The sequence below is a fragment of the Phoxinus phoxinus genome (genome assembly GCF_949152265.1).
Source record: "Phoxinus phoxinus genome assembly, chromosome: 9".
NCBI classification, from domain to species: domain Eukaryota; kingdom Metazoa; phylum Chordata; class Actinopteri; order Cypriniformes; family Leuciscidae; genus Phoxinus; species Phoxinus phoxinus.
The window spans coordinates 22,419,176-22,563,354 of record NC_136884.1 but is presented as its reverse complement, the minus strand read 5'-3'; the positions used below and the strand labels follow the sequence as shown (position 1 = coordinate 22,563,354).

General features: G+C 39.7%; 3 protein-coding genes and 3 long non-coding RNA genes across 7 annotated transcripts in view; 4 read left to right on the top strand and 2 right to left on the bottom strand.

Annotated features, from left to right (window-relative positions):
- Positions 1-1,051, top strand: part of LOC307004376 — a 1,417-nt gene extending 366 nt beyond the window's left edge. Inside the window, exons 2-3 of the long non-coding RNA XR_013799019.1 lie at positions 315-377; positions 599-1,051. This is a non-coding gene — a long non-coding RNA (uncharacterized lncRNA). The remainder of the gene's footprint in view (positions 1-314; positions 378-598) is intronic.
- A 1,821-nt stretch (positions 1,052-2,872) lies between these two features.
- Positions 2,873-6,502, bottom strand: LOC307004576 (uncharacterized protein). The gene is made up of 11 exons (XM_079623892.1): positions 6,431-6,502; positions 6,252-6,347; positions 5,760-6,075; positions 5,327-5,622; positions 4,542-4,768; positions 4,270-4,361; positions 4,064-4,168; positions 3,842-3,956; positions 3,681-3,762; positions 3,297-3,461; positions 2,873-3,214 (listed from the first exon to the last, which is right to left on the bottom strand). The coding sequence occupies exons 1-11, from the start codon at positions 6,496-6,498 to the stop codon at positions 2,941-2,943; spliced, it is 1,836 nt and encodes a 611-aa protein (XP_079480018.1). The 5' UTR covers positions 6,499-6,502; the 3' UTR covers positions 2,873-2,940.
- Positions 6,503-37,005: 30,503 nt separating this feature from the next.
- Positions 37,006-40,039, top strand: LOC307003999 (uncharacterized protein; the record flags this gene model as incomplete). The annotated part of the gene is given in 4 exon segments (XM_079622940.1): positions 37,006-37,095; positions 38,658-38,768; positions 39,572-39,735; positions 39,910-40,039. Coding segments are annotated over 4 exon segments (495 nt in total).
- A 6,085-nt stretch (positions 40,040-46,124) lies between these two features.
- On the bottom strand, positions 46,125-50,700 carry LOC307003998 (uncharacterized protein; the record flags this gene model as incomplete). Its single annotated transcript, XM_079622939.1, has 12 exons — positions 50,393-50,700; positions 48,723-50,295; positions 48,442-48,610; positions 47,746-48,355; positions 47,523-47,638; positions 47,311-47,433; positions 47,094-47,159; positions 46,899-46,987; positions 46,702-46,807; positions 46,509-46,614; positions 46,325-46,425; positions 46,125-46,220 (listed from the first exon to the last, which is right to left on the bottom strand). The coding sequence occupies exons 4-12, from the start codon at positions 47,831-47,833 to the stop codon at positions 46,125-46,127; spliced, it is 891 nt and encodes a 296-aa protein (XP_079479065.1). The 5' UTR covers positions 47,834-48,355; positions 48,442-48,610; positions 48,723-50,295; positions 50,393-50,700.
- A 30,366-nt stretch (positions 50,701-81,066) lies between these two features.
- Positions 81,067-84,799, top strand: LOC307004773. Of its 2 annotated transcripts, XR_013799135.1 has the most exons (5): positions 81,067-81,655; positions 81,766-81,939; positions 82,043-82,193; positions 84,133-84,296; positions 84,430-84,799. It is a non-coding gene; the product is annotated as an uncharacterized lncRNA (long non-coding RNA). The 2 variants fall into 2 exon arrangements; XR_013799136.1 differs by having other exon boundaries at positions 81,067-81,939.
- Positions 84,800-96,770: 11,971 nt separating this feature from the next.
- Positions 96,771-97,305, top strand: LOC307003919. The gene is made up of 2 exons (XR_013798883.1): positions 96,771-97,084; positions 97,242-97,305. It is a non-coding gene; the product is annotated as an uncharacterized lncRNA (long non-coding RNA).
- Positions 97,306-144,179: the final 46,874 nt, after the last annotated feature.

The following is a 144,179-nucleotide window of genomic DNA, read 5'->3' as shown; positions in this document are numbered from 1 at the left end:
TTGAAAACGCTGCAGCACTTTTAATACATGTGGTAACGTTTATTTGCAACACTAGATTACTTGCAGAAAACATTAACAGTTGTCATGATTCATGAATTATAACGTTAACAACTTCACTTAAAAACGTACATCTCAAAGAAACTTATTTGAAACAAATAAATTAACCTTAAATGAGTGTCTATTTGATGTCAACTGAATATAACGTTATAAGATACGTTAGGTTTAGATTCGTATTAGTCAACATAAAAATGTTATTACCATATTACCCTTTTACATTAGTTAGCTATTTTTTTACAAGCTGTGTATTTTTTTAGTGATCGATTTTGAGGTGATGGCCACCCGTGATGCTGCATCCACGTCTGCACATAGCTTAAACTGTAAGTAACGTTACTAGCTATTTGACAGCTGATATATTATGTCTGTCTTAAAAGGACAACAACAAATTAGATTGTCATCTATATTTTGAGGTGTTGCTCCCTTGATCTATGTTCTCCCACATGTATTGTCAACATACAAAAACTGAGCTACCTTTCATAGTTAAAAACTTAATTTTCATTACCTCAAGCATTTATTAAACTCATTTATTTTCCTTCCATAGACACAGTGTGGATCATTGGTGACAGCTATGTGAGACGTGGTGCCCAGAGAGCTGCAGAGACCATGGGAAGCAACCTCAGTCTGCCAGGAGTCCGGATATGTTGGTTTGGTTGTGGTGGACTGCGGTGGAAAGGACTTCTCCCCTTCTTCTCCCACTCCCTGCGAGGAAGAGCAGCACCGGATGTCCTCCTCATCCACTGTGGCGGCAACGACATGGGGCAGGTCAGCAGCGTCCAGCTGGTGAACGCCATGAAGGAGGACCTGCACCAGCTTAAACTCCGGCACCCGGGCATGAAGATCATGTTTTCAGCTGTGACCCAGAGGTGCCGGTGGAAGGCTGGTGCCAATCCGGTGAAAATTAACAAGGCAAAGAATTTTGTTAACAGTGTTATGTCTACATTTGTTCGTAGCTTAAATGGTGCCATTATTGAGCACTCTCACATTAGACATGACAGTCCTGGGCTATTTTTGAAAGAGTTCATTTCTCACCTAGGGGAAATTATATGTTTTTAAATGCATTAGCTAACTGCCTTAAAGGGACACAAGGCAACTTTGAGTTTTTTTTTCTCTACGGTGCTCCCCCTAGTGTCTGGTAGTAAATGCTTTCAAACACACTGTCGTAAAAATGAACTGTTGTCCCTCCCCCCTCGCCACGAGCAACCCAGCTGATCAGCTGTCAACCCGGCTGAGCAGAGGAACCGGCTATTTCAAAACCAGTTATGTCTACCGAGGCAAGTAAAGCAATATTTTCTTTCTAACTGATTGGCGAGTTTTTTTTATTTATTGTGTTGTTGTCATGCATACTAGTATTTTTACCGGGAATGAACGATATGAACGAGGCGAACTAATGGTTTCGTGTTTTTTTTTTTTTGGAAGTGTGCATGAGCATTATATATAGGCTATATATATATATATATGCTGGTCATATATATATATATATATATATATATATATATATATATATATATATATATATAATGCTCATGCACACTTCCAAAAAAAATAAATAACACGAAACCATTAGTTCGCATCGTTCATATCGTATGTACGATATATATATATCGGAGGCTAATATTTGTCTAAAGTTATATTAGCAAGGTCTATAAGTTCATCTAGTAGAATAATGGTGTACCTTTGCTTGTCTAAGAAAACATCAGAACGTTTTTCTTTTCTAGCTCGATCATGATATGTGGCAAATTTGTATTGCTTATTATCAGACGTGTTGACTTAGACATAAAATAAAAGTGTAGGCCATCGTAATTCAACTCATATCTGTAAAGTAAGTGTAATATTGTCAACTGTTTTGTGATATTGCAGGAATCAACATCAACCTCAGCCTCGTCTGAGTACACTGCTCAGGCCATTGGTGGTAGGCCAGCTAGGCCTACAACTTCAAGGCTGGTCAGACAGAGAACCCCCAGGGGTTCTAGGGGGAGGGGTGCTAGACTGGATGCTGAAGAAGAGAGGAGACTGCAGGATCTTCAGGAAAGACGCATCAATGAAATGAAGGTTTGTCAAAATAGTGTATCAAGACCAGAGATGCCTTTTTATTTTGTTCAAAGACCTGTGTAATTATACAGATTTTTTTGTGTTTTAGGATACACTTCATTCACTAGACACCTCACAGAAGGACATAGTCTTAGAGAGAGTGATAACCAGGTCCCCGGGGGTGATGTTCGACATTCTATCATTTCTGGAGGTGCCCCTGCGTCCTGACCCTGACCCTGACAGACTCCACTGGTGTGTCTGTGGAAACTGCCGGGAGATGAACACAGACCGGGAGAGGAAATGCTGCCGGCAACATCCACAGCAATGCATAAGCAAGATGGCCTACATGGACTTTTATATTTTAGACGAGGGTGTGTTGCGACTGGCCAGGGCAGCCTGGAATGACATATTTGCACTGGTTGATAATGCTGAACCTGGGATGGAACAGCGACAGTTCAGACATACAGCTTACAGGCAGTTCGTGTTGTGGCAGCATGGCCGCCTGGGTGTGGGCAACCGAGTAGTAATACCCAGCTGCTGTGTTTGTCGCATAAGGGACACTTTCCCTGACCCCAGAGGGCAGTACACCGGCTTCAAGGTGAGCCGCCTAGTATAATTATTACTAATATTTGCTGCATAGTACGATTTGTTATTATATTGTAAATAGTTTGTTGTTACCATACACATTGTAAAAGTTCTTCTTACCACTTTTCATCCCAGCTGTATGTATGTGCCTATATGTCTTTCACAGTATATTTATAAATAAAAAATATTTGGGACAAAGTTTCAGAATCTGTTATTTTTATTTACATGTGTATGTACACATCTTTGTGTGGATTGCCATATGAAAACTGTTCAATGGTCCTCTAATTCTCTGGGACCACTGTCCCCTCGCGTGACATGAATCGCCACTAGTTCTGATGTGGGAGGTGGCTGTTCTGGAGCAAGCACACCCAGACGCCTTGGGTCATCAGGTCTTAGCGTCTGTTTGCGGGGAAGGCCAGACCCACTTCGCAGTCTCCTGGCAAGAATGGCCCTCTGGATCTCTGGAATGTACGTGTACTGCTTCTTCTCCTTCATCGTATAAACGCTCCAGCTCTTTGATTTCTTGTTGTACTTCCGTCTGTAACTAGAGAGCAAGAACAATTTGTGTTTGTCGTTAGTCATTCTACCAGATAAAAAAAAGAAAAAAATTTCTCAAAAATACCTACATTTTATGTCCATCTCGGTTGCGTGCAGGGCGGCGTTGATTGTGTTTATTATAATCAATAGCTGCCAGTAATGTCCGAGTCTTGTATACAAACGGAGAGTAGGCCATGCGCTTTGCTGCATACATCAAAATGTGATTTTGGAATGACTCCAAATCAGATGTGGTCCTGTGTGGGTGGGAGAGACAGATAATTACAACAACACTCGTGGTAATACATGTGTTGTTTTGTCTTATATTTTTAAATAAGAAATGAAATCCTCATTACAGATTACATTGAAATAAGGTAAACTATGCTGCATTTGAAACATGACAAACACTTGTGTGAGGAATACTGGAAATTCAAAAATAACTTGGGTGAACACAACCATGTCTTACAGATATTTACCTGAAGTTTAGGAATTTATTCACCAGGGTCAGCCATCTTTTCTCAAGGACAACAGCAGTAAGTGCCTTGTGAGCAGCTGAACCTATAGTCATAACACACTCAGTAAAACATATGCATTCACATACAGTGTTGAATTATGCACCAGTATTGATTGAAATTACCTTGTATGATCCAAGGCTTGTTCTGGCTGTCTTCGTCCAGTGGCTCATGTTCACAGCAACTGGTTGCCCAGGAGTGCTCATTGCAGACATGGTGAAGTACACCAACCCAGATCATCTACATAAATGAAAAAAGTTATACAGTGGATGGAGCCACAAACCTGCTCTGCTAGCATATCAACTAAACTGTCCTAATCAACACAAATTTTTTTCCTTCAACCATACCTTGAACTGCTCCTCGGTGTCTGCATGCTTACTGCAGTACCAAAAGTGGTTGACTATGTCCTTGATCCATGGCTGAATACCACTCTGACTTTTCACGGTCCCAGCCTGATCAAGGTACACAAGGTACACAATAGCTAGCTTCTTTCCACAACACCAAGACAACATATAGAAACTGGTCACATGTCTGTAAATGTACTGATGCATACCCGTCGAAGCCTCTTGCTTAGGCTCTTGGCTGCATGCCAGATATCCAATGAGTGCTGAATACCCCACGCTTTGTATTTGCCACGCTCCGGATCTATAACAAATAAAGACCATGAAAACAATGTAAACAAAAATGATAGTTACGTTTTTTATTTCTTTTTACTTTTTACATATTGTATGGTAAAAATGAAACCCTGTGGGAACAGTGATCAAACTTGAACTTGGGACGGTCTATAGGCTTTATGACTTCACCATAACCAAAAGTTCTCCTTACTCAGTAATGCGGTGATTTGTGGGTGGGCATCTGTGACCACTTCCTTTATAGAAAGCTCTTGAAGGAGCTCATCCATTGTGCGAACAAAGCACTCCTTCTCCATGATGACTGAGTTTTTATTTGTTTCGCGTTTATCAACGGAAACAATGTGGACCACATCTCGGGAGTCTTGTTCAATTGTTGTGTATGTGCAGAACTGTGCACAATGACCTGAGGCAAAAGCACAACTGCATATAACTTGTGTACATTAGTACAGAGGCCGCCAGAATAACAGTCAATGAGGAAAGATGCTATGATCTATCCATCATACTCAGGAGAGAGCAGCAGACATAATTTACACATCCCAATCTCTAACTACAGGAAAAATCTAATTCAGATTATGCAATTCACAAAGGGAGGTTGTTTGAGACAGTGGACATTTTGCCTTGACGTACTTTTGGATTGTTAACCTTGAGGGTTGCACCCTCTACAAGGCCAAATGTTATGCTAAAAGAACAGTTTGACAGTCTCGGAGCAGCCATGATGCTATTTCAGTTTAAAAGCATCATCAACATAAACCCAAAGATATTAGAAGATAATGATAAAGCAGTACAACAGTACATACATACAAATCTGATTCACAATTTTCACAGTATGCATACAGAACTTACCAGGAGAATCCATTCTGCCATCACCTATTGGGAACAGACATTATAAGCATTAGAATCACAGATTTCAGCTTCCAATCATAGTCATAGCATATCATACAAACTTGTCAGTGTAAAAGTTGATCAAAGGTGCAAGACTGTTCCTCACCCAGGAGAACAACATGGTCCTTCTGCCGTAAACGGTCTAGGACTTCTGCTCTAGTTTTATCCCAAAACTCCTGCACCGGCTCTATGCAGTAAGCATCCTGAATTCTGAAGAATGTAGATTCGGTAACCATCCCCATTGACATAAACTTGAAGAGTAGGGCTACTTTTCTATAGTTGTTCCCGGACAGAAGAATATTGGCAGACAGCATAAAGTCACCGCCCTGCATGCCGAACTTCAAGGTTGGCTGCGAATTCCATTTCCATACGGAGTGTCCGAAGGGGCATAACTAATGTAAAGAAATGGCAATGTTATGTGAGAAACAATGCAAACAAACATACAAAGGTAACAAACAATAACAGCACTGTATAGAAAAGCCAGTTCAAGACAACATAATTGACTTTTTCGTCAATCTTCACACCTTACCCATTCTAAAACTACTCCTGTCCCCCGTGTTCTCATGGCAACTTGAAAAGGCTGTGCACCAGAACATCCTACGCCAAGCACACTGTCTACAAAGGTGCATTGTTGCACTGGTAGTCTCAAGTGCATGGCGAGATCAAGCAGATTGTCGTTGTATGTTATGTTGGCAGTTTTACAGACCAGATCATCCTCAGAGAGTACTCTGCGAGGATGTGTGGTGGCCTCTGATTCGGGAGCGGGAGGGTCGGGCATGTCAATGTCTAATACAGCCTCATCCACACTGATTTCAGTCAGGTCATTTGCCTTGTCTCCAACCATTCTGAAGAGTTGAATATGCATATTGATAATATTTAAACAAAATACTTTACATGAAGAATTACATGAGTTCATATTCTAAATGTTGTTTTACAGTTTAGAAAGAAAGACGCTGCGCTTTACGACTGATAAATGTAGCTCAACTTCCACCCAAAATTCATAAATAAAATGCAAACATACCGTAAATGAAGAGAAGGGACAAAATCCTCATCCGAACTGTCTCCTTCCTCCAAACCCAAGAGACTTGGGTTAGCCCCAAATTCATCAAACTCAATGCTGTTCAGACAATACATACAGATATTTCAGATAAAGGAAAGAGGTCAATGGAAGTAAATGAAAGACTAATGGACAGCACTTACATGGTCTTCCTAAAATCATTAGCCCCCTCTTCATCTGATGACTCGTGGTGCTGTTCTTCGATGCTCATAGAGTGCATGCTGCGAGCAGAAAAATAGATAATCCAAAACATAAGCCAACAGCCACAAAAAAAGCAGATCAAGAAACCCTCTGTGAAAACAATACACCATACTATCATATGGCAGTGAATTTCACCTCATTTCCAAATCGCCAACTTCTCCCTCTCTAGACAACTGCTGCACACCAAGCTCAGGAAGATTTGGAGGAACATCCCTGAAACGTAAAAAAGTGCATAAGTAACTGGAACTACAAAATGACAGGCAGGATAAATAAAGGCATGAGGAAGAAAACATACTTGTCTCGATCTGAGTCTTCTGTGAAACTGGAAACAGGTGGTTTCGGTGGTCTGGAGTGGGTCTTGCTTGGTGTGGATGTAAACTGCCAGCGCTTGTAACTAGAAAAAATAAGAAAGCAGGTTTGGTAAATTTCTAACAGTACATTGTGAAATTGCATGCGTATAGGAAATTGTTGTGGAATGCTTTGAAATTAGGGTACATTTGTCTGTTGACTACACTGTTGGCGGCTGGGCAGAGCAGAGTGAAATCCCTAGAATGTAGTTGTGGGTGCGGGGTGGCCAAGGGAAGGAGTGAGGGGAAAACATGTGTGTGTGTGTGTGTGTGTGTGTTGTTTGGAGGGCAGGAGGGGGTTGGGGTGTCACTAACAGTAACTTGGTCAGCCCATGTAACTTCTATATTTACAAACAAGACGGTCATGGAAAATATTTTGAGTCTGGACTTCATTGTGGTTGACGAGGATTTGTAGCATATTATGGATCAATACAGAATGTGATCGGTGAGCCATCGACTTCTACACTATGTAGCGCACTACAAAAAAAGCTACACCTGCGCCAAATAAAAGCAAAGTAGCAGCTAACACCTGGATGCAACATGCAAGCTAATTTAGCCACATAGAAGGGCAGCATCCATCTAGCTAACGTTAGATCAAGCCAAAATCTCCGCTAGCCACTTAGCGCGCTGAGAACTGCAATGATCGCAGAAAATATTGGAATACAAGTCTTTTTACCAACAAAACACTATGACGCGTGGCCACACAAAAAAGAAAAGAGTGTAAGAACTGTGACTACCTAAAAAAACATACCCATGCTTGCTATCAAACCCACGAACTCCGCTATCCACCTAGCTAACTTCTACCCCATAACAGACATTCATAGAATTACCAAAGATACTTCATCAACCTTATCTGGAAATACAGTAAACAACACATTTACAGATAATAACGAACGCAATGAAAGTACAAACATGCACAACAATAAAATATCAAAGTGTTACTTACAAGCGCAAAAGCAAGAATGCGAGGTCTGCATCTGACTTGGAGCCTTCTCTGTCTTTCAGCTCTCGCCATTCTGAAAAAGCGTGACCAATATTAATCCGTGTGCGAGCCTTCACACGGTCTGAAGCTCTTTTCCTTTTCTTTGCTTCTTCACTCAATGGTTTTCGCTGCTTCTTCACCGGCTCTGCCATTACACACGTTTGAAAAAACCGCTAGCCTGCCTCTGTGCTGGGGATGTTTGCCGTAAACTGATCCTGCTTCTCGCGATGTCTGAGACTGTGCGAGACTTTGCGAGACTGAAGGACGCGGGTAGGATACACCGAACTTGCAAGCGGGATATTCTTCCTAAGAGGCAGTCGGGGGGGGCGAGAGAGTCTTCATTCACCCTGTAATGAGTCATTTAACCATATACCGACTTACGAAGATGATTAATAAACACGAAAATGTTGCATAGTGTCCCTTTAAATGCCACATCCAAATGCAGTGAACTGCTTACAGTGGGCAGTGTTACTGCTTTTGAATTTTGCCTTTAGGGCCAATTTTATTTTTGCTAGGCCCAAATATAGCCCTGACCATCATGGCAAATGTTGAGTTTTTTATGTTAATTTAGAAACACCTGTAGCCATAACACTGTTACCACCTCTGCTCTTCCTCATCCCTACATTCTCCCACCCTTTATCCCCCCGCCCCCCACCGCATACCACCATCACCACCACCATCCCATGTTCTCTGCAGCGACTCTGCATAATGAAGTTTAAACTGCCGGAAGATTAAATAAATTCAATTCAATTCAATCTTTGTATGAGCAGTTTTTATGGAATGCATTTAGAATAATGTTTTGATTATTGTTTTACTGTTTATCAAAAGTGAGTTGCCACAAACACTAACAGCTGAACTGCAACTTCAGATATGGGGTATTTTAATCAGTAGTGTTCATGTGGATGTGTGTGGATAACATAGGATAAGGGGACTACAAGTTAAACAAAAAGCTAAGCAAAGCAAAATGGTGCAGGCAAATGACAGAGAAGGTGTAGAGCCATGATGGAAGCTGGAATCAGAACGCTCCACATCTGGAAGACGGATACTGCAATCAGCTCCTCTGGCACATCAACAGACAACATGAGTATGGTTACTGACACACAAAAATCAGGGGACGTCACACACCCTACATGAGAGAAATGACAAGGTTAAAAAATACTGGTACAGTATGGCTTGTCTTGGTTAAAAGCCCACTCACCACGACAAGGTGCAGGGCATGAGTGAGAACATATAACACGGGACAAACATACGAGACGCTACAAAACCACAGGTACAAGACATGGGAAAAATAGAAAACATACCACTGGTACAACACTGGAAAAGCAATGGTGAAAAAAAGGAATAGGAACAACTGTAATGAAAACAGCAATCAGGCCAAACAAATCACATGAGAATCAATATAAATAAAAACTAGATTTAAAGCTATTTAGATTTAACATTTTTTTATAACATAACTTAAAATAATGTATTACTGTAACACTTCAGTAATACAAAATATATAATATAAAACCAAACTAATCATGGATGTTAACTTTTTGAAGCTAGCAACTTAACATGAGAGAATACTTTTTAAAAAATATATAAATTTTTTGTAATAATGTCATGAACTGATCCTTGAATTCCAGAAACTATCTACATAAATATTGACCAGGGAGGTTGCATACGTATTTCACATAATAAATGGCAAACAGATCAATATCACCTTAGGCCCCGTTCATGCGAACTCTAAGATATATTGAACAGTCCTTAATGTGACATGGGATTTGCCCATACAAACTATAAGTTTAATCAGCGGTATATGTGTGGGTTAAGGAAGGCACTGTGTATAAAGGCTCTATGTATAACTTACAACTGTGTCAATATTGCATGTTACTGTAGCATCGCAGCATGTGATTTGTAAGAGTTGGGCCCCGTTCATGCAGACTCCAACTGAAAATCATCCTGGTATTGGTGGGGTCCGCAGTAAGGTACATCTGACATTGAGGCTAATTTGAGACAACACATGTATGTACGTACTTCATTTAAAGCAGACATTGAACGTTACTTAGGCCCCGTTCATGCAGGCTCCAAGTAACATTTACAATGTTGTCCAAAGAGAGATAGGCTCAGTACCATTTTCCATGTTCTACGTCTGATAACTACAAAGTTTTAATTGGCCATATTCTGACATACACATATAAAAACATGCTATACAGCAACCACACACACACACACACATATAAAAACATGCTATACAGCAACCACACACACACACACATATAAAAACATGCTATACAGCAACCACACACACACACACATATAAAAACATGCTATACAGCAACCACACACACACACACACACACACACACACAAACACAGACATATAAAAACATGCTATACAGCAACCACACACACACACACACACACACACACACACACACACACACACACACACACACACACACACACACACACAGACATATAAAAACATGCTATACAGCAACCACACACACACACACACACACACACGACCAACCACCTTTCCCTTAATCTCCATAAAAATGGATTAATTTTGTAAGTTTTTTGCGGACCACCTTGCCTTCTTTAATTTTATCTGTCGTCCGTCTTGCGATATGATTTAATCTAACTTTGCAGTACCACGCAGAAGCCATCTTCACCAGAACATGGACATGGTTAGCTTCAACACACGTCAAACATGTGATTGTGCAGCTGTGGGAAGAGATTCTTCTCAGAACAATCAGAAAGAACCTGGGTGACAATGGCTGCTGTTGTTCCTCTTCCCTGTGGAGCCCTTCCCTCATTGGTTTTTAGCAGCCGCTGAAAGCATCTTTCTGTAGCTTGGCAAACTGCAGTGATGCCTGGAGATGGTTTCTGTAGGCCACCTCTGTCCTTCAAACTAATAAATCGATGCACCAAGTCATCTGAGGTGAGTGCTTGTGAGCAAGGCATGCAATTAACCTTCTCTTTCATCTTTTTCACAATGAAGCCTGTGATGTAAGAGATTGCTGCTTCCTTGTACTCAGACAGATTGTCAACATCTGGAAGGTCAGGGAGGGAGTCATCCTCAGGTACAAGCACTTCCACAGGCTCCACACCCACCCGGCGAGCGATGTTCACAGTCGCAATTGTTGAGTCAAGGATGGTTGTGTTGTCTCGAAGGAGACAGTTGCCTGTGCCCCTTTTCACCTGGTGCCTTACAAGGAGGCGCTTGTATGCCCCTCGGAACTGCCTTACATTGGGGTTGTTGTTGTAACCTCCACGCGCTCTGACTGCAGAGAAGAACAACTCCAAGTGGTCCTGACTGAGTTTGTAGGTCAGAAGGTATCGGCATGGGGCAGCTGGCTGCTCTACCAGGTCTTCGTAGATGCCCATCACACTTCTGCCACAAGCAATGAAACCATAGATGGGTGTCTTTTTCTGTGTGGAATGCACATGTACAAGTGTGTTGTCTCTTCCTTTCATTTTAAGCCCACGGAGAAGTGACTCGGTTTCTTCGAAAATACCCTTAGCACGGTGTTTAGTAGTTGGCTTGATGGGCGCTTTGTGTCCTTTGCCAAGTGGGTTGCGGCTATTAAGGACATCAAATGCTGCATCTATTGTGCGCAGGAATTGAACTGTGGCTGCACATCCACTGAACTGGGGATACTTCAGCTCCTGCTCACAATACTCTAGGGCATCAGCCACACTGCTGCTGAAGAGCTGGGCTGCAAGATTGACCTTCATTTTCTGATTTGGCCACTGAATGTGCGCCATTTTTAGTTTGTTACCAAGACGCAAGCCTTCCTTCTCCTGAAGCTTGTGGAGCTCCTCAATGTACCGCCACCTTATCTGCTGGCCATCTTCTCTTACCAGAACCTCAACTGTTGAAAACACATTCCGGAGAAGCTTGAGCATATGACATGGATCCAAGAGCACATGGACTTTATGTGTGTGATCCTCAGGATGGAGAAAGTAAGGTCTCATGTCCATGATGCACAAGTTAGCACCAAGCTCCCTGATCATTGCTATGTTTTGGGAGGGTCCATCACACGTCAAGGAGACAACCCTAACTCCGATTGCATGAAGCCTAACAAGGCTCTCTCGGATGATGCTTGCTCTCTCTGTTCCTGTCATGCTGTTGATAAGAAAGTAAGCAATGGGAATCTTCCAAGACTCATTGATTGCAACAACCATGAGGACCAGTGCTTGTGTTGCCACAACATTTTCGATCTCACCACCTCCAATGTCAACATAGCCATGAATTTGGTCGCCGCCAAACTCAGTTTGCTTATGAATGTACATTTCATCCATCATTAATGAGCAAACTGTGTCTTTACCAACTTTCTTCTGCTCAGCAACATGACTTTTTAAAGCTGTGAATGAAGCAACAGTATATCCAGGATCTGCAGAGATGCTACTGTACCATTTTCGTATGGTCTGAGGATGAGGCAAAGCCAAGAGAAACTTCTCTCTCACATAGTCATAGGCCTTCGGAGAGTAGAAGTGCAGTGTAGTTGCGAATTGCTTCATGTTTTCGGAAAACACAGACTTTTTCTTCTTTTGGATTCTCTGAAATATCTCTCGGGGAACATCATCCAGACTTTCAAGAAGAGAGGCACATTCACTTGAAATTATAAGTTTCTTCTGAAGCACTTTGATGACACCTTTCAAGGAAGAAACTCTTGCCTTTAGTCTCCTTGTCTGTTGCCTTTTTAACCTCAGCTTTTTGCGAGCTACACATAGCTTATCTTTTACCTCATAACCTTTCCTTTTAATTGTCTTCGGAGACTCTGAAATATAGTAGCAGTGATCACTCAAAGAACCAAAGTGTTTTCCACTCCGATTTGTGTGTTTAACGCTGCTACCCAAATCATAATCCTCACACACATTCACTGTCAGAGCAATGTCATCATGCACAACATCTTGTGCGACAAAGGCCTGTCCAGATGTGTCTTCCATCATCATGACATTGCTCTGATTGACAGCATAGCTGTTGGCACTACTCCTATTGTCAACATATGCAACCTCCTCATTATTATTTACAGCTGAAACAGGGATGCCACTTACCACCTCATCAATACTTACCAAGCGTGCTATTTTTGGCTGTTGTTCTTTGCCCTTGGAGAAAGAGAAAATGGTTGGCACAGCGGTGTCCTTCAGGCATGTCCTTCCCTAATAAAAATGACAAGAAGCATACAAAATATGACATTATTGGTCATCAGGGGTTTTCCAACATAGAGAATTATGCCGCCTCGACAAAACCCGGACAGACAGTCACATGCTCATATACACTTTTTCCACCGTGACGGTTCTGTTGTGGTTCCCGCTTGAGTCCATTCTCAAACCGTATAGTTTGCCGATAGATAGTGCTGTGCAGGTCATAATCCACGGGTCAAGTGGGCCAAGTAATAAAAACGTTCTATTCAATCGAGGGTGGATGACAGATAAATCATTATAATGTTTTGAGTTTAATAAAGACACGGAACTCTCATCACGGTAAAACGCAATGAACGTGCGTCACTCTTTTACTTTCGTTTTCAACAATGTAATTCTCCTCAGGGAAAACCAATCAAGGAAAACGTATCAGGGCTCGACATTAACTCTTGTCCGGGACACGTGTGTGTGTGTTTTTGTTTGTTTTTAAGGGAAAAGTGATATAAAATATAGGCTAATATAAAAAATAACCAGGGAATCACCGAAAACGCGAGGAAGATTCTGTTTTATTTAATTTAATGTAAGTCTCGATTGATACCCTATAGTTGATAATAATATAGGCCTACCTAATGTACAGACGGTAACAAAGTTGCGCTTTTGAGGCTCACGCAGTTATTTATAACATATTAATTATAGTTAAACAATATAGGCTACACACAACCAGAGTGCTGTGTAAATCATTTAATTTGATTGGTAACAGCCTAGTGTCTTATTATTTTAATTGAATGCATTGGTAAAATGTAAGAATTTGAAATTAAATTTAGAGCATACATTTAATAAAATTACGGGGGGAAATGCCCTTTATAAAGGTACAAAAAATTATTCCGATAAGAGTGTTTACAAAAAGTGATGTAATGAAACATTAACAATTTAAGTTTGAAGGGAGTAAAGGCCTTTTTATGCTTCTGCGTCATATCGACGGCGTACCCCCGCAGACCCTTCTGCGTCGACGCGAACCCCTCCGCCGTAGCTCGACGTGCACCTCCCAAAAATTGTAACTACGCGTCGAGGCGACGCAGACCACAAGGGCTGTGATTGGTCACACTCCCACCCCCCTAGCGTTCTGGCGGTGAAATGCACCGCGATGCAACACAACCCGACGCAGGACCATAAAACGGCCACGACACCGTAGGAGTGACGGCGTAGCTACGGCGTGGAGAGCCATAAAAAGGCCTTAAAGCCTCTGTTTAGGCTATAAAGGAAATGTTTTAATTTAAATAAATGTTAATTTTAAATCAGCCTACTTCAGTGTGATATGTTACTATATTATTATGCTTAACACTGAGAACTGGAAAAATTGTAATGTGATGATCAGATGCAGACATCTAAATCAAAGAATGGGTGGTTGGTGGTTTCATTATTCGGTCTAACACTAGTATGAATGTACAGATTACATTTTACAATTATTATTGCTATTAAACTAATAACTGTTCGCAATAACTGTCACAACGGAATCATTCGGTGTTCCGCTGTCTCACTTGGAGAATAATTTTTCAAACATGAATTTCACAGAGATAATTTTTTTATTTTAACTCTAAACCCAGTGGTTTAAAAAAAAAAAAAAATGCTACAGTAAAAAACTGATGTTCACTTTCAGAAGTAGTAAGGATGTTTTCTTGTCAAAAAAATTATGTGAAACACGCATGTAGGTTATAATTTTAAATATATTTTAAAGATAATTTAAGTTTATTTGACACACTTTAAGCATTATCGTATTGCATATAGAACATCACATTATTTAATGATTTATTACATTTTTCTTCAATATTGTGCAGCCCTAAAAGCACTGAAATACAAAGGTTGGCAAAAAGTGGTCATGTTGCTTGATTGGTAAAATCTTCACTCGGATTTTTAGCATTGGTTAAAACACTAAACTTAACTGGTGTGTCACTAATTTCACTTAACAGTGACCTAATCAAATATTTAGTAATTTAATGTAATGTAAATGAATGTATAATGGTCAATACTTCACCAATTTCAACAAATATGTTGCTTGACTCTTTGTAAGTGTGGCATAAGCAGGTTTCTTTTCGGTGGTGACGCCACACACTCTCCTTCAAGAGCAGGCGTATACTCCAATAATGACAACAACGGTCGACTACGCCACCCCAGAGGACTGGGGACTAACCGCCCTAAGGGCACACAGGTTCGTTATCTATTACGTGGGTAAAGAGACGTGGGGCAACATATAGAAAAATATACTTTTATTTCTCTCATCAGCACTTCATAATAAATAGTTAAAAGGTCACAAGATTTTTAGAATCAATTTTACAGTAACGTTCACACAGTTTGTATCAGAAACACATTACAACAAACCTATATCTATATTTAACTAATAGACCAGCAGCGGAGGTTCCTGGAGGTACAGACTAGCTACCAAATTAACAGGAGCCCCAGTAACCCCATACACGCGCCCACACACACACGTGAAGATTGGATGCAAGAAAACACACGGCCTAGGTGTAAATCACCACACGTTAAAGAGAGTAACATTATTAAAATCAACAAAGCTATAATTATACATACCGCGGGATGGTCAATGTAACCAAACCATTCATGGTCGCACACCATGTCGGAATACAGCCACTCCATCAGAAACATAATCGCTGTAAATGACATGCTATAAATATTTCACTGTGCATAAAACGGATAGCAGCTAAACAGGGTCAACACTCATTTCTGACACGGCTGAACATACCTGTGACACGTAGGCAGCGAGCGCACAGCAGACGCGAACAGTTTGAACCGTCGGCGGCAACAGATGACGTGACATCACGGCAATACCAAGACGCATATCAGGTCGCCAAAGCCCACTTCTTTTATACTCCATACAAGGGCAGCCAATAAGCCGCACGCATGCGCACGATCTCCCAGTAGGTGGAGTTATTCCACCCTGCTACATCAGGTATGAAACGAGGTGTCTGTACCCTGGAGTCAGTGGTGAAGTGATGACTCTCGAAATGTTCACTGCACAGACGAGAATACTTGTTAGGAGTCCAATTCTGTCGTTGCACATTGAGCATCCACTGGTCCAGCCTGAGATGTTCTTGATCACCTAGTCCTAGAGGAAACCTTTACACAAACAAATAGATAGTTACCTCCTTCACAGACTACTGCTACTTGCAAACAATATAACTTAAATGACTACAGTGTCCAAAAGGTTGTAATAAATGTATTTTAGATTAAGAATTTGTGGTGGACATCACAGCTAGCAGCTAGTCCTCATTTTGTTTACTGAGTAATTACAGGCTAATTTCCTACACATATCTCATATGACATGTCAAAAAATACTTCCAAATATAGTCCGTGTTAATAAATGTTAACTTATGCTATTTATGAAATGCAGGCGTAACATTAACGTAACGTTAACGTTATACACAGGTTTCTTGTATACAAACAATACCGGATGCGCGCGCATCCAAGAGGCATATGTTATGCCGAGTTCTGTAAAAGAACATTGTAATTAACGTAGATTTCGCATTGTTTGTAAATTCTTGTTGACTCAATAATAAACTGCAATTTCAGAGTTGAATCTGTTTGCTTGTGTTTCATTTGCATATTAATATAACATTATGTAAAAAGTTAGTTAGTTGACTAGTATGAAATTGTCCAACTAAGTTTGCGAATCATAAAAACATGACATACCCTATGCATTTAGGTTAGTTTACAGCACAACAGCTCCGCGTCATCTCTGCTTCTGCTAGATATAGCCGTAAAGACTGTTGCTTTCTGCCTCTTAGATGCGCGCGCATCTACGTGATGACGTTGCACAGAAACCCATGTATATGACAACGTTTCAGACGTTGATGACTAACGACAGCAGCGGGAATCCACCTGTCACTCAAAAGTGGACACACCCTTAATTATGCAGAACTTTAAATATTAATCAACTAAACGGGTGAGTTATAAAAAAAATCACCCCCCTCACAGTTGTTATGAAGGGCAAAATTAGCTGTATAGACCAAAGCCACAGAGAGAACCAGGCTGTAAACATGTTTTGTTCTGCTGTAAAGTTGGGCATTTTAACAAGCGGGAGATACAGATTTGACTCCCTTCTGGAGCCAGCCTCAAGCGGCCAGTCGATGAATTGCCGTTTAATTCACTTCCGTATTGGTTTCAAGAGAGAGACGGGGGGAGGTTGCCGCTTGGCGGCAAACTGTGTTGCCGCTCGTAAAAGCTCACCGAAGCTGCTGGCCTCTGGCAGTGCTGTAGGCCGGTCTGGGTGCTGTTGGGAGTTGTATGTGGACATTTGAGACAGGTAAGAGGCATTTGCGTGCGACAGCGCTTTGTAAACTTTGTTGCTCTACCCAGCGATTAGTATGATTAACCCGTATGCCCACTGTAGTGTAGATCTGTCTGCGTTGGTGAGTGTTGTCGGAGGCATTCGGCCCTATTCCTCGCATATTGATCCCGGGACAGCGTGCTCCGTTGTGAGTATTGGGATGTTCGCCGTGACGTCACGACGCGCTCTGGTTGGCAGAAGAAAAGTAATGACCGCTTAAAGCGCAGCGCAAACACAGAAGAAAATGGTTGTATCGTGCTTTGTGATCGACTGTGTTAACAGGTTCGATAAGAGTAATAACCCCAAGAGCTTCTATCGTGTACCTAAACAGCCTGAATCAAGAAAGAAAGCTTTGAATTTCTGCAATTAGGCGTCTATACCCAGCGGAAAACAATGGGAGCCAGCGGACCACGATCGCGTCTGCTACCTACATTTTGCGTTAAAAATTAAAACTAATTTTGTAAATAAATGTTACTAGTAGGTTCTATCGCATTGATGGGTTAATTAATGAATGAATAACTGTACAAAATACCGCGGAAGACGTGTCAAAGTGTTTGTTTACATAACTTTTTGTGCATGCTGTGACTGAGCAATGGAAGTATAATAACACTGACATACCCTTATAAATTAATGGCAAATTATTGTATTTTCATTCATACATTTTACGTATATGTTAACCAATGTTATATATCAGAGGTAAGATAATTTTGAATATAGCCCATGGATAAATTACACCTGTATTTTTACTCTAGTTGTAACATATTTACCAGTTATCCTTAGTTACAACAAGTAATATTCGTAATTATTACTTAATTTATAGGCATCTAAAGATTTGTACGCCTTCATCGACTCTCTGGTAAACTTAGATGGCGTGTCGATGAGATACAGGTAGATGTCGCCGAATGTCAAATCTGGCCATGTGTCCGGGCTTTTGCTCCAATTCTCACTCAGGTGATATTGATCAGGCAGAGAACATGAACCCTGGTTATATAAAAGCTTAACCTTATATCTCTTTTTTGGTTCTTCGGACAAATAATTAGCATATGCTGACAAAACACAGGTAGACTGCTGCGAGTCTGCGACATGTTTTGGTTCTTTCTGCCAACCAGTTCGCGACCACGCCCATATCGTGACGTCACATTTGACTCCGGCGAACATCCCTATAGAGTCACTGTTAGAGCATGAAGTTAAGGGGGAAGATAGCTCAGTGTAACACCCTCTGCTTTGTTTTTAGGCATGCGACAAGGACAATATCGCCATTATGAACGAGAGTTATCTGCCTGGTTCTTCATTGTGGAGCCTGTTTGCGCTGTGCCTTACCAGCTGCTGCTCTGCTTTTGTGCGGTTCTGTTTTTGTTCTGTTTTGTTTCTCTTCTGTTTGGCGCGGTTTCACGCCAGGTGAATGGTTCTAAGTGAATCGTTTCCAGTGAATCATTGTAGGTGAACTGTTTCGGTGAGCCGCATCAGGTGAATCGTTTCAACGAACCAGTTCCACTGACGGTGACTTGTAACCGTGGTATGTTTTGAGTTTATTATGTCTTTTTGTTTATTACTTTGATTTATGTTAAGGAGCGAGTGTTTTTCTGAATTTGTATTTGTTTCCGACTCAATTGCTGTGTTGGTGAATTTATATATTATTTTTGGTTGACTTATGCTGCTGAAATTGTGATTTTTGTTTATAGAGTTTTCTTATTTTTTTGGGTTTTGGATTTGTGACGACCAGATCGGGACCAAGGAGTTGGTCCCCTCCTGAAATTGTAAACAATATCATTTTGTTTATATATATCATTTTTGCTTACATGTTATTTTGGTTATATATCACTGGTTAATGTATTTTTCCTTTTGTTTGTTGGCAGGTCCTGGGCGCCCAGGGGGCAGACGAGTGACCGAATTTGGTGGTGGTGTCCTTACTGTGTGCCGTGGTCTTCTCTTACATGAGTCGTTGAGTGTGCTGTGCTGGTGTGCGTGCACTGAGTAGAGTAATTTCCAAAAAAGGTGATATCCTGAGACTGCCCCCTGGATGTGCCCAGGTCCCCCCACAGCCAACATTAGGATTTAGTAAATTGAAGTGATTGCTGGTCAACACCTTTTTAATGATAAATGTCTTTTAACGCTTAATGAAATAAACGTACATCTATTTTTTGCAATTCATCTGTGTCTCTGACTCAACGTGATTAGGACCTGTGCGTGCCTTCTACATTAGAGGTACCGTTAGATTCCTGGGGTGAAATTCCCCAGGTGGCGTAGTCGAAAGTAGGTAAATTAGAACTGCCTGAGCGAACACCGCTTTGCCACATATATATACATAAAACACTACATAGACTTTACTGTATTATATTATAGATTGATTAATATTAAAGCTACTATTCAAGTTCTCAGTAAGGAGCAGTGATTTATTTTCTTCTAGTCCCCATTGACTTCCATTGTATATTTTTTCCTACTATGCAAGTCAAAAGAGATCAGCAATTGTTTGGATAGACAATAACTTATTTTGTGTTCAGCACAATAAAGAAATTAATACAGGTTTGGAACAACTTTACAGTGAGTAAACAATGACAGAATTTTCATTTTTGGGTTAACTTTTCCTTTAAGGACAAGACGCAGCATGTTTACTATTAGGCTGCTCTGTCACTTTAAGACCTGCACGCGACGCGTCTTTATACACGCATGACACGCACCCAATTTTCTCTCAAATGTTTGCTAGCTTTCACTTTAGTCATAACTCAAGTGTGTTTACGTAAATCTTTTATTTACAGCATTAGCTCAATAAGACTCAAACATAAATTAGTCCAGTAACCAAGGCGCTGTTTGACAGGCTTTTAATGCCTGCGCTTCGGGTTTAATGCGCTCAGAAACGCGCATCAGCAGCACGCGAACGAAAATGTTTAACCGTGCAAATAATAAAGTTTAGTGAATTGCAATGCAGTCCCGTGAGTGTAACTCAGGCATGTGATTGGCTAAGGACAAAAAAGCAGGAAAATATACTGAGACCATTTAAAATGTAGGCAATGGCTTACAAAGAACCTTTCTTACATATCCACTTAGGTTTCTCAGCTTGCACTCTAGCATTTGTGTGGGCCAGGTAACGTTAGCTTTGCATAAAAAAAATGGTTATCATTCGCATGGCTACTTTTACTTTTATACTTAAAGTAAATTTCCAAGCCTGTACTTTGGTACTTTAACTTGAGTAAAGAAGTTAAATCAGTACTTCTACTTTTACCAGAGCATTTTTTAACACAAGTATCTGTACTTCTACTTAAGTACGAAAAGTGAGACGGACTATTTTCTTTAGCGGAAGCAATATAATTTTTTTTATATATATATATATATATATATATATATATATATATATATTTTTTTTTTTTTAATAAAAACGTTTTTAAATAAATAAACTCCTTTTAAAATCAATATTTTGTGTCAAATTATTCATTTATTTGGTAGGTAGCCATGTAATAAGCGGGATAATGTAGAGTTTGTCTTACATGTGCTTCATGAGGCACACGCGCGCAGTCTTTTGCTCTCTCTCTCTCCCTCTGTCAAGCACGCGCTAAGCGGTTTGGAGCAAAAGCTCTGCGCGCTCACTCGCACTAGATTCCGGGAGAAACTATTTGCGGCCATCAGTGAGCTATATATTTAAAATAATTATTAAAATATAATTATTGATTTTTCATTAGGCTATTTTTTGGTGCCCCCTCAGCACTCGGAACCCTACGCACAGTGCGTGATGCGCGTGGTGGGAGCGGCAGTGCTGGCTGAACCTTATTGAAAAGTGTTACCATCTTATCAGTTAACGGTTAATAATCGGATAATGTGAGGTAGCCATGTAATAAGCGGTATAATGTAGAGTTTGTCTTACATGTGCTTTATGAGTCACACGCGCTCGGTCTCTCTCTCTCTCTCTCTCTCTCTCTCTCTCTCTCTCTCTCTCTCTCACTCGCTCGCTCGCTCGCTCGCTCTCTCTCTCTCCCTCTGTCATGCAAGCGCTACGCGGTTTGGACTTTGGAGCACAGTCTCTGTCTCGCGGGCGCCCCCGTAATATGTGATGTGAATGTACGTCGCGTTGTACAGTATGTTGAGACGGAGGCGCCAGAACTGAGCAGAATATGTGCTGTAGCAGATACTACGACATTTCTTCGAAAGTATATCGTGGAGACCAGGGCCGGAGTGGGGCCAATTTTCAGCCCGGGAGTTTCAGACCCAAGACCGGCCCACTTTTTCCATGGTGGAATTCCAAATTAGCATTTTTCCAAATTGGATAAATGAAGCAATAGTTCAGCTCTTACTATTTTGTAGTTTTTATTAATACCATGGTTCAACAAATAATGTAAAGGTTAAATAATAATTCACAGAAGAAATTAACAAAAAATAGTCCACTATTCCACTAGCCTGGGAAAACCCAGACCACTTCCGGCAAATTTAGATTTGCTCTGCAAGTGGGTCTGGCAAAGAGCCCATTGAAACCCATTTCCAATCCGCCGAAATCGCGGCACCAATCAGAAACGTTTTACACGATGACGACAGAGCAGAGACGGTGACGCAGATTTTGTACATTACAGACATGGATGCCGCCGTGGAACATCACAACATCACTCGTTCGAATCAGCTATCGCGTCTGTTTCAAGCGATTTAAAATGGTCATTTTCGTTAACACAAACAGAGAATTGCTGAGAGTCTCGAGATGTTTCTCCGTCGCTCTGCATACGTCATGTCATTCATCGCTCTGATTGGTTTTAAATCTATCCGACGTCCGTTGGTGACGCCCCTGTGGAAATGAATTGTCTATGGAGCTTTGCCAGACCCTTACTCAGTTACAACTGAGAGTGGTCTGGGTTTTCCCAGGCTACTATTCCACAAGAATAGGTTGATAAATTAACAAAAGCAGAAAGAAAGAAAACATTTGTAATGTATCCCAGTCTTCCACAAAGAGGCATATTGAACTAATGTGTACAGTTCAAGTCACTGTACAGTTTAAAGTTACATTGCGAATAGCACCAACAGCATACAGCATCAGTAGCCGCCTAAGCAGTGCACTGGTTTCAGGTACTTTATCGATAACCGTGTCGTTGCTTATAGACATGTGGATTTCCTTCTCTGTGCACATTAACATGAAAGCCTCCAAGTTGTCCTGACTCAATGAGCTTCGTAGCCTATTCTTCACAAATTTTAAAGTTGAGACGCTTCTCTCACATGCAACCTGTGTGATGGACAAAGTCAACAGAAACTTATATGCTAACCCAATTACATGATAAGCATCTGTGAGGAGGTTATACTGTGAGAGTATTAAATGGACACAAATGGCACAGTTTTTGCCGGAGGAACAGGTCCTGCTTTCAAGTTCCATCTCTGGTTCTTCCATATATGGCAGTCCGCCACTATCCTCCTGACCTTCCTGTGTCACCTCACTACATGTCCTGACAGTATAACCTTCAAGAGAAGACTGTTTCAGTCTGTCCCACTGGTATGCCAGGCTAGAAAGCTCAGTTTGTAATGTGCTAACAGTAGCTCTCTCTGTCATCAAACCTAAGCAGACATTTGCTGATTTCCTGGAGTGCTGAGTTAGGGAGCCCATTTATCTTTATTTCAGGAAAGTTTTTAGGGTCAAGACAAGCAAAATCTGAGGCAAGTTTTGCATTTGCTGAAAACCTCCTATCTATGCTACCTGCCACAGTGTCCAGGATAACATTATGGACATTCACCTCAAAGGCAGCATCAGATGAGGCTACTGGTTCATCAACTAAAAGCTCTCCTGGCATTCTTTTCTTTTTTCGGAATCGCTTCTCTGGAGGTGCAGACTGCACAACTAGTTCATAGTTGTCGATCTCTTCCAACTTTTCATTGGCCCAACTCACAAACTTATCAGCTGCCACTTTCACTCCCTCAAAGTCCCTGACATATTTTTTGAGGTTATCCTTTGTCCCCTCAACCAGATGCTGAGCTGACAAAATATCCATTCCGTGTGTCTGTAGGTACTTGGAGAGGGGGGATGTATGTTGGAAAAAGCGAAGGAAAGTTTGAGCAATGAGGATAATCTCATATTTCAGAAGATTTTCAATTAATCCCTTTGCTTTGACCCTCACTGTTGACTTCATACTTCCATCTTCCTCAACAGAGGCTAGGGTCAGCAGCAGGTCAACAAACAATGCATCCTGGGGATTACCAAAACACCCAAAGACCTTAGTGAGAGCTTGATCCTTAGCCAACCACCTGGTTTCCCCTATTGGGCTCAGTCTCCTGTGACGCTTGTCCTCACTTGTCTCTTCCCAAGTCTGCATGCGTTTATAAGACTCCCTGAGGAAAACTGCCACATCATTAAGTAGTGAGAAGAGAGATGCACTCTCTATGACACCGCCTGTTGTGTCTGCCAGTACCAGATTTAAAACATGTAAATAACACCAGACATGAATTTGTGTTGGAGACTGTTCAGACAGGAATGCAGAGAACCCTTTATACTGTCCCTGCATATTTGCTGCACCATCAGTGGAGTTGCCCACACACATGCCAATGTCAATGCCAAGTTTGTCTAATGTGTTCTTCAGTAGCTGTGTCAGATATTTACCTGTGGATTTTTCACAGTTCACCACAGCAACCAACCGCTCATGAACTACATCTGTGACATATCTGACAATGATAGCACACTGGTCCTTTGATGTGACATCTTGAGTTGTATCAATCTGAACCGAAAACAGTCCCGCCTCTCTAACCTCATCTGAAATTGTCCCCTTTATGACCTGGCTGAGAGCATCAACAACTTTCCCAACAATGTCCTTTGATAGCAGAGTCACAAGAGATCCTCTAACTTTTGCACCAGTGGCATGATGCTTCTTGCTTTGCTCAATACAACTGCTAATGTGCTGTTGAAGGCACAGATCATAACGACTCAAAAGTATTACCAACTCTAGAAAGTTGCCATGATTGACTGCGGTATCTTCTAGTGTATAAGCAGCCTCTGCTTTATCCCCTCTGTAACTTAGTCCACATTTGCCAATGACTTTTATCACATCTATTATGCGTTCTATCACCTGACGCTTCTTCTTCACCTGCTCATGATGTAAAGACATTTGTTTGTCTGCCAGAAGGCTTTTTATATCTGCCCTTTTAGCCAACAGAAAGTAAGCATCAGCACTATCTCTGTGGATCTTACTTTTCTTATGCTCTTCTATCCGCTGATGAACACGTTTCCATGTTTTCATACCTCCCTTTATGAAAGGACTATCACTTGCAGCAGGTGCAAATGCCAAACACACAGAACAATACAGTGACTGTGTTTTTTCACTGTATGTCAACCACTTGCGGTTGGTGCCATGCTTGCTGTGTTAAACTTTAGCTAGTAGGTGGTGTTCTGTGGGCTGCTGAGGATGGTAATTGAAAAATGTTTCTAGATCCTGTGCTTGAGGGTGAGCAAAATAATCAAAATGATAGGCTTCCTCATCTACACTCTGGGATCTCTTGCAGGGCTGTTGTCTCACTGGATGCTGTCTCTATATCTGCTCTTTCAGCATATGACTCACCTGTATTGCATAACAAAAAGGGCATAAGGGCATATACCAGCGGTGTCAGACTCAGATTAGGCCGTATTTGTTGGAATGAGACCTCATGGGGGCCGTCATTACCATTTTTTTTTCATATTTTATTTAATATTTCCAAATTTATTCAAACATATTAAAAAATAATGCTTTTAAAAAAAAAAAAAAACGTGATTCCTACTCTCAGATAAATGAGGCATATGATTAATCAGAAGCAAATAGAAATATAAAAACCTAATTGTTTTCTTTACAAGTTGACAAAAAGATTGAATCCAATATTGGGTGATTATATAGCATAACACGTGATTTATAAGCTATTTTTTGTAGGCCAGTAATTTTTGACTGGGAACACAAAAGGTGTTATAGGGTTTTGAACACAACCTGAGGGTGAAATAACTTTAAAGGAACACTCCGACTTTTTGGGACTTTAGCCTATTCAACTTATCCCCCAGAGTTAGATAAATCCATACATACCTTTTTCATCTCCGTGCGTGCTATAAGTCTGTTTGACGCACCCACCGCTAGCCTAGCTTAGCACAAAGACTGGATGTGAATGGTTGCAGCTAGCATACTAATCCAAATAAGTGACAAAATAACGCAAACATTTTCCTATTTACATGTTGTGATTTGTATAGTTACAGAGTGTACAAAAAACAAAGTCATATGAGACACAGACATATTTTAACCGTATAAATACTGGGAACTATATTCTCTGAAGGCGAAGCACTGCTACTTGGGCGGAGTGATAACCGCAGCACCTGAGACGCGCCGTGGTGAGGAGCAGAGAGTTCGTTCAGAGCGCGTCTCAGGTGCGCTGCGGTTATCACTCCGCCCTATATTCAGGGGATATAGTTCCCAGTATTTATACGGTTAAAATATGTCTGTGTCTCATGTGACTTTGTTTTTTGTACACTCTGTGACTATAAAAATCACAACATGTAAATAGGAAAATGTTTGCGTTATTTTGTCACTTATTTGGATTAGTATGCTAGCTGCAACCATTTACATCCAGTCTTTGTGCTAAGCTAGGCTAGCGGTGGGTGCGTCAAACAGACTTATAGCATGCACGGAGATGAAAAAGGTATGTATGGACTTATCTAACTCTGGGGGATAAGTTGAATAGCCTAAAGTCCCAAAAAGTCGGAGTGTTCCTTTAATTCATATTTTTTACTCTGGAATCCTCTCTACCTGTCCCTGTAGTCATCATGGCCTCCTCATTTTCAGCGGGGGACTGGCTTATCTGCTGCTCAGAAGCTACAAAAAAATTATTAAGAGGTAATTTTACTGCATACACAGATCAAGCTTGAGTTTTGTTATCAATATTAAATTGCATAATATTTGCAAAGTCTATGAATCGCCATGACATGTATTGAGTGATACAAAAAGGCTACCTATATTTTAATTACATTTTATATTTTGCTTGTGAATAGGTTGACAACGATACAACGGTATTAGCCGAATAATTACGTTGCAGCGTTGCTATTGCTAATCATTACTAGGCCTATCTCTCTTTACCTGCTGTTGCCACTTGTGTTTGTCCTCTTGAAAATAAATTAGTAAGTTTGGCACATTTGGCAGCATCCTCCTCCAATGCTTTTCTTTTTTTCAACCTGGCTTTTTCAGCCCCTCCTGGCCTCTTCCTCCCATCCATCCTCCCTGAGAAAACGTTTTGGAAAAGACGCGCTATGGACCTAACCAACTCTACGGGAGGGGAGAACTGCCTCACATGGTACAACCCATGCAGAAGCTGCGCACTGCGGTGTCCGAATGCAGAACGTGTAACCTAATGTGACAAATGTAAAAAGAAAATGTACATAAAAAAAAAAAAAATTATAATAATAATAATTCCTCGACCGGCCCAAAAGTGAAGCGGCCCACCGGGAATTCGCCCGATTTTCCCGATTACCCACCCTGGGCCTGGTGGAGACATTTTAATCATCCACGATCAAAACTCGAGTAATCTGAATTCATTCCGATTGATTAATCTGAATACATGAACGCTAAACTTGATCGAAGAGCATTCGCACGACAAATGACAACCGGAATAGTTACCTCACAGAAGAATATGCAATTCACTCTGTCGCATTTTCTATTGTGATTTTTATTAATCATGATATCTCAAAATGGTACAAATATGCACATTTTCTACACGTAGCCTACTGAACTGACACTCTCTTCAACGAGCACAGTATTCCAACATTCGAGAATAACATTACCGGCAAATAATAAATATGTTTCTCCCCAAAACGTATCATATACCTTCAAAACATCTGATATATACAGCACACGTCATGTAGGATTATTTTAGAATACTTTTGCATGCTATTTTATTTTATGGCTTTGACACCACGGTGAGCCGGCCTCATTAAAATTAACCACCACCTAGCGCTTATTTGTCACAAATAAACATATAAACATATCAACTAATATACAAATACTTGAACCTATATTCTATATATTATGAATGAGCAGTAATTACATACAGATTAATAAGATAATATAGACGAAACAAGACAACACGTTCTTACCGTTTCAGAGATGGGGACAAAATGGCTTCCGACTAACCGGAAATGTCATCTCAGACAACAGTCGCAGCTCCTCTAGTGGTTGGGAGTAAATAATAATTTACCCTCCTTGCACATACGTAGCATAACTTTTATTTTATTACATTAACATAACTCACAATTTATTCACCAGAAACACTTTCCATACTTATACTATTATTGCAACAGTAAATCAATGTTTATTGTATATTTTACTGCTATAAATTTACATGCAAAACCAAAAGCAGAAATCGTCCTTTTTGAGTGAAAATAAGTTAAAGGAGTGGTAAAATGCCATTTTAACAAGATGTAAAATAAATCTCTGATGTCCCCAGAGTATGTGTGTTAAGTTTTAGCACAAAATACCCCACAGATATTTTTATAAAGCATGTTAAAGTTGTCACTTTTTGAGGATTTGCAAAAACGCACCGTTTTGTGCCTGGCCCTTTAAATGCAAATGAGCTGCTGCAGAGGGTGGGGTTTCAAGAGCTAGTGTGTGTTAGCAGCTGCGATTACCTCACGCAGACACACTAAAATGACAGAAACTGTTCTGCCTTTAATGTTAAAACGGAGTCAGACAAAGATAGAGACACTCAAGATGAAGTGACAACATGTAGAAGCAACAGGACGTCTCTGAAAGGTTAGTTGATGAATGTATTTTGCTGATGTGGAGTTAACTATCTTCAATTATGATATTCTGTCATGATAAACTATAAATCGCTCGTATAGGAACTGTTGTGAGATGCTCACAGAGTGACTTTCTATTGCATGTGAAAAGATGGATGCTAAAGTTTGAGCTGACTCACAAATGTATTCTTATACAACAACTTTTCCTCATCTCAACATGGACTGCATGTTCCCGGGGGTGGGTTTATGTACATTTTAGACTTGCTGATGTCACTAAACCCAGAGGAATGTTGTGTAGTCATTACCAGCTGTTTGTTGTAGTCCTTTTCTTTAAAAGCAAATATCTTCCTTTGCTTTGAACTTTGAGTGTTGTAACTTTGCAAATGTTGTTTATGCTCAAACAGCAACATTACACACTAACTAAAGTTAGAAAAGTGAAATCATACTTTACCACCCCTTTAATACCCACATAAGACAGACAGGATGGTTTTTCTTTTTTCTTCAAACATTTCTAAAAAATAATAATAATTAAAAGGCCATTAAAATGTAACTCATTGTTAATGACACAGTAAAATATGTGCAATACTGCCATTTTAATCTCACTGCATTAAACTCACATTTCTTCCACTCTGACCAGGACATAGTGATGCACATACAATACCACATCAATGAATTTGGTAGCATGATGCCAAACTGGCTTTATCTCTGCGAAACTTTGACATATTAACCCCAAACTCAAACGTAATATTCTACAATGTATTCCACCATTATATTAAGCAATACAACATAACTCTCTGACACAAAAGGTTGTGCTTTATCTTTGTTGTACAATGATCAATTGCATATTAAGTAATTAACTCCATTATCACCAGATTCTGCATAGCCTCTAGGGCAGCGAGACGTTAGACAACTTAACATAATCATTTCATATTAATAAACAAAAATAATTAATGAACTCCATTTCAGCGTACCCTGCATATCTCAAGCCTCGTAGCATAAAGGCTGTAGGTGATGCTTTGAAACATCAATAATTCAGCTTGAAAGGTCCGAGACACTATTTTAACAAAGTGTAAAAACATTGGCAGTGCCATTCTGACTGTTAAACATAACGGCTTACGAAACAGAATGTCTGGATTGTAAAACATTTGTAAAACTCTTGTAAGGCTGGAGAAACTGGTTGGAGAGATAGACTGGTCTAAAACAAAGGACCTTGCTGGAAATTAACATCTGATCTCCCCCATACAGTCTCACTCCCTCTCACGCCTAAAGACTCACACAAGAATATATATGTGGTTTAATGTGAATGATTATTATGTTTAGTATAATTTTTAATGTCTCAGAGTGAGTGGTACAAATGTCTCATTTCCAACTTAGTTAAACAAAAAGAAATCAGGTTTTGAGAAGTTTAGAGAAACTGGCACACAAAGGAAGGTTGTCTCTGCATGGGCAAATGGTCTCCTACCCCCAAAAGGTGTCAACTCCGAATGTAAATTCCCATTGTTAACATATGAAAGAGGTTTTGGCTATTTAATGGAATGCGGCAGGAGAATCGGGGCTTTTCTGTATCTAGACTGGCCCGTGATGGCTGGAAGTGACCGAGACTTCCAGCCTCATGTAATTTGCATCAGGTTGGGTTCGCATCTCTTCTTTTATTCATGTTTTATATTGATTATCTTTGAATTGATTATACAATTGACCTGATACCTGATTTAATAAATTGTTATATTTGATTATTCAAACTGATTTTGACCTTGTTCATTTAATAGTCTAAAAGTAATAATCAAACATTCGCTCACTTTTAGTGATGCATAGATATTATCAAAACCTTTCATTTATGGAGTCAGATGAAATAACGAGTAAATACATATGAGAAATGTATTGCATTTAACCCAAATTACTTTGAGATGCTGGAAAGACGGAACGCGCAAGAAACCTTCCCGTGTTATTGGAAACCCTCATTGGACCAATTTAGCGCGGTTTTTACACTCTCTCTTAAATCGTAAAATTTTACTCAGCACATTACATGACTTGATTTTTTTAAAATAAAAATATTTTCAATGAAAACACCGACCACTGTGGCCTAATTTTTTTTGCAACAACAGGCATTAAAATTAAACATGTAAATCTGCGATCAGCACTTGTCTGAGAATATTATTTGTAGGCCTATCTTTATTTGTATCCCAGTGTGCAGCGGATAGCTGAAAACTGCGCAGTGCCGGCCCAGCTCAGAACATGTCTGACCATTTATAATTCATTTAAATAAAAAGATTACCACCCATTTCAACACCGAATTTATGCTGCCTTAAAATTATTTAAGCATGAATATAGTAATTTAGCAATAGGCCTAAAAAATTGTCCTTTTAAACCTCCTAGAGAAAATACAATTGCTATGAAAACGTTGATGACTCACACTTAAAACCCCATTTTCCCATGGATAAGCCTACTGATCATTCATATTTTTACATTATAAATATTACATTTTACATCCTTTACTCCCGTAAAATAAGCAGACAAAACCAATATAATAACATGAAAAATTAAACATTTATTATAGACATACAGAAACGTGCAAGTGAAACCAGAACACATATTACTGTAAAAAAAAACGTGTCTTCTTATTGAATCTGAACTCGAAAACATCTCTTCTTCAAACATCCAACAGTGTCCCGCAGCTCTTCCGCGCCGAGAGCAGGAACCTCTGCCTCTGAGGAGCCGACTTCACGAGCACGAGCTGCCTCGATAGAAAGAAGGAAACCGTCCAGGTTCACTTTCAGGTCGAAGGCGGGGGACTGTAGGAAGTGATCCTCGATCGCCTCCGTGTCGTTAGATAAACTGGTGAGGCCGGCGCCGCGCAGATGGCTGGACAGCGCCGCTGTCACTGGAGACAACAGCTTTCCCTCCAAAACAGGTGGAGAAACAGAGGGAGGCCTGGTTCAGCTTGCAGCCCTCGCACATGTGCATCGTCGACTTCTCCACGAACTCCCTCTGCTTGAACTGGCAGCTGGAACACTTGCGTTGAATAACCACCTCTATGCCCTTTATTGTGGCGCTGAAAAGTGCCTTTGATTGCTCTTCCTCGCCGCCTTCTCCCTCCTCCACCTCCAGATCAGCGATCTGTTCTATGGTGCTGGACGAGCCGGTACACAAGCGAATGCACCCATCTCTCTCTCGCGTAGACAGGTTTTTGAAAGAGTACGAGTTGCCGCCCTCCGCCGAGTTGACGAAAATGTCCCACAGCATCAGCTTTGGGGTAGAGTGGGGGAAAACGCCCCCCACCTGTTTTCCCCAAGATAACCACTAGAGGGAGTCAAGATACATGTTTACTGTTGCTATGCACTACGTTGACAACGGGGATAAACAAATATCCATGGAGACGCTGAAACCGGCGTCGTTTTTGAAGAGAAGAGGATTACATGGTGGGTAAAACGCCCCCTACGCTGAGGGGTAAAACTCACTAGGTGGCATAGTTTCTCTCTATCATAATTACAATAATAACATATTTCTGTCTATAAAATCCTTTGTTTTACACTTAACGCAGTGGTAAAATCAAAATATTTGAACAAAACAGGAAAAAATTACCTCAAGTTAGACCCCGAAGCCGCCACCAGGCGCCGCCATTTAGAATTTCAGCCGCTGCCAGCCAATAATTTCGTAAGCCAAATTGAGCCGCCATCTGATAAAGTTTGGCTGAGCCGGCTAGAATTATTTGCATAAAAATTATAATTCTATCACATAGAGACATACACACACGAAATATATAAACAATACACGAGATCTATTTTCCCACTGGATTCATAACAGCACAGTCGTGTGCTCGTTGCTACGATACACAGACTCACAGTGAATTGACGACCAATTAAAATTGCTCGTTTTCCGTACAGAAGAAGCAATGCATTTTTTTCTAGCACTGAGGTTAAATGGCAGAAAGAAGCAAGCAAGGTAATTTTGATCTCCCTTCTCACATACTTTCCTAATTCCTACTTACTTTTTTTTAAAACTTAGGCCTACCCAGACTTTTGTTAAATCTTCAGGGCACTGTTGCACAAACACCTGAATCAAAGATTGATGTTATGAACCAAATATTCTGGAACGGAGAGATTTATAGCACTGAACGTGGTATTACTGCAGTAACAGTAATTACTGCTCTTTGATACCAATCTTTCATTTGAAAGTCATGTGTCTAGTATCTGTAAAACCGGTTTCTTCCATCTTAAAAATATATCTAAATTACGTCATATGCTCTCAATGAATAATGCAGAACAATTAGTTCATGTGTTTATGACCTCAAGGCTAGATTATTGTAATGCTCTACTGGGTGGTTGCCCTGCACGCTTAATAAACAAACTACAGCTGGTCCAAAACGCAGCAGCTCGAGCTCTTACCAGAACCAGGAAGTATGACCATATTAGCCCCGTTCTGTCAACACTGCATTGGCTGCCTATTAAACATCGGATAAATTTTAAATTATTGCTGATCACTTAGAAAGCACTAAATGGTTTAGCTCCGCAGTACTTGAGCGAGCTCTTAACGCATTATAGTCCTTCACGTCAACTGCGATCTCAAATTTCCGGCCAGTTAATAATACCTAGAATATCAAAATCGACTGCTGGTGGTAGATCATTTTCCTATTTAGCACCAAAACTTTGGAATAGTCTTCCTAACATAAGCAGACACACTCTGTCAGTTCAAATCTAGACTAAAAACACATCTCTTCAGCCTAGCATACACATAACACATTATAGACTTATATAATTCAATGTTAGGCTGCATAGTTTAGAACAGCCGGGACCGGGAACACTTCCCGTAAATCCTGATGTACTTGGTACATCATAAGAAGGATGGCGTCTACGCTAATATTAGTCTCTCTGTCTATCCCGAGGTTTACCGCTGTCCACCGGAACCAGGCCGTATCCAGATCTGATGAAGGACCAGCGCCAGGACACGACGACGCCGCTGACCTGAAGTGTCAACCAGTCTCTCCTCCTCTCCACTCCGACTTCAACCAACCGGAACTGGACAAATACTCTGATTCATTCTGACTTCTGACCTGTAATGCTCCTGAATCATAATCATACACTGTTCACTCATTGGCCAGAGGAGAACTGGCCCCCGACTGAGCCTGGGTTCTCCCAAGGTTTTTTTCTCCATTCTGTCACCTGATGGAGTTTTGGTTCCTTGCCGCTGTTGCCTTACATTTAATATTCAACAATATTATAGATCTGCCTTAAAGGTGGACGATGATGAAATTGTTTTTTGTATTATTTTCATGTTATCACTGTGAAGCTGCTTTGATACAATCTGTATTGTAAAAAGCGCTATATAAATAAAGGTGACTTGACTTGACACACACACACACACACTTATTTGTGAGGCTATAAACAACTGCTCTCTTATAATTTGTAAAAAAAGATCATGCAAAATGCAGAACCACCACAAATATAAATTGGTTACACTGACATGTGCACACACACACACACACACACACACATACAGAGGGAGGGAGAGAGAGATGACGGGAGGGAGAGAGATGACAGGATGAGACAAAACAATTTAGCTCGCACACACACACACACACACACACACAGTTCAGTTTGACTGACGCATAAACACCTGCAGTGCACTGTAAACGAGACTGTATGAGATGAAACCACCAATTATTGTTTTCTCGTTGTTTGATTTTTGTTGTTTGGTTGTATTTGATTTTGATTAAAATTGTAGAATTATATTAAAAATAGATGATTGAAATAAATAAAAATATAAATATAAAATCTTAAGACTCCAACATTTATTTTTGTAACATTTTGTTCAGGTCTGATTCTAATCATAATGTAACATATTGAAAAACTGTTTTTTTTTTCAGTACAAAAAATGCTTAACTGACAAAAAAACATTTTATTTTTGTTATAATTGTGATTTTATAATATTTAGATATGAATCCAACTTGTGAAAAGATATCTTTCAGTTACCGCAGTCAAATAGCAAATAGCATATAGTGGAGCTCTATAGCCATCTAGTGGCTAAAGTGAGTTTTTTTTTTTTTTTTAAACTGCATTTTCCAAAACAAATGGGCATAAATGTTACATTAAACCATTTAAAATGATCCATGTTATCCCCATGAATGAAAGTTAGAAATCTGGGTCTTTTATAAAGTGAATTTTACATCAAATGCTGTTTTTTTGTTGTTGTAAAAAGCCTATTTAAATAAATGTTTATTTATTTAATTATAGAAATTTAAAATATGTCATAAATCCTCCAAAAACTGCACAAATGTTGACTAAAAACATTAACAAACAGAGTAAAATTACATTTGTAAAAAAAAAAAAACTATTATCCTTTTGCAAAATTAAATGTTATTGTCTGGGTTCTCTGGAGACCCCAAAGAATATGAGTGTGGACATAAACGAAGACCATCAGAGGGAAAGCCTTGTCTGATTATTTAATCCTGTTTTGTCGTTTATTTCCCTAGTTCCTGTTCCCTATCTCAACTCAGCTTGTTCTCCTGGTTTTTGACCCCCTGCTTTCATCCTGGACTATTGCCTTGGCTTCTACCTTGAAACTGTTGGTCCGCTACTGGTTTTAACCCCAGCCTGTCCTTTGGACACAACGTTATTTCTCTGAGTCAGCTACTGAACATTGTAGGGGCGGATTTTAAGGACGAAGCAGCTCTAGCTCAACACTTGGGAATCAGGTCTATTCGTCTGGTCACCCAGTTGCTTATGAAATGGAAAGCTGCCCTTAAAACAACTGAAATAGAATTATTAACAGAATATTGTGAAGGTTCCTGTGTTTCGAATCCCGAAGACTCTTTTCCTTTTTTGTTTTTGTTTTTGTCTATAAATGTTGAAGAGATTACTTCCCCTTTCTTCAAAAATGCTGTATCTCTGTGTAAAGACTTTTTTTAAGTTCTGTACTTTGTACAGGTCTTGTGTTTTGGTGTTTAGCAAAAAAGTTTTAAATGCAAGAGTTGATACTCCCTGGCGTGATGTTTTTAAACTGGATGAAAGCAAACAACCTGAGTGGCGATCTTTTTATAAACCACAGTTGACCAAGAGAACAGGTGATTTGCAATGGAAGATCATTCATGGTGCTGTCGCGGTTAACGCTTTTATTTCAGTTTTAAACCCTGAGGTTGCTTCTACATGCCGTTTTGCTCTAATAGAGAAACCATTTTTCATGCTTTCATGAATTGTTGTAGATTACAACCTTTATTTTTAGTTGTAGGTGATGTTTTTTGGAGTTGTAATGAGACCTTTTCTCTGGAGACGTTTATTTTGGGGTGCTGCAAATATGTGAGAAAAAAAAAAATTTGTTTGTCAACTTCTGAATTTTGTTCTAGGCCAAGCAAAACTTGCCATTTATTTAAGTAGGAAAAAGAAAATAGAACAAAATATAAATCAGAATATAGTAGCCTTGTTTTCTAACCTGGAGAAATCAAGAGTTATGGTTGATTTTCTTTATTATAAGTCTATTGATGATTTTCTCTTATTTGAATGTAAATGGGGCTCTGCTTTTGAGGGTGTAGATAGATAGAATAGATTTTTATGCATACTTTTTTTAACAACTGTGGTGTAAAACTTGAAAAACTATTTTATACTGTGGTATAAGAGTGTACAGTGAATAGATTTTTTTTGTAATAAAAGTCTTGTTAAAAATCAATCTCTCTCTCTCTCTCTCTACAACGCAATCATACAACGCGAGTTCCCACGGGACTTCAGCACGAGACTACAGCTAGCCATCTAAAACACTATGTAGGTGAATTTAAACAATGGCTAAGTTGCTAAACGCATCTTGTTGTCATGTAAGGACCCTGTATATGTTGGACAGACATTTTAATTGCATTTTGTGTCTGTTAAGAGGCACAAAAACACTCTTTATGAATATGCCCCCATAACTGCCGTTTTAGCTGAGTGGGAGCTCTGGGCATTAGCGGTAGCAGCTCCGTGTTGCAAGCACCAATCCGGTTCGTTTTTCTCAATAGACAGTACTCACAAAGATATAACGATCAAGATTAACTTAAAAAAATAGTTCTCCTTTAAGCCTAATTGCTCCACTAAGGTGTTGGCCATCTTGAAAAATGGCCGCCATCTTGAAATTTCAAGTGGCTCGGACAATTTTCTTGTCAAGTGACCCGTGGAGACTGCTCATGCCAATTTTCACGCTTGTATCATAAACTGAACGATTATATCACTTAGCCGCTCCACTATTCTGAGGGTCACTCAAAAAAAATTAGTCAAGAGCTAGTCAAGCATATTCAAGATTTAATATCTCTTGGTGTTAAGCCAGGTACAATTCTCTTAAAATCACATGAATGATAAAAGGAACAAGGGCATACTGATCTCAACAACCGAGCATATTTTGTTACCCCAAAAGACATTGAAAATATTCGGACATGTATGATCCGAAAAAATCAGCAACAAAAAAAGATGATGCCAATAGTACCACACAACTTCTTGAGGGGGCTTTCAGAGACTGTTATTTTTTATCCAGCCTTACAGTCCACAAACAGATCTTGTCATAGTTCTACAAACACCATCCATGAGAGACAACCTTCAAGAATATGGAAGAGATATTGTTTTTATGGATGCAACACATGGCGTCAATCAGTATAGCTTTCCTTTATTTACATTAGTTGTCAGGGACAGTCATGGTCATGGCATACCCATTGCCTATATCATCTTGGGAAATGAAAAGCAGGCCATGCTTCAGCTGGCACTGGAAAAACTGAAATCAACATTTCCTGTAGCTCCAAGGTAATACAAAACAGATATAAACAAATTAAATGAATATTATTAAATAACATTTTGGTACACAGTTCCTTAAAATTAAACTTTTTATGCATGCCTTTATTTCAGGTTCATTATTCAATTTATGAATTCAACTTAATGCATTTTTTTCTTCTTCTATGAACCAGAACCAACTTGTATTGATTTCTTAACCACATTCTATGATTAGCCTACAGTAGGTGATATCTACATGTTAACTAATGAACCTTACTGTAAAGTGTTACCTTGTTTTCATTTATGGTTGATAAAGACCAGGCTGAAATCAATGCTATCCGTAAGGTATTGAACGAGTCAAATGTTCTCCTTTGTTGGTACCATGTAACCCAAGTAAGTACTAAGTTAAGATTGAATGGAGACTGCTTTGATTTTTGCTCATTTTGCAATATAAATTATTATTGTTGTGCTAAAATTTCAATCAAAAACAACAGTTACATTTTTTGGTTACTGGATGACACCTAAGGTTTAGTGAGAATAATATGAATGTACTAAAAATGGTCATTTTGTTGTAAATCTTAAAGGGCACCTATTATGACATTTAAAATGTTCCTAATGTTGTTTAGGGAGTCCCCAACAACAGTTTTACGTGCATGCAATGACAAAAAACACTTTTGTTGTCGTATAATATGCATTTATGTTTACCTGATTTGCTCACCGACTCCCAAATGATTCGTTCAACGACTCGTTTTTCAAACCCCTCCTTTGCGCGACGCTAATCTGCGATTGGTCAGATGACCCAGCAGTGTTTACAGAGATAATACTTATTGTTTAACACGGAGTACAAAGATGCTTTTATCAATTAAATTGTGTTATAATAATGATTATAGTCCACTGCTTTGTAGTTTGTAGTAAAAAACTAAAAATAAGATAAAGAATTTAATGTTATGTTAGCGAGAAAAAAAAATGCAGTTACGTTACTACGATATTACTCTATTCTTTAAGACAACTCCGAAAACAACGACAAACACTTCACATATCTCAATACAATTGTCATTGAAGACCTAGAAGCTAAACGGTGCTTACACAACAAACAAAATAATTATTAAGCATACTACATAAAACATAAAAGCAACAATTATTAATAGCACTTACAGGTTGTGATAGGGAGGAGGAAGCTGATGCAAATACACTTAGAAATGAACCTTCCTTCAATATCAGCCGGCTCCCGAATCCAAGTTTGATTGCATTTAAGTTGATAAAGCAATCGTCTTCAAAATGGCGCGAGCAAAGCACAAGGCTCGGACTACACTTCTGTGGTATAGTGAATTTTAGCCACTTAGTCTTCAAATGCTCCTCTTTGGGCAGATGAAAAAAGTTTGCTTTTGAACAATAAGTGGGCGTATCGTATTTAAATAACTTGACAAGTTGACGTCATCTAGTCAGAGAAAAAGCTTCGGTCTTCTAACGATTCATAAAAATGACTCAGAGTCGACTCTTACTTTTGAAAGACAACAACTTTATATACGGTGCACTTTCATATTTCAAACTTTGCAGGATGTTTTTGTTCACTTAGATCTATGTTACACACTACATGAAAGGTAAATTTCAAAATTCCATAATAGGTGCCCTTTAAACAGTCGTTTGTAAATTAAAGGTGCAAGACTTCTTGTGTCATCCGCTTCCTGTTATTTTTAGCTGTACAAAACAGCCTGTTAATGCTACTTGATATTGTAAACTGGTATTTTTTGCCATATTATTTTAATGTATTGTTGGAATTATAAACATATGGGATTGCTAAAGCAATAACATATTTTAATTTTGAATGTGGTTTGAGTTCACTGTGACTGTAGACAATTGTTCACAATACTACTAGCCAAATGCATTAGACTATTTGAAGGTCTCACCAGTTTGAATAAATATTTTTATATTTCCTCACCATTTATTACACACAGGCAGTAACTCGTTGGCTGTCAAGATCTGAATCTGGTGTGAGTGGACCTGAAAAGGCAGATTCGAGAGCACACATCATGCAGTTAATGTCGGAGCTAAAATCCTGTTCCACGGTGTGTTATTTTTCATTTGTTTTATAGAGCAATTATAGCTTGTAGTGGGTTTTTTTTCAATGGTAGCAAGCTATGTATATGTGGTCATGCACCTTGGAGTATCTACAAAATGTTATTATTTTAACAGAATAAGAGGAAAAAAATGATGGAAAAGCGTAGCGCCAAACAGTAGTCCACAAACAGATGAATAAACAACTTCTTGGAAGAGCGTAGATCCAAGAAAAAAAAAAAAAAAAAAAATTGAATAAAAGATTTGCCACACTTTATTTCTGACCTCTAGACCATAAAATGCTGTGAGCTTTTTGGCAGTTTTCGTCCAAGGTGCGCAAAACGTTTTCGGATTCAACCCTTCATCAGTGCCTTGTTTATCCAAGCCTACATCTGCAGTCATTTATAAGCTTATTATGTAATATACTGGAATCTGACTCTAACAATATAAATACGCACGTCACATGATTGGACATTGAAATATAAAGGTTACATGATCTTCATTATGTATCTCACTGTGTAAATTAACAGATAAACATTCTAAAACATCACAATCAATCAACATTTATAGAAAACAATTAAAGAGTTAATTCCTCATTCATGCCCAGACGATATAGACACATTTGCACTCCCTCTGTAAAAGTTTTGTTTAAATGGCTTTAGTATAATCAATCAAGAACATGACATTCTCAGTACACTAACTGCACACACTAGGGTTGAGGTCTATGTCGAGGATTACCTTTATGACCTATAAATTCAGTTCTTACACTAATAACACTAAACAACATGATTTTCCTTGTCCATTTTTACAGTAACATGAATTCAAGAAAAAATCTGAGATGTTTCACTGCCAGTTTAAGAACTTAAAAGATGTCTGCAAGTACTTTAGGAACCACTGGGAGCCAATTGGTCATCTGTGGTCTAACTTTGGAAGATGTTATAAGCATGGAGACTCTGAAACAAACAATCTAATAGAACGGTTTACATTTTTATGCATGTTCACCTCATTATTTATTAGTGGGCTAGCTGAAAGCTACCACAATGTTTTGAATATTAATTTGTTTTAATTTGTTAAAGAGTACATTTTAATTTTTCAAACCTGTTGCTGCTCCTCATTCAACATACTGCTCTCTCTGCTTTTATTTCCTTATAGCTTCTTCCACCGTTTAAAATACCAATTCCTCTGTGGCATCCGGAATCGTAGATTGGATCATTTGATTGATGTGCTACTGAACAAGACTGACAAGTACTTCAACATAATACAGGATTTGCAGTCTGCCTGAAGGGTCTATAACCCTCTGGTATGTAAAATGGAAGAAATAAAGAAGTCTGCCCAGAGGATGCTAGACAATGGTTGGGCCACAGCAGTTACTGAAGCTTCAACAGAAACATACGTATACAATGTTCCATCAGAAAATAATCCACATGTAGTTTACCGTTTATGCCCTGCAGAGCAGTTCTGCAGTTGTCTCGCTGGTACAAGGGGTCGTACATGTAAGCATCTCATTTTATTAAGTCTTCTCACTTGTGGTGATTGATGGTGAGACCTTTCCAGATATGGACACACAACTACAAGCCCATGCCAACAACTTGATTCAAAAGAATAAGTATAACATTTCTACAAAGCTTAAAAAAACAGTAAAGCTTATTTGGAAGAGCAGTATCAAAACCATGTATAGTGACGAATCTATGTGACTGCTGTACTTCCTCATATCATAAAAAATGTGCTTGTCTACTACTTGCAAAGGGACTTTTAAATGACATGAGTGAGACGACATCAAAACATGGAATTATATTTCAGTGGAGCCTATACAGGATGAAATTGCAGATAAAGATAGGCGTAGTACAACTATCAGGCAACTGGAAAGCATATTGAAGACTCTACAGACATGGGAGAGAATTCCTGAGGACATTGCCCATAAAGTCAATGAACTAGAAGTGCAAACAATGGAAGAAAATATTAACTTTAAAAGATTTGTGCGACTTTGTGATGAGGACAAGTCACGTAAAATACGCCCACTATTTGCAAACAGAAAAGACTGACATAAACACTGCCTCAGAGACGAGGACAGATGTCACATCAAGTTTTCCTATTAAATCAAGAAGAAAACACAGAGCAATCAGTGGTCCAAAAAGATAATACAAATAGGGATGCACCGAAATGAAATTCTTGGCTGAAGCCGAATAATAATGAAATGCTTGGCCGAAGGCCGAACGCGGTGTTTTGCATTTTTTCCATTTATTTTGCCAATTTTTTCACCATTACAATAATGAAATAGTAAAAATTAGCTTTTTACTCTTTTGTGTTGCTTTTCAGAGAAATAAATCAAATAACAAAAATACAATTTCAAAATATTTATTTAACACTGAAATTTTTTTTTACGTTCCAGCAGATATTATACAAACAAAGCACAATATAACTTAAAATAAATAAATTAGTAAAATAAAAAATATATTTTTATTTGGCCATCTTTGAAGCCCCCCTTCTTAAATAGCCTATGTTAGGCCTATAACTGACTGCTGAAAGAATGTAACTCTGTATGTCTACGACAACAAATGTGCGTTGAATAGTGCAAAAAATGTGGATGAACCCACAACAAATGAATAACTGTCCTAGACATAAGCCTACTTAGCCTACTTCTTCATGAAAAGTGTCAGGTTCTTCTTTATGAAAAGTAGCTTCTCGGCTTTATCACATGAAAGTCGGTTCCTCTTCTCATCGATGACATGAGATGCAGCACTAGTCTCTCGCTGTCGGTGCTTGTGCATGGAGCAGACAAGTACCTGCAGAATAGTTGAAATTTTTATTGCAGTTTTCTGACAGTTGCTCATTTCAAAACGAACAAAGTCTTCAAGATAATGAAATGGTTGAAACCCAGTGTAGGCCTACTATTTTAGTACACTGAAAATAGTTAAATTGTTACAAAATACATAATATAAAATATAGGTAGTAACACTTTACAATGTTTCCTTTTGTTAACATTATTGCATTAACTAACAATGAGCAATACATTTGTTATGGTATTTATTAATCTTCGTTAATGTAAGATAATAAAAAATATTTAGTTCATGTTAGTATAAGTGCATTAACAATTTTAACAAATAGGCCTACCACTTTTGATACTTTTTATCAGATATAACCATCTAACTGTTGAGCTTGTCCTCTGTCTTGCTAATGGGTTATTCTCTTGGAGGATCTCATCGAACATGTCTGTAGTATGAGCCTGTTAACTCTCTGCGCTGTTTTCATCTCCTGCGCTGTGCATCACCTGACCGTCTCCATCACCTAGCGGCTTTCCCAAATCCAACTCGGCCTGGATCATTTCTCGTGTGCGCAGCTTTTTCCCCACATCCAAGTAATGATCTTTAAATCGTGGATCAAGCACAGTCGCGATGCAGTACAGGGGTTCTGAGGCTACCTGACTAAATTGTGTGCTGACAGCTTCTAAGAGCGCACTTTTAGTTGTTTTCACTCCGTGGTCTGTTTCAGCCTCTGTTTAAAAGACGCTTTAGTGCTGCAAGTAAGGGTATGACGTCTGCCATATTTCTTGCGTTGTCACTGACTACCGCATGCACTTTAGACCGGTCGATACGCCAAGTGTCAAACATGTTGGCGAACGCCTCGGATATGGCTACAGCTGTATGGGACCCTCTAAACTCTTGTGAGTGAAGCACAATCTTTTGTAGCTTGAAATCTGTATCGATCCACTGCGCCGTTAAACTCAGCATACTGGTGGGGCTCACATCCGAGCTCCAAATATCAGTCGTGAAGCTGAGGGCTGCAATATCTGTTGCCAAGAGCTCATGGACGTGAGTTGAAACGACGTTATACATCTCAGGTAAGCACACGTCTGAGAAATACCGTCTAGGCATGGTGTAACGGGGCTCAATATGGTCTATAAGCCTGCGAAATCCAACATCCTCTACAACAGAGAATGGTTGATCATCCAATGCGATGAATTCCATTATCCTTTTAGTAATACCTTTAGCTTTGGCACTGTCATTGGCAAACTTTTTTGCCTTTTCTAAGAAGTCAGCCACAGATGGAGTGGGTGTCCTAAGACTGGGAGGAGCTACTTTCCTTTTCGCTGCTGCTGTTGCCGTAGCCGCCGCCGTGTCTTTCTCGTACTCTGCATGATGTTTGGCGTGTCTTGATTTTAAGTGAAATTAAACTTGAAGTGCTGTACGTTTTTGCAGATTGCACCCCTTCTGGACAATTCAGCAGAACAGTGTCAGCAAACGGCCGTTTTTGCCTCTTTCTTTGACACTTTAAAGTGCTTCCACACTGCTGACATGTTTGCTGCATAAAGCGCGCGCCTCTCACTCTACGCGGGTTACTATTTGATCGCGTCATTAAAAACGTCATTGTTTGGCAAAATTTATTCTACCTTTTTACTTATTCGGTATAATTTCGGTTGCCGAACATTCTGTGCATCCCTAAATACAAATAAGGTTTGAAAAGTAATTTTTATTCAAATGCAGTTTTTCCATTTTATCAAACGTTGTACTTGTTCTCCACTATGAGTCCTCCATTAAAAGTTACTATAAAACAATTGACTATGAAAATAAAAGCCTTGTCAAATATCAAATAAAGTAATTGAGCTTATCTTTTTTGTTTATAAATAAGCTGATAGCAACCACATTTGTACATGTGTGCAGGAACCTGGGTACTGTTCATTTCAAAGAGTCCTCTAAAAGGAAAAAAAAACCTCAGCTGCTGTAGGCCCAAAGTTCACACCAGTCTGCTGACATTTCAGAGCGAGTTTAAATGCACTTGCTTTGCCAAATGCGTTTATCGATTGATTTTTCACACAGAAAGCACCCAGATCCTGCATGGAAGCTTTGTCTACACTTAAATAAATTAACAGAAAGTGAACTAGTGTGGATAAAAGATGCAAACAAACAAAAACACATGGCAGATCGATTCAAACTAACTTCGACGGGTAATGCCTGGCTCACACTACAGGAGTTTTGAAATCCTAACCGATTTTTAAATCTGGTTGCAGCACACAACTTTAGGAGAATCTTTGCAGATTTTCTTACCTCAAATCTTAAACATGCTCATACTACAAGATTTGAAAATCGCGGCGCATCACACACTACAAAATGTTACTAAGATTATCGTGCCAGAGGAAGCGCTTCACGTGATCTACGCAGCAGATCGGAAGCAGGAAAGCGGATGTAAACAAAATGGATACTGTAACACGAAAACTTGCTGTATCAATAATGATCGTTTGTTGTGCGAAAAAACAAAAGCGGAAGAATAAACGAGTGTGGATGAGAAAATGGTTGGGGAGACGGGCTCAACATGGATTATCAGTTCTTCAGCAAGAAATGCAGGTAAGAATTTAATTGACCTTATTACTATCGTAGTGCAGAGGTGTCAAGTAACGAAGTACAAATACTTCGTTACATTACTTAAGTAGAAATTTTGGGTATCTATACTTTACTTGAGTAATTATTTTTCAGCCGACTTTTTACTTCTACTCCTTACATTTTCACGCAATTATCTGTACTTTCTACTCCTTACATTTTAAAAATAGCCTCGTTACTCCTATTTCATTTCTGCTTGTTTTCATTCCCGCTTGTTTTCATTCTGGCTTGTCGTCGTTCAAAAAATGGCCAATTATACAATAGATCTGAGTCCCGCCTCCTGAACACACATCGCTAAACTGATTGGCTTTGTGTTTTCTTTCTAACTTGTGAGAGGCTGTCCGCGCTGTAGTTACATTTGGTTGTGGGAAGCGGCAAAACTCCTCCGAAGGAAACCTACTGTAGATGCGGTAAGCGAGGGAGAAATTAATCAACAGTTTTGTGCTCAAGAATACGGGGCAAATCGCGTCAAATATTGCTTTGGGGACAGCCGTTTTTACAATATTGCCTACTGTATGACAATCGCGGGATAAGTGGCAAACATAATCGTTAGTGTGTGTGTGTGTGCGTGCGTGTGTGTGTGAGAGAGAGGAGAGAGAGAGTGTGTGCGTGTGTGTGAGAGAGCGAGTGTGTGTGAGAGGGAGACTGAGTGTGTGTGTGTGTGTGTGTGTGAGAGAGAGAGAGAGAGAGAGAGTGAGAGAGTGTGTGTGTGTGGTGTGTGTGTGTGTGTGTGTGTGTGTGTGAGAGAGAGAGAGAGTGTGTGTGAGAGAGAGAGAGAGTGTGTGTGTGTGAGAGAGAGAGAGAGAGAGTGTGTGAGAGGAGAGAGTGTGTGTGTGAGAGAGAAGAGAGAGTGTGGAGAGAGAGAAGAGAGAGAGAGTGTGTGTGTGTGTGTGTGTGTGTGTGTGAGAGAGAGAGAGAGAGAGAGAGTGCGTGCGTGTGTCTGTGAGAGAGAGAGAGGAGAGAGAGAGAGTGTGTGTGTGGGAGAGAGAGAGTGTGTGTGTGCGCGCAACCATTATAGTGTCAAAATATCCCCACAAAGATGGCAATATCCAAAATCCTTATATGCGGCTGAAACCGGTAGCCTAGTGCCTCACAAGTTTTTCAACATTTACATTTTAATATATATAACATTAGTCATTATGGCCTTAGAATGTTTGAGGAGGGGGGGTGCACTATAGGCCCCTTTGGGGCGGTCTAAGCTTTTGTCCTTAATGGCATTTTTTTGCCTTACTTTTACTTTTATACTTTAAGTAGTTTTGAAACCATGTACTTTTACACTTTTACTTAAGTAAAAAGCTTGAGTTGATACTTCAACTTCTACAGAAGTCATTTTAAACCCTAGTATCTGTACTTCTACTTGAGTAATGAATGTGAATACTTTTGACACCTCTGTCGTAGTGTGCTATAATTTTTACCGTTATAATATTGGCTGTCTAGGTCAAAAGTGATATTGGCACCTGTTACAGTGTAGACTGTAAAATGAAAATACAATAGCAACAACTCCCGAGCAAAGGTTCCGGTGAAGCAGTCGATTCGGTTCCCTTCCGGAATTCCTGTTCCCCTTTACGCAATCATACTACAAGTCGTGCGTAGTTGCCGAGTTACCATACGTACCACCAGAACTCAATATGCACAAGCACATCTGGATGTACGGGAAGCAAAACGGTTAAAAAAGTAAAAAAAATTCCGAAACTTTTTTTATATATATATATTTTTAGAAGCGAGTTTTTTGCATCTGTAAATGCAATCCAGCTTATTTCTTTTCACATTTAAAACGTATTACTGATTTTAATGTAATGTTTGGCTTTGGTTAGTACAGATAAGCCTCTAGTGCAGGACTATTTGAACCACAATTACTTCACAGGTGCTTTTAATGTCACATTTTATAAAATAAATAATGCTTGTTTTGAAAGACTGATTTTCGAGTAGGTTTAACCAATGTGAAAGTTAAGGGGAAAATAAACAAACTCCAAAAACAATGGCTTCATAATCAAGTTATTTATTGCAAGAAGCACATTTGTATTCATCCTCCGTGGATGGATTGCCCACACACTTCACGTGGAACCATCGCCCACAGTCATCACAGGCAATCTATATATAAAAATAAGAAATAAGAATAACAATTTAAAAACAACAATCCATTCATTATTACTTTGTGTATGATACACCAACCAAAAATGGTCAGCCATAGTTACCCAAAGAACATCTGTAGACTCATGAACTGTTTCTGCCTCTCCTTCAGAGTCCTCAAACGTTTCTGCCTCTCCACAAAAGTGGCACAGGTCACTTAGGTCATCTATGAGGTACAGTACAACACTAATGAAAGTGATGCACGTCAAAAAGCATGTCAATAACATTCATGAGTTTATAAAGCAATACCAGATTGGCGGAGCAGAATTAAAGCAATCTCCATTCGGAATCTGGTTATTTCTTGTGGCTCATTGGAGAAGTCAATTCTAGTATTCTGCAGAATGTGTTCTGCAAACTGAGGAAGTAACAAGAAAAATTTACTAAAGTATCATCCCATTTTAATTAACATTTAATATTTGCTACAATGCTATAAATCACACACCTTCAAAGCGAACACACCACATGATATTGCATCCCTCTGAAGGGGGTGAGGCAAGCTTTCACACACCCAGTTTGTAACTGAAACACCCTTTGTCATCATCAGGGCTCTACAAACAAGATAGTATGTTCTCTTTCAAGCATAAAGTAGCTACATATTGTACAATAACACTACATATGATTGTGGTGCATGAAAAATACCTGGTTGTCTCCAAACACCTTTTCTTTTTTATGTTTGACTCTCCAATTGAGTCAAGCAGAATGTTTTTTTGTTGGGATGGGTATATAGCCTATAACATGCAAAAATATCCAGACAACACGATAGTGGTATAATAATGTAAATCAGGGGGATAAGGGAAAATTTAAGGGAAACTGTTCTATACCACAAATACTTACAACTAGGAACCAGTGGTGGCCCTCATTTACAATGCCCACTATGACCTCATAGTTTGCTGGGTCCAACTGGGAAAAAAACACCTCATTATGATCTATACCTTGCTAACCAACGCCTTGAGTATGTACCAACACCACAAACGAATGTACACAAAGCCTTGAACAAAATGGGCATTAGCACAAGTAATACAATGCAAAATAGATAAAATTAGCAGGACACCTTGAGCCTTTCATATTTGCCCTTCCACATGTCTGTCCTGGCAAATGTCTCCATATGGAATGCTTTGCCCGGTGATGTAAAATTGTGCTCCCTTACTTTCAGGGACAGATACGCATTCAGAACCTTGACACACATTGCAAAATTAAACATTAATACAAAATATTAACATAGCAGATGAAAGTCTTGTCTGTCAAAATCAATGAAATGTGTACCTCACTCTCCAACTCCCTTCCAGGGCCGATCCGTAGGTCCTTATAAAATAATTTATAGGGTCCCACTCTGGACAGCAGGACATAACTGTCGTTTCCAGCCCAGGCACTCTTGATACCTACAGAGGATAACCAAAAACAGCATTGCACCTACCACCTCACAAATATATTAGAAATTAGACTAATAATGATCAATTATAAGATCTGACTTTACATCAACACTTACAGCCATGCACGGTGTCTGTGGTGTCAGCTGGTACCTCTGTCGTCATTGTAGTGGTGTGGGACACAGGAGAGGAAAGTGGCATTTTCATAGAAAAGTTCAATGGAGACTGGGGAGAGGATATAGAATATTTTGATCCAATTGATAAGTCAATTGGTGAGGATGGAGGTGATGGTGGGGGCTGGTTTTCATGTGATTTGGTGATGGTGAGGTCTACAGGTGTGACGTTTCTTTACGTGTTCTTTTATGCTGTGGTTCTTGGGTAATTATATGGGGTATCCGGGGTGTGTCTTCTTTAAATGGTTTGAGATGGTCAGTGTTGATTTTGGGGAATATCTTGCCATTTTCATCCCTTAAATCAGCGCTTTTTTCTTGCAAATGGATAATTTCATAAGGTCCCAACCAGCTCTGCTCAAGCTTGCCCCCTTTCCTCTGCTGGGTCCTTATATTTTTTCGTAGGACCTTCTGCCCTACAAAAAATGGTGCCTGATTTGCCACCTTCTGTCTCCTGTCCTGTTTTTTTCGTACATTTTTTTTTACAATGTTGTCCATTTTCTCCTTCAGAGAAATGGCATTTGTCCTCTGCTATGACAGATTCCACTGTGCTGTTGAGCTTTTCAGAAACATTGAAGATTTAAAATATTTCACTAACTTGTAATTGATAGATATTTATATGGAACAATGTAAATGATCACATACCTCATACGTCTCAGGCACCTCACAAGGATATCGTGCCTCCATGCCGAACATTAAGAAAAATGGAGAGTACCTAGTTGTCAGCTGTGTCTTGGTTCTAAGACCAAACATTACTGCATCTAGGTACTCGTCCCATTTTTCTGGTCTTGCATCCACTAATTTGCACAAGGCTCTAGAGTCATAAGGAGAAAGGAGTTGAAAGTTATGAGTAACCAATTTTCAAAGACACCAATATTTCCATGAATATTGCATTCCCACAAAGCAACCAGTTAATGAAGGTTCACCTTTGAATGGTTCCATTTAGTTTTTCCACGAGCCCGTTTGTTTGTGGATGGTATGGGGCACAGAGGCTTCTCTCAACATTTAGGAAGGCACAGAGCTCTTCGTTGATCTGTTTGCAAAACATACATTAAAGGGGTCATGACATGGTTTTTTTTATTTTATTATTATGTTCCCTTAGGTGCAATTATAGTATTACTATAGTTTTTTTTACAAAACACTTTTAAAATGTAGTGATTTATGACCTTTTCCCACCCTGTTTCTCATCCTCTGATTCAAACAGTCTGTTTTGGGGGTGTTTCCCCTTTAAGAGTTCAGTGTTAACGCCGACTGTTATGATTGGCTAATGTCAGTGCCTATGCATCAATTATTAACGCCCCCAGCCAGAACATTTGCGGATTCGGCGTATTTAAAAAGTAGTTTAAAGTTTTAAATATATTACTTACAGTTTGCGCCGTCGTTGTTGAGCCCAGAATAGTCGGCACAGACTTATCTTTGAGCAGCAGTTTTCTGGCAAAGCCAGCATCATTTTGGGATTTGTTCTCAAAACAGTCATCCTTCAAATGTATAGAACAAACGCTTAAACTAACACTGCCGTGACTGAGACGTCCGCAAAAAATAAAGTGCATCCATTTTTCCCTGACGACTGGATCTTTCGCAGCGTATTCAAAGATGTTGTTTGTCCACAGCCAGGAACAGCACATCTGCGTGGCATCGTAATTTCCCTGTACACAGACCCACTCGCTGTCCGTCGACTGAGCACTTGTGAGGCGCGCAGCGCGCGGGCGCGACTATGACGCGAAATGACCGTAGTTGCCTTGCGCTTTAAGCGTAGTTGTCTTGCGCTTTAAGCGTAGTTGCCTTGTGCTGGAGGCGGTCTATATGCAAACACTGGTACGTCACTTCGTACCGTGACGTCACTTCTTACCATGGATCCAGAACGAGCTGTATTTAGAGCTTGATTAAATAAATGATTCGTTTATAATGGGGAGGACGTCTTAAGCTATGAAACTTGCAGGACGTTTTAATGGTACAAAGACCTCTTATATACCAAAAGATCAAGGCAAATTTGGTTTCTCATGTCATGACCCCTTTAATTAATCTACAAAAAAACAAAACAAATGTGTGAAACCATTAAATTCTTGTGCAGATTGAATTTAGTTCATTCAACAAACCTGGTTTACAAACTCAGTGCCTTGGTCAGTGAGTATTCTCTTTGGTGCCCCAAACCTGTAGAAAAAATTAATAATGCAGCGCGAGACAACTGCTGCAGATTTATTGGGAATTGCATATGCCTCGGACCATTTAGTATAATAGTCAACGAGGACACAAATGTACTCATTTCCCTGGTTGGTTTTGGTGACTTTCCCCCACTAAATCCATGCCCAGCAGTTCCCGAGGCTTATCCACCTTAATTAAAATAGCACAATAAATAAATTTAAATTCTGTGAACTCATGAAATACCAGTCTCAAAACCCATGAACATCTGTGGACAAGCTTACATGCACATATTGGGATGTACTTGGGCTCCTGCTTGATGGACAGTCTGCTAAATTGGCACTGGGCACACTGCAAAACCTGATGTTCAGAAATAAGCACATGAGAAATGCATTCCAAAACATAATCCATTTGTATGTTTCACAGCAAAGTTAAAAGGGAATAATTTAGTATTTACCCATTTATCTATATCCACCCCCATTCCAGGCCAGTAGAACCTCGCTGAAATGGCAAGCTTTGTTTTTTCCGTTCCACAGTGTGCTCCGTGGGGGCTGGCATGGAAGTCTGTGAATATTTGGTTGGCCTCTTTTTGTCCAACAACCACCTTTTTTCTCAAACCCATACCACTTTTTGAGGAGATGTAGTAAAGTTGGCCATCTATTGAAATAGCTTTATTGTTAGTAAAACCTAAACAATAACCTGCAAGAAGGTTCTGAAGTCCCAATGAAAGAAATAGGCCAATTTAAATAGAAATTGCAGGATAGGTTATTTTTGATGTTCTAGTTGCTGGCAAGTCAATTATAAGAAGGCTATGTAGTCTATGGACATGTATGGGCTTTTTGTATAAAGTATCGGTGTATCACTATACCTCACTCCTGTCTGTGGACTTATCTAGAGTGATCTCCACTGTCTAGAATAATTATAATTTAGAATTGATTACTTACCATCAATTTGGAAATTGGAGGAGCGTCTGCGAATGACATATTTATGGTCTTTTTTTATGCCAAATGGGTATGCGCCCTGAGTTTTGTAGTTAATGATTTCCTCATACACTTTTGGACCCATTGTTGGAATGTGCCAGCAAGAATAGAAATTCTGATGACAATGCTGTGTGGTCATCTCCCCAATTTATAACACCATTTATTAACTTGATTAATTGATTGATTTAATTAGTGCACTCTGAAATTGTATGTTCATTAATTACGATTAGAATGATATGTTGCACCCATGCATCTTGCATGTGAAATTTTTTAAAGAAGGTAATAATAGCAATATATGGTTTTATTCATATTTATTTATTTATTTTTTATTTCATAAAAAATAAATTCAGGGAACATAAAAGGTGTCTCCTGAAAATGTGTTTCCCTTGTGACAATAATATGAGGAACTTTCTCTTGTGTATTATGGTGACATTGAACATATTGTTAATACATTTTCTATACTGTTTTCAAAGTTGTATATCATAAACTTGTCATCGCTGACATTTTGTAATCTTTATAAATAATAATGAGACAATAATATGAGGCATTTTGGACGTCAACACGGACAGATAACGCAATTTGTATGGGTAAAATTCAATATATTCAGACATAATACAAAAACTATGAACAAGTGCAAGATTAAATCAATTCACAGACATATTACTGGAGTGTGAGAACCATTTTATTATGCTGTAGTGTATCAAAACATTTAAATGTTGCGCCAATGCTTTTGGCCTTTTTCGCTTTCCGTACTTCCAGCTGTCCTTTGATGCATCTGCTACGCATGCGTTGTCAGGGGGAACAGGAATTCCGAAAGGGAACAGAATCGACTGCTTCACCGGCCCTGGTCACCCCGTGACACAATGTGTGCCAGCTGAAAGGTCATGTAATCCTAGCCTAGCTGCTAAACAGCAGCGTGACCTACTTAAAGATTACTTTGTGTCACATGCTGGCCAGGGGCCTGTACCATGAAGCCGGTTTAGGTGGCTAGCCAGCTATGTCTCAGCTTAGTTTCCGCCAACCCTGGGTTTTAGGTACTATGAAAGCAGCTCGGCTTTAATCGGTGTTCGTTGCCATGGTATCTTACGCTGCACGGCTAGCCTGCTCCGGGGCAGGTTAAGTTCTAGATTCGAGATCTCAGACTGAAGTTTGACCAATCAGCTGTGAGCAAAGAAACATATAGGTGACGTAACTAATTCCCAGTGTCTGTTGCAATGGCTTTACATTTTCTTCCAAATCCTGTGGACATCTCAGCGCAAATTGTTAGACGAGCACATCGTAGAGAAAGAGTTTTTAGCCAGACAAAATCCCCTTGCCTTTCCTGATAGTTTGTATGAAAGATACAGATTTTCTGCGGAAGGAATATCTTATCTTTGCAAACTTCTTGCGCCGCACATAAAGAATTTAACACGTCGAATTCATTACTGTACCGCAAATGGTATTGTGTTGCGTTTTTTTGCAAGTGGTAGGCTACATACTTGCACGATCGGTGATGCACAGAATCTAGGGGTTTGTCGAACTATTCGCAAGGTGGTCCTCGCTCTGCAGGAGTGATAGTTTCATTAATAATGTTCCCCGGACATATATCGACCATGTCCATAAAAAAGGGCTTTTATAAAATTGCGGGTAAGATATATTGATAGGGTGACATCACATGAACAATTTTTTTTTTTTTTCAAAAAGCTAATTTCACAAATGTTGGCTACTACAGTACATAAGAATTATTTTTAATATTTTGTATTATTATTCGGTTAATCTTATGGATTCCCTAGAGTCATTGGAGCAATAGCCTGCACACATGTTGCAATCTCCACTTCTCTAAGAGAACATTAGGCAGATTATGTTAATAGAAAGTCCTTTCACAGCCTTAATGTTCAGGTAGAGATGATGTGAACATGTGAAATTATTATTTTCTGTGAGATGAATCTTTAAATTAATAGTAACATTAACAGATATAACAAGGATCTACTTTCTGTGAGTCTGTGTTGTGTCAGCACTTTGAGGAAAGCAAGTTAAATTTGGTACAGTACAAAACACTGTTAATTTGCAACCTACAAAATAACCATAATGATGACCCTCAGACAGGGCCACTTGACCACCCAGTGCAGATGTAGATGCAATCACCATGCAATATTACACTTAATAAAAGCACATTGAAACTGCAGATAGGTCTCAAACTTTTTATTGGTTTTGTGGGACGGGGGGGGAGAAAGAGACAAGATGAAGTTGCATTAATAAATATTCATGCTAAAGTGTTACTTGGTTAAATAAGTTCACATACTGAGATCAGTTTAATCCAGCTGTTTGATCTCCAATTTATTTATTATTTAAACGTGGATCCTCCTCAGCTCACAGTCAGGCTCCTTTAGTGTGCAGTCTCTATGTCTATAGGCTCATTTAGTGTGCCGTCTAGCTCTAGGCTCCTTTTGTAAAGGGCCCTGAAGTATAATTCCACCACAAACAAGTTCACAAGTTTACACCACGATCATTACAAGTTTTCTGGAGGCTAATCAACTCACAAAAAGTTCCTTGACAAACACCTGTAATTTATGTCAATGGTTTTAAATCCTTAACTTGTTCACATTTCTTCTGAATGTTGTTGTTGAATGATGTGTAAGGGCCAGTCCCTGTTTTATGCCACACATTCAAATGTTTGCCTTAATAAAAAGCCCAGTGCATTCACCTCAGCAACTGTCTCAGAACAGTGTCTTCATCATTTCCTCCACCCTAATAAATAAAAGTAGGGCAATATAAAGCATAACTGTTATAAAGCAGGTTATGTTTCTGGTGTTCTGTCTGCTGCATACTGACCTCTGTGTGGGAGAGACTGTGTGTGAGACTGTGTGTGTGTGCTGGCTTCAACAGGGACACTGCATTTCCCTCGACTGCAGAACATACAGTCAGCCATATCTAAAACTTAAAATAGTAATGTATCGCACACGTACCCAGTGTTACTTGCTTAGAGGAGCCAGTACAGGGTCAGATTGTACAGCACCTGTAATCCCATCCACAATCGGCCGTCCCTTATTGCTACTCAGAGCAACTCAGTGTATTCTGGAGGAGTGGCCCTCCACCGGTTTTCTGAATTTCACTCTTTTTTCTAGAACTAGAAGTGTTTGTGATCAAATGTTTACAAAAAATAATAAAAGGTTACGTGTAAATACTTACTACTTTGAATTATATTTTTATATTTTGTCTTTATCTGCTGCCAAGAACGTTTGGAGTTGCATCTAAAAATCAATGAATATTAATCTTTATTAGTAGCTATATACATGCACATTTTTATATATTATAAAAAATATAGGCTATATTTCACACACACATACATTGATAGCCTACTTATATAGCCTACATAATTTTACATTAATATAGAACGTAGCCTATTTGTTTAGCTTACACATTAACGCAATCAGCAATCTTTCTCCAACAGTCTTCTCTTGCTTTGGCAGCAGAGACCGTATTGTTTCGAGCTTGTAATACATATTTAAATTAATCGTAATTCTGAATGATTATCTCTTGCTCCTCCGCGGAAAAAATATATCGCTCTCGCTCTATCCATATCGAACGCGATTGGTTGTTCGGTGCCAACGTCACTTTGGTATGTGCACGCGCTCGTGGATTAATCATAACTTAAGATCAAAGCCTGAGTTGACAGAGAAAGTTGATGAGCTGCGTCATGGTACCAATACAGCCTGATTGCATCGGTTTGGTTTTGTCAACTCAAAACTAATCCTGTAACCCCGAGTTTGTTCAGCTACCTTCATGGTACAGGCCCCAGGTGCCATGGCAAGAAAAATACATTTAGGCAATGGACAAAAAGAAGTGTTTGCTAGTTGTACTTTAGTGACTTATGTAATGTACATAGTTAACAGATAACATTATTTTATAATGTTTTATTTTCCTGTTGATTGATTTGTTGGTTGTGATCTAAAACACTACTATTTGATTCTGCTGTCCTGTATTTTTGAGGTTTTAAATAAAGACAGCATTTATGATCACATTTCAGTTGTTTATTCAATTATTTTCTACATACAAAAGGATTAAAGTGCAAAATGAACATTCGAAAACTTTCATACAACTCAAAAACTTAAATTTTGACTCTCACAAAAGTTTTAAAGCAACGTATAATGACATATTATTATACATTACAAGAGTTAAAGGTGCATTAAGCAACTTTTCATGTTAAAAATACCAGTTTTCTAACCCATACATGCTTAAACAATTGCCTGATGGGCTGAATGAGCCCTTCTCTGATCACTGAGATTGTCTCTATAATCCTGTAAAGTAAAATAAATAAGAGGGATTCGGGCCGCAATTTGAGACTGGGCGTGACGTCATGTGCGTTCACGGCACGCTCACATAGCTATGTCTGGCAGGTTTGTGTATTCGCCGGCATTCTCTGTAGAAGATGGATTGTAAGAGACCTGCTTGTAGTTCATTTCAAACACCAACGCAAACTCCACGTAAGATAAAATAAATCTGCACTACATGTAGTTTAATGATTTGCTATTCGATTAAAACAGTTCAAATATCTTGAGTGTGATAGTATATAAAATGCTGATATATAAGTTAGATAATTAGACACTAATTTTTAGCAAATTACTGCTTAATTAGGATGTATTGCTATTGGAATATGCTACTTAGCAGATCAATAAAACAGGCTAAATGTTGCGCCCTGGAGCGCAGAAAAAAGAATAATTTAAAGGGGCTTTTTATAATAATTTCTGCACAACCCAGCACTTCTGTATTAAGCCCGATTAAATACCAGTAGCCGACTACGCCACCTAGGTTGTTTTAATGGGACCCAGGACCCAAGCTAATCATTCACTGAGGGCTGGACAGTATTGACACTCAACAGATAGATTGAATTACAAAAACACTTTATTAGACTAAAAAATGGTCTCAATATTAAAAACAGTTTATCAAGGGAATGCAGTCTTCAGCCCAGTCTGGTATGATGTCCTTATGGTGAATGAACAAATGTCCTGGGTTGGTCTCACAGCATGTAGGTCTCCACAGTTCCAGAAATGTATAAGGTACTAGAAAAGAATAAGAAACAACTACCAGTATCTCCAGTCCAATGCAAGAAAAAAAGCTAACTACAACTCACTGGTGCACGCAAATACCCACACTATGTAGTACACACTGCAACCCCAAATAGATCACACCACAGCAAAGAGGAAAACAAGAGCTATGGATTGTAAGTTATACTGGAAAGTAGTTCTTAGTCTCTTATTATGAATTCTCTATTATGAATTGTCTCTATTATGATTTAGATGCAAAATGATCAACACAATATTCCTCAGACGGTCTTCAACTGGGGTTGTACTCACAATATGACTGGGTAGCAATCCCCACTACCCAGTCTAGTTAATTTCCAGCGTTGTGCAATCCTCCATCACCGTCTCACCAACCGCGGCCTCACTCGTCTCCGACCAGCGCTCGTTGATTCGCTCCCCCAAACAGCAACCGCTGACTCACTCGTTCCGGTACCGCTGACTCCGTCTCCAACAGCTGCGCCCGTGATTGCTCTGCGTCGACGTCGTGTTCACCGCCCACTGTTACCGTCTTCAAACGATCGCCGACTCACTTATATCCAACAGCTGCGCCCGTGATCGCTCTGCGTAACCGTCTTCACAATACTCCGACTCACTCGTTCCCGCACAGCCGTAAAACGCTTGGTTATCACTGTTCAGCGTTTCTTCTCAGACGCCAGCACCTGTTTAAAACACTCAACCGGATATCGACTCGCACGTAAAAGACACAGTCCAAACGACGCACACCTCAAGTCTCTTAAGCACACGGTCTTAAAGGGCAACAGTCTCCACCTTTTCTTAACCAGCCTATGGCACTAGGTCACTGATTAGTCTATGCACAGGTGTTAAGAAATGAGCATAGTACAACAGTAATTTGATCGATGAGTCAATCATATAACATTAAAATGTGTATCAAAAATACATTCATCAATAATTCACTCCCATCACATCCCCCCACACTAAAATATCAGCAGTCCCTGCAATTACTTAAATTCATCTATACCGCACAGGACGTTGCCCTAAATTCGGACGCACAGAACGTCTAACTTGGTTCTCTTCGTTTACATGATCAGGCTCTGAGGCAACCCAGATGCTATAAGGCATGGGATTCAACTGTGGCCTAGTCTCTTCAGGCACTATAGGTTGCAGATGTCTTTTTTCAGGAGCAGAACACAATTTAAGGGCATTTCGATGTAAACTTCTCTCTTTTCCCCCTTGTTCTGGTCTCACCCGATACACCAGTCCAGTATTTCCCAAAGTCTCTAGTACAACATAAGGCGTAGGGTCCCACCAACTGCACAACTTCCCACGCCCTTGCCTATTTCGGTCCCGAACCCAAACACGCTGACCTGCCAACAATGGGGTAGCTTTGGCCCTACGATCATAGGTCTGTTTAGATCGTGTTGCAGCATTATCCATGGCTCTTTTCGCTGACGCATAAGCCCAACTCAATTTTTTATGGTGCTCTTGTACCCACCCAGTCAAATCTTTTCTCGTTCGTCCTATTCCTACTCCAAGGCTCATATCTACTGGTGTCCGCAAGGAACGGCCAAACATCAAATATGAAGGTGTAAACCCTGTAGCTCCATGTATGGTGTTATTATACGCCTGCATCAACTCGGGGAGAAATTCTGGCCACCTGTCCTGCTTGTCTCTCTCTAAAGTACGCAGCATTCCCAGTAATGTCTTATTTACCCTCTCTACTCTACCATTCCCGGCCGGATGGTAAGGGGTTGTTCGGCTCTTAGCTGTACCGTACAAGTTGCAAAACTCTTTCATCATTGCGGATTCAAAATTTGGGCCCATATCAGAATGGAATCTCAAAGGACAACCAAAAGTCTGGACGACCTGTTCCCACAAAGCCCTGACTGTCGACTTAGCAGTTTGATCGTTCGTAGGGATAGCCCATGCATAACGAGTAAACAAATCAACAATGACTAAAATATTTTGGCACAAATCAGCTGGACGGCCTAATGTCAAGAAGTCTAATGACACTACTTCTAAGGGGAACGATACAAGGATTGGATTAAGGGGGGCCTTCTCATTTTTACTTTTCTGTAGGCCACAAGCGACACAACCCAGATGGTACCCCTTGACAGTCTCCTCCATCTTCGGCCAGAAAAAGTGGAGTCTGACCCTGGAGAGCGTCCGTGAAACTCCTGCATGTGCAGACGCATCATGGTATCGTCGCCATACTTCCTCCCGTCTAGAAGTCGGACAGATAATCTGTAGGTGCAACTCATGGGTACTGGGGTCAATCATTTTCTTATACACAACACCATCTTGCATCACAAGCTTAGCACTATGTCGAAGGAGTTGTTTCACCATCAAAGACATATTGGCTCGCTCCATGGCCGAGGGTGCACTATTTGACTCCACATACTTCCATACCTGCTGAAGTTCCTCGTCTTCACCTTGGCTCTTCCGCCACTCCTCAACATCTGGGAGGTCAATGACTGGCTCACAGGTATCTTCTGTTGCCTCAACTCGTCGTACCTCCATAGGAGCCATTCGATCCACTGGGAACCTGGACAGACTATCAGCATTAGCATTTTCACGCCCAGCTCGATATTTCACTGTGAAGTCAAAGTTTGCCAGTTGGGCTGCCCAGCGTTGTTCCACCGCTCCCAGTCTCGCTGTCTGCAGGTGGGCCACCGGGTTATTATCTGTAACAACAGTACATTTAGCTCCAGTCAGATAGTCCTTAAATTTCTCTGTCATAGCCCATTTTAGAGCTAGCAACTCCAACTTAAAAGAGCTATAATTAGCATCATTCCGTTCCGCAGGGTGGAGGCTGCGGCTTGCATAGGCGATCACACGTTCTTGCCCATCTTGGACCTGCGATAACACTGCTCCCAGTCCCTGGTGGCTAGCATCAGTATAAAGAACGAACGGCAGGGAGAAATCAGCAAATGCTAGAATAGGAGCCTGAGTGAGACAGATCTTTAGATTTTCAAATGCAGTTTGACACTCCGCAGTCCACTCAATCCTATGATTATTTGACTTCTTGTTGACTGGAACTCCTACTAAAAGGGCATTTAAAGGCTGTGCCAGCCGAGCGAAATTAGCGATAAACCGTCTATAATAGCCAGCTAGGCCCAAGAATGCTCTCACCTCTCGAATTGTGGTTGGAACAGGCCACTCTTGTACTGCCACGGTTTTACCAGGATCTGGACTGATGCCGGTCTTGTCCACTACATGCCCCAGGAATTTCACTTGCTGCTGAAGGAACTGACACTTGTCCAGCCTCAACTTTAGTCCATAGTGTGCCAGCCGCTGGAATACTCGCTCCAAATGATGAAGATGGGTGTCAAAATCCATGGAATATACAATGACATCATCTAAATAGACCAACAGAAAGTCCACAATATAGTCACTCAAACAGTGCTGCATTAATCGCTGGAAGGTAGCTGGTCCATTGCACAGACCAAAAGGCATACGTTGGAATTCAAATAGGCCCAGAGGAGTTGTAAACGCAGTCTTTGGGCGATCGTCCACATGCACCCCCACTTGCCAATAGCCGCTTGCTAAATCAAGTGTACTAAACCATTCAGCTTGAGTTAAGGTGGTCAATGTTTCTTCTATCCGGGGAAGAGGGAATGCATCCTTATGGGTAATGGCATTCAACTTTCTGTAGTCAACACAGAAGCGCCAACTTCCATCTTTCTTCTTGACCATGACTATTGGGGCTGCCCATGGACTCTTACTCTCAGAAATTACTCCTCTTTCCAACATACCTGCCAACAGCAGTTTCATCTCCTTATACATCATTGGGGGTAGGGGGCGGAACTTTTCTCGGACAGGAGGTGCAGTGCCGGTGTAGATCCTATGCTGGACCGTTTCATGAAACCCTAGATCGTCCTCATTCTTTGAAAACACTCCACTCCACTTTTTCATAAGTGCATCAAAAACTTGACGTTGTTGGTCAGTTAAATCAGATCCAAGCATCAATGGACTCACCCCATCAACAGTTACCTCCTCTTCAGGGCTTCCAGCTTCCACCACACGAATATCGACGACCCCATCTGTACTCAGAGTCAAATCAAGATCTCTTTGGCCATAGATATCCACCCCTGATGTTTCATACAACCGACCAAGCTTCTGATACCGGCCTACAGACACTTTATAAGGCTGCAAATTACACAGTCTGATAGGGATCCTACCATCCTTAACGATAGCCACAGTCCGGGCGGCGGCCAGCCCATCCGGCTCTAGCAAGGGTTCCACCAATCCACAATAACTGCGGTTCTGTCGGCCCATTCGAACACGGCCCCACACGATGACCTCGCTCTGGGGTGGAATCCATCTCCTGCGACGACTGGCTGGCCACACATAACCCAGGAACCCATCATCTGTAGTCCAAGCATCAATGCGTTGACATGTTGCCATGGCCCGTTTCCACACCTGCTGTTCTGTCGGGTTCTGAAATGACAAAGACTGAGAAGAGCCCTGGAAAAGAGCATTCCAACATGAGGAGATAACATTCATTCCAATAATTAAGGGGTTAGTGGAAAATTCATCCTTCACGATCACAACGCCTCTTCCTTGAAGTTGGATGCCTGCTATTTCAAAGTCCAATAATGCATACCCCACATAAGGGATTTCTAGGCCGTTTGCAGCTCTCAGTGTCAACAGAGGGGCAGCACCCAATCTATAACTAGGGAAAGTCTCTTCCAGCATACTCTGCCGCATTAAGGTTACTTGTGACCCCGTGTCTAGTAGGCCTTTACAGGGAACATTCTGAATGACAACATCCACTATAGGACAGTCGGCAATAAAGGAGTGGTTATCAATAAAGGAGTGGGTCCCTTGATTATCGGTTGGAGCATGTAACCCTGTCGTCTGGACCTCTACAACAGGGCATTCTCGTTTAAAGCTTGTCTGGGCTCTCTGTTCTCTCTACAATGACGGGCCATATGACCTGGTTGTTGGCAGCGTCGACAAATGGGTCTACCATCAGGGTCCCAGCGGTTCATCGACTGATACTCCCTCCTCCTAGGCAGAGGAAAAGCTGGCTGTTGCGAGGATGCAGGATTTACAGGGGCTACACAGTTTGAATTTCTCAACTCTCTCACCACTTCCTGAGTCAACTCTTTAATCTGGCCCTTGACTTCCTCCAAGATCTCACGTTTTAACTCAGCTTTCCAGTCAGGTCTATATGGGCGTGGATTCGGTGCATCCCGCTGACTTATGGCAGCACATGCAGTCTCATACCTCCCGTGCCCATACTCCACCTCCAGCAATAACGCCTCTTGATGCAGTTCAGCAAAGGTCCCTTCTGCGTGATGGCGGGCATACGTCTTCAAGGCTCTCTGCATCGGCCCATCTTCCATCCCCATCAATAGCTGTTCCTTCAGCTGATCTTCCACCAGGGTCCCCTCTGGGCTGCGCCGCTGTAACCTACGAAAGAGTTCTCGCAACCGTAAAACAAAAGCTTTAAAGGACTCATCTGATTTCTGCCTGCAGCTAAAAAATTGTGACCGGAGAACAGGCAAAGGGGTTTCTCCAACATACAGAGCATCTAATTGGTCAAAAATCTTAATCAACTTATCACGTTCTTCCTCTGCTAAAACACTTATCTCTCGTTTTGCATTCCCACCCAAAGCACCTAATAAAATCTTGACTTTTTTTGCTTCATTCATTTCTTGAGCCTCTAAAAGTCCTTGCATTTGCTCCTTCCAATCCCCATAACTCAAATCACCACCCATCCCACTAAATTTGGGAACCCAGGGAGCCCCAGGGAAAACTGGCATTAACATTTTTTACAAAACCCTAGTTCAATCTACCACATGAGTGTCAAAACGTCCTCAGTCCCTCACACAGGTTCAACAGATACCCTGCCGACTGCGCCAGATGTTGCGCCCTGGAGCGCAGAAAAAAGAATAATTTAAAGGGGCTTTTTATAATAATTTCTGCACAACCCAGCACTTCTGTATTAAGCCCGATTAAATACCAGTAGCCGACTACGCCACCTAGGTTGTTTTAATGGGACCCAGGACCCAAGCTAATCATTCACTGAGGGCTGGACAGTATTGACACTCAACAGATAGATTGAATTACAAAAACACTTTATTAGACTAAAAAATGGTCTCAATATTAAAAACAGTTTATCAAGGGAATGCAGTCTTCAGCCCAGTCTGGTATGATGTCCTTATGGTGAATGAACAAATGTCCTGGGTTGGTCTCACAGCATGTAGGTCTCCACAGTTCCAGAAATGTATAAGGTACTAGAAAAGAATAAGAAACAACTACCAGTATCTCCAGTCCAATGCAAGAAAAAAAGCTAACTACAACTCACTGGTGCACGCAAATACCCACACTATGTAGTACACACTGCAACCCCAAATAGATCACACCACAGCAAAGAGGAAAACAAGAGCTATGGATTGTAAGTTATACTGGAAAGTAGTTCTTAGTCTCTTATTATGAATTCTCTATTATGAATTGTCTCTATTATGATTTAGATGCAAAATGATCAACACAATATTCCTCAGACGGTCTTCAACTGGGGTTGTACTCACAATATGACTGGGTAGCAATCCCCACTACCCAGTCTAGTTAATTTCCAGCGTTGTGCAATCCTCCATCACCGTCTCACCAACCGCGGCCTCACTCGTCTCCGACCAGCGCTCGTTGATTCGCTCCCCCAAACAGCAACCGCTGACTCACTCGTTCCGGTACCGCTGACTCCGTCTCCAACAGCTGCGCCCGTGATTGCTCTGCGTCGACGTCGTGTTCACCGCCCACTGTTACCGTCTTCAAACGATCGCCGACTCACTTATATCCAACAGCTGCGCCCGTGATCGCTCTGCGTAACCGTCTTCACAATACTCCGACTCACTCGTTCCCGCACAGCCGTAAAACGCTTGGTTATCACTGTTCAGCGTTTCTTCTCAGACGCCAGCACCTGTTTAAAACACTCAACCGGATATCGACTCGCACGTAAAAGACACAGTCCAAACGACGCACACCTCAAGTCTCTTAAGCACACGGTCTTAAAGGGCAACAGTCTCCACCTTTTCTTAACCAGCCTATGGCACTAGGTCACTGATTAGTCTATGCACAGGTGTTAAGAAATGAGCATAGTACAACAGTAATTTGATCGATGAGTCAATCATATAACATTAAAATGTGTATCAAAAATACATTCATCAATAATTCACTCCCATCACATAAACCCCCGCAAATCTTCGGCGGATTAGCCTGTTTGGCTTTTATGGTAACGTCATAGTGCCATTTAATTGTTTACCTTGAGACAATTGAGTGTACTTTTTTGACCGACTGTGTAGCTTTGAGCTTTTACAAAGTAACAACTTATATAGTTCATGAACGTGTTTCCATAATAATACAATCATAAGTGGATAAACACACAACACAGTTCAACATGGAGATAGATGGAAATAAAAAACAAAGTTTTCTACTACCCCCGTTTTCCCCTCACACATAAGTGTGTAATTTACTCAATTGCCTTTCCTTTCACATATTTAAAATGACTTGCAGATTTATAACTTTATTACCTCTGAAGACATTATGATTGTAAACAAAAGATTTGCGGCTGATGCTTCTTTGGTTATGAACAGCTCGTGCAAGCCGTGCGTGTGGTCCGTGATCGTGCACATCTCTGGCTGCAGTTTCGCTTGCCGCCAGAGGTGGCATAGTTCTGCAAAAACTCAGAATCTTGCGCTATGCACCTTTAAGTAACCAATAAATAAATAAATAATGTGCATGTGAAAATGTGTTTAATGTACCACATTTTTATATGCAACTACTCTTCCAAATCTAGCATCCTCAAAAATGTTTGAGGCTGAACAGGGCCCTGAGGAGGCTTGTGTTGATGGTAGTGTTGAGGTATCTGTGTGTAAACAGGGGTTGAGGAGGCCATTTGTGGAGGTGTACGAGTTGGGTATATGGCTGTTGGCATGTGTGAGGAACTAGATTGGTCAGCCTCCTGGGCAGTGGCGGATCTAGGAAATTTTACATGGGGGGGCAAAAGGGTGGCAAGAGGTCTTGGCAGGGTGGCAGGGGTAGACGGTACATGGGAATCCCTATATGTAAATTGCTTTAACAAAATAAACACAAAAACACTTTTAAACTACAGTAGTTATTATTTAATCATGCCCTTACACACTACAAAGGTTTTTAATTCACAACAGGCCCAGTGCAGTGTTCAAACAAAACAAAACTGCATCTTTTAAAAGACAAAATGAAAATATGAAAAAAAGTACAATAATTGTGTCCAAGATGCAGTGGACTACTAGTATAAAACAGCGGACAACGTATAATTACAATCTTTTTTAGGACAGCTTAAGGCGACGGTTGTTGTGCTTTGCAGCAAAACGTTTCACAAACATATCTAAATTTAGTGCTTTTGCACGCTGTTTTTCAATACTGAGAACAGCCAGATTTCTCAGACGGTCATCTGCCATGGTTGAGCGCAAGCGAGTTTTTACCAGCTTTAAAGTAGAAAAGCTTCGCTCACACCCAGCAGTACTCACTGGCAAAACAATTGCGATCTTGCACAGGCGAAAAAGCTCAAAGAAAACCTCTTTAAAAGGCACCAAGAACGACACAAACTCAGTCAGACTGGACGGGTTTACTTTGCCATTTGCTCTGTTTCTTTCAAGAAGTCTTTTTGCCTGGTGTATCTCAGTTTTCAAGTCTTGCAAGTCAGAGCCATATTCCTCAGCCACTAACAAAACCAATTCTTCCTTTAAGAAGTCATTGTTTAATGGGTTTAAAGCTTGTATACCCCTCATTATCTTGCTGCTAGAGTTTGAAAAGCGCCTGTCCACTTCACTGATCATGATGGGAATGAATATACCTATTCTAAAGCCATCTTTGCTGTCAACATGTGTTTGCTGTCCAAGTGTAGATGTTACAAGAGTATCATGTAGTCTCCTAGATGTGTGTTTGGTTCTTTTTGATTTGACAATGGTAGAAATGTTGCAACCATTGCATGTGTCAATTGCTGTACTCCACATGTCATTAAAGCTCTCCTCTTTGCGATAATCTTCCAATGTCTGTCTGAGGGTTTCAATAAGGTCAACTGCTTTGGTAAGGTCCACATTAGTTGACTGGAGCATCTCAGATAAAAACTTAGTTTCACCTAGCACTTTTCTGAAGACTACAAGGAGCCCTATGAAATTAAAATCAATTTGAGAACGTAGTCCTCTTGCGTCTACAGCTCTCTGTGGATTGGCCTCATCTGAAATTTCATCCAGCACTCTTATTACTGCAGGCAGCCTGTCCATAAGGTTTCTACATGCAGCATAGCGACAGGCCCATCTAGTGTCACTCAGCCTTGGAAGTTCTCGTGGTGCCCCACCACTGAACATTTCTTTTTGAACATCCATCCACTTAATGTGAACATATGAGCCTGACATGAATGTGTACAGTCTTTCCAGCAAAGTGAAAAAACATGCAGCTTCTGGGACATTTTTTACACTGTCCACAATGACAAGATTCAAACAGTGTGCCCTGCAGTGAACATAAAATGCATATTTGGCAACTTCCTTAACCCTTGTTTGGACCCCAGAGCACCTGCCACTCATGACTGCTGCCCCATCATAGCCTTGGCCCACCAGATTCTCTTTGTATTCCAGTCCATACTTTTCCAGACATGAAATATGTTTCTCTGTCAAACTCGCTGCATCTAAGTGCTCTGCTTTCTGGTACTCAAGGAAGCTCTCCTGAACCACACCATTATAATAATATCTTACGACCAGAGACAGCTGCTCCTTTTTTTGAATGTCTTTAGTCTCATCTGCTAAAATAGAAAAGTGCTCACTCTCTTTAACCTCTTTTATAATTTCCTCTCTCACCATTTCTGCTAAACACTCCAAAATCTCATTTTGAGTGCTTTTGCTTGTGTATTTAGCATTTCTGGGACCCTGTGACAGCCGTTTTTTCACTAAGGCATCATGTTTACTCACAAGATCTAAAATCTCAAGGAAATTTCCCCTGTTTTTTTAGTTTTCTGATTCATCATGGCCACGTTGTGAAATATTCTGAGTGGCTGTCAACAGCAAGGTTTCAGCCAAAGTTTTAATGTACTTTTGATTTTCGATTACTTGTTTCTGATTTTCAGCTCCCATCATTCCCAAGACAGTTGTATTTTTCTTGGCCATTCTTTTAAACTCACTCCATGCAATCATCGCATTTACATGTGTGTCTGATCTGGCATGAACACTAAACCCACTGTCTTTGGAAGTGGCCTTCTTCCAGTTAGAATAGCCATTTTCTGATGTGAATACACTGTTTTTTTAAATGTGCAAAATGTCTGCATGCAAAGCAGTATGCTGCATCTTTAGACATGGAATATTCAAGCCATGGCCGAGAACTGTACCACTCCCTGTGGAAGCTTCGTTTTGCTGCTCCATGTTGTGTCTTTGGGAATGTCTTTAAATCAGGCTGCACTGCTGCATCACCTTTGCATTTTGATATATCTTAAAAAAGAAAGAGGAGAGTGCCAAATATAATTATCTAATGCAATTGAACAGTACATGGACATAGCCAATGCATAAAAGTGGCATTACATATTATCCTACTGTACGACAATTTATATGGAAGAAGAATAAAAACATACCATTTGGTCCAGGGGGAATTGCAGGTCTACTATCTTCCTCTCTGTCATCTTCCTCCTCCTGATCACTCCCTGCCTCTGTCCCTCTCTCTGAATCTGGAGCCTCCTCTTCATCCCTCACTGATTCTTCTTTTTCCTCATCTCCTTCACTTATTTCCTGTTCTCCGTCACTTATTTCCTTGTCTCCCTCTGTCTTCTCCTGCTCTGACCCTCCTGGTCTCTCCAGTTTACTGCCTTCTCCTTCATTTCCCTCTCACTCTTCCTCCTGTGTACTTCTTTGAATTTTTTTAGCAAAAAAGCTGGCAATATCCCCACTTTTAGCCTTCCTTTTCATGGTTATGCTCCAGCTACTTTCTTCAACTATACTTTGCCTGCAAAAGTCAATATGTGAAAACCTCTGGTTATCCTTGTATTGCATTATTGGGACATGTAGCTATAAGTAGCCTATATAACAAATATAAAATCAGAAAGATTTATCACATGCACACACCAGTTATGTTTAGACTACTTAACCTGTTAGCCTTCAACCCCACTTTTGAAAAATCCCCAGAAATGGCATACCCAAACTAAAAGAGATACAGTTCATGAAGCCTTTGAACTAAAAGCACAAGTGATCTCATTTGAAAGCTGACACCTGGAAGTTTATTGTAAATTTAGAATTAATTATTGTCATAATGGGAAAAAAAATAGTTATAAATAGCTTCAAAGTTTTGTAAAGTTGTTAGAAATGTATTTTTATGAAACATCTTCACATAATATTTTAATACATTTAATAAATATATTATTCATACTTGTTGTTGTTTTTGTTTTCATTTTTGAGCTTATATATCTCAATATTAATAACAGTCTGATTAATGTTGAGCCTAGATGTCATAAATGCATCACTTGCCAAAATTGTGGGTGACTTTGTTGTAAGGGGTTAAATAACCTTCTGTGATCTGATTTGGCTTCAGATGAAAAAAATCAAACAGAAAATATATTATTTTATGGTATTCTGGACGAAGATAAAGTCTATATTGATTAGCATAACAGTATAAATATAATCTATTATTATGAAAATACCTGACATGCCTAAGAACACAGATAAATCATATATCGTTGCAATCATGTTTATTGTCTCCAAAACATCTTTATATGCATGTTACAGTGATCTCTGTTAGACTTGTTTATATCAGGCACTGACTGACAGGTTATTCTTCTTCGTGCACCATATTATATGCAACTAAATGAGTATCTAGCGCCCTCAGTCTGCCCGTATGGATTGAAAACACATTACATCAAAGTAATTATCCAGCGCGCTCATAATGGTTACAGCGACGCATTTGGGTATAAATTCAATACATATTATTCATATAGAAATCTGACGTAAACCTATGAGAATCTATCAATATTTATCCAAATCTGCTAATCTTTGAAAAGCCCTGATGGACGTTGTTTTGTGAAGCGCGTTCATGACGACAAGCACAGGTTTTTTTCCTGAATGAAAGCGGCTGACGACGCTTATAATTCATATTAAAGGTATCGACGCATTTTTTTCATTAAACTACACCTGTGGGAAACTCGCTTCACCTTCAGAGATTCTGGGGCAGCTCAGTCTCTCCAGTCGGGTTGCAGGGTCACCGGCGCACCGCAGCAGCAGACTCGCAGTGTGAGTGAGCCAGACTGAGCGAACGCCGCTCTGCACGGTTTGAATCAGGGACGTAGCTAAGTATTTGAGGGGCAGGGGGAGGGGCTAAAAATATATATTAAATAAAAAAAATTTATTGTTCACTTTTGGTAAATGTATTGTTTAGTTCACTGTTTTGAAAAGCTTGTGGACATAGTGGCGGGTTGTTTTTACAAACAGTTTTTTGATCATCAAAGTTAGGGGGGCAGCTGGGGGGGCAAGGCTCTAGATTGGGGGGGCACTTGCCCCCCCTGCCCCCCTGTAGATCCGCCCCTGACAGTACCATGTTGCTGAGAGGGAAGATTTAGTCCCATGTTAATGATTTACTCGCATTGTAGACATCATCTTTAGGACTAGGACTGTGAAACACTAAATTATTTCAAAAGTACTCACATTATTGACTTGCCCTCTAAGGGTAACGTATCCTCCACTCACAAATAAGTTGTGCTCTTCGCCAGTCCTCTCTATAGATGACGGGTGGAGGAGCTCCATGGCTGAAGAGGTCTCATTTTCACTCTTTGCTAGTGGGGCAGTTTTAAAGATGGTGGATTTGTGGTCCACAATTAGGGACTCTTTGCCATATTTTTTATTTATTGAGTAGTTTCTTACAAAGTAAGTCACATTCTCCTCAAACAAGCGGTTTTCGGAATTTTGCGGCGAGATGTAAACTCTTGCCCCATCCCACAGAGCAGCTAATGTCATAACTTTTGTCTTGTCGGGTTTGATGCCACCCTCCCCTTTTTTTAAACGTAACACTTTTGGAGCTGGTGCGTATCCCCACACAGCGCATCCGGACAGGCTCTCCTCAGAGATATGGTTTGTTTCCTCTTGAGGCCATTCTGGAGGTAAAAATAAATAAATAAATAAAAAAGTGGTCATGAAAACATACATCAAGACTAAACATACACACACCACATCAGACAGCAGCAAGATTCTGGATAAATTGAGAATGATGCGTCTTATTTTCTTCATTTAAAAAAAAAAAAAATCACAATTACTGTAATTTCAGCGACTTCAACCTAAACATTACACTGAAATAACCTATACAAAATATTAAATAAAATGGCATGTAATGTACTAGTGGTTTAGACTAAATATTTTTTATCTCAACTTAATTTTAAGTATATTTTGTAAGTTTGATTGCTCCCGTCTGTCTCGCTGTGAGTTTGTTTGCTGCGTCTAAGCCTCGTATTAGCTTCGTATTTCTTTCTGTTTTGAACCATCATTTATTATCATATCTAGTTGTTTATACTACTAAATACAGCTTACCCAACATCTCAGATTAACCTGACATTGCTAGCTTCCGTTATTGTCAACACAACACGCTAACTTGCTAGCCATTTAACGCACCACCCGTGAGCTCAGTTATTTATTTTTCTCTCGCGCGCCCGCGCCTTTGAGTTCATAAAAGCCCAGGGGTCTCATTTATAAAGCGTGCGTACGCACAAAACGGGGCTGGAAACGTACGTACGACAGTTCCCACGCAAAGGTTGTGATCTATAAAAAACAAACTTGACAGGAGAATGTGCGCACCTTTAAGCAAACTTTGAGCCGTGCGTACGCAGATTCTGGAGACAAAGGGAATTGGCGACACAGATGGTGAGCTGGAGTTAAATGTCTTTTTGGTCACTTTTAGACAGAAAATCTAAATTATTCGATTATTCGAATTAATTATACATATACAGAAATATAATTTCACTCACCAAGACTATCACTTGAAGCAAATATCCACACCTTAAATGTCCGCGCCAGTGAGCGCGTTGGGCCGTTTAGTGAAACTGACGCATATCTAACGGCAGATGAAGTAAAGCTGTAAATCTTCATTATGAGTCTCAATCATAAATAGGCTACAGTGCGTGTTCACAATAACAGTTTAAATAAAATATTGATTTAAACTGTTTTACTTCTGATATAAACATTCAGATTAAATATGACATTCTCATTAATGGAGTTAAACACTTACACTAGCTACATGAAATTTATAAATATTTGTTGTGGATGCTATGCTTTTGAACACTTTTCCTTTGACATGCTGTGTTTTAATGTTTTAGCTACAGAGATAATTGCTTATCATGATAATAGCAGATTGTGCAAATATAATGCACAACAAGGTCGATCTTTTTCCATTAAAAATACAAATCAATTAAAAATACTATTTGGTCAGTGGAAAAGATTGAGAAAAACTTTCTCTGAAATGTATTTTACACTACATGTTATCACGTGGATGAATAATCATATGCAAATGATATGCAGATGAGGATATGCATAGTAAAACTAGGCGTTGTAAGCTCCATATATGGTTATTTCGGGGAGGAGACGCATGTGCGCACAATCTTCCGCTGAGTGGGATTTCTAAAGTGAATCCTGCGCAGTTTTTGGCGTACGCACGGTTTTATAAGTCTGAATATTTTTTTGCGTACGCCATTTTGGGCTTTCGGGCGCACGTACACTTTTAGTAAGGATCCTACGCACAGTTTTATAAATGAGACCCCAGGTGAGTAAGAATCAGTCAACAAACATGGTGAGTAATGTCTTGTCCTGTTATTGTCACCTGCACTTCATGTCACATGTTTACCATAGCCTTCTCTGTCGGCAATATAGGATTTATGTGTGATAAATGCAAGGAGACAGTCAGGCTGACGGAGAAGATTTCAGAACTAGAGACACGCATCCAAACTTTAATCGAGAATAGTAAGAAGAGTGCTAGAGCTTTAGATACTATTTTGGATGCGCCTAGCCTAGTGAACTCTTTACATGAGTCGGTTCCGGCTGAAGTAGAGCCCGTGCAGCAGGGCAGATGGGTGACAGAGATCACCCTAGTCGCGGATCAAAAAACCACTATTCCATTCCGATAACAAATCGATTTGCCCCGCTCAGTGAAACACCCACTGATAAATTTTCTGATTGTGCCCTGGTAATTGGTGATTCGATCACACAGAACGTGAAAATAGAGACACCAGCCACCATAGTCACATGTTTGCCGGGAGCCAGAGCACCTGACATCAAAGCAAATTTAAAGGTGCTGGCTAATGCTAAACGTAAATTCTCTAAGATTATTATTCACGTCGGCACTAATGATGTTCGACTCCGCCAGTCGGAGATCACAAAAATTAATATTAAAGAGGTGTGTGAACTCGCAAGTACGATGTCAAGCACTGTAATTTGCTCTGGCCCCCTTCCTGTTCGCAGGAGTGATGAGATAGTTAGTAGATTGTGTTCACTCAATGGCTGGCTGTCTGGGTGGTGTCCGCGAAATAATATAGAATTCATAGACAATTGGAAAAGTTTTTGGGGCAAACCTGACCTGTTGAAAAGAGATGGTATTCATCCCTCCTGGGATGGTGCTGCTCTTCTCTCTAGTAATTTGGCTCATAGTCTTAGAGATAAAACATGACAATCTGGGGCTCAGGTCAGGAAGCAGACAGACTGGCTTAACCGACCGTCTGCTAGCGGCCTCACGTCACCAAGGTCAGATAAATCCCATCACATAGAGACTCTTTCACCTAGATATCATCATATAGAGACTGTGTCTGTTCCCCAAACTTGGAAATCCAACAAACTTTAAACCCATCTAGGGTTAAAAATTTAATTGATGTTCAAAAAATTTAAAACAGATATAATACGGCTGAGCAAATGATAAAGCTTGGGTTGCTGAATATTCGATCTCTTACTTCAAAAGCGCTAATAGTTAATGATATGATTACAGATTATAAGCTAGATGTGCTGTGTTTGACAGAAACCTGGCTAAAACCAAACGATTACATTGCTTTAAATGAGTCAACCCCACAAGATTACGGTTATAAACATGAACCTCGTCTGAAACGCAAAGGAGGAGGTGTTGCTGTAATTTATAGTAATATTTTCAAAACCACTAAGAAATCTAGTTGTAAATATAATTCTTTTGAAGTGTTGGTGCTTAATGTAAAAATATATAGTGTAAACGATAAATCACGTTTGAAAATTCTGTTGGCTACTGTACAGGCCACCAGGGCACCATACAGACTTTATCAAAGAATTTGCGGAATTTCTATCAAAATTAGTATTGGCTGCAGATAAAGTACTAATTGCTGGTGATTTTAATATACACATAGATAATGAAAAAGATGCATTGGGATTGGCATTTAAAGACATTATAAACTCAATTGGAGTTAGACAACACGTGTCAGGACCTACTCCTTGCCGTAATCATACTCTAGATCTAATACTATCACATGGAATAGATGTTGATGCCGTTGAAATACTGCAGCAGAGCGATGACATCTCAATCATTATCTAGTCTCGTGTAAATTACATTTAGCCAAGGCTGCAAAACCGACTCCGTGTTATAAATATGTTAGACCGATCACTTCTGCCACTAAAGATTGCTTTATCAATAATCTTCCTAATCAGTTTCATCATCTCAGCATCCCGGATAGCTTAGAGGAACTTGATATTGCAACAGAAACTTTTAACTCTCTCTTTTCCAGCACTTTAGACACAGTTGCTCCGCTGCGCTTAAAGAAGATTAAAGAACATAGTCCAACGCCGTGGCACAACGAGCACACTCAGGCCCTTAAGAGAGCAGCCAGAAAAATGGAGCGCAACTGGAAGAAAACAAAACTAGAGGTATTTCGGATTTCATGGAAGGAGAGCTCGATTGCTTACAGAGAGGCTTTAAAAGCTGCTAGATCTGCTTATTTTTCAACCCTATTAGAAGAAAATAAACCTAATCCTAGGTATTTATTTGAAACAGTGGCTAAACTAACGAAAAAGAAAGCTTCAAGCCCAGAAGTTTCCAAGCAACACAGCAGTAATGACTTTATGAACTTCTTCACTTATAAGATCGATAATATCAGGGACAAAATTATAACTATGCAACCGTCTAATACAGAATCGCATCAGGAAGTGCATTGTAGTCTCCCTGAGGGAAATTTTGATTCATTCATTGCTATAGGAGAGGAAGAATTTTGCAAACTCGTCAAATCATCTAAATCGACAACGTGTATGTTAGACCCTATACCGACTAAGCTGCTGAAAGAGATGCTTCCAGATGTCATAGATCCTCTTCTTAATATCATTAATTCATCTTTGTCTCTAGGATACTTACCAAAAACCTTTAAGCTAGCTATGATTAAACCGCTTGTTAAAAAAACGCAACTTGATCCTACAAAATTAGTCAATTGCAGGCCGATCTCTAATCTGCCTTTTCTGTCAAAGATATTAGAAAAAGCAGTATCCTCACAACTGTGTTCCTTTCTTGAAAGAAATTATATCTGCGAGGATTTTCAGTCCGGATTTAGACCGTACCATAGTACCGAGACAGCTCTCGTTAGAGTCACAAATGATTTGCTCTTATCATCCGATCGTGGTTGTGTCTCTCTATTAGTATTACTTGATCTTAGTGCTGCATTTGACACCATTGACCACAACATCCTTTTAAATAAACTCGAACATTATGTTGGCATTAGTGGAATTGCACTAGCATGGTTTAAATCATACTTATCTGACCGTTATCAGTTTGTAGCAGTAAATGAAGAGATGTCTTATCAATCACAAGTTCAGTATGGCGTACCACAAGGCTCAGTACTAGGACCGCTGCTGTTCACTCTGTACATGCTACCATTAGGAGATATCATTAGGAAACATGGAATTAGCTTTCACTGTTATGCCGACGATACTCAGCTGTATATTTCTTCAAAACCTAACGAAACCTACCAATTCACAAAATTAACGGAATGCATAGCTGATATAAAAAATTGGATGACTAGTAATTTCCTACTACTAAATTCAGAAAAAACAGAGATTCTAATTAATACAATAAACTTCCACACGTAATAACCTAGAATACTGTCTAACACTTGATGGCTGCTCTGTTAAGTCTTCGTCGTCGGTTAGGAACCTGGGTGTGCTCTTTGATACCAATCTTTCATTTGAAAGTCATGTGTCTAGTATCTGTAAAACCGCTTTCTTCCATCTTAAAAATATATCTAAATTACGTCATATGCTCTGAATGAATAATGCAGAACAACTAGTTCATGTGTTTATGACCTCAAGGCTAGATTATTGTAATGCTCTACTGGGTGGTTGCCCTGCATGCTTAATAAACAAACTACAGCTAGTTCAAAACGCAGCAGCTCGAGTTCTTACCAGAACCAGGAAGTATGACCATATTAGCCCAGTTCTGTCAACACTGCATTGGCTGCCTATTAAACATCGTATAAATTTTAAAATATTGCTGATCACTTACAAAGCACTAAATGGTTTAGCTCCGCAGTACTTGAGCGAGCTCTTAACGCATTATAGTCCTTCACGTCTACTGCAATCTCAAATTTCCGGCCAGTTAATAATACCTAGAATATCAAAATCGACTGCTGGCGGTAGATCCTTTTCCTATTTAGCACCAAAACTTTGGAACAGTCTTCCTAACATTGTCCGGGAAGCAGACACACTCTGTCAGTTCAAATCTAGACTAAAAACACATCTCTTCGGCCTAGCATACACATAACACATTATAGACTTATATAATTCAATGTTAGGCAGCATAGTTTAGAACAGCCGGGACCGGGAACACTTCCCGTAAATCCTGATGTACTTGGTACATCATAAGAAGGATGGCGTCTACGCTAATATTAGTCTCTCTGTCTATCTCGAGGTTTACCGCTGTCCACCGGAACCAGGCCGTATCCAGATCTGATGAAGGACCAGCGCCAGGACACGCCGACTCCGCTGACCTGAAGTGTCAACCGGTCTCTCCTCCTCTCCACTCCGACTTCAACAAACAGGAACTGGACAAATACTCTGATTCATTCTGACTTCTGACCTGTAATGCTCTTGAATCATAATCATACACTGTTCACTCATTGGCCAGAGGAGAACTGGCCCCCGACTGAGCCTGGGTTCTCCCAAGGTTTTTTCTCCATTCTGTCACCTGATGGAGTTTTGGTTCCTTGCCGCTGTTGCCTTACCTTCTGGCTTGCTTAGTTGGGGACATTTAATATTCAACAATATTATAGATCTGCCTTAAAGGTGGACGATGATGAAATTGTTTTTTTTTCTGTATTATTTTTCTGTTATCACCCACTTTGATACAATCTGTATTGTAAAAAAGCGCTATATAAATAAAGGTGACTTGACTTGACTATATTTTGCTGCTATGTGGAAAAAACTAAAGAAGAGCAAAAGCGCATTTGCTGACCCCAGAGGGTTAGAGTAATTTCCTTATTGTACGTGTAGAGGCGATTCCTTTTTATTTATCCATGGCACATGCATTTTGTTTCTTTATATGCAGCCCAATGTTATACAATGACTTGTTTGCATTATTTGGGAATTTTATTTTAATTAATTTGTTAGGCAATAGATTTTTTTGGTAAAACTTTACAATAAGGTCTCTTTTGTTAACGCATTAACTAACATGAACTAACAGAGAGCAATAGCCTTTGTTAATGTTAGTAAATGAAACATTTGTTCATGTTATGTTAACATGTTATCTGTTAACTAATGTTAACAGATACAACTTTGGATCATAAAAATATCTTATAAAATGTTGAGCTTAACATTAACTAACATAAATAAATGCTGTAGAAGATTTGTTCATTAATTGTTGGTTCATGTTAACTAATGCTAACAAAGTGAAACCTTATAAAGTGTTACCATTTTTTAATAAAGTTGGCCATAGGAACGTAAAAATAATTAAAAAAGTTAAGGAATCTTACACTGGTTCAAACTAGGCTACTGTATTTGTCACAGGCCGGGGGGTGCGGTGTCGCCCTAGCAACCAGCCAACCGACACCCCCCCGAGCTACCACACCACCCTGAGGAGCTACCCCGCAGCACAAGAGGAGGGACGGACACAGAGGAACAGTTAAAATGCACATTTATTAAAAATGGAAATGTAGTGGGGTGCAACGGCTCAGTGGCTCCATTCGATGGCTCCGTGCAGTGGCTCCGTTCAGTCGCTCCACTCAGTGGCTCTGCTCAATGACTCCATTCAGTGGCTCCGTTCCATGGCTCCACTCAGTCGCTCCACTCGCTGGCTCTATTCAACGACTCTGTTCAGTGGCTCTGTTCAAGGACTCCGTTCAGTGGCTCCGTTCCATGGCTCCGTTCAGTCACTACTCAGTGGCTCTGCTGTGCTTAACACAGGGAAAGGAAGGGAGTTCAACAGGGCCAACATGGACTCAAGAGAATGTACTCTCAGGGGCGTTCGGCGGCGGTGGCTCTCACATAGGCTTTAATGCAGACTGCATGAAGAGAGGAGACATTCAGAATATGCAGTATATCTTCCAGAGAAAGTACTCACAAGGGGCGTTCGGCGATGGTGGCTCTGTATATAGGCTTTAAGGCATGCAGCATAAAGAGAGGAGACATTCAGAATAGTCAGTATATCTTCAAGAGAGCGTACACACAAGGGGCCTTTAACTGGGGTGCTTCAGCATAGAAGACGGCGCTTTCGACTGTGGTGGCTCAGTATATAGGCTTCAATGCAGACAGCATGAAGAGAGGAGATATTCAGAATATGCAGTATATCTTCAAGAGAGAGTACTCACAAGGGGCCTTTAACTGTGGTGCTTCAGCATAGAAGACGGCGCTTTGGACTGTGGTGGCTCAGCATAGAGACTTCAATGCATACAGCATAAAGAGAGGAGACATTCAGAATATGCAGTATGTCTTCAAGAGAGCGTACTCACAATGGGCTTTTGGTGTTGGGTGTGTTCAACTGAAATGCTTTTATCCTCCACCAATCGACACGTTGTTGCTGCACTTTTTCCCTCGCTGCAAACACTGTACTTCGCCCCACACGTGCAATCACCGCAATATCACTCTCATCAGTAGTGCAAAGTTCAGCAGACACAGCAGTATCACTCCAATCCCAAAACTAGAACAATGTTCAATCTCAGCGAGATATTTCCATGCAGGTCGATGGCAGGCATATGGTGAACAATAAAGCTTGTCAGTCTCACAACAAAGTCACTTATCTTCCAAGCAGTTACTTTCCGTAGCTCCTTCTAGTGATGTGACATTTGAACCGAGGCATCGGAGCTTGTGTCGAGAAAAAATGGGCGTGCCAGATGAAGCCGTGATTCGAGGCTTGTGTTGTTAACGTGAAAATCACGTGACTCATGACAAACGAGGCCTCGGTTTGTGTGGATACGTCATCGGTTCGTTCTGAGTGTCGCTTCCAGATAAAGGGGGTTCGAAACTCGCGCCACCTTGTGGGTGTTGGCAGGAGTAGAAGCATGTGTAGTGTCAGAGTAAGAGCGTTAGCTCTCATTGTCATTATTGTGTCATATATGTGCTAGGGCTGTATATTATTGAATTATATCAGGTTAGAATAGTTATAGTAAATTGTTATTATTAATTATAGTAGCTATATTATAGGGAGTAGCTATATTATTAATATATTAATTAGATAAGATTATTTGGATTGGATTTTTGGATCTGGACTGGACTGCTTTTTGATTCGGATTGCCCTTTTTGATGTGTTTGCTTGTTGTTACTTTTCCTGGTAATGGAGCCAGCAAGAAAGGGTCAATCCTCCCCTGTCTGGGCTCAACAGAAGCATCAGTATCCTCATTTATTCCCGCTGGCACTGGCATTTTTATGTTCATATATTTATGAATAATTAATGAATTGTGTGTGTGACAGTTGTTTCTGCACAAGTAAATTCAGTCAAAGAAAGATACATATTGTATTTTATACCCAGGCAATGGACAAATGTCTGCTCATGTACTTTTATTATTGCAAATGAAAGGTTACAGATATTACAGTGAGAAGAAAATACATAAGTAAATGAAATGGGAGATTGGAATACGGACATCATAAGTCTGCTCAGGTCATTGGTTCAGAATTACTTAATTTGTCTGCTATATCATTGCACAGTAGCTAGGTGTCACTAGTGAGCAATAATGAATGAAGCTTCGAGTAATGAACCTTTGGGTGAAGCAATGGGCTGCGAGGTCTCAGTGGTTCAGGAAGCCTAATTTTGCCATCACTAGCTCCTTCTTCCCTCAGTTTCGCTGCACTCGCTGGCTCTCTGCACCGTGCACTGGGTTTTTTTTCACCGGGCCTCCCCTCCACTCCACTCCCCGGGGCTCAACTTCGCCCTCACTCCTGTTAAACAGCTGCTTTTATGTCTCTCCCTTGAATCAGCACTCGTGTCTTTGCTCTCCTCCCACAGGTGCGGCCAATCACCCGCAATCAGCGTGGGGTGTCTCAAAGAGAAAAAAATAAAAATTCCGGTCCTAGTCACTCCCGTGACATATTGTATATGTTTGATTTATGTTTAAGTTTTTGGGACATGGCTTTTAATGGTGAGCCTTTTGTTTATGTATACAAGCTACCAAAATATATCAAATTGAATTTAGATGTATCGGCCAATATATTGGTTATCGGCTTTCAAATGTAAAGAATTATCGGTATCTGCCAAATTTTTCATATCGGTGCATCCCTATTCATTACTGATTGAAATCTAAATCGTCAGCTTCATTACTATGGTATTTGTCTGATTTCTGAAGGATCATGTGATGTGACGCTGAAGACTTGAGAAAACACCGAAATTACCTCAACACACGCAATCAAAGACCTGGGCAGGAACGATTATCGGAGGGACGATTAGATTCTGGAGATTAAAAAAAAAATTTGGTCATAAAAACATACATCAGGACTGAACATACACCTCATGATGCATAGAAAGTTTTAAAGGACATAATTTATCTGAAATAAAATTGTAGGACAATTGTCTTTACTGTCACATTTGATTAAATTAACAAGTCATTGATGAATAATTTCTTTTTAACTTATAATTTTATTTATTGCATGATACTTGTGCATTTTCCACCAAAATATGAAGCAAAATATAAACTATTCAATATTGATAATAAAATCAGCATATTAGAATGGTTTCTGAAGGATCATGTGACACTGAAGACTGGAGAAAACGCAGACATAGAGACATAGATTGTTTACGCGTCGTAATCTGAAGACCACGCCCACCCAGGGGGAAAACTAACCAACCGTCTCCATTGACTTTGCATTGCGAGAGGCTGCCTCCTTGTCTTTAATGACTTATAACAAAAGACAGAAAAATGCCTAAAAGCTGCTGTGTGACAAGGTGTACAGCAAACAAGCTAAACCCAGAATAAAATTTTTATACGCTTCCGAACCGTAAAAGCCAGCCTTTAAGGAGACAAAAATGGATACAGGCAATAAGACGTGAAGCATCAGCAGGAAGAATGGGTAAACTGTGGGATCCTGACACTCAGTATGTCTACGTATGCAGTAAACATTTTGTCACTGGTAAGTCAAATATCCAAATGTCAGTTTTATATATTATATTTATGGATAAAGCAGAAAGCTATGCATTAACGGTTATGTTTGCGAGTGACTTAGCTGCAGTAACCTTAGTAGGGTTACGCATATTATTATATATGTTAATAATATAATAGGGTATGTAATTACCCATATTAATATTTTCATTAATTATTAGTGCCTTACAAGTGCCAAACACAGTTGCTCGCTAACGCATAACTATCACTAGCTTGCTAACTTATTTTAGTTATCGATATCAACTGCACCTCATCTTCCCTATATATCTGGCTCTATTTTTTTGTCCATAAATCATTTATAAATTGACATTTTTGTCTACACTAGAGAATCTTGGAAAAAAGATTATACAAAGAATACATATAATCCAATAAAATGTCCCTTTCTCTGTGTGAGCGAGGCAGAGAGGGGTGATAAACAAGCTTTATTTACCACAGTAGATTGACAATAATCGATGCCATTAATTTGTTATTGTTTGTTTTTATTATTGTTGTTTCAGGCTCTAAAAGTGATGATGAGTCTCATCCAGACTACATTCCAACCTTACTGCCTCACAAAAGTGTAAACAAAGCCACTTCACTTCTGAGGGTGCAAAACAGAATAGGGATGGCGAAAACTAAAAAAATTCTTGACCGACCACTGAGCCTCATTAGCCGGTTGAAACCGGTTAACCGATTAGTTTAAAATATGCTACGCTATTTGAAAATAACAGCCATTTCGAGCCGCGCCTGCAATTTCACAACTCTGTCGCATCTCTCCGCCGCTCTGCCTCCCGCTCACACACACACACACACACACACGGCGCCGGCGCCGCCCTTCCACTCAAGTCACTTTTTTAAAATCCCCAACAGCGTGAAACATGAGTCCCGAAAACGCGGCGCCGAGGAGCTTGTATGTAATCGCCGGACAAATGGCTCCTTAGTTTCGAAATGGTTTGGGTACAAGGTGATCGCGTTGAAAATAAAGGCGTTTGTCTAGCATTAGAAGCTCATTTGAAACATTGCCGCGGCTCATTTAAGAAAATGACAGCTCCGTACCGAAGAGACGCCGCTTTAGTTTGAGGTAGTGCTAACAATAATAAAGAAAGATGATGATCATCATCACCTTATCTGTTACCACTGAAATGTATTTGTAATGTATTTTCATATTTACATCTGTTTCATTCTGTTTGGTGAAATGGTCCCACACACTACTATTTTCTGCACGCTTCCTCCTGTTGTCTGCCCTGGCTCTAACCTCGAGTGTGTTAGCCTGTAGCCTTTACTTTCTGCAAACCTTGTGAGCGCGCGAACCCAAACGCTGTGACCTCGCGCCGAATGTTTTTATTGGTTTATTAAGTACAAACGGGCGAGTTATGAAAGATTGAGTGAGAGGGATTTGTTCACTTCACACAAAAAGATATTGGAATGAAATGCTAACTGTAGTAGCGTTTTGTCCACTGTCTTTAATAGACTAATTTAGAGATCACTTTTTTTTTTTTTTAACCGACTGCCGAAAACTTTGATCGGTTAACGTTGATACGGTCAACCATCGGTCAAACGGTCATCGGTTAACATCCCTAAAACAGAAACAAGCGAAATCTAGGTGTCACCACCACAGCTCTGCCCACAACTGAAAACCCTCCTGAACCCACCCCAGATTTACCCGACCAGCCTACAACAGAACAACTTCACCAAGAGATTAAGCTTTTAAGAGAGGAAAGGGATGAAGCTAGGTGAGAGAGGGATGAGGCACAACAGAGGTGTAAAGCAAGCATTTTGAAAGAGAATGAAGAGAAGTGCAAATTAATGACCGGTGTTTCCTGGACAGTTTTTGTTGTAATTCATAAATTTCTTTCTCCGTTCATTCCATTCAATCGGCTCTACAAATTGACCTCAGAAGACCAGTTATTTGTCACACTGCTAAAGCTGCGCCAAAACCCAACAACACCTGTACTGGCTGAAATGTTTGGGCTAAATAGAACAACAGTTTTACGTGTGCTCACAAAGTGGGTAGATGTCATGTATGCCAAAATGGCATTCCTAATTCGCTGGCCTGATAGAGAGTGCATACGAGATTCAATACCATCAGAAATGCGATTCCAGTTTCCCCACCTGACAAGCATCATTGATTGTTTCGAAATAAGGATTGAGCGTCCAAAGAAACTGAAAGCTCGGTTAAGTAGAATGACTTTTCAATCTATCACTACACCACAATCTGAATTTCTTGCAAAAATGCATGTATGTTATACAACTTACAATTTTTTCTATGATTTTTGTGTTTCAGTGCCAGGACTTACTCAAATTATAAGAAGTGGACAACAGCTAAATATTTCATCTCCTGTCATCCATCTGGATGCATCACCTTCCTTTCAAAAGGCTGGGGGGGTCGGGCATCTGATGTCCATATTGTGAGGCAGTCTGGCTTTTATCTTCCAGCTACCACAAGCCAGGAGACCAGGTATGTACTAGTTTGTGCAGATGTAGCTGGGAACATTACTTGTGAAAATACCCCTGACCTTTTTTAATCAATGAATTGTTTGTATGTTTGAATTCTATTACAGATACTGGCTGACAGGGGTTTTACTCTTGTGGAAGATTTTGCTGTTCTCGGTGCCCATTTGGTCATGCCAGCTTTCACTCGTGGCCGGAAACAATTGCCTGGCAAAGAAGTTGAGGAGTCACATGTGAATTCGAACATCAGAATTCACATAGGTAAGAATTTTTATTTGAGATAATTCATTTGAATTACAAGAACAATTAAAAAATATAGCTGCAAGCAGCAACACGGGGCCATGCCCTGCAGGCCACAGCAAGCAGACCAAGCATGGCGCACATATAGCACAGCCAGCACATCATGTACAGCAGCACAGCAAGTACTGCAAGCACAGCAGCACAGTAACAATTTAATCACCTAGAGCAGTGCGGAGCCATAAGAGCAAAACATCTTAAATGTTATGAACATGTTAATGTACATAGAGCACAGCAAGTACTGTAAGCACAGCAGTGCAGCAAGCATTTAAGCACAAAGAGCAGTGCGGAGCCATAAGAGCAAAAGATTAGAACAACACAGGAATAGACATCACATAATATACAATTTGACAAAGTCACCCCAAGAGGGATTTGTACCCACGACCAGAATGGTTCGGGATTCATAGCACATGGTTTAGCAGCTTGCGCCACTCGGAGGATGCTGGTTTAGGAAGCTGCAGAGAGGTTTCAGTGTAAGAATGAGCACACGAAAGCAAGTTAACAAGATTAGCATGCTAAGCTAGCTTAATGCTAATGTAGCTAATTACTTATGATGTGGTACATGGTACAAATTATATATCCACGGATTCGTCATGATGCAAGGAGTCGATAGACACCAATTTTATAATTTTCACTTCAATTGTTTACAAGTTACAGCCTCTGAACCAATTTAGGATCATCCTCGTTAACTTTGTGACATCATAACTTTTGAACAGAGACAATTTTGAACCAATTTTGAAAGAGAAGTAGCAAAATAACTGTTTTACATTGGTTCCAATATGGCGGCCAGTCACATTGTTGGAAATTGACAAATGAGACATCGTTGGAATCGGCATAAGCCAAGGAATATAATGGCATAAAGAAATCAAATTTCAAGCAATTTTTGCAAAAGTTATAAGCGTTTTTGCAAAAAAAAACGTTATATCTCTGGAACACTAGGTGGCGCTGTGATAAAACAGGTACATTCAGGTCATGCTAATGATGATCCATACCAAATTTGGTGAAAAAATGTCAAATAGTTTAAAAGATATTGCAAATTACGACAAAATTAAAAATGGCGGACACATGGTACCGCCCACCATGGCAAAATCTATATCGACAGATTCGGCAGGATCCAAGGAATCGATTGACATCAAGTTTATAATTTTCTGACAATCCGTTCACGAGTTATTGGCCAAAATAGACATTTTCCGTATCTCATGACCAGTAGGTGGCACTGTTTCCAACTTTGGCATGGACCCTCAGATCAAGCTTCCGATGAAGCATACCAATTTTCATTTCAATGCATTAAAGTTTGGCCGAGATACAGCCTCTGAACCAATTTTGGGTCGACCTCATTAACTTTGTGACGTCATAACTTTTGAACAATGACGAATAAAAAAATTCGGGCACAGAACTTTTATGCAGCTCAGTCCAAAGATCATTTGAGCAAAATGTAGACCAATTTGGATCAATTTTGAATGAGTAGTAGTGATCAGACTGATTACTGTACTTTTCAAAATGGCTGCTACTGTAATGGGCGTGGTCTTAATGTATTATATTGGTTCAGATCAGTATGATGAGAGCAATCAGGTGTACTATGTCTCATTTTTGTGGATCAAATGGTTCAAAAGTTACAGCCATTTCAATGTTGAATTTTTGAACTGGTGGTGGCGCTATAGAGTGTGTCCAACAGACTCCAAATTTGGTCCAATTACTATTCATGGTCATATCTATAACTGTGCCAAATTTCATAATTTTCCTATGTACGGTTCATAGGGCTGCCATAGACTTACAGAGGAGGAAGAATAATAATAAGAAAACTAACGGATACAATAGGTGCCTTGCCTTACGGGCATGGCCCCTAACAACAACAACAACAACAACAACAAAAAAGAGATATTTCTTTTCTTTTTTTTTTAAGAAAGAGTGATTGGGGTCCTCAAGGGACGGTTCCACATCCTGGATGGTCCGATTCCGATACGCTTGGTGAAGAGCCTAATGGATGAAAGGCAAAACAAAGAAGAGGCAACAATTGACAAGATTGTTCATGTGTGTGCAGCTTTAGTCAACATGTCCAGCAGTGTGGTAAATTAACAATAACAATCCCAGATGACAATCCACATACCTGTTGAAGGCAATATTGCTCATTTACAGCTCATTTTCAATTAACTCTTGCACCTATATCATGAACTTTAGCATGAAATGTCTGGCTTTACAGGTCTAACTGTCCTATTGGGAAGTACCATCACTCTACTCCTCTGTTGGTCCCTGCTATGATGCCTGAAGTACCATCAATCTGCTCCTGCCCTGCTCTGCTGGTTCCTGTCATGAAGCCTTCACTGCCACCACTTCCTTTTCTGCTGCCCTTTCTCTTGCCTTTGACTGCACTCTTGTCATTTACTCCACTACTCCCTGCCTCAGTGCCTGCGATAGTGGCACTACTACAACTGCCAGGGTTGTGCTCCAATTCCTAATCAAGGGAAATTACTTACAGTATATAAAAAAGCAATGATAGAATTGAAATGATAGATTAATTGTACATCATAAAATATGTACAGTGAGATTGATGATAATGTAGATACTGAAAATTCAATTACATTTTTTTTATTGCCAATTTGATTGTTTGTTTTTGAATGGTGTTTAAATGAAAGTCCAATGTTAAAACATACTATGTGTATTTGTGGTTTTATAATCTGGCAAGTTCATGCAGATGATAGTACACCGTGCGGTGTACCTGAGTGTTTAGGGTCAGTCTTGGTAGAATGTGGCAGGTCCAGAAGTCGGTGATGGTTCCCACAGCAGAGCAGATGAAGTCTTCACTTCTGGGTACCCGAAAGATGACGCACAACTGTGGAGTCCATGTTATGAAATCACAGTAGGAACTCTGTCACAAACATCTCCATCTGCGCCTACAAAATAATGACACATACTGTACCCATCCATACTGTAAAGAACTTGCCCTTCCCCACATCTCTTCAGCCTTCAACATTGGAAAAATATTTTAGAGCATTTTGCAATCAAATCGCTGTTAATTTTTGTACTATATTGTATACCTCAGTAAAGTAGGGGTGATTATTTTTCAAAACGGTTGCGCTCTCCAGGTGTCCTCTGAGGTCGTTGAGCCAATGATCTAGACTGCTGCCCATGTCTTGACCCCAGTTGAAGGGACACTTGGCCTCAACAACTCCTGGCCCACAACAGTCACACATTACATAGCCGTCACAAGATGCCCCAATGAATGGTTTGTCCTGTGAGACACGGAACCCAGCCCTCTTCACCTGCAAGTTGACATGTGATGTTCCCACTTGGTCATGCAGATAAATCTGGTTTGAAGTTCCTAGTTTTGGTTGGCCAATCCCTAATGCTATCTTATGTTTCAAGGGCGTCACTCTCATGATTCCTACCCCAGAGGATATATGGAGTCTTAATGGCTCTGTTCTTAGGTTGACATATGGTATTAATGAGTGATGGAGCAGGAGTGGTGGGAGAGGTGTGAAGAACTCTGTGTGCAATTGATCCTGTGACCCTGCCAACTCTATGTCTGTGCCATAAGGCACTGCTCGCCTGGTTTACAGTTTCTCTATCAATGCTCAATATATCATCCTCTGATATGCCATCAAGATTGTGGAACAACAGCTTTGCTGATCTTGTAAATGTTCTGTGTGTTTTAAGGCCCACTGCACTGGTTCCGGTGGAGGACAACATCTCCAATAGGTGCATTTGCTGGGCTTCTGTAGCTGGAGGTACAGGTCCTTTCTGTTTGCTTCTCTTGGCAGGTGGTTTTGCCTTGGCTGAGTCGCTATAGAAATTAATGTCTTTAATTAAGCATGGCTCTACTTTTTTAGTGCACACCTTATTCCACTGACATGCAAGATCAGTGCATGCCACTTTGTTGAAACCAAGACGGACAGATGCCTCTAGCTTAAAAAGAACAGCCCCCACATGAGAACATGTCTCCCCAAGCCTAATAGGGAAAGCACAACAATGAATTGGTACAGGTCTTAAAACCAAAAAAAAAAAAAGTAAAATTCTACTTTGCTGGTAGCCTATCTGCTTTTATCTTACCCTGTCATACAGTCACAATGGGCTGCCACAACGGTTCCATTACTCCTCACAGCAACCCATGTGTGATGTGATGGGTCTGTGACTCTCCAGGATGGCTTCACATCAGTCTTAGTTGGTTTGTGGTGGTACATAACTTGCACCCATCCACTGATAAAAAAGTTGTGGGCATCCAATGAACGGTAGTTTTTCATTGTTGTATGAGTATAAATTCCTATCAATAGGTAAGGCAAATAACAAACAATCAGCTTTAACTCGATACTCTTCTCATGACAAACTTTACTAAATCTTTATTGGGAATGTAACTTTCATAAAGCGTCTGTCTCTTGATTATTAATATGTTAGAGGCTAAAGCTAAGCTAAATAAATTATGCATAAGGTTGCCAACTTCAGAAAAGGAAAATATGTGACATCCGTGGTTATTTATAGGAAACTAAGGGACACTCAAAATATGTGCACAGTATCACACAGTGTATGTCATTTCAGTGTCTGCAGGTAAGCTATAGCCTATGTTCTCAGACATAAACACATTTGTTTTGGTTAACCTATTTATATACAATTTAATTCTAAAAATACTTTTAATTTCATACACTTCTATTTACAACAAATCATCGTTTAAAATAATAGCATTTATCTGACAGAAAGCTTTTGGACGAATAGGCTAATTGGCCCAAGCTGCAGCTACGTGCACACATAGCTAATTAGCTATAGCTTTCTAATAGCTAACTTGTCCCATTATTTTAGTAACAGCGTGTCTTGATCGTAGGTGAAATGAAGCCGTTACCTGGTGATTCGATCAAATAGTTGTAGATATCAGGGTATTTCACGTTGGGCCATTCAGTCGGATAATTTTTCCAAAAAAGGGAAGGTAAGGAAAAGGGGCACTGACATAGACCAATACAATTTAACTTATACAGATAACAATATATCTACTCCTCTCAGGTTCACATAGGGTGGTGAAATAATCAATCGACATGGTTAAAATGATGAATGTTTTATTATGTTTACAATATCATGTCGCGTCCAGTGGCTAGTTCTCAAGAGTAGTTCGAGAACTAGTTGCGCTCTGTCTCAATTGATCCACTTTTATGTCCTGAAACAACCGTTTTTTGGGGTCGACAGCATATAAAAATTTATTTCTGGGTTATTTAGCTTGTTTGCTGTACACCTTGTCACATTGCAGGTTTTAGACATTGTTTTATTTTTTGTTATAAGTCATAAATGACAAGGAGGCAGCCTCTCGCAATGCAAAGTCAATGGAGACGGTTGGATTGTTTTCCCCCTGGGTGTGGGCGTGGCCTAAATACGCTCTGTCTCTATTTTTTTTTTTTTTTTACCTTTATTTAACCAGGAAAAAAAAAAAAAAAAAAAGTCCCATTGAGTTACAATAACTCTTCTCCCAGGGAGTCCTGGCCAAGATAGGCAGCCAAACAAAGTTGCAAAATAAAAAAAGAAACAGGACAAAACATGTCATACTACACAACAAATATCTATATATAGACTATACATATACAAACAAAACATTTTGTTTTACTTAAGTAAATACAAGCATATAATTTACAAAGGGTACCTAGTTTAAAAACAATTACACCGTTCAGTCAAAGTTGACTTTAAAAGGTTTCTAAAAATATGAATAGATGGAAGTGATTCTAAATTTAAGGTGTTTTGGAGTTCATTCCAGAGATTTGGTGCATATGATGAAAAAGCTTTTTTACCAAATTCTGTTTTTGTTGATGGAATAATTAATAATATTTTTTTTGACGACCTTGTTCTGTAAACACTGTTTTGGTAAGTAAGTAAATTTGAAATGTAAATGGGTAATTTCCCCATTAATGCTTTGGCAATAAAAATCAATAGATGGAATTTTCTTCTGAGAGAAAGGGAGGGCCATTTTACAGTTTCATACAGAGTGCAGTGGTGAGTTCTAGCTGTTGCATCGGTAATGAAACGTAAGGCAGAATGATATAATACATCTAGTTTTTTTAATACAACTGAGGTAGAGTGCATATAAATTAAATCACCATAATCCAAAACTGTTAAGAATGAACTCTGCACTAACCTTTTCCTTGCTGAATAAGGAAAACACCTCTTTAATCTAAAATAAAAACCTAACTTAGGTCTGAGTTTTTTTAAAAGGCTCTCAATATGAACCCCAAAAGACAATTTATCATCAATCCAAATACCTAGGTATTTGTAAGAAGTCACTCTCTCTATTGGAGTACCACTTTGTGTTAAAATAGTGAAATCCACAGGAGAATGTGAACGTGTAAAGACCATTAATTTCGTTTTTTTAGCATTTAATACCAACTTTAATCCTATCAGAGATTTTTGTACCTGACTAAAGGCAGACTGTAAATGATAAATTGCTTCCTTCAATGATGTAGCAGAGGTGTACAGAATAGTGTCATCTGCGTAAAAATGATCCTTTGTTTGATTCAGATCTACACCTAAATTATTTATATAAATAGAAAATAAAATAGGACCCAAAACTGATCCTTGGGGGACACCCATTTTTACTTCTAGCAATGATGAGGTACAGTTATCTAATGTCACACACTGTGTTCTACCACTCAGGTAATCAGAAAACCAGTTTAACACAGTGCTACTAAAACCTATGGTTTGCAATCTTTGCAGAAGAAGATTATGGTCAACAGTGTCAAAAGCTTTAGATAGGTCAATAAATATAGCAGCACAAGACTTTTTGCCATCTAAAGCATTAACAATATCATTTGTAACAGAGGTTACAGCCGTAATTGTACTGTGTCCTTTCCGGAACCCAGACTGAGTGGAACTTAAAATACAGTTATCAGCTAAAAAATGTTTTAGTTGCTCATTTATAAGAGACTCGAATAGTTTAGACAAAACAGATAATCTGGAAATTGGCCGATAATTATCTAAGGCCGACGGGTCTCCACTTTTTAATAGTGGGAGGACAAATGCAGATTTCCATGATTTGGGAATAGAACCACTGTATAAACTAAGATTAAAAATGGAAGAGATGGGTTTAGCAATCAAATTTGCAGCAGTTTTAAGAAAAAATGGCTCAATCTGGTCTGGCCCAGCAGACTTTTTACAGTCCAGGTCCAACAGAGCCTTTTGCACTTCAGAGACAGATATTGAAGTAAAGTTAAAATTATTCACATTTACATTTACATTAGACAAGTCTCTGATAGAAATGACACTATCTGTGGGGTTGGTTGGGAGTGTTGACTGAGTATCTATTCCTGCATTAATAAAATGCTTGTTGAATATATCTACTATATTTTGTTTACCCCTTACTTCACCCTGATTGGCTATCATAACTTCTGGGATAGTTGGAGGGGGTACGTCTCCCGAAGAAGATTTAATTACTTTCCAAAAATGTTTGGGGTCATTAAGGTTTTCATTTAATAAATTCAGATAATATTCACTTTTTGTACTTTTTATTAGTCTTGTGCATTTGTTTCTTAATACCCTATAATTTACCCAGCATTTATCATTATTATTTACTTTTGCTTTAATCCATGCTTTGTTCCGTTCTCTAATAGCTGTTGCAATAGAGTCATTGAACCAAGGATTGTCTCTACCCCTCACTCTGTATCTTCTAATAGGAGCATGTTTTTCAACTATGGCTAAAAAGGTCTTTTTAAAATAATTCCAGGCCAGCTCAACATCATCCATATCACAAACTATGTTTAAATCACTCTGATAGATTTCATGAAGAAAAGCTTGCTCATTAAAACATTTATAATTTCGTTTAAAAATGTACCGTGGCTTAGTTTTAGTCAATTTGCAGTTTCTAACACACACAACCATACAGTGATCACTGATATCATTACAGAACACTCCAGTAGCCGAATACTTATGTGGAGCATTAGACAGAATTACGTCAATTAATGTCGATTTGTCCATTCTTTTCTGATTTAGATGTGTAGGTGACTAGCTAACTAGTACTATTACCTCAGGAATAAAACACACGCAATCAAAGACCAGGGCGGGAATGATTCTGGAGAAGAAAAAAACGTTGTCATGAAAAAATAGGCTACATCAAGACTGAACATACACACCACATCAGACAGCAGCAAGATTCTGGATAAATTGAGAATAATGCGGGGGTTTTTTTCCGAATAGAGTTCACAATTAATTTCAGCGAGAAAACACAGAAATTACCCCAGGGATAAAACACGTAACGTTAATCAAAGTCCAGGCGGGAACGATTAGAGATTTAAAAAAAAAATAAGGTCATGAAAACATACATTTAATCAAATGGAAATATTATTACAAATCAAAATAACTGTTTCTATGTGAATATATGTTAAAACTGAATTTATTCCTGTGATTGAACAACTAACGTAAGTCTATTAATCCCACCAATTCGTAACTTAATTTACTTTTACTTCAGCCTTTGGTCATTAATTCCCCAATGCTCAGCCATGGATAGACTATTGTGCAAAACAGCAAAGAGCAGCTAACGTAATTCAAAATTAGAACATTTGACTGTAATTTAATTGCACACAATTAAATAACATGCAGTTGTTAAAGTAGTAAAGGTTAAATTAGGTTTAAAAAAAACTGAATTTCCATTCCCTGTTGTACCAACAAGCTGAGGTGGCTAACGTTATATTCGGCCCCTTATAACCTTAACCGTTTAAATTAAATTACAACTAATAATACATAAATAAACAACTTAAACTCATTGACCATCGATTAACTAATTTACCAAGTTCAATTTCCCCCCACAAATGTTAAGAGAAAACACAGAAATTACTCAGGAATACAACATGCAACCGAAGGCAGCAATCACTCAGGCGGGAATGACACAACTAGAAACCGTCCGTCAGGACCAGAACAAACAGCTATTTCAGCACTCTCATTGGTTTGTTGGTTAATCATGTGCTGAAAAGCTGATGAGGGCTTAATCCTATACTCTTCGGTCATTACTGACCGGACAATTTTCTGTTTAGAATTTTTTTAAATCACAGCTTCATCGGAATTATAAGAAACTTGGTGACATTTATGGCATTTGGATTTTGAACACAAAAATAATTGAGGGCATGATTCGAGCAGGCAAAGTGGTCGTAAAAAATAGTCACATTTGTGCTCTTGGGCAAAAATGACTGACCATAAGAAATGAATGTAAAATCGACCGAAACACAAACGTTTTTCTTTCTAACAATTTTTTCTTTTTTTATTACTAATCTTTTTTTCTTTATAACTATTCTATCTATCTAATTTCTTTCTTTCTAACCAATATTTATTTCTACTAATCTATCTTTCTCTCTTACTAACTAATCTTTCTTTTTCATTCTTTCTTTCTAATTAATGTTTCTTTTTTACTTTTGAACTAATCTTTAATTTTCTTTCTTTCTAGCTAATATTTCTTTCTTTTTCTTTCTTTCGAACTAATCTTTTTCTTTCTTTCGAACTAATCTTACTTTTTTCTTACTAATCTTTATTTCTTACTAATCTTTCTTTCTAACTATTTTCAGCTAATCTTTATTTCTTACTAATCTTTCTTTCATATATATATGTCTGGAGTAGTGTACACTAGTGAATATATATATATATATATATATATATATCAGGAGTAGTGTACATTAGTGAATATATATATAATCAGGAGTGTACATCAGTGAATATATATCAGATGGAGTGTATACTAGCAAATATATATCAGGAGTAGTGTACACTAGTGAATATATATCATCAGGAGTGTACACTAGTGAATATATATAATCAGGAGTGTACACTAGCAAATATATATAATCAGGAGTTTACACTAGCGAATATATATAATCAGGAGTGTACACTAGCGAATATATATCATCAGGAGTGTACACTAGAGAATATATATCATCAGGAGTGTACACTAGTGAATATATATCATCAGGAGTGTACACTAGAGAATATATATGTAGCAACAATGACTCTCTAATACACTTCATTCGTTGTGTGACCAGATGAGAGCGTTGACTCTTTCTCCATTACAACACACACACACACACAAAGAGACATGTAACGTGACACCCACACATTCCGTTGAGACTGAAGCACACACACATACCAAGACACCACATGGCCTCAGACAAAGGAAAGGACTTTCACCATAAAGTCACCCTTAAAATGTACCAAATATAGCCATTTGTGTGTTAAGATGTGTTTATAAACCATAGGAAAGCATATAAATGTCCCGGTGTAACCTTAATCAAACTTTAAATGTCTATACTAATGCATAATAATCAAACTTTGTATTCTCATAATCTAACTGATGTGTTTGATGTCTCTGTAATTCTCTAAACCTAACGGAGTCGAATTCTGATAGCAGAATGCAGTAATGTACATTGTTTTACACATGTTATATTTCTGGAGCCGAAAAGTTAAGCCACACACTGTTGCATTTCAAGCCAGAAGGACGTTCCCAGCAAACAAAGGAGAACTCTCCCGCGTGTGAATCTCGGCACATGATTGGTCCTTCCCGAAAAACGGGGCGGAGAAAGTATTCCCCTCAAAAGCTGGAACAAAGCTCCTCCTTGCCCTCTTGCTCTGCGCTTCCTGCCTTCATCACTGCTCATCATGTGACGTCTCCGATCTAAACTCCCTCACGGAGTTCCCTCCTTTTATTTGCTTTATCTCAGTCTTTTGTTTAATTTCCAAATTCCACTTTGTTCGTTTCCACCTAAGAGTCGAACGCACGAAGCCTGAATTCCTTCAGTAACATATCACTTCCACAAGAGGCCTTCTTCAAAACTCCCGCGAACAGCTTGCTCTGGCAACAAGCACGCGTGCCACAGCACGAGCGCGCGCACTCTGCTCCGAGAACACGCGCAGGCTGGACACAGCTCGTGCACACAAACGAACCTTTTGCAAGTATCAAACTCTAACGAGTTTTAATGTTTTAAGGTGTTTCGATTGATGGCTCTCTCAAAGGTCTGTGATTTTAGCTGTTCTATGGTCACACGTGACCATTCTCTCTTTCTCTATCTCTCTACAATCTCAGCGCGTGCTACGGCGCGCGCCCCTCCCCAACTCTCTATAACTCTCCTTCTCTCATCATCTGTTACCCGTTTTGTCTTGTCTGTTTAATGTAAGTAACTGTACATAGACGTATAAAACCTATAATCACTATGTGTATTCCGTTATATTCTGTAGTTTGCATTTATTAAAACAATATATTCAACTGTTTCTGTGAAAGTGCTTGTAAAAATACGAGTCAATGAGGTTTACGAACTAAGAGCTACCGCGCTATTAACTACATTAAGTAGTTTAATTTTATAAACCCCGGAAAATTAATGTTCACGACCAGAAGGTTAATATTTCTTGGAGTTTATAATAAGGGATAACTTTGTTGAGAGATTGATGGGTTGATCTTTGATGGTTTTGCAGGACAAACACCTCTTTGATCATTACATGGATTTCCCTTAAAGGTTATCTCATACTCGAAGTTAAATTAGATTATTGATATATGAATGAGGAATTATAAGACGTTGTGATCGATTATTCATATATTCATATAATCTATACATTTTCAATTTCGATAATTTAATGTAACTGTAATATGCAAATATTAATCATATTCATGATTAGTTATTAAAATTCCCTATAGATCATTTGAGTTAATTCATACGGACCAAAAGTCCGAGGCATAAACGCTACATATATCATCAGGAGTGTACACTAGTGAATATATATCATCAGGAGTGTACACTAGTGAATATATATCATCAGGAGTGTACACTAGTGAATATATATCATCAGGAGTGTACACTAGTGAATATATATCATCAGGAGTGTACATTAGTGAATATATATCAGATGAAGTGGGCACTAGTGAATATGTGCAGTGTACACTAGTGAATATATATCATCAGGAGTGTACACTAGTGAATATGTGCGCCTTCTCTGGTAAGCGGTTGAGAACTGCTGCGCACTGAAGAAGACTGTGGCTGTGCACATCTTTTAAGCGGGACTCCTGCTGCACGTACCCTGCGTGTGTGCACGTGCTTATTGCGCGTTTATAAATATCTTTAACGGATAAGGAATTTTATATTATTTGTAATATTATATTCTTTGATTTTATGATATGATTAGTATCTCCTGCGCTGTGTGCGCGTTTTGATAAATAATAATCATTATTTTTACTATATGTACACTAGTGAATATATATAATCAGGAGTGTTTCTTTCTAACTATTTTCAGCTAATCTTTATTTCTTACTAATCTTTCTTTCTAACTAATCTCGATCTATCCATCCAACCATCCATGGTCAAGTTAAAACACTACACACTTGTTAAAACATGGTAAATCATGCTCGCAATGTGGTAAACCATACTAGAAACATGGTAAATCATGTTAAACCTTGCTAGGACAGTTTACAACTTTTTAAAACTTTCTGGCTAGGCTTTTCAAGCCAACTTAAAGTTTGTCTCAAACTTTTTTTTCTAGTTAATATTTCTCATTGTTGTCAGTAAATAAAATATAATTATTTAATTAATGCTTTATTTAATTGTTTGAATGTTCTCTATATACACATCTAGAGTGTATCCATGCATAGCTATGACATGCATTACATTTTGTTTGTTTTATTGAATTATTTAATTTTCAGTAAAAAGTAATATAATTAAATATTGGTCAGCATTTATCGTTTTTATTATTGTATGTTTTGGGGTGGGATAACAATGCAATTCATTCTGGGGTAATATTAATTTTTAATATTAATGATAAAATCAACAGTTTTCTCCAAAGGTGAACATGTCCTTTGTGTTTGTGCAGACACTACAAACGCTGAGGAAACCAATTCTAGGTAGGGCTGTCGAGTTACTGATGTTCAGTGTTGCCAGATTGGGACGGTGATTTCCAGCCCAAAAGCTCACCAAAACCCGCCCACTCCAAGAAAAAACCGCCCAAAATTTGACTACCAAAATAATGTGATATAATTTTATGGCCATGTCATTCAAGGTTGATAAGCACAATTTGTATCTCCTTAAAACAAAATAACGATGGTAAATTAAAAATAATAAATAAATAAATTTCCAAGGAAAACGCATCAAACCAGGGCAATAATTTAGGAGAATTAGCAAATATGACTTTAAATGTCCAGGTGGACACTGTCAAAACGGCAATCAAGAAATGAACAATGACTTTAGCCCTCGGAAGAACACATTGCAGAACATAACGCAGAATTTAGCAGTCAAAACTGATTGATCGTTGATTCAAACCTTTTTCAGCAGCTTTCAAGAGTGCATGCAGTCTGGACTAGGGATGCACCGAAATGAAAATTCTGGGCCGAAACCGATACCGAAAATTTTGGATGCACTTGGCCGAAAACCGAAACCGATACCGAAAATGGCTTCTTTTAAAAACTTTAATATATATTTATTTATATTGCTTAATTTTTAATGGATCTGAAATGAAAAATCACAAACCAATAGAATAATCATCAAACTTTTATTACCGCTAACAGTTACATTACAAAACCTAAAATATGTTATATATTATATATATTTTATATTACATGCCCTTCATGAGGCGCGCACGGTCTCTTGCTCTCTCTCCCTCTCTGCCGTGCACGCGCTACACGGTTTGGAGCACAGTCTCTGTCTCGCGGGCGCGCTCGCTCTAGATTCCGGAAATTTTAACTAATTTGCGGGCATCAGTGAGCCGCTATCAATATGCGGGAGACTCCCGGAACTTCCGGGAGACTTGGGATGTCTGTATTTCTATACTGAAATAATATCGGCATATAATTATTGATTTTTTATGACACAATTTTTTGGTGCCCTCTCAGCTCATGCGCGTGGTGGGAGCGGCGGCGCTGGTTGTCCTCATCTGAAACTTTAAAATACTTCCATACCGCTGACATGCTCAATCTTTGCAGACGTGTGCAAACAGCTCGACTGTGAGTGAAACCTGCTTGAGCACGGTGGGGTGGGTGACGAGTGATAACAGCTCGACGGTGAGTGAAACCCAAGCGCTTGCGCGCGGATGGGAGGGGCGCGGTTGACATTCATTTTCAGTTGACATTTTCGGCTGGCTTTTTTATTTCGGCCCGAAACCGATAATGCCATTTTCGGCCGAAATTTCGGTGCACCCCTAGTCTGGACGGTGTAAAAATTGCAGATGTCTGGTTAGGCTAGTGTGCACATGACATGACCATGGAAATGACTCGGAGTCGTCCCATATTCAGTTTCAATTCAAGTAATTCAACTGTGCTCTCCTCTCAGTTATTCACCATCAAGTCATCAACCCCCACATGTGTACGTTTATAGACTTGCTCACTATCTAAATTTTTACTGTAGATGCAACTTACTGCATGTCATTTTGGCATTCGCGATCACTTGAATATACAGCTACAAGTTATCGCGCTAAATCGCGTCTTCCTGCTGATCGCTTGTTGATTGGCTAAAAGTGCGTGCTCGTCGGTGACGTCCACACCAACGCCAGCTGACTCTGCGCTGCATGTGTGTGTGTGTGTGTTGTAATGTCATGATGACCGATTTTATGCACTACATGCACATGTAACTGGTGTGAATTAACCTTTGACTTGTTTTTTTACATTGTATTATTTTCTGTAATTTACTGTTTATAAGTTTTGTATTTTGGTGTTTAGAATGGATTAATGAACCTCACAAAATTTTGTTCAGATTATTGTTCATGAGTAAGAGAACATAACGATAAAATAGCAGAACTTTTCTTTGGGTGTTTGTTTGGGGAGGGAGCGTCATCGGTGGAACACATCTGGGGTTTCTCCTCGTGCGATCCGTAATAGCCTCAGTCTACCTGTGCGCGAGGCTCATGAGCACACGTAAAATTGCTTCTCTCCGTGAATATTACTGGTATGATGATGTTTATTGTCTAAAGGCATAATTATCGCTCAATAAGTGTGATTTGAGTGCATATCATCATGCGAGTGTGTTAGTTGTGATAAAGTGTGTAGCAATACGAATTTATGACATTCATCATGGTGCTAACTGATTAGTGTTTTATGCTTAGTGTGTACACGGGAGAGAGAGAAGCTAAAGCCCCATTGATCCACTGATGATCTCTTTGTTTACAGGTATGTTGTTTAATTAGTTCTGTTTTGTGAAAGAAAAGAGATCTGGTTGACTGTTAATAAATATGTACTGTATGAAGAGTGTTATAGGGGAAACGAATCAGATTCACAGATTCGTGCGTGACATACGTGGTGCGGCCTGCACATGGTATGCTGTTAAATGTGCATTGAGCTTTTCTTTTGGATTTATTTGTACAAATTGTTTTATAATTTATTATTTGTTTTATCATACCATGTTATATTATATAAATATCTGAATTAATGCATATTTTTGTGCATTTTTGTGCATCTAGTATAAAATTAATGTACTATACGCTATTGTAGTGTATTAATAAGAATATTAATGTGATGTATCACAAGGAAGATTATGAATGTATAGTAATCAGAATGTTTTATTTGTTTATTTTTGTTTACGTTTGTAATAGCCTGAGTCTACCTGTGCGCGAGGCTCATGAGCACACGTAATATTGCTTCTCTCCGTGAATATTACTGTGTGTACACGGGAGAGAGAGAAGCTAAAGCCCCATTGATCCACTGATGATCTCTTTGTTTACAGATTAAAAAGCAAAACATTGGATCTCATTGTTGATTGGTCGTGTGGTCATTTGTGCTGGAGAGTCCGTTCCAGACATGCTACACACACTTTAGTTTTAACCAATTATACTTTAAAATGTAGATGTTTGAAAACCGCCGAACTGACCCCAAACCAGCCCAAATTTTGTCCACCCGCCCAAACCCTTTTTTACCCACACACTGCTGATGTTATGAGGTATATATATATATATATATATATATCAATCATGGTTTGCATACATAATATGACATTTTTTACACAGGAAAAAATAACCTACATGGTTGAATATCTTAATATATATATTCTTAAATAATTCATTATAATACATTTAAAAAATGAATTTTTTGTTATTTACAGGCCTAGGCCTGAGGGATGAAACGAGAGTTAAAGGGATAGTTCACTTTAAAATGAAAATTCTGTCATCATATACTCACCCTCAAGTTGTTTCAAACCTGTATGAATTTCTTTCTTCTGCTGAACACAAAGGAAGATATTTTGAAAAATGTCAGTAACAAAACAGTTACCAGGTCCCATTGACTTCCATAGTATTTTTTTTTCCTACTATGGAAGTCAATGGGACCTGGTAACTGTTTTGTTACTGATGTGGCAAGGTGGTGAATCGGGTAAATTACAGTTACACTTACGAGGAAAAGTATAACTAAATGAAGAGCAGACTACGCCACTCCGTTTCACTAAACGGAGAAATTTATACAAGACACGCTGGTTCGTGACCACAGACGACAAGAGACGTGGATTAGAATACAAAAATACCTTTTTTTTATTTTAGCATCAATTATTTAATATATAAAAACTTTGAGGTAGACAAAAGTTTTGCACGGTTAAGTGTGCACCAGGCCAGAAATAAAGAAAAACAAAAGTAAAGAACACAAAAACACTTTTGGGCTGAGGCTGGCGTGCAGGGAGCTTGCTGGACAGTGAGTGTCCTAAGGTCACACCACTCATCAAATTCCACTCCACACGACACTCACACTCACTAGGTGAAAGACACACAGGTGCCAACAGCAAAACACTCTGTGAAGAAACCACCACCAAAAGGGGACAGACAGCCAGCTCCCCTGCACGGGGCGGGCCTTCAGCTCCTGAAAGAAACAAAAAAATATATATAATACACTTTCACAGTTGGCTGCAAACTTATGAAATTATAATAAACCAAATTCAACAAAGAAATCAACACTCTGCAAATTACTGAGCACAGTAGTTAACCTGGCTGGTGGTGACCTAGCAGGTTTACAATGTGGCCACATTACAGCAGCCAAAGGCTATGAACAAAAATGAAATGAACCACACACAAACAAAAATATAATTTAAACATTAAATCACAGAAATCGAATCCAGGATTACAAAACAGAAAAGAAAGAAGATGTTGCTCACTTCACAGTCTGTGAGGAACACACAGGTAGGGTTGCCACCTTCAGTGTGGCAAAATAAGGGACACCCATTCCCCCCCCCCCCCCCCCCCCCTCCCCCCCCCCAATGCTCAACTTTGACAAAGTCATTTTTATTGTTATAATTGTGATTTCATAATATGTAGATATGAATCCAACTAAAAGCTATTGAAAATATGTATTTTAGTCAAATAGCAAATGGTGTAGCTCTGCAGCCATCTACTAAAGTGATAATTTCTTTACTTTTAAAACAGCATTTTCCAAAAGATGGGCAAAAATCTTACACTAAACCATGTCAAATTATCTATATCCATGAACGTTAGAAATGTGGGTCTTTTATAAAGTGAATTTAACTTCTTTTTTTTTTACTGTTTTTGTTTAAAAAATATTTATTTATATAGCCTAAAGTAAAAAAAATATAATAAATCCTCCTAAAACTATAAATCCTAAAAAAAACTATTATGTTTCAAAATGACATTTTGTTGAAACAACACAAGTGTGACTTTTTCCCCCCACACTAACATAAAAAACAGATATTATTCAAATTTATTTAATTTTTTTTTGTAGATGTAGAAAGTGTTGTCAACCGTGCAAAGTCTCACATCATTTGGACAAATATAATGTTTTATTTATTTCAGCAAACGTCATTTGGGGTCAGAGACCCGAACAGCGCACGAGGGGTTAAAAAACGTGCAGGTTTACAGCGCATGTTCACGAGACTCAGTCGCTATAGAAACAAAGACGCTAAAATGCAATCACGCAATGAGCTTCTCTACTAAGAAATTGATTTCTTTATATTTGCTATTAGTATTATCCATACTGCAAAATCCTTATGTTTTTATTCAACTATATGTGGGCCTAATGTAAAATACGGGACAAATCGCGTCCCTTATTGATTTGATACGGGACGCATCATCTTACTTGTAAATACGGGATGATTCCGTATTTTAAGTGACGGGTGGCAACCCTACACACAGGGCACAGGGCTCAAGGATAACCAAACGGCTGGTGGTAATATACATTAAGTGGGACTAAATTATACCATCACATGTAGTACGCCATACATGGGCGAAAGGCTCGGAAGCTAGCCACACACTAGTACCACCAGCATCTACAATGCAGATGCAAAGTAAGCTAACGGAAACAAATAATGAATCACGATGATCACAGTGATATTAAATGGCAGCAGAAAACAACAGTGCCGTCTTAGCGACGTTATCAATGGAGCATTTTGCCTCCAGTCCACAATGATGAACCGCTCACAAGTGGTTTAACGCAGTCTCGTTCACAATAGGCAACCCGCAAGTGTACAGAGATGTTACATCTGTTCAAACACATTAGCCGCACTATGATGGAAACAGGGGTTTACCAGAGATCACATCAAAACAAACGTTAGCCTGTCAGAATAAACATACCTCGGATAGGGACAGCCTGTACCCAAAAACAACGTCGCATTGATTCGAACAGTAACCTGGCTCCCACGGAACTGCACACGCACCCACAACAACGTCTGTGATGATGACGTATCCCCGGGTGACCTGAACTCCGCCTTAAGTAAGCCAGGGGTGGCTGCCGATAGGTTGTCATCCCCGTCACTCAACACAAATCACAGGGCGGAATCTAACCCGCCTTGCCACACTGACATTTTTCAAAATATCTTCCTTTGTGTTCAGCAGAAGAAAGAAATTCATACAGGTTTAAAACAACTTGAGGGTGAGTATATGATGACAGAATTTTCATTTTAAAGTGATCTATCCCTTTAAATTCAACTAGAAAAAGAGGAAAATAAAGCAGTAAGCCACTTTTGCATGTGGATGAAAATGTTTGGATATAAAATAAAGAAATTAACAACATATTCAAGAGATGACAATTTTCGGATTTCGTAATAAAAATAAATAATATCGTTAAGGATAAAATAGTGGGTCACATAAGTAGGGTTAAATATTTATAAGAACTTAAATCAACCCTAAATGTATTCACAAAATAAATGGGCAGCAGTTTCTTCAAAAAGACCACAAAATGAGCAAGTTTAATCAATATTAAGATATTTACAGATAGATGAAATAAACGTGTCGTTCAAATCTTTTAAATTGTTGCGTGTGTGATAACGCGTCGTAGGTCAAGTCAAGTCATCTTCATTTATATAGCGCTTTTAACAATGTAGATTGTTTCAAAGCTGCTTTACAGAGATAAACGTATAATTTAAGGTAACAGATTGTTTGGTCACATGATAACGTCAACATGGAAGATGTCCGGTGCGCATTCATACTCAACGAGATCTGGCTATAAAGTACCTACTCTTTTAGCGCTAAGTAAGTACTTATTAAAATTAAGTACCTACTCATTGAGTATGTGGTTTCGAACGCAGCCCATGACACTAGGCTTGTTGGACTTCATGCAGCTCTGCGCAGACCAATCGGCGGCTGACTTGAAACAGTGCATACCGGTTAGAAATTTTGTCCGACTTGATACAGCGCAGACGCCACGTGACTGTGACGTATGCCATCAAAGTACCGCGAGAGTGATTCGAGGGTAGCCGGACAACTCAGCCAGCGCAGCTTCTCAAGAGCGGCTGCACAAGCTCTGATGACGACACAGCTGTTCCACGATTGGCCGGATTCACCGCATGACAACGATCACGTGTGTTTCGTATTTATTTGAACACCTTTAGTTCCTCTAAAGCTCACAAATCTGTTTTTTATAACAACTAAACACTCTTTTCATGTAATTGCGATGTTATATTGTGTCATGTTTATCAAATTGATTGATTAAAACTGATTAAAAACCGTAGACTCCACTTCATTGATAGTAGCTTTTGTTGAACTTTATTCTTGTTCAAACAGATGCTGTATGAAGCAGTACATAAAGTATTGAATGAAAATGTCTCTGAAACATGTGTGTATTAGACTATTTGGCAAATATTGCATTTATTTCACTTCAGCTGTGGTAAAGTTTGCAGACACCATATGAACGGTCACTACGGGAACAGAAAGTGTCCGACTTCATGTCTCCGTTTGCATCTCCTCCCCGCCGGCACGCGGCTACTCTCGCCGATCGGTTACATCCAGCCGCAGCCGATGTCCAAGACACCTAATGACATGAAACGTGACCAAGACAAGACCAAATCGTGACAATTGAGTGGCTGGTGAAATTCGAACATTTAATAGCCTTTTGGCTGGTGGTCGAAAAAGTACATTTCAAACCCTGAAAGAGACATTAAAAAAACATGTAAAAATGAAAACAGAATAAAATATATAAAATAAAAATAGACAGAAATATGGGTAGACTACAATTCCACAAAGAAATTAATTTAATGGCACAGCAGAAGCCTGCTGTATAAGTTAAAAATACACAGACACATGGAACAATAACACACATGATCCTTTATTGTTAAAGAGAACATCACAAAAGCAAACGTTAAGAACAAACTTTACAGTGAAGTAGGAGACATCTTGTGTTCAGCACTTACACTTCTATAATGAACAACATTTACTTATTCAAAGATTCAGAAGTCTTCAATGAGGAAGAACGAGCAGATGTTATTTTAAACCGGAAACAGGACTAAATTATTTCAGCAGAGACAAATTTTATGTCTTAAGCGAATAACATGCAGGTGTGTCAGGAGAGCATCATTACAGAACACAGATCAAATAGATTACAAGATGAGAGTAAATACATTAAAATATTACAATGGAAGTTTTATCAACACTTCTTTTTTTTTTTTTTTTTTTTTTTACTTAAAAGTTACTATATGTTAAATTAAAAGATTTTTTTTTTTTAACAGACTATTTTTGGCCATTTTTAGGCCTTTATTGACAGGACATCTGAAGACATGAAAGGGGAGAGAGAGGGGGGAATGACATGCAGCCTAGGGCCAAAGGTCGGGGTCAAACCCAGGCCAAGTGCATGAAAGAGTACACCTCTACATGTGAGCGCACGCTCCAGCAGCTGAGCGATCCCTTGTCAACACAAAATATCTAAACTAACCTGCAGCTGACGGCAGAGTGAAGGAACCACGGTCATCGATTAGAGAGTTGAGATTGTTCTTGATATTTAAAAAATAACTCTTTAAACCTTTGATCGGTTCATACTTTGAGTAAACAGTATCCATTAAAGTCTTCTTAATGTCATGATAAACACACGGGTAAGGTCTAGGAGAGTCAGCATTCCTACGACACCATTCAATTTCATTATTTTGCACATAGCATACCATTTTGCTGTAAGGATAGCCGAATTCAGTTGATAACTTAAACATTTCTGAATTGATCTTGTAGGTCTTGTATTTCTCCAGCAAATGATCCAGGTACCGTAAATACTCATTGACTGCAGCTTTGATTTCATTAACACAGTCTGATGCAGGTTTACCAGCCTGAATATCTAGTCGAGCGCCATGGATCAACATCTGGACGTGGAAGGCGGCTCCGTTGACCCAGATCTTGAACCCACGGCTGCTCATCTGTCCGTCCAGCAGCAGGGAGTTTCTGAGGATGGTGAGATGGTTGCTCAGCTGATGTTCCAGTCTCTTTATTTCCACCCGTAATCTTTGGTTATCGTCCATGTACATGCAATGGCGTTTCAGATACTCTGACATTGTGTCTCGGACACTCGAAGCTTTCTCCTCCCCAAACACACGTCGTAACAGGCTGTATGTGTCAACACTTGTCTGAGTGCCGCCCTTGATGGCGATCTCTATGAGCAAGGAAATCACCAAAGCTCCAAGTCCAACAGCATTCGGGACTGAAGTCAGTGCACCAAAGGTAGATCCAAGACTGCGGACATAACCCGGCACCGTGTTGAGCATCTCCTTATTGAAAGCCAGCAGCACAGCGTTGGAGTCAGAACCAGAATATTTCAGCAGAGAATCATCTATGCCTACATCTGGTAAGAGGCATGGTTGATTTGACATGTCTTCATAAATCTGAAGAGCAGCCCTCTCATAGTTCTCTTGTGATAATGTGTCGCCCATGATTATTCCTCCCGATCTGTGATCGCTCACACAAAGTTCAGATGTCCCCCGACCAGCAGACTGAACACTATAATCAGAATACTGAGATAAAACCCAGCCAGCTCCTTCACATTTAACCAGGATGACAACTCCAGCAGCCAATCAGACCTCTGGAAAATGGTTATGCGTAGGTCTTATATAAGCACAATGTTTTTGTGTTGTTCATTCATTCACTGGACTTATTCTGAGGCTGCATGTGTAAAGGAAAAGACAAGTTGATTTTCCGCCTAATTGATCGCATCTATTCTGTCGCAAAAAAATAAATTCGTTTTGGGTCATATGAGGGTAAAGATGTGATTTTCTTTTCCTGGTGCGAATAAAGCCTAAGTTGCCCGACGCCTATGAATCCCAAAGCCCATCCAAAAAAGCTCTCTGGCTCAGACAATATGTCTATCAGTGAGCATTATGTAAGCACCAGTTGGCTTGAAAAGGGTCTATAGCGGGCCGTCTAAGCAGTAGAAAAGCCCTTACGTAATGTTTCCAGGAAGCCTGTGATGACTCAGCCAATAGTGGAGCTGTCTGTGCAAACTGCGATCAAATGCCACAAAGAACACTGCTCCCGTCTGAGCCTGTTTGATGAATCAGGCCAGACTCGCGCTCCCGCCTGCATTCATGGGGATTGCAGATGGAGTTGGCGGATGATGCTGAGACGGCCTCTGCCCTTTCTCAGCATTCTCCGCCCGTGAGGAGGATCCGATGCTCAAACTATCCGAGGAGCTGTATATTTTGAGCATCGACGCGAGAGCATGCGAGGACTCACCACCCCATTCTCCTGCATTTGAGGAGCTGCTGGAGGTTGTGACCAGGGCAGTGGCTAAGTTAAACATATATATAGGATGATTTACCATGATATACCACATTCTAGAATCATTTACCAGGATTCTAGCATGATTTACCTTATTTACTATGAGTGACCATGTTTCTAGCTTTATTAACCATGATTTACCAGGTTGCTAGCAATTATGGAGTGATATATCTGACAAAATATGATTGTGTTATAATAGTAAATGTTATATAAGGGATTTTTTAGTGTCTAAATATATGAAAGTTAAAGCACATGTGAAAAGACTATTAATAAGTAGAATGTCCAGCAGAGGGCAGTAGAAGAACACTTATTGGCTCACTTTCATTTTGAACTACTTGGTTTCACCAGTATTCTACACACACACACACACACACACATTCTTGCGCAGACCCTCTCATGGGGCCCACCAGTTTTTTTTATGCGTTGTGGGATCCACCCTTTCCAGTGGTCCTACACTGCTGTAAAAAACAACATTAGATCTAAAAAAAAATCTCAATCATTAATATCACTTCAATTTGTCAAATTTCTAAAGTTTTGTCGAAAAAGGTATTTGGCCCCTTGTGGGGACCGTTTCTAGGATTGCCGACTTGTGGGGTCCGCCCACATACACACATACATACCAAGTTTTTATATGTTAATGGGGCCCAAGGTCACTATCTGCAGCTGCTGACCAGCCTTTATTATTGCTCCCAGTTTCCTTATTTTGGACTAAAATAGTTATTTTTGTAATGAGTAATTATGTATATATGTGAAACTTTCCATCTGCCTTTACAGATGACAAGACATACGGTTTCAAAGACAAAACTGAAATGACCAATTTTATTGTAATGACACAGTTTATGCCACACAGTTGTCAGTCAATAAACTTTTTATGAAATTATTCAAACAAAGTATTAATTTAATGCCTAGAGGTCTGTACAATCTGCACTCAATGTTTGAACAACATCAGCCTGAACTTTTATGTAAACCCAACAGTTTCTCTTATATAGGCATTGAAATTATATGTTTCATTGGACTGCATCCATAATGTCATGTTAACACAAGTTGTTCTTTCCAGTGAAGCCTCAAATTTTTAAATCATGATACAGAGATATTTAAAGAAATTAAAAATCCTTTGAAATATTTAACATATGCCCCACACACTTTCAGTGTTCAGGCCCTAAAATAAAATAAAAAAATGTATTAAAATAAATAAGAATATATTAATATCCATCCAACATCCACAGATCCAACATCCATCCATATATCCAACATCTGTTCAACATCCATCCATCCATATATCCAACATCTATTCAAGATCCATCCATCCATATATCCAACATCTATTCAAGATCCATCCATCCATCCATATATCCAACATCTGTTCAACATCCATCATCTATTCAAGATCCATCCATCCATATATCCAACATCTGGTCAACATCCATCCATCCAGCCATCATCTACCCTACATCCATCCAACATCCATCCATCCAACATCTACCCTACATCCATCCTACATCCTAAATCCATCCAACATCCATCTAACATCCATCCATCCAACATCTACCCTACATCCATCCATCCAACATCTACCCTACATCCATCCAACATCCATCCATCCATCCAACATCTACCCTACATCCATCCAACATCCATCCATCCAACATCTACCCTACATCCATCCAACATCCATCCATCCAACATCTACCCTACATCCATCCAACATCCATCCATCCATCCATCCAACATCCATCCAACATCTACCCTACATCCATCCAACATCCATCCAACATCTACCCTACATCCATCCATCCATCCAACATCCATCCATCCAACATCTACCCTACATCCATCCATCCATCCATATATCCAACATCTGTTCAACATCCATCCATCCATATATCCAACATCTATTCAAGATCCATCCATCCATCCATATATCCAACATCTGTTTAACATCTATTCAAGATCCATCCATCCATATATCCAACATCTGGTCAACATCCATACATCCAGCCATCATCTACCCTACATCCATCCAACATCCATCCATCCAACATCCATCCTACATCCATCCAACATCCATCCATCCAACATCTACCTTACATCCATCCAACATCTACCCTACATCCATCCAACATCTACCCTACATCCATCCAACATATACCCTACATCCATCATCTACCCTACATCCATCCAACATCCATCCATCCAACATCTACCCTACATCCATCTAACATCGACCCTACATCCATCCATCCAACATCCATTCTACATCCATCCATCCAACATCTACCCTACATCCATCCAACATCCATCCATCCAACATCTACCCTACATCCATCCAACATTCATCCATCAAACATCTACCCTACATTCATCAAACATCCATCATCTATCCTACATCCATCCATCTCTCGAACATCCATCCAACATTCATCCATCCATCTATCAAACATCTATTCAATATCCATCCAACATCCATCCTACATCCATCAAATTAAAAATTAAATTAAATAAGAACTGTGAAATGTGTATATTTGTAGGCCACTGGACAGCCATAAAACCTGAGCAAACCCCTACAACAACAACAACAACAACAAAAAGGTTACAACAGAACATAACCAAAGACAAAACATTTTAAGATCCTACCTCAAATGTTTTGGTTTTACCTCTATTAGGTTCCATTAGGTGCTTTCACACTAGACTTTTCTTCTCAGGGCTGTAATGCGATTTTTAACATAATATTTAACTGCTTTCCAGTCTCTGTTTCTGAGAGCTTGAGGTTCTGCAGTAATACAGCGCTGACACTCTTCTTTACCAGGAACTTGATTCATTACAATAAATCTCCTCAAATGTGTGTCCACTGCAGCACACTTGTCTGGGGTCCAGCTTCTTTTGACGGCCGTTTGTTTTCCTATGTAGGCAAAAACACAAAACATTGTAGGTTTTCTTTTATAAAGAAATTTAAATCTTACTTAACCCTGTAACACCCACTGTTTCAGAATTACAACAATTGTGGTTATTCCCCAAAACCCCTTTTGTCTTTTTTTTATTGTTTGTTTGTTTATACAACCACATCAATATGATCTGTGGGTCCTACATTTTATTCCAACCATGTAATTGGATCCAGGATTTGTATACAAAGCCCACCCTTAAGTCAAGAAGTGACACATCCTACAACTTTCTGATCAAGCAACATCCCTTTGATTTACTGGACTGGATTCATCTTCAAGTAAAATGCTTGGAATATGTTTTTCTGTGTTTATTACAGTGTCTAGAACAAGGACATATACAGTAAATGTTGAAAATATGCCCTACATTTTGTTTAGAGCTTGTTTTATAAATGTTGCAATATTACAATGTTGGATGAGAGTGGGAGTCATAATTGCCCTGTATTTAAGAGGAACATCTTGAGGGGAACTCAAATGAAAATGTTCACAACAAATTATACATGATTTAAACAGTATACCCTTTAGCTTCATATCGGATTACATATTCTATACTGTATTAGAGACTAAAGTTGAAAGATATATTGCCATATCTAAACATTATAATTTGCTATAAAATTCTGCAGGACTTTCTAACAAAGAAATTCTGTTTGTGCAAATCTGCCCTTTCTTAGTCTACTGATAAACAAAATGTTCTTATCATTTTATAGTCAAAGTGCTTATTATCATTAGGCCTATAACCTTTATTAAAGCAGGTCTGTCCCATTGAGATCCAAGATCTCTTTTGCAAGAGACACCTGGCCAATCCTCCAAGTTGTGCAGGATGCTCCTGGTGCTTTGTTCTGGCACAGGTGTAAATGTTCATCACTGTTAGATTTTGTTGTAAACTGGACGCTGAATGCATTCCTGTAAGGATTACAATCACAGTCTACTATAGGTGAGCCATTATGTATAGTGTGACCGGTGAGATGTGTGAATAGGCTGCTTCAGTCCAAAAGTGTGAACACGTCATAATGAGGCATGTGTGCTATTTGTATATACAATGTACATTTGTTTCAATTTTATCTTTTTCATTTCAGAATGCCACCAGCAAGGAGAAATCCTCGGTACAATGTGCACAATGTAATTGCCATCATCCAAAAAGGAGAAAGTGATGTGGACATAGATTTTGACGACACTGATGCAAGTGATGAAGAATCAGATATTGATGTCTCTGTGGTCAAAGAAAACCAAGAACCTACCGATTGTCCAGCTAATGTGAATATTGAGCCCGGGCAATCAAAGAAATACATCATGCCACATGACAGACGTCACTGATTTTTCTGGTCAAGCTCTCACAGATGATGTCACCTCCACACACCACTGCAATACTTCCAAAAGTTTGTGTCAGAAGATTTGGTTCAAGCTCTGACAACAAATACGAATGAGTACAGCATTCAAAATGACGAAAGACCAGTTAACACTAATACAAAAGAAATACAGGCAGCATTGGGCATGTACCTGAGGATGGAACATTACATTTTGTGAACAATTTAACCGTGCCAGAGACTGAAAAGAGGGACAAACTCTGGAAACTCAGACCACGGCTTGATTCACTCAGAGAAAACTGCCTGCAGGTGGTACCAGAAGAGCACATTCCATGGACAAGATGATGATACCCTTCAACGGGAAGTTCAGCAGCGTCAAGAAGTATATGCAAGGTAATCTACGCTCATGGGGCTTTAAAGTATGGGTGAAAGCTGGAATCTTTAGCATGATGCTTTGTCTTTGATGTTTACCAAGGGAGCAACAATGAAGTACGAGTCAAATCTGAACTTGGATTGTCAGGTGATGTTGTAACCTCCGTTCCACTGGTAGTGAAGCTCCTTGAGCAAGGAATCCATTATGTGTGAACAGCCAGGCAAGTGCATCTACCCAACTGTAATCTTTACATGTGAAGAGCTTGAAGAAGAAGGGCAGAGGAAGCTTTGACCACAGAGTGGAGGGGAAACAACATCTGTGCTGTCAAATGGTACAACAACAGGGCGGTGACACTTGTGTCATCCTTCGCTGGACCAGAACCTGTTCAGGAGATTCAACACTGGGACAAAGCCGTTTTGACGTTAGAAAGGCTTCCATTGTGGGCATCTAAAATAAATACATGGGAGGTGTGAATTTGTTGGACTCATTTACAGCAAAACACAAGTACGCACTGAAATCTTCTGGCACACAATCACTACTTGTAATTGTCAACAAGCTTTATTTTGGTCAAAGTACAAACAATAAATAATCTTTGAATTACTGCATGTGTTGTTGAGAAAATGTCTTCAAGCAAGAAACTGCACTACATTAATAGTTCAATATAAAAGTAAAGCTTAAAACATCAGTGTATATAAACATCTTTAATAAAATTCTGGACACGTTATATATTTGTGTATAAGTATTTATTACTTGTAAACATATCAATCAGAATTGCAATTGACATGTATTTGTATCATAACTTAAGATTCAGCAACTTAAAAAACATTTAAAAACTATTTACAGTTTTTACAATACAGTTGCTTTTTGTTTACAGTTCTTTATTTTTCTTTTATTTTTATATTTACTGTACATGTACAGCATGCTGCTCTTTACTCTTAAAGTAGCCAGAAGCTAAACTGCCCACTCAAAGAAATTAAAATGCAAAAACACAAACCAAAAAAATTCTATGTGACCAGATCCAAAGTCTAGGTAACCTTTAATTGCTCTTAACATGATGTCTACATGTTCTAGGTCAGGATGTTTTTTTTACCAATTGAAAGCGATGTCATTTTCTCATGTGTTCCCATATCCAGCCAGTTAAATGTTTGGACGCGAGATTGTGAAGTGGATTGCCATTAAATGATGGGAATGTCGCATAACATCTACCAGGTGTGATTTTGTAGATTTCTTGTTGTTTTAGTACAGCGACCATTGCATCGATGTCTTCTTCCTTGGATGCCATTGTGTGTTTCCCAGACTCTGGACTTAGTTGAACATCAGCATCAAAGTTATCCATTAACTGTCTCTGCCTTTGAAATGTTCTACTGATTTGCTGCGCAGTTTGAAAATTCACATTCGCACCCAAATGTGAGATGGCATCCTTTGTGTAACGAACATAATGCTCGCAATTCAGATCCAATGCCACATTTTTGCCAGCACCCCCAGTAACATTTACAGTTCTGTTCCACATCATTCTGTGGGCCACTCGTGGACTCTGCATTGCTTGAATGTCAAATTGCAATTTCAGTGCCTCCAAGCTGTACTTGTGTCTCTGGGCGTCTTTAAAATGAAGCATTTTAAATTTCCAAAGGCGGCAGGTCCTTTTTCCATCACCCTCTCTCACAGAGTCTAGGAAGTCACGCTCCAAAAGCCCCATCTTTAGAAAGGCACTGTGATAATTGAAAACACAATCTTCTTCTTGGTGCTGTTCTACAGCACTGGCACCATTTTTGTCTTTGTGGTCACACACAGAAATGCCATGGTCCTTCTTGAAATGTTCTGTTAGATCATGTTGTCTTTTAAAAGGTGGATGGCTGCACCGTGGCATGTGACACACAATTGGTTGAGGTACAACTGTACTCTGTGGAGGACTCAGGAGATTTCCTTTCAACATGTTATGAAATTCTGTAGATTCATTGAGAATGTATGTGTCAACAATGTTTAGGATGTGTTCATCAAACCAATCTTGCTTCTCCTCATTTGACAGAAAAGAGGTTGGCATGGATACTGGCATGTCATCCTGTGTGTGTAAAGAGAAATGATAGAAAACAACAACAATGATCGATGAGTCCAGCACATATTGAATGAAAGTGTTGCATGGCCTATAGTTGTCCCCCAAGGCTGATTTAGTCACATTGGTCCTGTGGACAACATTTCTCAGGTGAAAAAAAGAACCAAAATCACACTGTGAACTGGGACTGTAGAATCTTTTAAAAATCACATCATTGAAGTTCATGGAACAATGAAAATCCGCAATAACTGGAACAAGTCCTTCCAATCTTTCAAATGATGAGTCTTCATTTGCTTTAGCTCTGATGGCTGCATCAGCATTCTGCTTGGTCAGTTGATCACCAGCCAAAATCACATTTACTACAGGCTTTGAGATGTTGTTTCCATTTTCTAGATCAGAAGTGTAAGGAACATATCGCTGATTGATATACTGCACTGCTTTCACCATTTCTGCAGAAACCTTCTCATCCACCTCAAGAAGTCCCAGGGGAGTGATTTCAGTTTTTTTGGCCATAACGTCACTGTACATATGAGGAATGTGCCACAGTAAAACTTTGAAAACTGCTTGAATGCGGTGAAACGCTGAACCACTACACGACCCACCAGTTCTTTAAATTCAGAGCGAAGCATCTGTCTGTCCTCCAAGTTTGGTAAAAGTTCCGACAGTGGCACATCCATTATAGACACAAATCTCTCTCTGGGTAAGAACTCAGCAGTCACTCGTTCATGGTTCCCCACCATTAGCAACCAATGGTAGTCCAGACGTTGGTGGCTGATGGTCATTGTATGTGGTGTCACTGTGAGATCCAAATTATCAATTGTGATCTGCACTGGTGCTCTTGGTGTGTGTTCCTGTGAGAGAAAGTGACAACAAATTAAAGTTATGCTGCGTTCACACCGGACGCGAATAGCGCGTCAAATTCGCGCCTGCCGCGTCTAGTTTGACGCTTGATCACTTTCTGTCCATTCGCGCGTCAAGAGCGAAATGAACGCGCGTAAAAACAAATTTGAGGCGAAATTTACGCGCGTCCGAGGCGAAAGTTTAAAAAGTTTTGAAACCCGTTGACGGCCATCTTTTTACAAGATGTGTGATGTTGATCGATCATTTATCGAGAGAGTCACCGCTCTGTACTTGCTCTGGAGAGCAGAACAGCGGCGTAGGGGGGGTCATCGTCGCCGTATTTGGATCTACCAGACCCTTCGGAGGCGGACCCAGTTTGGCGAGTTTCACCATTTGCTCCAGGAGCTGCGCCTGGATGACGGCCGCTTTCAGCAGTTCTTCCGCCTGTCTCGCACACAGTTTGATGACCTGCTGTCCCGCATCGGAGCGAGGATCACCCTCCAGGACACCAACTACAGGCGATCTATCCCAGCTGCGGAGCGCCTGTCCATCTGTCTTCGGTTAGTAAATGTATATGATACTTTAAATACAGTAGGCTATATTCAATATGCTAACATATGCTATGCTATCAATGTTCTTTAAAAACTGTGGTAGGCTACGGATACCACTGTTGGTGCTCTTTCTAGTGATACTCAGTTAACTATAACCTAACGTTAGACATAACCTAGAAATTAAAATATTATCTTGGCAGACGTAATACTGTCATGTTTCTCTGTATAAACACAGTGATCTTTCTAGTGATACTGAGTTAACTGCTATAACCTAGACATTCACATATTCTCTTGGCAGACGTGATACTGTCATTGTGACATCCTAAAATATGTCAATTTGTGGTTCTGGGTGAAATCAATTATTTTCTTAAATTTTCTCATTTTAATAGACCATTATTTGGGTCTGAGAGATCGGGACTTTTATTTTAAAAAGTGAACTGAGGACTGGGAAGGAGGAGTTGTATTGCGCCGGCGCCCTCACAGCTGCTGGAGATTATGTGCGACGCATACACGTTTGCTTCTGTCTCTTCAATTTTCCCTGTCTTCACAGGACTTTCTAATCTGTAAACAAGGTTTTCTGCACGGGGCCTGCAACATCATGTTGTTCTGTATAAACACAGTGATCTTTCTAGTGATACTGACTATTTTCTAGTGATACTGACTGAGTTAACTGCTATAACCTAGAAATTAACCTAGAAATTAAATATCTCTATCTGTAAGCAATAGTGCTTGATTATTGGCATTTTAATATACCATAAAGCATTTAATAGTATACTTGTTGAATATGAAACTACAAGTGTACTTGTAATAATATTTATAACAATGTTTTCTAGGTTTCTTGCCACTGGGGACTCATTCAGGACGATAGCGTCCAGCTACAGGGTTGGTGTCTCCACAGTGTGCCAGATCGTTGCCCAGGTAGTGACTGCCATCTGGGGCTGTGCCCACCACTGATGACTGGAGGTCCATCGCAGAGGGGTTTCAGGAGCGGTGGAACATGTGCGTTGGAGCGGTGGATGGGAAGCATGTGGTGATAAAGGCACCCCCCAACTCAGGATCCCAGTTCCACAACTACAAGGGAACGTTCTCCATCGTTCTACTTGCAGTTTACACAACATGCACATGTATTAAGTTTAAACTCTGAGTCACTAACCTTTTCAAAATTACAGGTTTTCCATGTTTGTATACAAGTTTTTTTTTTTTTTTTATAAATAAATGGAGCCAGCCTCCAAAAGTAATTAACCTTTTTTTGTTGTTGTTGTTGTTGGTTGTCTACATTTGTTGTGGCAAAAATGTCTTTTTAAACATCATCACTGCGTAAGAGACACTCTGAATCAAATGAGATTTTATAAAATGATTTATTCTTGCAAGAAGTTCCCCGTCAGCCGTCACCACACAGAAGTTACACTGTGAAGTGAGTGAGACCCAGAAGTGGAGGGCTGCGCACATTTTATACCCATTTCAAGGTCTTCAGTTGCTCTTCCTAGTAGTTTTCCACAGACCAAGGACTCATTACTGCTAGCTTCAATTTATCACTAGTTGACCCTTAAGCCCCCACCCAAACTAGATGACCTCTGACCTCTGCCCAGCCGTTCTCAGTGTCTCGCTCCTTCACTTCAGGTGTATAAACATACATTAATTTCATAAACAGAATCTTCTCTCACTACAAGTGAGAGACACACATGTGACATTCTTTGAATCATCTATATTTTACTAAAGAGCAATGAATATCATAAAATTGCCATCACACATTACAATGATGTTTCATGTAATCTATATTTAGATATGGATTAAATAGCATTAAATACAAAATGAATACGTCTCGTATATTAAAAAAACAAGTTATGTGATAAAATATTAGCTTTGTTGTGCATAGAACCACACCAGGCATTTAAACAGATTGTAAAATAATTTATTAAGGAAAATTGTAAAAGAAATAGTAAGAACAGAAAAAATTTTTAGAGACAGGAATAAAAATGGGCTGGGGAGACAGGAGAAGGAGATATGGTTCAAAATCTCTGATATGGTTCTGTCAAGAAAATATTAATACGACACATTGGTAACAATACTCAGAGAGATTACATTTCTTCATCTGTAAACATAACATATAATATGCCTTGTAATGTGTCTTTATTGGAAACACACTTGTCACTGTCTCCCCTGATTGTTCTTTGGGGTGTCCCTGGTCCTGGAGGTGGTTGTCCTCTCCGATCCAGGCCTCGACCAGGCGCGAATTGTCGCAGAAGTTCAGATTTTTCAACTCGGGCGGCAGGCGCGAATTCGCGTCAATCGCGTGAATGCACAAAAAGCACTACATAAATCATTCGCTCAATTTGCGCCATTCGCGCGAACTTGACGCGCTATTCGAGTCCAGTGTGAACACAGCATTAACGCGCCAGACGCTCAATTCGCGCCATTCGCATGAGGCGTATTCGCGTCTACCGCGCCGCACTCTACGCCTCATTCTCGCCGCAGGAATTTTTTACGCGCGTAACGCGTCTTTGCATTGACTTAACATTGAAATCGCTCGCGCCTGACGCGCTATTCGCGTCCGGTGTGAACGCAGCATTAGAATGCAAAAATGTTCCTTTAATTGTTACATTAATTTGGATATACATTTTTAAAATATAATTTCATGGTCTACTAAACAGCATTAAATTAAGATTACAACATAAACTTAACTTTAACTTAACACAGGTGAGACAAAACACTGTCAACCTTCATTATATGGTTTCAATTACATAATTCCATTAAAAAAAAAAAATATGACTTCAGTGTTTTGGGCCAGTGATGTGACTGTTTATCCCAGACTAGATGCATTTATTGTCTATTCATTGTGTACAGACATTCGTTGCAAAATACAATCTCTCACCTGACACTCCAGCAGAACAGCAGTTGGTGACGACCCATTTGTGTGGCCTGATTCAGTTCTTCTAGAAGCGGTTGTGTCATGATCTGTGTGGTCCTATGAAGTGCAAAACAGAGATAAGTTAACATAACCACAGTTAATGGCAATTGTAGATTTCTATAAATGACATGTCATGACATTTAATAAGGTGAAAAAAATAGCTCTTTGATATTACAATTAAATAACATAAATAAATATTTTTTATGTCGTACTGACTTAATTGTTATGTTTTCCTATGGTGGAGAAGGGCTTACTAATCAATATATAAAATATTACAACAAATATTACAAACCTCTTCACTTTCACTGCTGGTGACAATGAAGACTTCTTCCACTTCATTCTCTTCATGGTGGTATGTATGATCAGACAGGAACCAAGAGCTACAACCTGGATCATCCATCCATGACAAGTCTTCAAGGCTTGGGCTGTCACACACTATTTTTTTCCATTCTAAAATTCCGGCATCCCATGTCTCTGCAATCTCCTTGATCTTCTTTAGAGTTGCTGAGTGATTCACACAAACTCCAATCCTATTGAATCTATCGATGCATCTTTTCTTTGCACCACCATGTTTCAATACCATGGAATTTCGGAACATAGGAGATGCCATGAATCTTGGCCTTGCTTTAAGAAGCATCAGGCCAGCCATGGTCACCTCTGGCTTCTTTCTGGTCCACGGTCTTCTTTTATGGACACTTGCAGCTTTTGTGTTACGCTTTGTCACACTATTTGCTGCACTTGCACATTTTAGGAACTGGAGAAATGTAGGTGCTGCAGTCCTCCATTCATCCAACACTTTCTCACACCTAAACTCAGCAAGATGTGCACTGTGTTGTATTACAGAATGGAACTTGTTGCTTGTTAAATGTCGGCATTCTTTCTCAACTTGCTTGAGGACTACATCAATGACCAACTTGGACTGGCCAGGAATTTTTATTAAATTCTTGGCCAAAGCATTGTAGCGTCCCCTTGTAATATTATTAACAAGTGTCCTCATAAGTGTCTCTTTACATCCCTCTTCAGCATTTTCTGTGACGACTTAAACATAAGGACAGTTTGACTACCAACAGTATCCTGTACAGATGTTGACGCATTGTTTACCTCTGGTGACGGATCGAACAATTCACGTCTTGCAGGGCTGCATTCAGAAATTGTAAGTCTCTTCTGCAGTTGTGTTGGCGTTGATGGTGCGCATCGTTTCTGTCTTGTCTTACTGCACATGTCATTTATATGCAATTTCAGTCGTACAACTTCTTTGGAAACACTATTGTACCTCATTAGTACACTTCGGCAAGATGTGCAGATCGCCAAACTTGTGTCATGAAGAACGCCAACAAACTCCTCCAGCACAATAGTAAATTCAGCTTTGTCTTTAGAGTCGTGTCCACAAAATAATCTGTATTTGTTAGTTTTAGATGCTTTGAAGGTCTCTGAACAAAGTCTGCATACGTTTCCTACTGATTTACTCAGTGTTTTGATCAGATGTGGTAATGCAGACGCCATTGTTGTTTTACGTGCACGAACAGATCAATGACTTACTGCTTGTTTTCTTCTCCTTCTTTGATTTTCTATGCTGACTGACTTGTTGCACGCCGATCTGTTGTTGTGGGGACATTTCCACGCTCCGAAACGTGACGCTGAACGAAACGAACTGTAATTGGTTGTTTGACATGTCGGTCAAACGGCCTTATGGGCGGGCCTTGGCCAAAGAAAGCTGCTATGAATTCCAGATTTTCAGCCGTCAGTCTGAAGGTCTGGCTACGCGAGACTAGGTAGCGGGTCTGTGTCGCGTCGCTATGACGACCAGGTACTATTGTGGAGGTACTATCTGCAATGGAAAACGGAGCGAAAAGCGAGCCGAGTCGAGTCGAGCTGGTACTGGTAATGCAAAAGCGCCATTAGTGAGCCAGTCATCAATGTGAGCCTTTGCAGATGTAAGTGTGGATGCTATCTCTTGGTAGTTCTTATCATGTGTAAAGATTACAGCATCATCTGCATACATCTGAACATCAACAACATTTTTGCATGCCTCTGGCAGGTCATTTATATACAATGTAAACAAGATTGGACCAAGTATGGAGCCTTGGGGGACCCCAACTGGGCATTCACAGAAAGGGGACTTTGAATCATTAATACGAACACATTGCTTTCTACAGGACAAGTATGATTTTATCTAGTTCAGAGCTTGCTCAGAGAAATTAAAATATGTTAATTTAGATGAAAGAACTTCATGATTAACAGTATCAAAAGCTTCCTTTAGGTCTAGGAAGACAGCACCAACATAAGAACTCTTATCTAGGTAGCTTTTAAGCTTTTCTATAAATAAACAGTTAGCTGTTTCTGTTGAATGATGGGCCCTGAATCCAAATTGCATAGGGTGGAGTGAATTATTGCTTTTATTGAGATGTTGGATTAGTAATTTAGCCACCCATTTTTCGACTATTTTAGAAACAACAGGCAACATACTGATTGGCCGATAATTGGCCATATCTGATCTTTCCTCCGATTAAAAAATTGGTGTGATCAGGGCCATCTTCCATGCTGATGGCACAATGGATTGTCTTAAAGACTGATTAATCAGATATGTTATAGGCTGTATAAGTATCTCTTTGTGCCTTTTTAAAAATGTACTATCAAGGCCATAGATATCCATGGCCTTAGAATTTTTTAAGCTACTAATAATATTTCCTACTTCTGTTTCAGTTATTTGTTGTAGGTGAAAAATCGGCTGTGCATAATCAATGGAGCAAATATAGTAGCTAGGTGAATTAAAAAGTTGAGTTATTTCATAAACAGTGTCTAAAAAGAAGTTGTTTAGTTCAGTAGATATGATAGTTGGATCTGTAACTAGTTCAGTGTTACTTTTTTTTTAACTCTAAATCGTTATTGTTATGATTCTGTTTTCTGCAAATCAGCTTATTGATGGTTTGCCATATCTTCTTCCTATTTCCTCTAGCCTCTTTAATAGTATCAATGAAAAAATTGGCTTTAGCTTGTCTTAGCCTTTTTATTACTTTTAATGAGGTACATTTTTGTCGGCATGTTGTAAGACCTGATTTTAATGATTGTTTCAACACTTGATCTCTTTCCTTCATAAGTTTAAATCCGTGGAGGAACGAATTAACCAAGTCTCTGTCAGTCCAATCTTAGAATTTACAAGCAAGTTTTCCAGTTGTTCGCATTTGGTTGTCATACTGCGAATATTTAAATGTCCACCAAACAACCCTTTAACTTTGCATCGAGGGTCCCACACAGTTCGAGCCTGATTAAAGGGTGCCTGACAAGCTACATGCATGTGATACAATGTTTTTCATCACGGGATTCCTAGATCTAATTGAAGGCATAGTCAATGTTAGACCTACACCATGATGATCCGGTATGTTTCGAGACTCACCAATGGAGACGTTAATAATCCGCTCTTGCAACGAGATGACCTCCTTAACACTGCTGCTGAAGTTCGTCGAGCTAAACATAGCCCTCCGCTGTAGACGCTCCGGGCCAGCGGCCAACACCCCCATCACCGCCTGCAGCCGAGGGCCGATGCCCACCGACTGCACCATCCGAGCGAACTCCGCTGAACAGCCGTCAGCAAAGGCCCCCAACTGGGCGATCAGCATAAACAACCACGCCAGCACAGGGGGTGAGTAGAGACAGGCCATTGATCGAATAGCAATAGAATAGGCAGCGCCAGGGGAGTGTAGGGCAGTGGTAGTCCGGGCCTAGCATTGGTTACGAGCAGGTTGTTGAGGAGAGTTGCAAAAAGGGCGCATCCTTTTTTTTTATCTCCTGGGGAGCATACTCCCAAACCCCCCAAGAATTGCTTTTTCACACAGTACAATTTAAGTATAGACTACACCGACTGTTGATAGTGATTACACAGAGAAAGGGTCCACAATTCACAAATTAAAGGGATACTCCACTATTTTTTTGGAAATAGGCTCATTTTACAACTCCCCAGAGTTTTACCGTTTTCGAATCCATTCAGCCGATCTACGGGTCTGGCGGTACCACTTTTAGCATAGCATCATTGAATCAGACAAGACCATTAGCATTTCTCTCAAAAAATGACCAAAGAGTTTCGATATTTTTCCTATTTGAAACTCGACTCTTCTGTAGTTACATCGTGTACTAAGACCTTAAATAGGAAAAATATCGAAACTCTTTGGTCACTTTTTTGAGAGAGATGCTAATGGTCTTGTCCGATTCAATGATCTATGCTAAGCTATGCTAAAAGTGGTACCGCCAGAGCCAGACCCGTAGTTCGGCTGAATGGATTTGAAAATGGTAAAACTCAACTGTTTAACTCTGGGGGAGTTGTAAAATGAGCCTATTTCCAAAAAAAGTGGAGTATCCCTTTAAGACCCACACCATCCAAAAACCCAGCTACATCTCTGATTTGACACCCACTCTGTGTAATGTAGTGTAGAGAACAAAACACATTCAATGAAAACCGTAGCATTTTAAATTATGAATAATGTCCATGGCCCCCCTCCTGAAACCTCATGCCACCCCTTTGCCACCCCAGGAAAAAATCTCTAGATCCGCCACTGCATTTCACGCGATGTGGAAGACACCTTTGACTTTGCGTATCCATTGATGTTAAATTTGGAGTACAGCAGGGGCCTGTTTCAGAAAGGAGGTTAAATGAAAACTCTGGGTTTTCCGTTTCAGAATGGGAGGTATATCAAACCCGAGAAAGCAGAGTAAGTCAAGCCCGTTTCTGAAAGAGAGGTAATTTATACTCAGAGTCAGTTACCATGGCAACTTACTCTGTGAACCTAACCTGGTTGGGAGCAGGTTTTCTTCCGTAAACCCAGAGTTTCTTGTGTTCTCCTCCCCTTTTTTAAAAAGGAAGCGGTGTTTAAACACCTAATTTATTCTTTCTGTACATTTATTTATTGCGGTTATTACCGCTGTTTTTTATTTTTTATTAATAAGATGAAGTCTATATAACTCCTTAACTGGCAACTGAAAATACAGTAGATTAGAGTTGCATCATGTAGTTCTAAACAAATTCTACAGAATTAAACTGGCATTTACTGAAACTCACTGAAGTGTGTTCATCTGTGCACCAGACCTTCCTCCTGCTGTTCTTCCACTCTGTCTGATTGTCTGTTTATACTTAGTTATAACTTAGATTATATACATGTAGGCTACTCCACATACAAATGTGAATGTGTAGATTGTCTGATGTGTAGACACATAATATTAGCATTACCTCTGTAGGCCTGTGGCATCAGAAACTGTTTATTCATCATTATCATCCTGTGAAGATTTGGTTGAGTACACTTTATAACACTATTTATCATAATTTCTGGTGTATTGAGTCAGCTACTGCCTGGGGTTCTGTTGGGCCAGGAGGCTCCAAAAGACAGATATTACCATATGAATCTATTGGGACCAACGAAAAACCCAACCCAAAGTAAAATAAATGGAAACATCAAAAATACCTTATATAAAAAATAACATATGTAGATCTCTTATATTTTATGAAGGCCCTTGGATCTCCGGGAGTGACTGACTCTGATGAAGGAATTCCCTCAGTCAAAAATGCTGCTGCACTGCTAGACACTGGATGCTATTTAGTTATTTAATATGTCAAATGTTTGTAAAGTCAGGTAGCCTACACCTATGATATGCTCAAGCCTTACCTGATTGAATTATATTTTAATATTTCATTTTCAGCTGCTCTTCAACATGTTCTTCCAGTTTCACCTCTGATATTATAACAGTTGGGTAAGTTACTCTAAAATAGTTATTAATTACTAACTAAATGACATCTTCAAGAGTATAATTAAATGAATGTAATAAATACTAACTTTACAAAAAGTATTGGTCTACTTATTACTAATTACTAAATCCCATATCAACCTCAACCACTTGAACAATACAATGCTTTCAAATTAACAATATACAATTGCATGAATTATTCTTGAATTGACCAAAGTGTGTAGAGGGAGAAGGTTACATTAAAAATATACTTTTTAAAAATGTATGTTAAATCCATTATTGTTTTATACAGAATTGTTCTATATATATACTGTATAACAATATTGTTCTATGCAGTAGCCTTTTAATGTAATTACATCAGATTTTATTTTAAATTACAGAAGAATTAAGAGTAATCCCTTAAATTAAATTACAATATTTAGATTACTTGGTAATTAATTACACTCAACCATAGACAGTAGGCTATATAAACGCACTCAACACTGTATAACAGTAATTCCTCTTTTTGTCTGGTACTGTTGCCATGGTTACTCATAATATCTGTGCTCCATTGATAATGGCTTTTTATAGTTGTGGTGCACGTGCTTAACTCAGAGTCAGTCAACTTAGAGTTGATTGAACTAACTAATTTCAGCTGATCTGTAACCGAAAACTCTGAGTTTCCCATCTCAGGGTAATGCCTAGTTCACACTACAGGATTTAAGCCCGATTTAAGCCCGATTTGCAAATCGTTGAGCTCGCCGACAGGTCGGGGTGTTATCGCGTGCAAATCGCGGGGGATTAGCGGCCGATGAACGCTCGCCAATCTGTTAGTATGAAAGAGCCAACAACGCATCAAAGACGCTCGCAGACGCCTCGCGGACGCGTCGCCGAGCCCAGAAAAATATCTAGCATGCTAGATATCTGGAGCTGTCGCACGACTCAACCACATGTGATGCCATGAGCTACAGCTAATCAGAGCAAGGCATGGGTTGAGGTCACTGGGAAAATACCGTTTATATACTGTCTATGGGAATTTTTTTTTTTTTCCAGAGCAAATCATCGCGCAAACAGTTTGGAGCACTAATTTCTGTCTGACGTCCATATTCAAACAAAGACTCGCGTATTGTGTACTTGTGTTCTTCTTCGCTGGGTAGTGGCGCGCGTGCTGTATTGCATAATTTCCGGTTCGTTTTATCGCGTGATTTCTTCGTGATAAAACGTGGTTTGTAGACAAGATAGAATCGTTGGCTGACAGAGTTGTTGTCACCTCGTGTAGTGAGTTACCTCCTGTTGCGGATCAATCACGTTGTGTCGTGTGGTGTGAACAGCTCAACAACTTGAACACTCCTGATTTCACAGAGAGCAAGTCATGTAGTGTGAACTGCACAGTTCAGCCCGACGTTTTAAAATCCTGTAGTGTGCACTTGCCTTAAGTCAACTCAGAGTCAAGTTTTAACTCAGAGTTGGTTGAACCTCCTTATTGAAATAGGCCCCAGGTGTTTTCTTTGTTAAAGCGATGTTGCACAGACAGCAACAACAGCGCCACAATGTATGGAACTTTAATCCAGTGATGTATTGAATATTTGCACTTAGATGGTTTAGACAAACAGCACAAACAACACGCAGCACCTGCCAAGCTACATGCACGCACGTCTGGGTCCGCCATCTTTCAATGATCAGTTCCACATGTTTTCGATCCACATGGCCTCTATGTGGCATGGTGTTGCCCTGAGGCAACAAACTACCTTTTTGGACCTCACACTGCCCCTTTAATTTTTTTTATATAAAAAAAAGAGTATAATATCACCTGACATGTCTGTCCAATCAAATGATGGGCTAAAGTGGTTGTGGCCTTTTGTTTGGGGGTGGGGCAGTCCTTTCTGGAAGAAAAGTCGCTTGGGACACAGTGCCACCAATTTGTAAGATCAATTTCACTTTTTAACATGTTTAAATTGAAATAACTTTAATAAAAAATATATGTATGTGCATCAGTATGTAAAGAAGTATGTTTGATTGTTTAAAGACATATTTTGATTTTATTTATATACTAAAACTGTGTTTTTTTGTTCGTTGCCTCAGGGCAACACTGTGCAGTAGTGGTGGGCAGATCGAGGCTTCGTGAAACAATGAAACAGTTGAAGCAAATGTGTCATATTGTGTCGAGGCTTCGTGAAACAATCCGACAACCGTCTCAAAAGGTGACACCTAGTGGTCATTTGCAGGTGTTGATCTGAAACAACCTTGACAACTAACCCATTAAAAAATGAGTTATTTTTTTATTATTGTATTTTTCTAATATGTGAAGCTTGTAACCTGTAGGCTCCTCACTGTGCATAATGTTATTTTGGTCATGAAAAATGAATATTAATAAAATAAATAATTTACATTTACATTTATTAATTTAGCAGACGCTTTTATCCAAAGCGACTTTGTTACGTCCCTGTGGTCTCGTGTGGATGTTTTCTTTTTCTCTCTCTCTCTCTCTCTCTCTCTCTCTCTCTCTCTCTCTCTCTCTCTCTCTCTCTCATTCTTAGGCTCGCTTCACCACAGGAGTGCAGCTGGTCGAGAGAGCCGTCAATCTTCATCTATGGCGTGACGTCATCTTTCCCCCACCACCAATCAAGTTCAACCCTGGGGTTTAAAGAGAAACGGGAACGAACGCATAGACAGCTTGATTTCTTGCCGAGCGTTTGTCGCTCTGTACGCCAGGGTATCTGCACATTTTTTAAAGTCAAATTTAAGGCTTTTTAAGACCTTTTTAAGACCTGAAGAAATCAAAATTAATACCGTACATTAGGGGTTTGCAATATTAACAAAAATATATCTCGATATTTTCAAAGCTTTGTTGATAATAATTAGATGATATTTTACAGATTTTGTACTGGTACCATGGCTGGTTTAGGCCTGTTGTTGACAGCAGACTCGCAAAGATATTCATATTTAACATATTCTATCTATGCAGTGGTCAGTTCACAGTAGTGACTGAAATAAAAAAAAAATATTAAGGGGCAATATTTGTCACCTTAAATTGATTTCCAGGGGCATTTTCACCTAAATATGGAAATGATTTCTAAACGTATTTAGAGGTATGCATCACCTTTCATGTCAAATTCTAACATTCAAATTAAATTATATTAGAATAAGACCGTACCACTGTCAAATTAAAGGACAAGTTCGGTATTTTACACTTAAAGCCCTGATTACAGATCGTATCTGATGAAATATAACGGTTAAGATTAAAATTTGGACACATGCTCCTGTCCCGAGAATTTTCGTTTTATTTAGCTTTCCCCCCCCCACCCCCACAATGGTTGTCTATGTGCACTGGCAGATTCCTTCCTAAAACACATTAAACTTTCGTTTACAAAGACGTGAAACTCACCGAGTGGTCAGGGGTGTTCACTGATACGGTCCCAAAAAATATCGCTGAAAAATATGCATTCCAACAGGTTTTATCGTAGTGTTTGTCCAACTCCATTGATTGTATTGAATGTGCTGTGTGAGGTACGGTATTCCTCCGCCGCTTCTTCTTCTGCTTCTTCTGTGTATTAAATGAAATGCCAGCGGTTTGCTTGCAATCGGCAAAGGTGCATTATCGCCACCAACTGGTGTCTATTATTCAAGCTCTCAACGGAAGAATCTGGGTGTGACGCGTTTGGCAAAATAGGTCCACAAACGCTAAATAAAACTAAAATTCTCGGGACAGGAGCATGTGTCCAAATTTTAATCTTAACCGTTCTATTTCATCAGATACGATCTGTAAACAGGGCTTTAAGTGTAAAATACCGAACTTGTCCTTTAAATAATTAAATTAAAAACCATTCTTGCAGTGCAGAGGTGACACAGAAGCTATTCAATATTTAAATATGAAATTATTTATAATTTTAACATTTTAATTAAAGGGTACTTTAAATATGCAACTAAACCCGCCAGTAGGTGGCAGTAAGTCACTGTCTTAATAAGCGAGTTGTTGTGGTGGAGTTTTATTCAACCGATTTGTTCAAACGGCCGATTCATTCATTGAATCAAATGATTCGTTCAAAACGTTCATTCAAAATTCGTTCTTTTTAAAAAAGAATCGCTGTCTGTTGGACTACAGTTTCATTATGAAATTCTCGTCAGCGAAATAAAGGGGGAAACAAACAATATTGACAATATAAAAAGTAACACACAATGTTAACTTTATTGTTAATTTAACTGTTTAAAAAATAAATAGCACATTTGCAATTGTGCACAGGAAAACGGCACTCTTGCTCGTGATATTCTAATATAACAACATAATATGATATAAATATAATAAGACAGAAACTCATTTGGGGACATACCTATAACTGCACTGACACATCACGCAGTGAAAGCAAGCATGAGAGACAAACGCGATGTCAGCTCAAACTCGCGGTGCCTCGTACGTAGTTAAAACAATGATTACAATATCATCATAGTTCATAGACAATCCTAAGCACAAAGAATGAACTTACTATTGAACTGACATTTACTCGTTCTCTTATCCTCTCCTCTCGCGTGCAGGAGACAGACGCAGGCTAATACGCTGCCGTAAATGACGCGAATTGTCACGTGAACAAGCAAATCCACAAAGATAGAATAATAAAAATAATACGTACGCTAATTAGATAGTTTTCATTTGGAAAGCATTTAGATACGTCGTCAAAGTGTCATCAAAAATTTAAGACCTTTCATAGGTAAAAATAAGACTTTAAGACTTTTTAAGGCCTTAAATTTTAAATATCGAATTTAAGACCTTTTAATACTTTTTAAGGATCCGCGGGGACCCTGGTACGCTCCTTATTTTTCGTTGCTGTCATTTTTCCTGTGTTGTTTTCTTTGTCACCTCGTTTTGAATATGATTATGATACTTTCCCTTTATACTCCCTTGTGCTCTGCCCATGTTGGCGTGTTTTGAGGATACCAAGAGTAATGAGGACAGGTAATATGTCACATGACTTACACAAAGCAACACCTAGGAAACTCAATGTTTAGATACATCAGGTAAGCAAGTGAATGCCATCTTTGTATGTTGTGTTTGATTAGTTAGAGTAGTGAGGGCGCTTCGCGCTGAAGAAGTATGTATTTACTTTTCTTTTTGTTTATTAGTTAGATTAGAGGTTTGGAATTAGTTAGACTGAGTTTTGTTCTTTTCTTTCATTTGGCTTCACTACGTCCTATACTCTCTGGGTTATTTATTTGTTTGTTATCTCTCGATTCGAGCGATGGTTTTTCTTTCATTGTTTATATCCACCACAACCAGTATTACTATTATTATTATCATTACTATTATTATTTATCATTTTGTATTATACTTCCCTTATGTATAATAAATTCTTTTTTTCTCTTTCACATATCTTCGCTACGTGTTGTCTCTTGCCACCTTAATTACGCCACCTTTTGATCACAACCTCAATGTTACTCTTTGTTGACTTTATGTCATAAGGGTTGGTAACATTTAATGGGGGCTCGTCCGGGATTACAAATGAGAAACAATAGAAGCAATTCAACTAGCAGTAGGACAACAGTATGTAAGTGCTATGACCCTTCACAGTACAATACAACGCAATTTTTTTATTTTTTTTATTTTTAAAGTTAGAATAGAGAAGAAAGTGTTAGTATTACTGGATCAAGTGCTGCCGAAAAAGATACGTCTTCAGCAGTTTCTTAAAGATGGCTACAGACTCAGCAGCTCTGGCTGAGTTAGGCAGATCATTCCACCAGCAGGGAACAGTCATGGTAAAGGTCAGAGAGAGAGATTTTGTCCCATAAATCAAGCCTGATTCACAATGTCTAACTTTTTTATAGATTTTTATTCAAAAATATTAATTTCTCTGCTGTGGAAGGACTTAGCCTACTTCTTTTTTTACAGATAATTTCTCCAGCCTTTGAAAATATCCTCTCACAAGGGACACTTGTTGTTGGCAATACAAAGATATTTTTTTGCATACAAATGAGGAAGCCTATGTATCTATCTATTAATCTATGTATGTATCTATATATCTATCTATTAATCTATCTGTCTATATATATATACAGGGGTGCACATAACTGGTACGCAGGTACGCATGCGCGACAAAAATCAGGAATGCGTAATGCCACTTGTGTTACTACGCGCCTTTGCGTACTTTAAGGGTAACTGTCGCCAAAATGCAACATAGGCAGTGTTAATTTAATTTTTTCACGTTTTAAATGACGACCACGTCAACGAATAAAAACTAGACTGAAATTAGGGAGGGACGATTGGTGAAGAGATCCAGTCAGAACTGATTTGCGTTTGTGGTAGATGCGCACATTTGAATTGTAACGTGCTGATCTACCCGGCGCACACGAGTTGGCATGCGCTTGATGCATGTCTCAAATCGTTAAAAAACGCCCGGGATAAAGAGAAGAGCAGACATGGCTAGATCTGAATAAGAGAGACGACGCGAAAGAGAGCTTTATTCGGTATGCTTTTCTTTGCGAACACACACACACGCGCGCGACCCGAAGCGTGCAGTCCTGCACATAGACAGCGCGCTGCGCGCAAGGACTTAATTGAGCTCTCTTTCGCGTCTGAATGGACAAATACACACAACATTATGTCTAAATGTCATTTTTGGAGAGCATTCACGTAAACACAGTCGGTTATGTCTTTACCGTACAGTGCATCAGTGCAATTGGATCTGCATTCTGCACACTTGGTCTTAAAGTGACAGTGTGTAATAAACCTAATGCCTTCTGTACACTTAATATTGATCAAATAACAAAATAAAAAGAGAAAATTCACTGCTGTTTAATATCTTTAATAAGGATTAATTAGATTTAATTTATACAAATAAATATATCTGAACAATCAAATAATACTTTAAATAAATCTTTTCCAAAGGTGTTTTCTATCATTTTAGGTCGTTTTTTTCCCCACGCTGATGTAAATTTAAGTGTTAGTTTTTTTAATTAGTTTGGTTTTAGTTAGTTATTTTATGCTATAAAAACGGGAATGTGACGTCATGATTGACAGCTGTGGCCACGCTACATTATGGGGTGAGTACCAAACACCATCTCCTGGTACTCACCTGAGTAACTCACTGAAAAAGTTATGTGCACCCCTGTATATATATATATATAGCCTATACATATGTAACGGAGTTTAAATGTTGTTAAATTCATGCATTAATTGGAAAACTCGACATTGGCTGTTACGTCCCTTGCATTTGTGGGCGGAGCTACGTCACTACCAGCAGAGTTTCACATCTCTCACTGCTGGTAAGTCGCATTAATAACCGCTGCATCATAAACTGAGTTTAAATTGTTTACAAGTGTAAGGTTGGACTTTTATACTACACACAAGTTTACTTTATGTATCTGTCAGTGCAGTCATGTGATATATTTGCGATGATAAAATTATGTGTGTAACCTGCTTGTAAACTCAGTATCTCTGTTTATTTCTTTCAAGATATTGAGCGACATTGATGCGTTGATGTACATTTAACCAGCTTTTGGTCGTGTTTATCCCAGGTATGTGTTATATTTGGATTTGTCATGTTCTGTGTGGAAATGTGTTGGCCGAGTTGAGTATTAGCATTAACACGTGCTGAATTGTGTAGCTGCGCCATTTTAGGTTGCCGTTTTTCTTCTTTCTGTATTTCAATTATACAAAATATGTAAAAGATGGTTACTTAAGTTTATAGTTTTCTGCATTTATGTGAATAGATGAGAAATGAGAACAGAGAAAGTGATTTATATTTTATTTCTTTAATGTATGTTTTATTTTGAGTTTCAGTCCACTATATGTTCACGATCACTCACTTTGTAGAAATGTATTCAGCAGAGTTTCACATCTCTCACTTCTGACATTGAGCGACATTGATGCGTTGATGTACATTTAACCAGCTTTTGGTCGTGTTTATCCCAGGGCCCAGTAAAGTGATCTGAGTGACCATCCACCTGCTCTCAGTGTGATTCCATCCACACAAACACACACAGTCACATATATATATATATATATATATATATATATATGTGTATATATATATATATGCATCTATTAATGTGTCACTATAGGCTAACTCTGTCTGTCTCTAGCCTATCAATCAATGTGTACATTTAAATGTAAGCCTAAATATAACTAAACAAATCGCACTATAAATTTCACTATATCACCAAAAATCCGCTATCTCAAAATCAAACTCCTCTCACAAAAACCAAATATATGCGTTGATTTCACTTTTATACATATGTGCGATTGTGTGGTCTGTTCCCGACCGTGTCAATCAAACGCTGATTTGGCGGATCACACCTGATGAAACACTTAGTGAAACACTTCGAGGCTTCGTTTGGTCATAGTCACGTGACATGGGTGTTTTTAATCACGCTTCGGATCAGTGTTTCGAAACATATGCGCTTCGGGATCTTGCAAAGCTTCGGAACGACTGTTTCGCGTCAGCCATCCCTACTGTGCAGTTAGACCACTTTTTTTCAGGCAATATGCTAAAGTGGGGAGATGTGATCGGATGCTAAATTAGGATCACATGGTGAGTCAAGTCCTCCTGGGAAGCTCTGAGAATGCATATTAGATGTGCAATTTATGTTTTATTATTATTTTTATTATTATTATGTTGCCACAGAGAATGAAGAAAAATTTAGTTTGGTCACTCAAGCCTATCATCTCAAATTCTGGCTAAATGAGTAGTGTTTTCTGGCAAACTTTATCTCTCTTCTTCATTAACTGTACACAATGCGTACAAATTACATTGAACTATCAGCAGTAAGAAATACATTTTTTATGATTGAAAACAATTCGGGAGTTCATGAGCAACTTGTAAATATATATTTTTTTTTTACATGATTTGACCATACCTATAGTCAATGTTTTTACTATTTACTGATACTTACAGGAAATGGACACAAGAAAAGTTTACGGGCGGAAGGAATATGATTGAGCAGTTAGGGTCATTCCTTCTGACAGTGAGCTTGAGGAGAGCGACAATGAGGACAGTGAGGTTGAGGAGAGTCAGGAAGACTGGATCCCTGAATCAGGTTTGAGAGGCAGTTTTGGAGGTCAGGGGTCAGTTAGGGGTCAGTCAGCAAAGTAACATGTGTGTGCGTGCATGTGTATGCGTGCGTGTTTGTTTGCATGCATGTCATTGTATGATGGAGGGTATATGACACACACACTTCCTGCTGTCTTTTTTAGGAGAATGCCTGTCTGTTGACAATGAGACAGAGTCTGAGGATGAAGATGTAGAAGAGGTTGATGTTCCACGCCTACCCCGGTGGAGAACACCCCACAATGCATACTTCAATGCTTACCCAGAATGGCAGGACCTGCTTCCAAGATCTGATGAAATCATGTCCCCCCTCCAGTACTTCAAGCAGTTTTTCTCTGCAGGCATTCTGGAAGTTATTGTAGAACAGTCAAATCTGTATGCGATACAATGTGATTTTGTATCCAAACAATCTGCTTAACCTCACCATAAAATAATTGGAGCAGTTCCTGGGGATTGTGGTGTACATGTCATTGTTTGGTTTACCAGGCAACCACATGTTTTGGAACAAAGCCTGTCCCAAGTAGCTGACACCATGACACTGAATAGATGGGAGGCCATCAAAAATGTGAAGCACCTGCACTTTAATAACAATGAAGAGAGACAGGAGGATAATTATGATCCAATCCACAAGATCCGACCACTGGTTACTCATCTAACCTCAAAACTGACATCAATCCCAATGAGTGAGAAGCTGGCTGTTGATGAGCAGATGGTCCCATTCAAGGGAAGAAACAGGTTGAAGCAATACTTACCATCAAAACCAAAGAAATGGGGCTACAAGATTCTCGTCTTGGCTGGCTCCGATGATGTCCCGTACAACTTGGAAATCTACACAGGGAGAGTTGTACAACCCCCTGAGCTAGCAGATGTGGGAGCAAGTAGCAATGTTGTCCTCCACCTGGCCCAGCCTATACCCAAGCAAAAGAACTAGAAGTCCCTCTTGTGCTTACACTGGCTCAACAAGGAATTCATTGCACTGGTACTGTTCGTGGCAACAGACTACCAGGCGTCAACTTGATGTGCAATGCTGAGCTGAAGAGAGCGGGACGTGGATCTTTTGAACAGAAGATGGCCATGGTTGGAGAAATCACCTTGCATGCTGTAAAGTGGTACGATAATCGCTCAGTGACCCTTCTCAGTGATTACACTGGAGCCCACCCAGTCACCGAGGTTGACTGGTGGGATCGCAAGCAAAAGATGATCACCAAAGTTCCCTGCCCTGCTGTGGTGAAAGAATACAACAAGAATATGGGTGGGGTGGATCTGCTTGACTCACTGCTTGCAGTGTATCGGATCAAAATCAAGTGGTACCACCGGCTTGTGTTCCACTTTCTGGATATGATCATCATGACCACATGGCTGCTCTACCGAAGAGATTGTGAAAGTAATGGCATGAGAAAGAATTAACATATGAAGCTGTATACCTTCAAATCATACATTGCTGAAGCCCTATGCAAAAGTGGAAAGAGCCTGGAGCGCAAGAAAGGTCGCCCTTTGTTCCACAATTGCTGGCGAGTATGAGGAAAAGAGGAGAAAAGGACCCGCTACTCCAATTCTAGTCCCTGATGTGCGCCTGGATGCCACAGCTCACTGGATGATTATGGCTGAAAAGAAGGGGATATGCAAGGTACCAGGGTGCACAGGTACATCAAAAGCCAAGTGCCGGAAATGTGATGTTCACCTCTGTTTTACATCCCCCAGCAACTGCTTTCTGAGGTTTCACACAGAATAGGAAATCAGAGTATGCTTTGTAAAAAAGAGATGCACTGATTCAAACAATAACCAATAAACCACACAAACACACATTCCCACACACATACACACACAATCATTCGGATGTTGGTTAATATGTTTATATGAAATGTAAGAAACATGTATACATGGTGTTGTAATTAGTAGTACTTTGTTTATTTGATTGATCATTGTTTATTTGATTGGTTGGAAACATTTGTTATTGATGTTTGTTAACCCTTTAAAACCGGATGTGTCGTCGCCGACACAGCCAACCAAGCTGTATTCATGTTACCATAACTCTTCAACCGTTTGCACTATCAAAACATTTCAAATAGATCCTGAAAGTAGACATTATGCGCTTTTTGCCAATATACGGCTTATTACGGTAATGTCATGCTTTCCATCAGCAAATGACAGCGGCTTTCGGGGAGAGCCGAGAGCGGGAAGGAAGGATTTGAACGGATAAACGGAGCGCGGCAGGTTAGAGACGATTTTTAGATTACAAAACATAATTAAAAAAGGACAAAAACATGGCGAAGACAGAGTATACAAGAGAGGAGGCGATTGAGTTTATTTTTGATGACGCTTGGAAGGAGGCTGAGCGGGACTCTTCAGACCCGGAGTCTGCATATTCAGATGTTGAAGAGGCATATGCTGCTGGTATTGATCCAGACATGGATTGGTAAGTGAAGCTTGTCTTTTTTTCTGATAAAGCTGTGATAAATGTCAGTAAAAATAGGCATAAATTCAGTATTTCAGTGAAAAGTACCACTGTTTGTTATGGAAATTTTACATTTAGATGTGTTTCTTTTGCTTTTGTATGGGTACAACTTGTATTAACGTTGAACTTTCATTTACTCATAAGCATTTAAAGGAATATAATCATATAAGCTAAAGCACAATAATAAAATATGTAACCAGACATGTATCAGTTAGAACAAGCTTGAAGGAACAAAATGTTTCACTATGTCATGTGAAGACTATGTGTGAAAAATATGTGCGCAGCTTTGATCGAACTAAAGATAGACGAGATGTGTGAAAAAGAGCAGCAGCAGAGAAACAGGAAACTTTTGCAGACATGACGTTGCTCAGACCAGTTAGAATTTGGGTTGGACATGAGATAATGAGTTAAGACATCTCCATTTAAGGTAACAAAGGATTTTTACACAGGGTGTGTTAGGGTATATAACCTTGGCGAAAGGGACTAGCCTTCGCCTTCTCATGTCAGATGCTCTCTGTGTGAGAATGCCATAGACCTTCTCATATCAGACGCTGTCTGTATGTTGAACGTCTTATTTCATGCATGAAATAAAATACTTTGTTTAATCTCTTGAGAATCGACTTTGTCTCCTTCATCCAGGTTTTAATATTGAGTAATTTTCCACAACAAATGGCGACGAGGATGCGATTGCAAAACCGATGATCGTCGTGAGGGGAACAGTTGACTGGCCATCCCGAGAGAACACTCTACGGCTCAATATCCTCAAGCTTGAGGAAAGAGAATTGTTCAACTCCTCACGACGACCTAGGTGGACGCAATTAAAGAACTCACAGACAGTGAGACTCACAAGACGGTGAGAGAAAATTTAAATTATTCACATGGTGGATAAGAAAATTATTTGCGTATTGAATATTTTTTCTAAAAGGGTCAGAGTTTTGGAATAAGCGTTTCCAAACAGGGTTTGAGAATAAGCCTAAAAGTAAGTTCTCAAATGCCATGTGTTAATTCTTCTCTAAAAGGGCCAGAGTTTTGAGAATAGGTCTGATAGAAAATTTCTCAAACACCAGACAAGGTGCTCGTTCGAAATAAGCTGATAGTAAGGTTCGGACATTAGAGGAGGCACTTGTTTGGGAAAGACCTGCATCGACGGAGGCAGGCAATTTTGAAAGTCCTAGATTGACGAATTTAGGCAGGTCGTGGTGGCCACGCTGAGAGGAGAATTAACACAGTAAATATAGTGCGTGGTGACCACGCGGGGGAAGATATTTAAATACGCAAATATAAATACTGTTGATTAAGAAGAAGGAAAGAGGAAAATTTATAGGTAAATATAAAGTAATAAAATAAATAAATAAAAATACGCAAATATGGATTAATAAAATTAATTAATATAGGGAAATTGAACAAACAAAATTGTCTAAGTAAAAATGTGTAACGAAAATTCAAAAAAGAAGGATGGAGAACAGGTTGATTTCTCGAAGGGTTCATAAAAAATAATGGACAAAGCAATAGGAATTTGGTATCATGAATATGTGCCGTATTTAAAAGAGCAATATGGGTTCAATGGGGGTTTAAGCGTGTCACATTTGACAAAAACAAAAGCAAAATTGGTCTACTCACGTTGTCAAGAGGAAAGACAAGACACATAGAGAAACGCATTATGCAATCTTAAAAATGACATATCTTTGAAAAATGACGTCTGACATTGTTTCTTCTTCTCCCTATTATGGCATTGTTTTTTTGTTTGTTTTTGTTTTGTGAGAATAAGATAGGAGGACAGGATGTATCCGGCTCATCTTCCACCTCCTCGCAATCCTAACCAGATTCCAGCAGCCGCAGAAGGACGGGATCACGCAGTTCCTAACGCACCACACGAACAACCACCACCGCTCTGCAACCCTCCAGAAAATGAAAGTAAAGACTTTGTTCTTGGATGGATTGGACAGTGACATTTCAAAAGCAATTCAAAAGAGCTGTGTCGGATGGCAACTGGCCTCCACAGTAGAAATGAGACAACACGCAAGACATCATGAAAGCGCAGCGGAAAATCAACGCAGCCAAGCAAGACAAAGACCTCATGTTGGCCCTGGTGACAATGCAAGGTGTGTATATGGGCAACAACGACTCCAGCCATCACCAACAGAACCAGAGAGGCAATGGCAGAGGAAGAGGCAGAGGACGTGGTCGTGGAAAAGGACCAAACTGTCAACAACAACGCCAAGAGCCCTATGATCCAGACAAATGTTTCAAATGTGGACTTAAAGGACATTGGCGTGATGAATGCCCACACGGCAAAGGCGGGGATCAGGCGGATTGAAAGGAGGAGGAGGGGGTGAGCGACGGGGTTCCTGTCTCTCCAGCAGATGAGTATAATTTACCTTTATTTTCTGATTATGCTCTATGCAATGAAGACTTGCTTGCTAGGGTTTTCTATAAGACTTATATTTTTTTTACCCTTGATAGAAATGACTGTTAATGACGTATCTTTACTATTTCTGCTTGACACGGGAGCTTCCAATTTTGTAATTAAAGCCACAGAGTTTGAAAAACCAATTCCACTCTCTGGTAAGACGACTTCTTACAGAGGTGCAACTGGTCATGTGGCCATAGAACCATATTCGAAAACCCTTGAGTGTTCAATTGAAGGGGAAAAATAGAATAAAAAATTAAGCATTGTTTTTTAATTACTAAGTTATGCCCAGTGAATTTAATGCGAAGGGATTTACTTTGTAAGTAGGGTGTTTTTGTTTCCTGTGGTGATCAGGGCTTATCAGCTGACATGAGAATGACGCATGAAACTGAAAGCACAGAGGATTTTTCTCTGTTTGTATATGAATGGCAAATTTCTGACACATGTCTGACCACAAAGCGGCTCATGACAGAGTGTTGCCATCTTCTGAATCTATGAGAGACTCAGATGTACATTGCACTTCTCATGTAAGCACTGATCATGATGATGAATATGCGCAGCAATGATTTAATGTTGACATAGAAATTGTGACGACTGACTATGTGTATTGGACTGACCAATGGTGTTTTGAATGTGAAATTGACTGACAAACAGACAGTGTTTTATGACATGGAAAATGCACAAGCCTCATATCGCTGGCCAAACCAGTGAAGGCTGAATGGCGTGACGCGGGTCCCTTCATGGCCAGGTGCCATGAACTGACCGACTGGGTCATAATAGATCCAAAAAAAAAAAGAATGATCTGCCAAAGTGAAAATACCGTTTGATTTAAACAGCCATGTTATAAAACACAGAAGTTTGGGAGCAGTCACAGTGTTGGATGAGGAAGTGAAACTAAACAGACTGAGTTTAACACAACTCCCTGTCATAACAGACGGGTTGGAGAGAGTTTCCAAAATGTTTATGGGCTACTGATAAAAAATTATGTAGGTCTGATTGCAGATTGTGAGCCGATTCAAATAAAGACCAAATCCGACTATAGACCAAAAATAAAATGCAGTATCCACTAAAAAGGAAGTGGCAGTTTGTAAGTGCCAGGCTCATACTTCGGGTAGTGATGACGTTTCTAAGGAAAACAGGGTGTCAGAGTTTAGCAGCGAAGGCTGTAGCTCGACTTCCTGTTCAGATAACCATAGCAATACAGCTGAATGAGGAACTAGGTGACAGAAGCGATGCAACAACAACACGCTTCTGCCTATGATAAAGAGAAATGGAAGAAGGCAGGCCGTGAATATAAAAATGGACAATGGGGCCCCAGAAACAAATGGAGATGTTTACTATTATGCAAAATAACTGATTTACCAAAGATTTTTTCCACAGTGGCAGCAGATTTTTGCAGCAGATGTTTGATTTGTGGTATTAACAATGTGGGCAGGGGTCAGGCAATGAGACAGGGGGGCATCCCAGGCCGCAGAGACCATTCTCAAATGTAATGCTCGATTATATTGAATTATCAAAATCTGACAAAAAGAAATACTGCGTAGTGGCAGTCGACATGTTTTCAGAATGGGTAGAAGCCATGCCAACAACAAAGGCAGATTAAAAAAGGAATGGCAAAACTATTCCTACAAGAAATTATCCCACCATGGGAATTTCAAATCCTGAAAAATTATTAAGTGGCAATGGTTCACATTTTGTAAACAGTGCAATTTCAGCAGTTGAAGCATTCCTGGGTACATCCGGAAGCGGGAGGAGCTAACTTACATGAGAATGAGAAAGAGGGGACGCGCACAGCTCTCACCATTTGAGATTCTGTTTGCTCGCCCACCTCAGATGGACTGGGAGGCACGAAATCCTCGAACATTGCCTGACACCACTATTTGTGAGCATGACATGTTGCAATATTGTGTTGAGCTGGATAAGGTGTTCTGTGATATCTCAAAACAGGTCCAGGCAGCAGTTCCAGAGCCAGCTGAGACGGCCCTGCACAGCATCAGGCCAGGAGAGTTCGTGTTGATAAAGGATCTGAGACGAAAGCATTGGAAGGCGAAAAGGTGACAGGGACCATTCCAGGTTTTGCTGACAACTCAAAATGCGGTGAAAGTCGAGAAGCATCAGCTCATGCGGCTAGCTGCAACGGAAGAAGAATCCCACTCAAAGCTAACGAGTGCCAAACAGAGATCAGACTAACCAGAGACGTGTCATCCCGTAGGTTACCAATTTGAAAACCACCGTCACTGGAGAGCAGACGAATCAATAGTAAGAGACGATTGTGCAATTTCAGGAGTGGTCAGGACTGTATCAAGGACTTTGTGGAACTTTAACGGCGTGGGCATTGAAATAACCTGTCTGATCATATCAACTAGACCTGCCCTGAGACCAAAAATACATCGAGAAACGGGACTGATATCGTTCAAACAAGAACATTTTCTCGCCTGACAAGGTTGTAATGTGTGGCAATAGGTCACTAAATCTTATCCTCTTAATTAGTGTGGCTGTAAGCCTAGCACGAGATGATAGCATATAGAGGTGAAAATGACAAAGGGAAAATGGGGTAAGACCATGTATTTTTGTAAGGATCCATGTCAAGGGCAATATGTGTACGGAGGTAATCAGGATGCTATCAGAGAGGGTCTATTGACCAAGGCGGGGTATGTCTCACTTCAGGGTGATTAAATTAGAATATTAGAGTGATGCCAGAGTTTTTGGAATTAGAAGAAATCACTGAAAATTTAGGAGAATTAATAGGGCTAATTCCATGTACTATGTAGAAATTACTGAATGTGAACAATTCTATAGAAATCAAATTATCTCCAAAGAAAGTCAAAAGTCAGAACCCATCAGAACACAGCACTAGAGACTTTGACAATGTATGGGCAGTGAAACCACAATTAGGCGACGTATGTCTATGTAAATTAGGGACCCAACAAGGGGCAATAATGGCTGGTACAGCACACTGTAAAACTACGATAATCATGAATAATAACAAATGTATAACATCTAATGGTACAAATATCACATGTCCAGGTGACGACGATGACCTCGGAGAGACAACAGCTTGAACAGTATGTGCACACCCTTCCTAAGAAATGGATGGGGTGCTGTTATCCAGGATTTTTAGATGTAGGAACGGAGGTTTATTTGAAAATATGCAAAATGTTAGGAACCTCTTGTTGTTTTAATTTGACTGACGTCTTTCAAAAAGTATCAGACATAATAGAACACATGAAAATGGCCGTAGCTACTCCAGATGAAATGTAATTTTCACTAGATAATTGGTTCTTGGGCCTGCAGGGGTGGACGAAATTGTTAATAAGTACGATTATGCCAATCGGATGTTTGATTTTCATTTTGATTTTTCTTTTGATGATTCCATGTTTAATGAATTGTATTTCTAGAATCACGGCTAAGGCAGTGACTGTAACAATGATGAGTATGAGAATGAGTCCAGGGGAATACACAACAGTGATAAGTAGAGCACCAGAGGACGAAGTTAATGTTTCAGTGGCTGATGATGATGATGATGAGGATTATGAGAACGAGAGCGAACATGAGTTTGACTAGAAAATTAAGTAACCATGGAAAAATTTACCTGTTGTGAATTACTATGATTATGGAAGAGTAAATGTAAAATTGTGTGTATGTTCTTTGAATGAACATATGGGGGATTGTTATGGAAATTTTACATTTAGATGTGTTTCTTTTGCTTTTGTATGGGTACAACTTGTATTAACGTTGAACTTTCATTTACTCATAAGCATTTAAAGGAATATAATCATATAAGCTAAAGCACAATAATAAAATATGTAACCAGACATGTATCAGTTAGAACAAGCTTGAAGGAACAAAATGTTTCACTATGTCATGTGAAGACTATGTGTGAAAAATATGTGCGCAGCTTTGATCGAACTAAAGATAGACGAGATGTGTGAAAAAGAGCAGCAGCAGAGAAACAGGAAACTTTTGCAGACATGACGTTGCTCAGACCAGTTAGAATTTGGGTTGGACATGAGATAATGAGTTAAGACATCTCCATTTAAGGTAACAAAGGATTTTTACACAGGGTGTGTTAGGGTATATAACCTTGGCGAAAGGGACTAGCCTTCGCCTTCTCATGTCAGATGCTCTCTGTGTGAGAATGCCATAGACCTTCTCATATCAGACGCTGTCTGTATGTTGAACGTCTTATTTCATGCATGAAATAAAATACTTTGTTTAATCTCTTGAGAATCGACTTTGTCTCCTTCATCCAGGTTTTAATATTGAGTAATTTTCCACAACATGTTTCACGCATCTTAGTGTGTGGTATGTGTGTGTGTATATGCGTTGCATGTGTATGTGTGTGCGTTGAGTGTTTGCATGCATGTGTGTTTGCGTTCATGTGTTTGCATGTGTGCGTGCGCATGCTTGTGTGTAGGGATGGGAATTGATAAGGATTTAACGATTCCGATTCCATTATCGATATTGCTTATCGATCCGATTCCTTATTGATTCTCTTATCGATTCTCATTGGGTGAGGGAATAAGAACAAATTTGTTTGTTTGTATTAACTCGCTTTAATATCTGATCAGAAGACACAGCACAGAGCACATGTACACACAAATTATGTGTAGCAACCTCAGAACAAACCTAAAAGTAGGTAAGCTACTTCTCAAAGGAAAGTCCAGGGACCTATAGCCGCAGTGTTTCTCAACCAGTATGCCATGGCACGCTAGTGTGTGCCTTGAAAGATTATCAAGAAGAGTGCCTTAGTGCCTTCGCATTCATTGGTCCAGACAAAAAAACAAACAAAAAAAAAACTGCCATTTTTGTGCCATAAAAACGAAAAACACAGACTGAAAACAGTCAAGGAAGAGCTTGTGCCTTTTGGAATATAAACAGTGCTCATTTGGATTCAACCTGAAACAAAACGTGTGTGCGCTAGTGAGTGAGCGAGAGTGAGTGAGCGAGAGTGTGTGTGAGACCTTGTGTGTGTGAGACCTTGTGTGTGTGAGTGAGCGCGAGATAGTGTGTGAGTGAGCATGTGTGCGTTTGTGTGTGTGTGTGTGTGAGTGTGTGAGTGTGTGTGAGTGAGTGAGCGTGAGAGAGTGCGTGTGAGCGCGAGAGAGTGTGTGCGCTTATGAGTGAGCGAGAGTGTGTGCATGAGCGCGAGATAGCGTGTGAGCGCTAGTGAGTGTATATGTGCGCGCGCGTGTGTGTGAGTGAACATGTGTGCGTTTGTGTGAGTGAGTGAGCGCGAGTGTGTGTGTGTGCAGTGAGTGCGTATGTGTGCGAGTGAATGTGTGTGAGACGGCACGCGATGGCTAGTCGGAAAGCAACATGGCGTCCCGTTAAATGCCTCATTATACTTCTGCGTCGAACTTCTGCCTCAGCCATGATTGCCGCGTTCTGAATCAAAACAACGCAGCACGTGTGTGACGTCATGACACATTTGCAACGAGCGGAACCGATACGCGGAATCGATACGCAGGCATGCTAACGGTTCCAAGGAATCGATTCACTGGGCACCGGTTCTGAAGAAGAATCGGTTCTCGGTTCCCATCCCTACTTGTGTGTGTTTGCGCGTGCGTGCGTGTGTGTGTGCGTTTATGTTCACAAGTGTAAGTCACTTTTTTGCATTTTCATGTGTATGCATGCATGTGTGTGTGTGTGTGTGCATTAATGCATGCATGTGTGAAGGCTGCATGCATGTGTGTGATACGTGTATACATACGTGTGAGATATGTGTGTAAATAAATGTGTTGGCATGCGTTTGTGTAAGTAACTGCAGGCTTTATTTTTTATTATTATTTCATTGTTATTGTGTTGTATTTTAAACATTTATTGTAGTTATTTTTTACAATTTAGATTTTACTAATGTATTGTTTCATAATGGAAAATACATTTGTAAATACAGTTAGTTTGTAACACAAGCTTGTTGTGGCGAGCAGGACGAGGCCGAGGGCTGTGAGAGAGCGGCGCTGGGCCGGTGGCGTGATTACTGATGAGCGACACCTGCACGACGCACCGGTCTCGTATCTCTCATGGAGGAGCGGAAGCATAAAAGGAGGAGCACCGACAGTTCGAGAGAGGAATAGGCCTGGACTTATGTTGTGTTTTATTATATGTGACAGGACAGCAGTCGTCCGTAAGGTGCTGCTGTCTTTTACTTTCGTTTTATATTTGTTTTATTTTTGGAATAAAAATGTGTTAACCTTCGCCGGTTCCCGCCTCCTTCTTCCCACAACATCTAACCTCGTTACACTTGTATTTTTTTTTTCAGTGTGGCTTCTACTTCTGAAGAAGCTAATGTGCCTTCCACAACCTCTGAGGGGCTGTGGTCACAGTCGTAGTCATGGTCACAGTCCATGGTCGTGGTCGTAGCCGTGGCCGCGGTTGCAGTCGTGGTCGCATAGCGCCTCACCAGTGGCGCAAGGTGAAAGATGGAGGACGGAGGCAGACCCTGATATAGTGCCCAATATCCCAAGGGTTTACTCCCAAAAGAACACCAGGAGTGCAGCCTCCACTCATATTTGGAAAAATGTCTCCACTTGACATTTTCAGTCAATATTTTGATGAAGAGGTTATGAAGATCTTGTGTGAAAACACTAACAAGAATGCGGTGAGAAATCTGGAGAGGGGTAGGAAATTCACATGGACTGATATATGCCCTGAAGAAATGAACAAGTACATAGGCCTGCTTCTCTACATGGGTGTAATGGATCTGCCCAAAGTGAGGGACTTCTGGAGGAAGAAGACTCTGTGTCATGTTCCCTTTCCCGCTACTGTGATGTCGAGAGATCGTTTTCTTACAATCTCCTGCAATCTGCATATCAGCGATCCAATGAAAGATGCAGAGAATGACAAGAAACGGGGCACAGAGGCGTATGACTGTCTCCACAGAGTGCAACCCCTCTTGGACATTATAAGGAACAGTTGCATGTCTATTTACCACCCTAAACAGCACATTTCTGTTGATGAAAGGATGGTTGCCACTAAAGCCAGGATATCCTTCAAACAATATATGAAGGCCAAGCCCACAAAGTGGGGTATAAAACTTTTTGTGATGGTAGATGTCAACGGTTACACCATTGACTTCAAAATTTACACTGGTAAGTCAAAATTTTCAACTGGGAAAGGCCTGTCTTTTGATGTTGTTGCATCACTGGTAAACCGAAATTACCTGGGGTCAGGCTATGTAGTTTACTGTGACAATTTCTACACAAGCCCTCTCCTCTTTCGACATCTGCACCAGCAGGGATTTGGTGCATGTGGGACCTATCAAGAAGGAAGAGTTGGAGTTCCTTTCACCAAACAAAATGTCTTGAACAAAAGGTCACCAAGAGGCTCCATTCGCTGGATCAGAGATGATGACCTTTTGTTTGTGAAGTGGATGGACACAAGGGAGTGTACAGTGGAGAGACAGTGCTGAGATGGCAGATAACAGAGGATGGACAAAAACAGAGGGTCCCTGTCCCCAGGCCAACAGCAGTTCAACAGTACAATAAGTACATGGGGGGAGTTGACACCTCTGACCAGATGCTAGGAACACAGTCGGTGCACCGTAAAACACGGAAGTGGTACATGACCATTTTTCAGCACTTCCTGGATATTGCAGTGACCAACAGTTTCATTTTACACAAAGAGCTGTGTGTCATTTCCCAGGACAAGCCCATGACACTTGCTTTCAGGAGCTTCTGTCTTCTCAGCTCACAGGTGTTCCCCTAGATGGCAGCCCTAAAGAGAGATGCGATCATCTGCCTGTTTCTGTGAGTGACATTAACCCTCTGGGGACCAAAAACGCGCCGGCGCGTTTTCCTCGTTTTTTTTTCACATAGCAGCAAAATAGACTTAAAATACTCCCGTCATTTTTTGTCATACAGGCTTAAGAAATATGAAAAAATAAACTGTTAAATGTCTTCTTATTTATGGGTTCACTAAAAATCTAAATAAAACATTGTGCTTTTGTAAAATAAAGAAAGTAAACAGGGTGTGCTTTCTGCCTCTCCGTGAACTTTTTTTCTAGTGCACGTCTCTAAACTTAAACAAAACTCAGCGAATACTATTCACTCAGACATGAGCTATATATCTCTATAATCATATAAGTGTGTAGTTTTAAATTATCTAATTCAAAACTAAAACAAATATTCTCTGTTTATGCAATCTATATAAAAAGAGCGAGAGATCAGCCGTTCTCATTATCGTTCTGGCACCTCATTACTCTGCTAATGTGACACGCCCATGGAGAGCGCGCGCTATTCAAACGCAGATTATCTGCTGGAGTAGCCTAACAACGGATCCTGCTGCAGATCAGTAAGTGCTTTGTTCTAATCGCGATGAAATGGTGTCTGTAAACCGCAAAAGACTGTTTAAATTTGAATCGCGTTTCTGTGTTTGAATGAATGCACGGCACATATGCATGTTGTTGTTTACTACAGCTCGAACGTGTCTGTGTGTGAATGAAACTATCTATATTGCTTACTGAGATGAGTAAAAAACGACTGAATACGTTGAAATAAAATGTCTTTGTATAAGCA

Coding starts and splice junctions, on each gene's coding strand:
- LOC307004576 (XM_079623892.1), bottom strand. CDS start 6,498: ATGAGCATCGAAGAACAGCACCACGAGTCATCAGATGAAGAGGGGGCT. Junction 3,957..4,063: donor ACACCGAGGAGCAGTTCAAG/GTATGGTTGAAG, acceptor TCATTTATGTAG/ATGATCTGGGTTGGTGTACT. Junction 3,215..3,296: donor AACCGAGATGGACATAAAAT/GTAGGTATTTTT, acceptor CTTGCTCTCTAG/TTACAGACGGAAGTACAACA.